We start from the raw sequence: 121,251 nt of genomic DNA on the forward strand, positions 1-121,251 counted from the left end.
TTTCACATGATCGCCTTTATTGAGGGGTCAAGTGTGGAATTTTCCAAATACACTCCAGTATGGTATATAACAAGTTCCAGGAGGCCTGTGACAGTCTGCAAACACTCATGGTTAGCTAAATTGGAAGTTAAACACCAATCCTAAAATCAGTGCTAATGCTAGTGCGAGTGCCCATTGTACTTTAGCTTGCAATATTGTGGCAATGGTGTCACTGAGCAAAGTAAAAATAATTTGGCAAGACCAAAACAAGTCAGGCTGAATTTTGCTAAAGCATATGGTTTTAAGGATAAAGTTTTGATGTGATAAGACTAAAATCAACCTTCTCTAAAGTAATGGGAAAATAAATGTCAGAAACAGGATGGGCACCCAGTGCTCTAACTGTGGTATGTAATACAAAATCCTTGAAAGGTCTATTTTAGTATGGGTTTGTTCTTCCATTGGCTAAAATGACTGAAAGGTCCCTGAGATAATTCTGGTAAGCCTTGCCCTCTTCCCTCAGCTGGCACTGCAAACATGTTGTGGGCTCCGGGGTGGCATGGAAGAACAAGATTATTTTTACCTTCCATTTGTTTGTATACACATTTCAATAGACACAGAGCTTGTTATAAAAAAGTAAATGTTTTTATTCGTTTGAAAATGATACATCTATTTCTTCCATTAACAGCTGTCGTTAGAGGGGAAGCTGTAATTTAATCAAGATTTATCTACAAGGGGAGACCACAATGATAGCTTACTATGCATGTCACGTTGCTTCTTCTGTGTGTGTAGTTTTCACTAAATTATGGACTGTAGTTTAATGTACTGCCATCATTAAAACATGACCCTCCTTAGTGTTTTACAACATGCTCGAGCTACAGGTTTGATTTTCATAATCTTTGCGAAAACTGGTCATTTTTTACAAAGTTTTCAATTTGAATGTTGCGTAAACCCAGATTTTCTATTGTTGGATGAAATCCTAATAAAATGTTTCTTTGCTCCTACTTAGAAATTAGTATAAGCTGTTACACTTGTCGGCTCAAGATCTCACCTCCTTCTATATTCTCTTGAGACAGCCAAAGAGGGTACACAGCATTATTTTTGCAAATTGGTACTACAAATAACAGAGGGCTCTGTAGAAAAGAAAAAAAAAATCTGCAGTTATTGGACACTCGAAGAATGAACACAGATCCATAAATATATAAACAAATGTACTTTATCTTTATTTTGGAACCAGTACCTCATTTCAAGATCTACAAGAGTCTATCCTTGTGCAAAAGGGACCAGATGGTGTCTGTCTTAAATGTTTTTCAATTTCTAAAAATAAGAATGTTCATAAACTTCTATGTTGGATAAAATGTTTTTTTTAAAAAGTCAGTTTTGTCAGCAAAAGGGAATCTGAATCTGGTAGCTTTCCCAGGTAAATTGCCTACATAAGCATTACACTTCATGGTGTTATATGCAATTCAATTGGCCCCTGCTGTATGTACTCCATGTGAAATGTTATAGATACAAGCATCATTTTATATACCCAACTAGCCAGTTCAATTACATAATTTCTAACTTAACTAATGTAATAAAGAGGAGTGCTGAATCTGTGTTATCCAGTTTCTCATTGAAAATAATGGATTATTTTGTTTATCCCTTAATTAACTCAGCCTCTTTGTAGGCATCAGTTACATGGCTGGTCACTTTATACTAATGTGGCTGTTTATAAACTAGTGACTTTAGACAAAACTCTAAAGAGTAGATAAAACCGTCACACACACAAATATATTTATTTATTTATTTCTGTGACAAAATGGTAATCACTAAGTGGTAAAAGCATTGTTTTGTGCATATAACCACAAATAATCAAATCTTTACCTGTCTGATTTCACACACATCAAATGCTTTGCTCAAACATGAAGATATCAGTTCTATCACTTCCTTGTTGACTTTGAGGGAGCTAAGCATTAGCATTTGCTATGGGTTGAATAGTACATAAGCACGATCAACTTTTTTTTTTTCTGTATTGAAACCAGATTGGATTTATATCCTTGGTGGGGGTTATGTATGTTACTTACAGCATATACCTTGTTTAAATTGCCTTTGGGCCAATAAATCTGCTACTATTATACTACAAAATGTTCTCCATAGGCATCTTTGGTTGTAAGAGGATATGTACATTGTCTTCAAACACTAGATTTATTATAATAAACACTACACATGGGGTTCTATGATTATATTCCAATCCAATGTGGGTTTTTTTGGGTGAAGGCCTTAGAGAATGTCCAACATTTATTGCAAACTGCTAGTACTGTATCTGAATTTGATGTGTGATAACAGACATTGGAATTTCAAATGCCAAATGTGATTTTATGATCTACCACATGTAGAAAATCTGGCTTGCGTAATGAGTCAGAGGACCTCTAGAGGTCCATAGGATGCCATGTTGCCAGACTTTGAAAGTAGACACTTGCTATGAAGAGGTTTTTCAGAATTGCAGAGCCGAGCACACCTCATTGTTTTTTCCCCTTATAACTTCACAAAGCTGATATCGGCATACAGTTACAGTTACCCCAGTGCAAGCTGATGGAACGGTGTTCATCCAATACGCCATTATGTTTCCCTTTCTTTAGGATGTCTGCTAATTTTAAGAGTACCATGAAAAAAGCAGGAAATTTAGTTAAAAGCTGTCATCACAATCTTTGTTTCTAGTTTATTCTGATGTATTGCTAATTCATAGTCCAAAAGTCTGCCATTTAAATCAAAACGTGTATAAAATTAGGGCTATACTAATACTTACCTTGAAGGCATTTTCAGTAAGGTATTAATTAAATTGAATACAATTACTGAACAGTTTTTCAAGTTCTAAACTAAACACAAAATATATTATTTTATGTATATGTATAGCTGTATTTGCAGGTAAAAAAAAGTAAAATGTTTCCTTATAAGAACGTTTTGAGTGGAACTTGGAAATTCATTGGACACAAGCTTTGAATTTGAGTCACTAAAATGGCAATTATTGGACACTCCTCAAAAGATTGTAAGTTTGTAGACATACGCATAAATAAAATTGAAAAAATAGAAGTGTAGACAATCTGTAACTTTTAAAAGTTCCTATAAAGTTACCCGACACTGATGAGCTCAGCAGTTACTTATCTGAAATACACAGTAGTACTCAAAAAGCAGTTACAATTCAAATTCAACACAATTCCAAAACCAGAGATATACAGATATATCACCTGCAGTTTGACATTTACACATGCACGTTTTGTTTAGTAGAATGTGACTTTGAGTATAAAAATAAGCAATACAGAATTTAAAAAGTGTGTAAGTGTGTGTGTGTGTATATATATATATACACACACACACACACACACACACACACACACATATTCCATTTTTTTGATCATTAATGAACATTTCTGTATTGTGGGTGTTGTAGAGTGACTGAAAACGAGACATTTTGTGTTTCGGTTGAAAGTGGTGGTCTCAAGGAGTCGATGGGTCAAAGTTCAAGTATATTTTCCTCTAGAGGAATTATCACTTTTTGACATCACTACTGTATTATGTCTTTTTTTTCCCCAAATGGCTCAGGTTGCAAATATAGCCTTCATCCATGTATTATTTATTTTTGAAGAATGTTTATTTAGCTTTATGGCTCCAATTATTTGGAACTCTTTCCCAGCTTTAGTGCGTGATGTTCCCACCAACGCTCGCTTTAAATCAACTCTGAAGACCCACCTGTTCTCTCTTACTTTCCAGCCTGATATCTGCTATTAGCTGTTGTGTTGCTGCTACTAATTCATGTATTATGTTACTATCATGCATTATGCACTTTCCACTGTATTTAATGTTTTTTTTTTTTTTTTTTTACTGTATATCATGTATTATGCATTTCTCTATTTATGATATATTTCTGTATTTAAAGTATGACAGATTTTCTTGCTACTGCATCTTGTAAAGTGCTTTGTGATGGTGGTCCACTATGAAAAGCACTATATGAAATAATGATTGAATGATTGATTGATAGAGATATATAATTTGAAACTCCACAGCGGATTATGATAAAAGTTCTGAAAGACAGTTTCTTTCACCGATTCCAAGATACTGCTTAAAAGTCAGCAACATCATATCGGAAGAGAAACATGATGGAGTTTTGTATTTATTAACACCGTTTGATCAGCTAGCACTGGGGTAATTAACACGTCTCCCAATGTGGCAAAGTTACCTGAAAAAACACAGAGGTGCGATCAGCTCCACTATTTTAAAATATTATATTCACAGGAAGTGGCCACTCCGAGTCCAGCAACATAGCTTTCCAAGAACCTTTAGAGGCCCCCTAACACATCACACATGGAGAATGATTCTACGTGGGATGGGTCACACAAACCCAGATTTTGGCCCCTTTTACCATTTGGCACTTGGACTATATAATTACAGATGCACAACAGCAGAAGGAATATCTCCCATTTACTCAGACCCTTTGGTAGTCTTAATAGTAACATGAGGGGTTCCACTTTACTTAATATATTTTGTATTTCTAAAGGCATTACAAGGATATATAAAAACACATAAAAGAATGAATGGCAAAGGAGGAAGAAAACTTTTGGTTTTGGTTTATTGCTTCCAGGCCAATAAATGTTTACAGTTCTTCAACTAGAGCTGTATTACTGGTATGTTGAAAAAAAAACAAAAGCAGACTGTTGCACTTAAATACAAATGAATCAGTAGAAACTCCAATAAGAGATTTTAACTTTCAGTACAGCTTTTCTCATACAAGGAAGGTTTACATAAAGCAAAACTAAGTATTACAAAACAATGGTTTCCTGAATAGGACAACAGAGTATACAGCACTAGGATATGCATTTCTAGCATTACACAATTTAGTTTGACAGCCTCAGAATTATTGCCACCTGCTGTTTAAAAACAGAACTGTTGCATTGATTTAATCATGCAGCATATCAAACAGTAGTTTAGTTGCAAGTTGCTTGTTAAATGTAATTTCTAATTTTAAGGCTAATGTAAATCAAAAAATGTGTTTTGATAAAAAAAAAAATAATAATAACAATAAATTGTAGACTTAACAGAATAAACTATTTAAAATGCTGCTGACAAATTCTTACTACTGAAGTTGTATGGTTCTCCAGAGATGTAGCTTTGAGGTCACCATGAACAGAATACATTTTTCTATTTAAAAAAAGGAACTTATTTGTACATTTAGCACAATGTTAAATATTATGCAACTAGGTCAGATATCAAAATTATTTAATTTATTAATAGCAGGAATATACTAGTTAACCCAATGTGAAACAAGTAAAACAGGCAGTTCTAAACAAGGACTCATTTTACAGAATTTAAGTCAAAGGAGAATTAGGAACAGTTTTAAATTAACTGAACACTGCAGAACATATCAGATAGCCAGACAAAATCCTGTAGTCTCATTGCTGACAACAGACACAAGTACAGTTAAGTACAGTGGCTGTGCACCACAGTCAAATCAATCTATTGGAGAAGAAAAACAATAACACTAGAAGAACATTTTAAGAGTTTTAAATGCCATATCAGATATTACTTGAATAGACAATGGCACAGTGTGAGTTTATCTGAACCTCCAAACCCTCCCAGGAAGGTTTTCCTCATCCTCTGGCTCTCCTCAGAACACCCTAAAACAAAAACAGAGGCGTTTGGGTTAAATATAGTACAGATGCACTCTATCCTACAGTATCACTCTATTGAAATAACTGCATGTCACACATGGTTTTCTGGTGATGTCAGATCAGGAAGAGATGGACAACGACACTGTGAGGTATGAAGCGCTGGTGTGCGTGTATTAAACAAAATAAAATATATAAACAAAACAGAAACACTTAACACAAAAACAGCATAGTGGCCAAAACAGAAACTGAACCAACAAGTATCGTGCTGGTTTAAAGCCAGCACGAGTAGCAATTTTTTTACTTTCTCGCTCTCTCATTCCACCTCTGAATACCCAACCCAGACAGAGGTTTTTGCTGCTTTTATGCAGCTGAGCATGGACTCGACTGCTTGATAAATAAATCATTCAAAAATCGGGACTAGGCACATGAAGTACTTTGGCAGGGAAGACAATGAATCCTTCCCTGCCAACCTAAAACACCCATACACACCAAATATTAATTTTAAATAACACCACCACACCACAAAATAAACCCAACCCCCCCCCCCCCCCCCCCCCCCCCCCCCCCCCCCCAAGATTAACAGACGCAATAGCCAAGTGGTCTGTATATAATAATAATATTGGTCCAAGACTGAAGGCTTGCTATCATGGAAAGAAAAAAATAAAAATAAAACTCAAGACCTGCATAACTACACCATGTTGTAATCGTTGACCAACACACACATCCCAAATAAGGCCTCACACAATAAGCATGAACATTCACTTCAATAACTGTATAAAAACCACAGGCAGAAAATCTGGGAAATGTCTGTGATATAACCTATGTGGTATGGAAAGGCTGAAGATGTAAAAAGATATATCATGACTAATCAGAATTGTATAGCTCGTACTGTGTACTGCCTTTGATGCCATTAATTAAAAATTGATAATTTTTCCACTGACTAATGAGCATCAAGTAAAGGTTATCATTCATCTATTCAGCGTTGCTTTATTGTGCTATGCTAATAGCAACAATAATAGGTACCAATAACTATTTGTGAATCCCACATCAAAATTACCTTGGATGCTAGAGTCAAGTGTCTAGTTTTCTTTTTGTTTGCATCACTCATCACATGTCAACCTATTTCTCAAATACAATGATAGAATTACATATATATATATATATATATATATATATATATATATATATATATATATATATATACACACATACACCACACACACACACACACACACACACACACATTTTATATATATATATACACACACATACATTTATATACACAGTAACCTTCAAAAGAACATCAGAAATTGTTTTTGTAATTATTATATTCTATGAGGTATTCTGTTGTGAAAAAAATGTTGATATTATTCTGAACGATTTCCAAAGACAGTACACAACCTCCACAAAAGGATTTACAAATACAGTTGGAAAAAAGTTACCTTTGCTACTTTCAACACGTGATCTGGTTTAATGGTCGAGCTCCTGCTTTCAAAAGCTTTCGCTCTGGATTCTTCTGCCAATCGATGCAGGAACAGCAAGAGGCTTAAGTGCACCTTAAAAAAAAAAAAAGAAGACAAGAAGAGAGAATAAAATATGCTGTACATTGGCCCTGTACTGTGGCAAGCGCTGCATATCAGTCTCTAATCTGAATCAGCTGATAGCGCTCTCAGTCAGAGCAGAGGAGGACAAACAGCACAAGAATGCCAAGAAAGCTCTTTGATTTCTGTATCACCATGTCACTTGTGGCCACTACTCGTCAGAGAGGCCCAATTATGTTAAATTGTTTCCTATATAAAAAGGAACTGGTGGCTAAGGGAAATGGGTCACCACCGGATTAGTAGGCAATGTAGTTGTGGAGTCGTCGTGAGATTTTGTGTGCTTTACTACAAAAATAAAACTAAAGTGTTCATTTGCTCAGTAGAAGCTCAGCAGCTTTTGAATCCTAATATCCTAATAATTTAAAAATAGATTATTGCTGCTAAAAGTGCCTCAGCTAGCTATTAATTACAAATTTCTTGTCAGGGTATGAATACTTTTGAATCAGCATTTTTGGAGTTTTGCTAAACAAAAATTGCTGAAATATATAATTGTAGACATTTATTTCTTGTAACCACAAAAGCAAAAGAGATTTCCTAGAATTATTTGTTTGAGAAATTTCTAGCTCTCAATACTCTTCAATGGATTGGTTGCCCCTGATACACAGCTCTGTAACAACTAACACCACTGCAGATCTTTATTATTAGAACTACTTTCCCTCTAAGACTTTCATTTAGTTAGCCACTGTGGCTAAAGTAACTTAATATTTTTTAGCCACACTGGAAAAACTATAGCCACTTAACAACACTATAAACATACTGTTTCAGTAAGGCAAAGAGACGTGCATTTTATTTGAAAACACATAGATATTTGCCATATTCCAGACCCTACCATTAACAATACACATATTTTATTTAATTTGCACTAACTCTGATTCCCATTTAATAAATGCCAAACAGTCCCAGACACAGGGCGCAAGGTAGGACTACACCCTGGATGGGACGCCAGTCCATCGCAGGGCACATGGGCGCACACGCACACGGCAATTTAGAGTGACCAATCAACCTGAACAAAATTATTGGCAACCTTGATAAAGATGAGCAAAAAAGGCTGTATAAAATAAACACAGGTAATGAGCTATATTGTAATTTTACAACATGTGGAATATATTGTACTTTATTAATGATTCAAGGGAATCAACCAAAATAACACATTTCCAAGAGAAATTAAAGTGTCACAATTATTGGCACCCTTGTTTTCAGTACTTTGTGCACCCTCCCCTTGCAAGGATAACGGTACTGAGAACACTTTGGAAGGGATCTTAGACCATTCCTCCCTACAGAATCTTTCTAGATCTTTAATATCCTTTGGTCTGCGCTTATAGACTGCCCTCTTCAATTCAAACCACAAGTTTTCAGTGGGATTCAAGTCCGGAGACTGAGATGGCCATTGTAAAATGTTGATTTTGTGGTCAATTAACCATTTCTTTGTGGATTTTGATGTGTGTTTGGGGTCATTGTCTTGCTAGAAGATCCACTTGCGGCCAAGTTTCAGCCTCCTGGCAGAGAAAATCAGGTTTTTGGCTAAGATGGCCTGGTACTTGGTAGAGTTCATGATGCCATTGACCTTAACAAGGGCCCCAGGACCAGTGGAAGAAAAACAGCCCTGTAACATCAAAGATCCACCACCATATTTTACAGTAGGTATGAGGTTCTTTTCTGCATACGCATCCTTCTTTCGAATCCAAACCCACCGCTGATGTGCGTGGCCAAGGATCTCTATTGTCATCTCATCTGACCATAGCAACTGGTTCCAATCCAAGTGCCAATGCCGTTTAGCAAACTCCAGGCACTTACATTCGTTGGTTGCTCTCAATAAAGGCTTTTTTCTGGCAACCCTTCCAAATAGGCTATTGGCATGGAGGTGGCGTCCAACTGTAGACTTGGTGATCCCAAGATGCAACCAAGTTCTGTAATTCTCCAACTGTGGCCCTTGGATTCTTCTTTGCCTTCCTCACTGTGCGTGGGGCAAGATGCACTTGCGTCCTCTACCAGGCAGATTTACCACTGTTCCACTGGTTTTGAACTTCTTAATTATTGACCTAATAGTGACAAATGGTATATTTAGGGTTTCAGCTATTTTTTTGTACCCATTGTCCGATTTATGAAGGTCTACAACCACTTGTTTCTTTCATTTGTGAGTTCTTTGCCTTTCCCCATGGTGATGGATGACAAATGGATTTTACATGCATGTTACCTCATTTTTATACCCCAGTGAAACAGGAAGCCATGGAAGGCCACAATACCATTCCTTAAGACTGAGATGTACTTAAAGTAGAATGTTAATGCAGATTTGATTTTATTTCTAAGAATCTTTAGGGGTGCAAATCATTTTGAGACCTATCTTTTTGAGAAAAAAAATACTTGTTAAATAAACTTTCTTTGAGCAATTGTATTAGTATAAAAATAGTTTTCCCATATGTTTGAGTGTAAAATATATCTCATTACCTGTATTGTTTATTTTATACAGCCTTTTTTGCTCATCTTTATCAAAGGTGCCAATAATTCTGGAGGTGATTGTGTGTGTGATATATAATATATATATATATATATTATATATATATATATATATATATATATATATATATATATATATATATATATATATATATATATATATATATAAAAAAAAACATTGAACAAAAAAAGTCCTACAACCTGCTTAGGCGAGTACTTAATGGGAGAGAAAAAGATACTTACAATCATATTGAGTAACTGGTAACATCATAGCTCTTGCCCACTTCTGTAAGACAATCATTGCCTACAACAATGTACAGTATTGTTATTCTGACCTGCCATAAATCCAATAACCACTGATGTTTTCTGATTACAGGGTACCATGTGCTCTACATGAATACAGCTCTTGATATCTAGCCAAAACAAGCAACTTTTTAAGACTGTACTTAAATAGTGCCCAACATCCCCTTGTTAAAATACTTGGCTTGGAATAAAACAAACTTTGTCTGGGGGAATCAGAAAGTATGACTTGATAACTTAATTATTTTACCAAGCATCAAAGACGAATAATCAATGTGTTGAGCTGCTATAGAGTGACATTGTGGCACCGGCCAAACAATTCAGGGAAAGTAAGCACCCCTCTTCACACAAAAGCACATTATTCTGTCTTAACAAATGCAATTATTAATTCAGATTGTTGTACATTTCCACTCAACACCCTACAGGGTGTTTTTCTTTCCCTTTGTCTGAATGTAAGGACATTGGTGCTTACCCCTTTAAAAATCCTAGTGGCTAAATTCAGAAGTGCATAAGCAGTTTGTTTCTCAGGAAGAAGCGGGAGGAAAGAGGAAGTTCCTGCCACATGGGAGAGTGGCAACTTCAAACACAACCTCCACGTGTAGATGTAGAATCCAACTTAAAAAAAAAGAATATTTAAGCGAAAGTGGTACACTAAGCCAGTGACAGCTCATCATGCGCTTTTCTGCATGTACATATTAACATCCTTTAAAATACATTAAAATTAATTATCATAAAATCAAAAGTTATGACAAAACTTGGCACAACTGCAGCTTCATACTTTATCGGTGTTCAGATGCTAGGGCCGTTTTCTTTTTCGGTTTTCAAACCGTTTTTTTGATAAAATGTGTTGGTGCTAGTACTACAGTAACAGGCATACACAAACACACAGCCTGCATGCCCTAACAAAACACATGCTGTTGGTTATTACTCGTGTTTCATGTATTGCTCCAGCAAATGTTAGTGCAGTACCATGTATTGTGGGACATTTAGTGAAAATCCAGTGGTGTTTTTTATATCTATGTAAAACAAACCTCACTGTACTTCAATTTACGCCACATGTGGAAATGAAGTATACAATACAGTACGTGACAACCCTTTACCCTTCAACCCCCCCAGTACAGTACAGATCTCAACTGGAATCTCTTGTATGACACTTTGGTTATTGTTGCACCGTGCAACAGCATGAACCAAATATAATATCCGGAACAGTTTGTAATGAGTCTATTTGTGAAGAACACAGATAAACCAGACTACAGTAGTCTGGTTTGGTTGTCTCTATTACTCAGCAGGCTTCAACACATTAACATTTTTAAAGAGATGTGTACACGCAAGTTTACAGAAACTCAATAGATCCACCTTCACGCAGGTTTTGGAGAATGAAGCTCATTTAATGGGGTGTCATTAAAAGAGGGCACAGTTTGTTCATACATAACCACAGTTTCAATAATACACTGGCCCCAAGTTGGTAGGCCTATAACTACATTTCCTACAAAATTACAATTCACAAATGTTCATAGGAACAGAGCTTGCATATTGCTTTAAAAACCTGCCATTTAAAAACGCAGTCTGTACTGATACAGCAACAATATTTTCATCTTTTTCACACACTATTGTTCATACAAAGTTCACATGCCGTGCCCTGAAGCAACCATAACACAAGGCATTTGCAGATGGCTGAGGTTTGGTCCGCCCTGTGTAGACACACGCAAGGCCCACAATACAAATCGTATTGGACAGTGCACTTCTGTCACAAATCACAACGTGGATACAATTTCAAGGAATTAAGTTTGTTTTACAGACAAATATTAATTTAACAACTGGATTTTAAGTTTATTTAGTGTCTATAAAATGCTAGGAGACTGTCAGCTCCAGTTTTGCTATAATCTTAACACAGTTTTCAACCACACTAAAAAATAAACACATAGCAGGTATATATATAATCACTACTTTATCGAATACAAAAAAATAGGCAAAAACAGGTGCAAACAGCTATAACACTACCGTGATCCAAGTAACGGCTTCCTTGTTTTATAGACGAAATACAATCTTGAGGTGGATTAATTTATCTATGTTCTATTCTTTTTATAATAGATTATCACTACCTCATGTACTTCTCCTGTACCTAACCTGGTTAACCGTACCGATGGCACATCAAATGCTTAGATGACAATTATGGTTGCATTCTTGAAGGATAAAATAAAATACATTGAATATATGGTTGAATAAACCATTACTGAATAAGACCATTTTGCTACCTACTTTCCAGGCAGGTAGAAAAGTCTCACTACTGTCTTAAAGTTAACTTCTAGCCCTGCATAATACTTCTCATGCATCTGCAAATATACTGTAAAGCACTAAACAGAATACAAATATGACTGTAAGAAACTATTCTAATCAAAATCAGAGCCTCCACACAGCAGTACGGTATCTTTCTAAACAATTTAAAAATACTTTAAATTTTAATTTGTCACTGGCATACAGTGACAAAATATCCTAACCTATCAGTTTCAAAGACTTATAGTAGTATCAAACCACAGTAAGACAAGCACACTTTAGTGGACAACATTATAGTGCCAGAAGCACGTACTGTAGCTGCCTCAGTTTAGAAACATACACACACACACACACACACACACACACACACACACACACACACAGAAATGGTTTTAAACAGAGTCACCTGTCAAGAGAAGGAACAAAAGTGGGTTGGCTTCTCAATACTCAACTGCTAAGTTACTGTGTGGTGAATTGCTGAAGCCAGTCATTACCATTAATGCTGTTTATTTTTCTTAAAAATGACACCATGACCTCTTTCAGTCTAAATACAGGCCAGATAATTAAACAATTGTTGTCTGCTAGTGATTATGTAATTAAGAATGATAAACAACTTCAAAACTAAATATATCTCAAATCAAGTGGTTGTAGTCTTTTTTTGTTTTAAGGCACAAATGAGCTTGTCTGGAAATGTAATTGATTTCAGTGCAAAATATATCCTTGATGATCTCCATGTTTAGCACTGCAATATATTGTTCGTTCCTAGAAAAGGATATTCAATGCAAGAAATACTACTAGTGCCTCTCAAAAGGATGCAAACCGATTATTTACGTACTCAATCAACCATCACACGCTGATTGAGCACAGCCACTCACAATTCATTTAGGAACAAAGCAACCTCTTCACCCAATGCTTCCTTCTTTGTCTTTTTTTTAACATTGTAAACACTTGGAAATGTGAAATCACATCTGCAGACTTGTAAGGTCTATAAAATGTGGGGTCTGCTTTTGAGCTTGAATTTCTAACACACTGTAGTCTGTTTACAACAGCCCCCAGGCACAAAATCTACTGTAGTTGACCTCAGACAAATATGTTTTAAAGTGAACTCCGAAGTCTGCACTCCAATCCAAGCAAGCATACTTTGATTAAGGTTTGTGTTTCTAACTTTAGTACAAAAGTTAAGAAAGTCTAATAATAAAATAAAGATTCTCAAACAAATGCTCTCTGTAATGCAGACTAAATACAGACTATTGTACCACAAAGAATGGTCTTCCTTTTATGCCCATCTCCAGCTGAAGCAGCACTAAAGAACTTGCTCTGTCTTATTGGTTTAATTAGAGTTATTTTAGACAAAAAAAAAAAAGCTGTATGAATTTGTCTTAACATTTTTTTCTTTTTTTTATTTATCATCATTGCTCCAAGTGGGAAAACTGTAAATATAACTGCAACATACTGTTGACAATTGTTAATGGAAATGAAATATACTGTAAGCCTACTTTAATGAGTAACATTTTCAAGTAGACTGCTAAAAGTAACATTGTAAGGATTTTATGTTTGAACTCCCTGAAATTTACAGATTATTAAAACCAAAAAACTTAAGTTTTTAAAAAAAACGTTTTAAGTGACAGTAAGAGCTGATAAAGCCAAAAAAGATGGGAAATTGTCAGGCAAGAACACCACTGCGCTCTTACTTCAGCCAGGCTTTCCAGCACACACTGCTTAACTTGTACAGTAGGTGGGTTCACTGCAGACAACACAGGTAGTCACCACCGCTGGGCAGGTCAGTAGGTTGCTGAGGATTCAAAAGTTCTCTTAAACAGCCTAATAATGCCTTAGATCAGTGGTTCTCAATCCTGGTCCTGGAGAGCCCCCTGTGTCTACTGTTACTTTTTCTCCTACTCAATTTCTTTAAGTTAAACCAATTAAACTAATTGGCCTAATCAAAGCTGTTGAATGATAGAGATGGAGATTTCAAGTTATGTATGAAATAGAACTTGAAATCTCCAACTTTTTATAAGCTGAAGAATGATTAAAAATGTGATTAACCAGATTTGTAGTTCAACTGAGTCTTTATTTAAGTAGCTGAAAGCTCAGTTGGAACAAAAACCAGCACACACAAGGGGTCCCCATGACCAGGGTTGTAAATCACTGCTTTAAAAGTTAAGAAAGATCACTGTTCTTTGTGACAAACTATTGACATGTGAAAGATAATCAAAACAATTAGAATGTGAAGACATCTCAAGTGGGAAAGTATTTCTTCTGTACTTCTTTTTTCAACTATGCAAACATTTCTAACAGTAACTTTTGTTTTCAGCCCTTTCAGCTATTTTTATTTATTTTGTTGACAAAAGCCATACTTGTGTTAAATATGCTAGAAAATAAATATGATGTATGTGCAGCATAGTAAAGAGATCATTGAAAGGACAATACAATAGTGTCAATCATTGGGTCTGTTTTCTTGATTTCTAACTGGAGATTAATGTTTACAGTATTTTTTTTTTTTTTTTGGTTAAGCAGAAATGGACACATAATGGTCATCTTTGTATTGGAAATTACACATAGTTGTGTAATGTTGTTAACAGTACACAATTTCACTGGAATACTTACAAAAAGTAAAAGATTACACAAACGTCAGAGTCAACAGTGTTACTACAGTTTTGGTTTTAATCAAAAAGGACAGTGACTCTTCAAAACTTTGAAACGATATCTACTTTATTGGGCTGTTTCAGAGAACTTTTGAATCCTCAGCAACCCACTGACCTGCCCAGTGGTGGTGACTACCTATGTTGTCTGAAGTGAACCCCCCTACTGTACCAGTTAAGCAGTGTGCTGGAAAGCCTTGTCAGAACACCGGTGAAGTAAGAACGCAGTGGCGGTCTTACATGAAATTTCCCGTCTTTTTCGGCTTTGTCAGCTCTTACTGTCAATGAACAGTACTGAACAGGCTTTTTCTTTTTTGCATACTACTGTATAATTGAAATAAGTTGCGTTCCCATTTGCCTCTGTGCTGTCAATTTAAGTTTCAACAGTTGTACTACTATGTGGCACTATATTTGCATCGCTAGCATTTGACTACCTAATGTTTGATTAAACTTATTTTTTTATTATTATTTGCTAATGATCGCTGTTGAACTGTACGGGACATCGAGTTTTCTTAAACAAAATTGGGTAGCTGGTGACAAAAAAAGGGGTCGCTTGTCTTTTACACAGACACACACACACACACACATATATATATATATATATATATATATAGACACACACACACCTACTGTGTCTATTATTACCTCATTCCCGATAGCAAGCAACAGGAAGCAAAATGCTACAGTATAGGGACGAGGCCCTTATCCCACATCGCATATTGTGTGTGCATGGTGTTTTAACGCCCGTCCCTGCTGTCAGTATTCCATCTTCAAAATGTTGTTTTTTAATTAGAATGATGTGTATAATTTTGGAAATCCACACACAGGCAGAGGGCGGGTGTGAAACCGGGACCTCTCGCACTAAACCATAGTGCTGATACCGCTGTACAAGAGTCGGCCTTTGCAAGGAGCGTATATTGGGCTTATGTCTTCATGTGATTTCGTCACCTACCAGCCCTGCTGCTGCCTACCCCCGTGCACGCTACAATATGCTTACCTCAGTATTGCAATTTGTGTTTTGAACTATGAAAACTGCCACTGAAATTGCTGGATTTCAAATAATACAAGCTGTTGTTGAATGAGGTTCTGAAATGAGTGGACTTGCAACACAACACTGGATTTTTAATTTGATGTACAACCAACGGCTAGTCTGAGATCTTATGTAAATATATATACATAGCTTGTGTAAGCGTGGGTATTTACTAAGGACTGCGACACATCATTAATCAATAAAATAGAATTTATTTTGGGTTAAATAAAACCTACCGTTCTATGCAACAACAGTTGCCATCTTGTGTGTCTGTCTCCAGTCTAGACCACAATCAATAAAGCAGGAAGTAACGTCCTGTCAAATAATGCAGTTAGGAAACAACTTTACTTTTTAGACTAAATCCCACAAGCAAAAGCAACAAGGCTTATGCAGTATTACAAAAACAAGTTACAGATTCTTGCCCTTGCTTTGTAAAAGAGAGGTACTGCGTAGCTGGTCTCTGTCCAGCAGTTATACACTCTGGATCAGCGACGGAACATTCTAAGATTTGACCAAAGTGTGCAGGGGCACTTTCATAGATCTGAAAAAACTAGCCATGCATACGCAAAGAAAAGCTCAAATATCTCGCTAATTACTTGATCGATTTTGTTGGTTCCTCAAAAAGGCATTCCTCGTTAACGAGTTCTACTAACCTACCAAAGGAGGTATTAATCTAGTCTCGCTGCTTAGTTAACCTAAATAGTTAGAGAGAAACGATGGCTTAATTGTGATTATAACACAACCAACACTCTGTGAATCTTTGGTGGCCATTCAAACAGCAACTCTCACGGTTCTAAATGATCTCCACGAGCTACAGTACAGCATGTAACTATTTATGCCCAATATCTATTGGGCAAAAGGTTTGTCAAAAGGTTTAGTCACCCAGCAACTAAACTGTGAATTTTCCCACATCCTGGTAAGCAAACAGAAAAAAGAAATTAGCTGGCTAGTTTATTCCTTTGATGATACTCGCTGTATTAACAGCAACCACAAAAGTCTGGAAATAAAATTCTAGTCAGCCTCAAAATTCTAGTGAAAATATGTAGTCAATGAAAAAGTTTAAAGCTTAACTTAGATGTGCAGTCACTACAGTATATATACCAAGGTAAAAATCAATGATAGTTCTATAGGAGATGTATTAATTACACTGCACTCCCCTTTAATTTATTTGCTGCCCTCTACTTGCATGTAAACATTCTGATGTGGTTAGTTTGTGCGGGAAGGGGACTATTCAAAAGGTTTAATTACTGGACATTCTAAAAAACCTGACAATTCTTTTAGGAGGAACAGACAGAACTTAGGGGCTTGACATAGTAAAAAGGCTGACACCTCTACCTGTACTGCAGGTGATTATGTTAGAACAGCATTCAAATACGAAGGTACCTCATATGGCACCAGTAGACATGTTTATTTTTTATTTTTCCTTAGCAACCACATGTAATAGTTTATCATTGGGTCTGGGCTACTCACATGGCCCACCCACACTCATCTACAGGACAGGTTATTTACTGGAACAAAAAAACAATTGAAGCACAAGCAGAGAGGGGCTTGATGATTTAGCATCAGCAGGCTCTGGTGCTAGACTTTAAAATACAGTTTTGCACCACTGTTGATCACACCACACCACCTTAGCATGGAATGGCTCTTTTTTAAATTATCTGACAAAAACATGTATACCTAAATGTGGCAGTTTATGGAACTATATTGTTAAACGTGAGCATTAAAAAAGGGGGTCAACCCTACGAAACGATACTTAGCTTTTAGCACATGTAAATTGTTTTGGTCAAATACTGTACGAGTCACGCACACAATTAAAACGCGCGCCAGTTCCTGAAGTGGACTCTCCTTCAGGAGTACCTATGCTGCACAAATTAAAATCTTCCTTTGTGTAGTAATAGTTTTGTTTCTTTCTTTACTTCGTTGCAAAATGGAAGCTAATTCCTATGATAACTATTATGATTATTAGACCTATTGTTATTATTTTTGTTCCCATCATTAATATTAGTACGGTCATAATCAACCGAACTGCATATGCAACTTAAGTAACCCCATGAAGAGAACGAAGTAATAAATATCAAATGCACACAGGTGCGAGTGGCAAAGAAATAAACACACACAAATCAATCGACGTGAAGGTACCACTATCACTCCTGTAAGAAAAAAAAAAAAAAAATCGGGTAAGGGAAGTTTAATTACTTGGTTAATATCAACCTTGAGTACAATAAACCACTTTTTTTTTTTTTTTTTTTTTTTTTGCTTGCTTGGTTCGATCTCTCTGGCTAATGCAGGCTGTAACTTTTACATATCGCACTAAATGTACAGCGATGAATGTACTACAGTTAATAGCATAATGAAAGACACACTCACCAATACATCGGTGTTTGTGGCGAGCCGCAGATGGGGTTTCTTTTTCTTCAGTATCGATTTCAAGTTACCTCTAGGCACCTTATTGTTCATCTTTTATAAAGTATTAAGATTTCCGTCACAGAGAGAAAAATGTGATTCGCCAATAATACAAAACTCTCTGTCTAAACTGTGTATCTCTCCCTTTCCACGCCTAAACTACAAGTAAACACAATTCAAACTGCCGCCTTCCTGCCGGCGCTTGCCATTACGTCAGCATCTGTGGGCACACAAATATGTCGTTTTTTAAATAAATATGCGGGAAACAATTCTGTAGTTCTGGCAGCTGTAGAATGAGGTGACCAGGGAATATTCCGACTGTCCACTTTTTCAGGCTTCTTTTTTTGTCCCAGTCAGAAACAGTAACATTGTTAAGTCTTCCGCGTTTTGCTATTTTCTATTCAGTATTCACACAAAACTACTATGCTTAGTAAGCTGACAGCACAGGTATGGGTTATTTGTTTAATAATTCTGATTATGTATTTTAAAAATAATATTTTGTTTAACTTCCTGGACCATGGCTATTGCTTTATTATTATTTCTAATCTAGGAAGTTCTACCAGCCAAGTTACATTTTAAGTTATGCCCTTTTGTGTTTTGAGTATCGTACTTATTTTAACTGCTATAGAGTTGCTACAGCTTAAGTGAATTGAAGAAAAAACAGTGATTCGGTTTCTCACTGGAAATCTGGCAAACCCTACTCATGACTAATTATTGGCGAGTATTTAATGGATATTAATAGATTAAGTCAGCGTTATTGTTTATTCCGGTTATGTGCTAGATGAAATCTCAACCGTTTCATCATTTATTTATTTTTTTTTTTTTCATAAAAGAATGTTATGCGTTCTTGGTGTATGCCAGCACGTATTATTATTATTATTATTATTATTATTATTATTATTATTATTATTATTATTATTATTATTATTATTTTCCTTAAGTAAAGCAGTAACGTGCACCGGTGGTCAATTCACTGATTTATTTATGTATTCAGTTAGGATAGTTTAATCTTTTTTTGGACAGTACAGCCTTTTCATCCATTATAGTAACATTGCAACAACAAATATGTAATAAAACAATACAGACTTTAAATAAAATGCTAATTTAACTTTCAAAATTTACAAATGCCAACCTGTAATTATATTATCACATGAGCTTATTTTGCAGCTTGCATAAAAAACTGAAACAGTGCTAGAAAAGAAAGTTACAGCAGTTAGGTGTTTTGATTGATAGTGATTCAATGAAGTTGATTTGTTTTTTGTCGTCTTAGAAGGGTAACATACTTCACTAAGACACACATGGCATGGATACACATATGCTAAACATATAGTTCTACTGTGTGTCTGTTCTATAGAGGAAATATTTGAGGTGCCAGTTCCACTGCCAAAATGGAAACAATTAAATTTAGTTTGATGTTGGATCCAGCTCAATCATATCACATTATTTGAAGTCGAAATACTATACAGCCTTTAAAACTTAAAATTAAAAAAGCAATTCACAAACTGGACAGACATTTGCACTTTGAGTAATTTATTTTATTTTTTTCCCACATTTCAGCTTGGAAAACACGAGATTTCTAAGTATGGGTGTCTCCCTGTGCTTTTATCAACTTAATTGGATAAGAAATTCTAAAACCTGATGACAGCTCATGATATAAAACTGTGGAGGTCAACGATGGTCTGATGATGTACTGTGTAGATAAGAAACTCTTGTGAAATCTGTAAACTGTACTCCCCTGATGAGACTTGGAGTACAAAAACAGTATCTCGCAGTATTTTGCACTCTTAATTTATTAAATAAAAGAAAAAAACAGGGTGTCACATTGTAGGAACAATTACCTTGAATTAATAACTATTTTTTATAAAGGTATAACTGGACTCATCTGTGTATCAGTGGTTGAGCAACCAGCTCACAAAGGAGAGTTCTGATACTTTATTGTTAGTTTATTTAGCAGACATCTTTATCCAAGGTGACTTACTGAGACTAGGGTGTGAACTGTGCATCAGCTGCATAGTCACTTACACCACTGGCCCTTAACTCAGCAATGCCCCTCGTCTGATCCGCACTCCTCGCTCTCTTTCTACCCTTTGAGGGGGGTCTAGAAAGGTTGCGGGACGAATGGGCTGGAGCCTGTGCACAAGGTATACTGTGGTCTGGGCTCGAGGGCTGGCGGAGAGGGGAGGCCTGAGATCCCGTGGCCGAAGTTGGCTCTCCCATGTAAAGCCTGGCTACCCAACGGGACCCGACTATATGTGTCGAGTTCGGGTCAGGTTTGGTGTATATTCTGTGTCAAGCACTCTGGCTTGGGTCGGGCCGGGTCGGCTCAGTGTTTTATAAATAAATGCATTATTACATTTTAGCGAGTGTTTTTTTTCCTCTTGCAAATGCTAATGCCTCCTAAAATTACTTCCGACTTATCATGGATCACACGTGAGCAAAGCGTTCTCGTGTTTGTGTTAAGTGATTCTACATTATTAAGTATGGTGTGTGTTGATATAAAAAGAAAGCGGTCTACTGGAGAATGTTCAGCAGTGGAAAGTTCTGTCACTGGAAAAGGTAAATATTCTGTTTGGAAACATTTCAACGTTGTTGTTTTCTGCAATAGTAAAAGTTCAAGTGGATTTGTACAGTGCAGATCTTGCAAACTTTCACTTAAATAAGACAGCAAAAATTCATCTTTGCAGCGGCACACTGAAAAAGGACATACTCGCCATGCAGCAGGGCAAAGTCAGTTGTACATGGTAATTCAGTGGTTTGAGAAATTTAAATGACATTGTTTTCACCAATTTTTGCTTCCTCCAGTGGAAATGTTGTTGTTGTTAAAACTCTGGCATTGAGTTTAAAGTCTGGTGTGATATAATGACAAGACATCGACATATAATTTGTCATGATGCTATATGTCTGTATCTGAGACTACCAAGTAAAATGTTCATGTAACTGGACTATTTTGTTTTCTTTTTAATTTGCGTTTTGACTCGAAATATTCTTTCTGTATTTCAATAGCATGTTTGATATTATTTATGATGATATTGGGGTCGGGTATGAAAAAAATGAAAAGGTTTTGGGCTCGGGTCGGGTTTTTGTTTTATACCCGAGCTGACCTTTACTCCCAGGCTAGCCACAAGGATCTCGCCTGTGAATTGTACAGATTCCACCTGCAGGACGTGCACCAAGGCTATGGAAGCACTGGAACACCGAGGCACAGAGGCGTCAAGGCTTTAGTGCACCAAGGGCGCTGAAGCACCAAGACACTGAGGACTGTGTTGAGGCCTAGATACTGGGCACCGAAGCACCGAGCACCAAGTACCAAGTGCAAAGCACCAATGTACTGGGCTGTGTGTCTGTGTCTTGGCTGCTTACAGTCACACAACCAGGAACAGCGTGTAGCTTGCAACAGTGTGGAGCGTACCCTACAGACAGTTGCCATGCAGTCACACAACCAGTGCAGCACGAAGCTTGCAGTGGAGTTGAGCACTTAAGATGACCGCTGGATTGCGTCCAGCACACAGCAGGTGTAGTCAGTACCTACATACCTGGAGAAAAAGAGAGATGGAAGAAAAAAACACATTTCAGGCATAATGGAGAGAGTACGAGGTTGTTATTATTTTTTTTAAACCGCAAGGCAGTAGAACACACAGTGTGAGGATTTTTTAATTTTTTTTTTTTTCTGTAAGCAGTAACCAAAAAACAATAGTAAAGAACAACCTGTAGGGACACTAGGCCACCTACAGCGAGTGGGCATGCCTAAGTCACCCAAAGCCCTTGAGTCAATAGTGGCGCAGAGCGGGGCTGGACTAGCTGGAGGGTCGTGTTCTCCCTTCTCTCCTTTTTTTTTTTTTTTTTTTTTTTTTACATTTTTTTTTACATAGAAACAAACACAGCAAGCTGCAGAGTTAGAAAAGCAGACTATGATCGCCATGCGATGTAGACTGTTAAAGAGATATATATACACACACACACACACACACACACACACACAGCACTCGCATCACAGAATCATTTTCCACCTGTACTGCATGTGCGATTTTGATTACATGGATTTCCACTCTGATATATAGGTGAAGTAGATGCCTGGCACTTGTGCCTGGAGAGCGCTCTGTGCTGCTCATGATCTTTGTTGTTTTCAACTTGTATCGATGAAGTGCAGTGTTTCCTCATTTTTTAGAAGTATAAATGCTCCGGTAAATATAGATAGTCATCACAATAGTCATATTTGACGGGTTATGTTTATTACCGCAGCTGCATTTTATTAACAGCAATAGCAGCTGGTTGAGTATGTTTTCGGTGTTTGATACATTTCTTACATGCAAAAGAAAAAAGAAGGAAAACACAAGTCAGAAAATGCAAAGTGACAAAGTTATATGGTCCCTTTGGATCATTTTAAGCTGTCTTTAATAAAAAAAAAAAAGTGTATTTTTAATTAATTTTTATCTTAGTTTTTGATACTGTGAAAAAATTTAAGCAGCACACAATTATACTGAGGTGGGAAGTAAACAGTAATGTGATAAGCATTTACAGTGCAGACTATTTTGTATTATTTATGATAACTTTGTCTAATAGAAAGCGAATGCGAGTGTTTCCAAAGATTCCTAAATACTGTCTTTTAATTCATTGCATCCAAAAACATGTAATTAAGTTTTAAGAATGAAGCCTTGTGACAAAATTACAATGAACCTTGGTTGTAAATTTCCCTCCCGACCTGTGAGGGTACTAAGCGAGGACAGAGGTTTTTTGGACAGGCTGGATGGGCTGGCTTGACAGTTCTTAACCCCGGGTCAGGAAGTCGGTCAGTCTTGAAAAAGGCGAGCCTCTGTTGTAAGAACGTATTGAACTGGAAGGGAAACAATGTAGCAGCTGCAGATTGTACTGTTGCTTTTGTCTAGACATAAGTGCTGTCATTTTCTCAGATGCATTATCTGTCTTCATTTAACCTTAAGTCTGGGCATTATTAGTTCTTCACCACTTGCTGAAAGATGCCTTTAACAGAGATAGAGTGAGGAAGCCAAGCCACAGAAAGAAATCATAGGGTTACAGAAATCCAGAGGTTGTTCATCTCCAGCAGTGGTACACTTTACAAGTGGTTACTGCACCCCTTACCTTATTTTTCTTTAAATCTTCAGAATACCACAGCACTCAAATATTGTATTGCATTATAAAAGGAACCTTTAATAATGTTGCTAATGTTAATAAGGTAACAAATGTGGTTTTTAAAGCCTTGCTTATCAAACATCCAGTTGTAAAATTTGACTCAAACTAAATAAAATATTTTAAATGTTTTCATTAGACTGCATAGATCTCTCACAAAAAAGCAAAGGAAACATTTCACAAGCAACTTTCATTTATTTTTCAGTCACTTCTTTGAGATGTGTCATGTCGTGGCTGCTCCCTTTAATTGTGCTTGTTAGGTAGTCATTAATAATTACAGTTTTCTGGACTAGAGATGTCTGGGTTAGCAGGTTACTCAACTACCATCTGCAAATTAAAAACAGTTTAGGAGGCAGCTTATGATTGCAGATGTTTTCAGCATATTTCTCTCAGATTTTGCACCTGCAAATAAACGGAACCAGCTTTTCTTTTGAAAACTGACTGCTCATTTCTGAAAATGTTAAATTATAGGTAACCCTGTTTCATAGGCTCCTGAACATTACGTTATGTTAGACATCTGCAAAGCATTTGCAGTATCAAAAAGAAATTATTAAATAACATAGAAACTGAAACGGAGCCCAAAATAATTGGAGCTAATTTTAATGGCACATGTTTTATGACTTTTATTAATTCTTTTAGACTACGGCATTTGGCAAAACCTGAACGAAAATAACAGCCTCAGGTATATTTATCACATCTACCAATACAAATATCAGTTTGACATAGTTTTAAATATTTTTACCTTGATTATATGCCAAGATGGAAAAGTGTTGCATGTCAGATAAAATTTCAGGTTTTCTTTAGTGGGAAAAGAAAACTGAAAAAAAAAGAATATTCAATTGTAGTATACATGCAATTAAAACACCTTGTTATGTTTAATCAGTTCCAGCTGACCATGGTTAGGTTCTATAACCTATTGACAGTGTTATGGTAGGTGCTTGTCTATAGTTTTGTCTAAATCACAGGACTGACTCCAGGTTAAATATAAATAAAGCCTGACATTCCAAATATAGATAGACAATGTGCCAATCTGGGCATGCATACAAACATACAAATATTCAGGTGTGCATCCTGAGAAAGAAATTACTGACATGTCTGGGAAAGGTCTGTGACTGAGAAATTACAATTAAAACCTTTCTTTTTGCTTTCTTTCTGTTTTTGATTTTGGTAGACTTTTTATGGGCTATCAGAAAGGAGGAAACCTGCTTTTTAATGAAGGCAATTTAAGCGCAGCACATGGCATCGCATATTTCTACTGCAAGGTTATGGAAATATTTGAAAAAGCAAGCTTTTATTTGGTTTAAAAAGAAGCAGATTTTAAGAATGTAGCAACCAACCAATCAACACGCATACTCTATTATTGGGGCTGACTACCCATTTGGAGGGCATGTGAAATATTACTATAAGCGAAATGAGTAAGCCCTTTGAGGTACAGGAAACCATGATTAAACACTAAACATGTATGCACCAGAGCTGATCATTGTGAAATTGTATTTGTACATTCACCTAACCAATGGGAGCTACATATAGCTATTATTATTATTATTATTATTATTATTATTATTATTATTATTATTATTATTATTTATTGTAATTCGGACAAAACTATTAGTGTAGGATAGCTTTTTATAACACAAGTTGGGAGCCTGTAACAGGAATTGCTTTGTGGGGACATCAGACCAGGAAATGCAGGACACAGTACTGTGAGTAAACACGCTGGCAGCACAGATTTATTGCAAACAAAACGTTTAAACACAAAACAAAACACTGAGGCAAAAGAAAACAGCACATTGGCCAAAATAAACAGACAAACAAAACACTAACACCAAACTCCAAAACAAGTATCATGCTGGTCCTGCTAGCAAGAGTAGCAATTGTTTTATTTTATTTTACCTCTCCTCTCTCCCACGTACCTCCTCACTGTACACGCAGCCCAGAGTGCAAAATCTGTGACTCTTTAAATGCAGCTGTGTCATGACTCAATAGCTAATCATTCAGTGTGCACATTAAATAATTGTGACTTCCCCGTGACCACTTACAGACATACAACTTACATCACCTGTGCTACATAACCCAAACTATACAAAAATAAACCAATTACACCCGGAGGGGGGGACCCCGTCACACATCACCCCTCTTGTGCACAGCACACATGACCTCAAAGGCCACCCCCCCCCCCTTAAAATCCCAAAAGTCTCACCTATAGTCCTAGGCTGCTGCTAGACACAACAAAGCCCCAGGTGGTGACGAGCAAGCATCCCCAGGTGGTGACATATATGCATCCCCAGCCGATGGCGAACTGGCCTCCCCAGGCGATGTGGGACAAACCACCCCAGGCATTGCAGGCTTGGCTTTCCCAAGTGTTGCAGGCTCAGCAGCCCTAGGCAGTGCAGGCTCAGCAGCCCTAGCCATTGCAGGCTCGGCAACCCTAGGCTTTGCAGGCTCGGAAGGACAGGGTTGGAGTTGACCCTTGGGAGGCGATGGCAGAAGCTGACCCTTGGGAGATTGCTTCAGCTCCTCTGGTGGTGGGAGCAACAAGTTGACTCCCCTTGGTGGCGAAGGCTGGAGCAGCGGGTAGTCTCCCCCTGGTGTCAAAGGTGGGAGCAGCAGAGAGATTCTCCTTAGCGGTGGAGGGGGGAGCAGTAGGTAGTCTCCCTTTATCACTGGGGACTGGTTCTGCTCTCCTTCGGTCACTGGGGATTGGTGCGGCTCTCCTCTGGGCCCTGGCGTGGACATGCCTACTGTCTGTGGAGGTGGGGTAGGCGTGGCTCCTTCCGATGGGAATGGAGATGGTGGGGCACCTGCCATTTCTGCAGCCAGGTAGTTGAGTACCATGGCTGCAGTGTCTGGGTGGGACGCTGAGTGATGTTGCTGTTCCCAGGCTTCCCATTGCTTACCATCTCAGGCCCACAGCAGGTCCGTCTCCCTCAAGAAGTCCCTCCTCATGCCCCCTCAGGGTCCACTTGCTCAGGGTCCACTTGCTGATCCCATCCCTCCCTTGAAGATATTAAAAATGGTGGCACTGGAGCTAGCAGGGCTTCTCCCTGTGGTGCTGGAGGGTCGGGCTTCCCATTCTTGGGCACTGGACCGGGGTCTTCCCCTTCTTCCTGGGATGGCCGCACCTCCCCTTCTTCCTCTGCCTACTGAATAAGCCTGATGCCTCACTTAGCCCTGCTTGGGCAACCACTTCCATCCCTTGGTGTGAGGGGTGGTAGTAGGGTGCTACATGTCTGACCTCTTAGATGGTACAGCACCACTCCTCTCCTTCCAGGCAGGTGAGGCACATGTCCATTCCCTGGTCCATATTATCTAAAAAAAAAAATATATATATATATATATATATATATATATATATATATATATATATATATATATATATATATATAAAATAAAAACTGTGTACCCGCAGTACTTCTCCTGGCCTGAGTGATGGTGGCGCTATTATCTCGGTTTTGACACCATATGTAACAGGAATTGCTTTGTGGTGACGTCAGACCAGGTGACGTCAGACTGAGTAAACGCACTGGCAGCACAGATTTATTGCAAACAAAACGTTTAAACACAAAACAAAACACAGACAAAAGAAAACACCATGTTAGCCAAAATAAACAGACAAACAAAACACTAACACCAAACGTCAAAACAAGTATCGTGCTGGTTCTGCTAGCAAGAGTAGCAATTGTTTTCCCACGTACCTCCTGACTGTAAACACAACCCCAACTGCAAGATCTGTGACTCTTTAAATACAGCTGTGCCGGGACTAGCTAATCATTCAATCTGGCCTCGGCACAGTCTTCACGTGAAATAATTGTCACTTCCTCATGCCCACATACAAACATACATTTTACATCACCTGTGCTACATAACCCAAACTATGTAAAAATAAACCAAATACACCCTGGGCGGTGGGGGGGGGGGGGGGCGGGGGGGGGGCGGGGGGGGGGGGGGGGGGGGGGGGGGTACCCTGTCCCTGTCACAGAGCCGTGGGGAGTACCCTGTCACAGAGCCGTGCTGTACTTAACCGTCCATGGTATTTGTGCTACTCCTTGTAACAAGAGTGCAAATGGTAGTGGAATGTGAGCTCTGACCAGGTATAATGTCAGAAAGGGCCTTCTTGCATCAAGGAAGCAATTTATTTTGTTCCAGTCATGGACCTGTCTGTAAATAGCTTTTAGCTCTGTGAGAAGGCAGTCATATGATATAGTATTGGTGTGGTGGGGTAACAGATCCTGCTTGGATACTGAGGATTTGTGAAGGGTCTAACACAAAAAATAATCAATGAGTGACAAAAGCCATACTGGGGTGGATGTGGACTGTAAACACTCAACAGGAGGGCTGATTTCCAGGTAATATGTCCAATGAAATACAGTATAACAGTATTTTATTTGTATGGTTCACTTTGAGGGCAGAAAAAGAGGATTGTGGTTTCTTTTGGGGTAAAAGAAAAAAGACATTTTCTTTTTTTTTTTTTTCCTAAAAATCCTGTACAGTGATTGAATTTCCTGAAGCCTGCTTGTTTAACAGTAAAAACAGGTTGTGATGTTTCACTTCCATCTAACTGAACTTAATCAAAGAAGCTTTAGAAAGCAAATCTGCTGAGGGAATAAGATAGAGAAAGAACAAAAAAACATAGCTATGGCTTCACTTAGTCGAATACAATATATAGAAATCACACAGAATATTCACAAACAGCCACAGAAGCTTTTTTGTCTACTTTTCTCCAAAGAAATGTAGCCAATGGATTTATAACCATATTGTGGAAACCAGAAGAATTTTAATACATTATTGAAAAGACAGATGGCTCCATGGAAAGAATACTGCATTGTACATTTTATTCTCTTAACAATCCTTCATGAACAGTGTCCAGAAAAGAGTTGTATTGATTATTAAGAAAAATAGAAAATCCTGTAAACAATAAACCAGCATAATGGTATACAGCATAATATAATATATCCAATATATTTGTTACTGTAGCTACCCTGAGTTTTCTCTATAGAATTGTTTTTATTTGAAATTATTATGCAACCCAGTGATATTCTGACAAGCTGTAATACATTTACGGAATCTGTGATGGCTTTTTTCCTTATTTCAAAAATGATATTTTCGCTGAAACATATTAAAATAGTGGGCCCCAGGCTACTGTCATTCAGAAAGCTGTCAACAGTGCAGGCTTTTAATGGATATGACAGATGAGTTGGGTGGTTTGGATTATAAATGCATTTTGCTGTGGAATAACAAGAAAATAAATTGACAGTTCCGTTGATACTATAATGATCAGTGGTCCTTCAGTTTATTGACCATGGGCATGTTTGTATTTGTCAGAAGGTCGAGGACCACTGCTGTAGATATATAGCTGGCTGTTTTCATCGCCAGACTTTGCCATAGATATACTGTACCACTGCTGTAGATAAACAGTCCAGTCTTGCTTTTTCGGCATTAGAGACACTGTCAAAACAAAACAAAATAGAAATGATAATGTTTCCTGGTACCTAATCACTTCCTGTGCTATAAGCGTGTCACAGTCAATGTTTTGCTTTCCTGTGATAGTGTCAGGATTGGGTGTGTGTGACAGGGATGGCTGAGAGGTGACATCAGACCAGGGAAATGAAGTCACAAACAGGCAGGTACTCCGGTGAAAGCACGGTGGTGCTGTTGTTTATTAAACAAAAATAAATAAAATATTTTAACAAAGACACAGAGCGAAAATATAAAGGCAAACAAATACAAATCATGAACAATAAACAATATAGGTCAGGCTAGGCAATCGCATTCACTGTGCCTATATTTAGTTTACTTTAAGATTTCTCTACTCGCTCTTTCTTTCTACAAAACACTCCACCTGGAACAGGACAGCTGTAGGCTTTTATACTATGGCCGAGGGGTTAACTAGCTATTAATTATCCTATTACCCCTCGGCCACAACCTGCACGGGTTTACTAATTGCGCATGAGTGCCGGTGTTCTGACAATCTGAACTACCTCCCAGGATGAGCTACCTACACAAAATTTGATTTTTTTTTTTTTTTTTTTTTTTTTTTTTTTTACTTTACCTTGAATAAAACAAAACAAAACAAAAAAAACAACAACTTTTCTCATTTACATCTGGGGCTAAAAACATGATTTACAAAAGAGATGTACATTTAAATATCCACATGATCCTCATACCTTATTTTGAGAAGAACTCATACTATAGAAACAGTGACATAGTGAAATAGTTACAGGACATAGGCTCTTGAGTGTTATTTTACAGCCCTGGTCTGCTCACTTCTACTTGTGCCAATATTTTCACAGACGCTCTTCGTGATAGAAACCTATAATGTGGAGCAGCTTTTGCATCTCTGATGTAGCATACGTATGCTGTAAACTGCCAGTACCAGTAAATTAACAGTAAACACGCTGTCTGCAAGTTGTTCCTATTGTTCACAGATGTTGTTTATGGTAACTTCTGTGAGCTGGCAGCATCAAAAAGCTGTTTTTATTTTGAGTCCAAATGTGACAGTCTCAGGTTATAGTGGGAATACAGCTACATGAAGTCATCCAGTCTGTTCCAGAGTGTAATTTAAACTGACTTCCAAGATATCGAGGTAAATGTGAAACAGTCACGCTACGGTGGGTGGTAAGAATCCCAAATCACCTATATATTTTTTATTGCGTTTGAACCAAACATATGATACACTTGGTTGATTCAGAAAAGGAGAATCCACACATTTGCTAATTATCGTTGAGTGTACATATGGAGGTGAATATGTCAATACACATATATAGGCAACTCTCCCCTGAATTAATGACTTAACATATTCAGCGGTGTCCGACCCAGCACAAAATTGAAAAATACAACAGCTGTGTTATTTTCCTGTTCTATGGCAGGATTCAATCATTTTTTTAGAGGTGCGTGTTTTAAATCATGGTTGTATAAACTTTCAATACAAGTTTATGACTCTCTTCATAATGCAGTGGTTTGTTTGGGTCAACTCCTCTTATGACTTGAAGTTTAATTGTGCAATAAAACAGAATTAACTCGTTAATCGGTTCAGTAGTTTTTAATTGAGTGAACTCTTTACACAAGTATCCAATGCTCTCAAATACAGTATACCAATACCCCACCCAGAAACAGCACTCTACTCATTGTCCACGCTTGCAATCAAAAGCACCATTCCTGACTTAATTTGAATACATACCAATAATAGTTTTTAAATATGTTATCATGATAGTCTATGTTGCAATTTTTGGAAGATTTAATTAAACAGAAGGATGAAGGCTTTTTAGGTTTCAGTATGTCAGTTGCATAGCTTTTGAGAAGCAAATCAAAGTCACTACTTGGTTATACAAAAAAAAAAAAAGTTAAAAAAATCATTCTGAAAATCCTTTCAAAATGCTTTCCGCCACAGCTACATTGTTTACCAGACTGAACTTTCTGGGCCTTTTGAAGCTTAATTGCATTACATCTATTAGCACAGGGTCTTTTAAAAAATGCCGCAGCTTTTAACCAGCAAGATTGTTGATAGAGGCAGCAGTTTAGCTTAATGAAACCTCAGTTAATGTTTTGTTACTGTAAGGACATGTACATTCTAAAGAGTGAGGTTACTTTGAAGCAGCAGGTCTGTGTTACAGAGGTAAGGAAGAGACACCATACGTGTATATGCATCCTGCATATGCCATTAACATAGGGCTGTGTAGTGAACATAAGATATGTACTCTACAGTACATCTTATTAAAAAAAGAAATATGCTTTTGAAAGAAAAACCATATGCAAGAGGTGAAGGCCTGACATGAAAAAGCCATGCATCCCTCAGCTCACCATACAATTCCATTGCAGTCCGGCACTAATGAGGATCAGATCCCACTCCAATTCTATTGTAATGTCATACGGAGGCTTGGTGGTCCAGTGATTAACGAAAGGAACTTGTTACCAGGAGGTTACAGGTTTAATCCCAGCCACTAACTCACTGTGTGTGACCCTGAGCAAGGCACTTAACCTCCTTGTGCTCCATCCTTCAGATGAGATTGGAGTAAGTGATTCTGCAGTAGCAGTTGTGATGCATAGTTCACGCCCTATTCTCTGTAATTCACTTTAGATAAGTGTCTGATAAAGGACTAAATAATAATAATAATAATACAGGGAAGCTTTATGTGTCTTTCTTGTTTTCTTTAGAAAGCACTCTAATATTGATTTAGTGGACACAGAAACCCAGATTCCTTTTCTGCCACTGCCTATATCATGGGAGTATTGCTTAAAACATCGGGAGGACATTAACTTGTCATCAACCATGATCTATTGCTCATCTTCACTGTAAGCCTGCAGCTTAGTCAGCTGACAAGCAGGAAAGGTAAAAGACACATAATACCTTCTTTATGTAGTGAGTGCTGATTGTTTGAATCACCTTGAGTACTTCCATTTTGATAATCGACTGTGATGAATTTCCCTGTTTCCTTATTATACAGTAAGTCTTTGTTATTTAACTCTTCAGTACAGTGTGTATTAGTATCAATGGGGCAACTACTACAGTAGATGACTGTGATTGTAAAACGAACCAATTTTGCTTTTTGAAGTATTATTAATGAAAAACACCTTGTGGTGAAAGCCGTTATAAACCCTCTTGCTTGTGTAAGTGGACGGAGGTTATGAACTAGCCGGTGACTGTGCACACCACAAGGGAATCTTAACCACCGTGCAAAAGATGATATCAGTGTAATAAATGCTGAGAGACAACATCTGAAGTGTTGTCCCCAACACAATATATATTATATAAGTTCAGTTGGAGTGTTGCCAGTCCAGATCTCCTTGATCAGAATGGTCACAGGCATTTAAGCTGTTCTTTTCTGCCCCCGCTAGTGTACTTTGACAGCCTTCCGGTGTCCCAGTTTTGCTTACTTTCGGATATCTAACGTTATCAGAATCCTGGAAGAATACCCTCTAAATGTATGAAGTTCATAGAAGCTAGGTCACTCACAGATTGCAGAGCTAATGGACACAGTGGATACAATTCTACAAAGCAAACTCCCATACTCTGTGGAATCCATTAGTAACTGTTCTGCAATAACCAAAAAAACGATGGAACCATTGAAAGAACAACATAAAGAACTTAATTCTACTAAGACTGTGATTACATTTTTAAATTGTTATATTACTATGCACTGTAAATTCACAGGCCTAAGGTTTCACAGACCCTGATTAGCACCAATCTTCGACCACCTAATGCTACCTTAAGTAACTGTATGTTTCATATCAGGTATCCCCCCCTTCATGAAAGTCTGGATCCACCCGTTATAGAGACGGAGTGTGCTGTATTTCATAATGTAGTGCTATTTAAAGTTGATGAGTATTTTTTGTTGTCTTTTTCACAATAATACAAATAGGTTGTGTTGTGCTGACAGTGAATAGGTAGTGGCTTTGTTCAACTGAGAATGCCAGCAGAACAATAAATTGAAGATGGATTGTCGCCTAGCATATGTTCTTCACTGCACATATTCTAAAGCATTAGTATGTTTTGTTTTCTTCCTCTTTTAGGCTAGGTTAGGTTATAAAAATCGGACTTCTTGCGCCATTAATCTCTTTCATTATGTTAGTGTAACCCCTACTTACAGGCCCTCTAACCAATTCCCATTAACATGGGACTAAATCAGTAACAAGGGATAACTTCAATACTTAAACCTTAATTGTGGTCGACCACATAGCTGGCTGAGTTATATAGTAACCTACGGGCTAGACAAGTTGGGCAGGATTTTCAAAAGGTCGTAAATGATAACTCCACTGTTAATCAAGAAATCGGTATGTAAGATTGATTTGACATTTTCAAGCTGTTGTTATGCCTATTTCGTTATTAAATAATTGTCCAAATGTGATTTCCGAAATTATGGCGATTTACGAAATAATGCTAATATCTTAACGACCAGTGCTTCTTGCGACTATTTATTTTGTTTGCGTGGGAATATAAAAGCAAATCCATGTTAATTGTCATAATTTATCAGTAGTTAATTTACACTGGAAAAGGAAGGTTTTAATTAACAAAACAGTATATAACTCGCCACGAAATAGAAATTTAACAGACAACGTCTGATGATACAGAAAGAGACAGAGTGTACAGGACCAGAGTTAACTTATTACAGACAACCTAAAATGATATATTTGTAGTTATGAAGATATTGTTAGCATACGATCTCGGTTCCCACAGGGGAGGGTTTCTCACAGGGGAGGGTGGGCGTGAACCCGGGAAACTCTCGTACTAAAGCATAGCGCCAATACCGCTGTAAGAAAGAGCTGGCTCCTGTGCAGGAGTTGGTATCAGGCTTATGTGTTCATATTTGATTGCCTGACCCTGACCCCTACCCCCGTGCACGCTACAATATTTTAAACTTTTTTATACTTGTGGTTATGAAGGAGATTTATTCACTTGTTTACTTCATGGAACGTTTGTTGTATTGGTAAAATGATATAACGTTATTTGCAGACCGCTACTGTAGATTTTATTTGAATTATAAAACTGAAATCTTGGTATAGAAAACGGTATAATAAATATTACAGTAAAGTTTCCTCAGGAAATTGCTGATTTGCAATGCGTCCTTGGCTTTTAACACCTGTGTCTTATCCACACAAGCACTAAGAACAAGGACACACAGATCCACTAGGAGTGTGATTGAAATGATTGACATGGAATTTGCCTAAACGTTTTTATTGTTGTCAGACTCCCCTGCAAATAAAACCCATCAGAAGGGATGTTTTACAGAGGGGGTTGGTCTTGGAGGGCCGGTGTCCCTCCTGGTTTTTGTTCCAACTGTAACCTTAATTAATTGGACCAGTTAAGCTTCTAATAAGCACTTAATTGGTCCAATTAATTTAGGGTACAGTTGAAACAAAAACTAGGAGGGACACTGGCCCTACAGGACCAACACCCTCCAACTAGCTATGGGGTGGTAATGAAAACCAAAACTGAAATTTAGAACAATAGGCTGGTAACTATTAATACAGCATTACAACCACACTATCTACAACTGATGGCCCATATTGGTTCCCTATAGATTAGTATTCAGATATTTAACTTAAAATACCCTTGTTACACCATTGTAAAATGAATGACTCATCCCCAATATACCCCCCCCCCCCCCCCCCCCCCCCCCAAGCGATAAAAAGGTTATCACAGTTATAATCATAAAATTTGGTGAAGAGTAATTTTCCAATGGCAGAAGTTATGCTATTTAGTGGGGCTAAATAGCCACTATCTAGATGTTAATGGTGAAAAGGAAATTTAATCCAGATCTAATCCTGCTGAAAAACTCACCAGGTTAAAGTCTCAGGCCCCTGATTTATGAACTGATGACAGGCACTGTACACGGCCTTAATGTAACAGAACTCGACGCTAATATAAAAGGGCTGCTCAGTCCTCTTATATACCATAAATAAAACAAAGAAAAGATGTATCACAGCAGGTTTAAACAGTGTAAACACAACCAGCCTTCATTGATTCCAGAGGAGTCAGTCATGTTTGCATGACATCCATTAAGAGATATGACAAATTACATTTTCTTTGCCTAGTCGTGATTTGGTAACTGTTTGTTAAAGGTCTGGTCTGGTGTTTTACTCTTCGTCACATTGTGCTTGAACTACAGAAAATAAACCAGGTATTGTATAACAAAAATAAACAGTAAAACCTGCTGTGAAAGGGGTTGGGTATCCTCAAGAAAGAAGAGAGAGACACAGAAGGTTTATGCTGAAAGTTATTTACAATAATTTATACGATTGCAGTGTAGCATGGTTGCCACTAGGGTACCAGCAATGAGAGTCTGCATGCAGGGTTAAATAAACACAAAACAAATGCCAAAATAAAACACTTTTAAAACAAAACTTAGAAAATAAGGGTTGCCCAAAACAGTGGCTGAGCGCTACTCCACTAGAAGGAAGTCCCGCCTCCTGGAACAGTCTCGCTGACACTTCCTCTCTCGCCTGTTTCCTCAACACTAATACTAAGTAGTAAGCATCTTGGTGTACATGCAGTGATCCTCAATGGTTGGTGTTGTTGCTTTCACACAACCTGGTGTACAACTGGCCAAAAGTTAGAACCACCTAGAATTTTAGGATTGAAAGAAAACAAAAACAAAAAACTATATGAACATAATTTAGATCTTTTATTCAACATCATGTAATCAAAGGAACTGTAAAATAGTATTGCAAAAGTCTACCGGAAGCAATAATAATAGTACAATATTTCATGTTAGATTTGTCACATTTTTCAATTAGTGTCAGTTTTTCGTTAAGTATATGGAAAACTGTAGAACAAAGTATTGTAGAACAAAGAAACTGGCTTTCCATATCCCTTTGTATAGCATATGGCCAAGTCTAATTGGTAATCAGTGAACCAATTTGTACCTGGCAAAATTCCTCACATGCTTTAACAGGGAGGGGATTCTCACCCCAGCCCCGCCATGTCTAACAGCTTCTTTTTTTTCTCAGACAATAAACAGAAAAGAAACAAATAAAATGCAAAACACACTTTTTCCATATGCATGGCATCAGCCCTGCCAGACATGCCAATTCATTTAACATTAGACTGTAACTATTAAAATGTATATTACAAAAATGTGAAAGAATAAAACTAACACGGGTAACACTGTCTGAAAAATTAAGTTTAATGTTTATGTTTTTCTACTTTGACAAAAATGTTCCATGTATACACCAATCTTTAACTAATGAATCTGAGTAATTGAAAAAAAAAAAAGTTAATATCTGTAAAACTGTTCCAGGCTGCTGCTGTTAAGACTCTAGGGAGGTTTTATGAAAGCTGTAGAGAGTCTCTCTTTCTCTTTTAACTTTTTACCATTTGTTTTTGGTGTGTATGTAATGCAAGAAGACTAGCAGCTCTAATGTATTAGTGATGAGCAAAAGCTTGTAAATGCCAAGTTACATCAAAGAATGTCCTTGATATACCTCAGTTGCAGACATGCAAAAGCACGTCCCCAGTTTGCATACCATTGTAATACCGGTGTATTACCTTGACACTAGCAGAACAACGTCAGCAATAACAGCAATGGCAACATGCAGAATTCTGAGCACGTTTCATTGTGGTTCACAGGCACTGACATTGTACTACAGTGCTGCATGAATTCCCAGTGTGTATTACTCCTTAATACAGTGGTACCAGTGGTATTTCAAGATATTAAAATGCCATCACTGTGGTACAGTATCATTGTACCACTGGCTCAAACCATGACCATATGCCACCGTTGCCACATAGAACAGTACATTTCCACTGAAAAGTACAACTGCATTACTTGTTGGAGGAAATTTTATAAGCAACGGACATACTTTGTAGTCATTAGGGAAATTCCAGGGGGCCTGGCATTTGTTCATAATAACAGAAAAATTCAGACCCCAAAGTGGCTCATCCGGTAAAGGCAGTGCCGCGTGGCGTGCAGGTGGAGTTGGGATCAAAGGAGGCCTGTGGACCTTCAGGTCTCCTGAGCTGTGGGGACTTGCTGTGGTGAGGGAACATAATAGCATATTCTAAATTAGGGAGAAAAAAAGGGGAGGGGAGGGGAGAATGGGCACACTATAGAAAATGACTTTTATTATTTGTGTAGCCCTTGTACTTTAAGTATGTCAAAATAGGATAAATCACCACAGATGTATTAGTGAAATGGCCTCTAAAGCCAATACTATAGCTGTTGTGGGATTAGAACTGGAAATAAACTAATTTAATGGTTATTTAAAAAAAAAAAAAAAAAAAAAACATGTTAAGGAATGTGAGAAACTATAATACTTCACAGTTTGCTAAATACAAAAAAAAAAAAAAAAAAACATTTTATAGAAATTACAACAAGCCACCTGGACATATAAATAAAAACAAAAAACAAAAACTTTCCAAACACGAAACCTTGCTAAGCAATGATGGCCTAAATGCTGAAGTTATATGCATCCCTTTTACATTCCTCTGAACATTTCTGTTTTCCCCAGTGATGCACTGATTGGTACCGTAACATCAATTTTGAGTGGTCTTATATTTCTAGCAGTAAATGCTGCCAATCATATCATAAAAATGCCTCCAGTATTTACAAATCAAAAACTCATTTGGTTTTAAATCATTTCCTGTCCAGTTCCAATCTGTGCCTTAGGGGAATGCTGTTTTGCTGGGATGAAAGCTTAAGCACGCTCACTGATATGGATAGCATTGTAGTTTTGTAACTACATTTTGCTGCAGGAAGCTTCTCTGCCTGAGAGTAAGGACTAAAGGTGTGCTGGTCTCTGTAGTAAGAACACTGGTTACATGGTATCTATAGATTAATAAGAGAATGTGTAATATTATACAAATTTTCAATAGAATATAGTGTGTACCCCTTTAGAATGCTATAGTCGGGAGACATAGTTACAAATTTATCTTCCGCCTTAAAGTGAGAGTGAAAGTGAGGGTGGCACAGCAAATGGAAACCTACAAACAATTTGTAATTGGGGTATCAAATGACCTTATAAAGAGGGGTATTTTAACAGCATACAAGTTAAATATTCTCATAAGCAACTGAGATTTTGAAAAAAAAAAAAAAAAAAAGTTAAGTAATTATAGACTAGAAGAGTTTTATGTCTGGTAGCAAAGCCCCCGCATGGGTTTAATTATCTTTGTCTTACATTATTTCTTATCAGACACAAATTTAACAGCATAGCTGGGAAGGTTACACAACATTTTAGAACTCACTCCTGCAAAACATTTCAATTTGTTCTTAGTTTGATTTAAAGGGGTAACATCTCATTTTATTTTGGTAGATTTAATTTTTCATTTTCTTTTCTTAGAATTGGCAGAAGACCATTTGTCTTGACATAACACTGTATATTCACTCTTTGTGTAGCAGAAGCAGCAACAATAGTGTGACTTTCCAATGTGCAGTTTCTCTAACCCAGTATTAAATCTCAAGTGTCACCAAAATTAGGGTGCTGCAAAATGGGAAGGGGGGGGGTATATTTAACTTTTTAGGAGCACACGGAAGTTACAGCTTCCAATTATCAGACATACTTATATTGAAATAAAAGCAGGTCCCAGGACCACACTGACATCAGCGTTAAGAGCATGGCAAAGGAATAATCAAAGTGGAACAAATTGTGTATTTTTCTGACTATTTTAAACTTATGAGGTGCATAATGATAAGAACATAATTTATGAGCAGCAAAATACAAGTGAAGATCTTTACAATCAATGCAGTTACCAAAAAGATCTGAGCAAAACGAAGCAACACAATTAGTTTTAACAGTTAAGAAAAAAACTAACCTTTTTTAAAATGCAAACTTGCCCAACGACTACCAAAAAAGGAAAGTACATGTGCTGTAAAACACAGGGCTCACAAAACAAAAATTATAATAGTTACCCTCCCAGTGAGATGGGAAACACCCCACCCCATCATAGGTGATTCTTCATTTTTATAAGATGTTACAAATGTATTGCCACAAATGCAGTCTTCCCTTTTAAGGTTTGACTGATTTTTAATTCTGTTTTCCGTCAGACGTTTTTAGCCTCACAGAAAGCAAACTTTACTTGGCAATTCTCCTTTAATATAATATTCCACTAAGTCATAGCGCTCAGCCGATTCCTTAATCTGATATGTACTCATTTATCATTATATGATGACTTTTAAATGCTCTTCATCTTGTTGATAGAATTTATATTTTGAAGTTCCAAGGTGCCATAAAGGAGGTCACAATGAATATTGTTTTAATTAAACCAGGCAGGAACATTTCTCTTATCGGTACATCTAGTCCACCAAGGTTCAGTAATAAACCTTGCAAATAAACAAGGAATTTAACCTGAGTTACTGCCAAAAGAAAGTCTGTCAGCTGGTGCTACAGTAACACAGGTGCAGCACAGTGCTAATCTGATAATGCAGCACATCTCATCCCATGTGGCTGGCTGCATCCACATGCATGTCTTTTTTTTCTGAATAAGAAGAATAATGTACAATAATAGGATTATGAATAATTATTAATTACAGGGTGATTTAAAAAAAAAAAAGAAAGAAAAAACACATTCCCAAAGAAAAATATAGAAGTACTAAATGATGGCCAACAATATTGCAGCTGCATGTTTTTGTGTGGCCACAGCCAGAGAATAACTGCAGCACTAGGTGTGCTTTTAATGATGATGTGGTAGACATTACATCTCCAGTTGTGACTAATGATTATTCATGGTTAAAGTGAGTAATGTTAATTGGAGAATATAGATGCAGGCAGTGGGCAGAGTATATAAAACAATTTTCTTTACAAATCTTGCTAAAGCATCAGTGATCAGGAATGAAATTGGACTGAATTTGAGGTTGTGGTAAGGACCTATTTAATGAACACTCAAAACATCTTTTGATTTGCAATGTGATTTATTAAATAAGCATCGGGCCCATTTAATAAACAATAATGCAAGCCTCCTCCTGATCTTTCTGCATTTAGTGCAGCACAATTTCCACATCAGGGTTAGGTTTGTACAACTGGAATCTCCTTTTTCTTTTGCAGCATGAGATCATGTATTAAACCAAGTAGCTAACTGGGGTCCCTACACTCTGGGATATTTGGATTTTTCATACAGACAAAGTAACTTTTCCCCTTACCCTGAGCATGTTGTAGCCTCTCAGTGACTGCACTGACCAAAGTGTCAATCAAGACAGACTCCTGGCTGTTCCTGGAATGAGAACATTTGCCTGGTCTTAGGCAGGTCATGACTGATTAAGCTTGAAAAATGTCCACCCCATTTTCAGTTAAGAGAACTATTAGTAAACATGCTGCGATGTAGAATATTAAATGATGTAGAGTACATTTCAAACATTAACTCTCTCTCTCAGAAAAATGTATTTGTACTTTAACTTTTAAAATGTTGTACAATAGGTTTGGTCCAGTGTTCAGAGGGTATAACTATCCTACACAGTTACACAGAAAAAAACAAAAACAAACAAACAAACAAAAAAAAAAAAACAGAAGCTAGAGACAGGAGTTTGTTTGTTGGTCATAAAGTTTTAAGAGAAGAAAATGGGTACTGCGTGCTAAGGTTTTCTACACTAAGCATGGTAAAGCTGCTGAACCAGAAGCACTTGTATTAACAAAATAGCAATATCTGTTTGTTTTTGCTGCTAGCGAGCATATTTACTGTATATACTGTGTCAGACAAACAGAAGAAAAGATCCGTCACTTTTAAGCAGTACCGTAGACACCCAGGATTTGAGGGGTGGGGGTATGAGGGGGGCCTTAGGTTATTTAAATCATTAAATCCATCCAGTAGGGCCAGCTGATAACAATAAGGCCACACAATTCCCTTTTGTCAAAAACCCCATGGAGTTATTCATGGTTGCCTCCAATTAACTGTTCAGTGTGGGGGAGAGATCTGCTGGCTTGACTTTACAACCTGTGAAGGAGTTTCTGCATGGACAGGCAACACATCGAGATATAAACATTGGCTAATGTTTCCCACATGCACACCTGAAGAGTATCACAACTGACAGCTGTTTACATTTGCAGAGGAATTAATGATGCTTTAAGAGGCAGGCTTATCTAAGTTTGGCTAGGCCTGAGAATTGTGGACAACCACTGAGGGGGCAAACTGTTTATAACTTTTGTTAAGTGCTTCGACATACAGGTTCACCACGGATGCTTTATTAGCACAGTATCTTTTCCTTGTTGTTAATGTTGGCTCTAAGCTGCTCGTCTTTGTCAGGCCTACTGAAGATATTAAACCTGTGGGCCCTGATAGTTAATGCTTATCTCCAGGCCACGGTCAGTTTAAAAATGCTTACTGTTGTGGTGTATCCAGCAGAAGAACATATATATCTTAGAGATAAATTGGATTGTGTGCCTCAAAAACAAAAAAAACCCTCACTCCTCAATATCAGTTTCTATGACTTACATCGTCAAAATGACAGGAAACTTAATTCCACATACATGGGCGGTTAGGAAACGACTGCCAAGTTATGTTGAAGCCCAGATTTTTTCCTTTTCTCATTTTTATTAATTTTGAATATGATAAGAGAGATTCCTGCCTTATCATGGAATCAGTTCTTTCTGGTATTGAAATTCATAATAGTAATTAATTTTGTTAAGGATTCAGGAATGATTTAAAGTATAATTGGAAACTTCACTTTCCTAATAGGAATAAAATTTCCAAGCCTTTGACAGCCTGATAAGAAATACCTCCAAGTAACTTCTCATTCTGCTTCTAGATGCCCTAACCCTAACCGTAACCCTAACCCTAACTTTTATTCAACCCTCCTCCTCAGTACATTTTTATGAGGAGTATACATGCAAGACCAATATTACCTTTTGTATGAAAAATCTTGCATCTCACTCATCTGGGCAAATAATTTGCAACTACACTATACCTATTTACTTCTAATATGGATTGTGGCTCTTTGAAATTGTTATAGCTCAAATAAAATGTAAAGGGGTAATGTATAACAATACCATATTGAAAAAAAAATCCTGACACTCATCAGTGATTTGATTTGTCCTGCCCCCCAATCCCATATTACAATTATCAGAATACTGGTGCTGTATGATTAAAGCCCTGAATAGCTGGTAAACGTGTGGTACAGAATAGATCACACACAACAAGTCATTACCATATTATAACATGGTCAAAGTGCAGCAAAGTCTTCCAAAGCATAGTGAAGACATTGTTAATCACAGAGAAGTATTGTAACGCACAGTAAATGAATAAGAAAGCATGGTGAACTGCAACATAAGAACATAATAACGAGAACAGACCATTCAGCCCAAGCTTGTTCAGTTCCTAATAGCCGTCTCATCTCAGAAATGTTGGCAAGTTGGGTCTTAAAGGTTCCAAGTGTTTGTGCCTCAGTAACAAGGCTATATAGCCCACCCCATGCCCTCACCAATCTCTGTTTGAAGAAGTGTCTACTTCTGCCCGTCCTAAGTCTATCTCCATTCAGTTTCCAACTGTATCCTCTAGTTCCGGTTTCTCTACTGCACCCAAAGTAATGCCTTTCATTATAACAGGTGTCCCATGAGCATCCCATTAAACAAGAAATACCTGAGTCTCTGTTACGGTCCGTAAAACAAATGGCTCAAACCACATTGCCAATTTTGTACTCCCTGCAAAACACAGCGTTTTCTGTTAATTAATGTTTCATGCATACAAGTCCTGATGCAATTCCCAAGCAATTTGTTTCCAATTACAGACTTGTATTAGCAATCACCCGTGACAGGCTTTGTTTGCACTGCAGTATATTTTACTGTGTGTTGCTTTCAGGTTCATTGAATTTTAAAACTGTACATGTGATTTTTTTTTTTAGGGTATTACTCTAGATATAGAACCTTAACAATTAACCTCCAAATGTTGTTTTATTTTAACTGCAATATATTATTACAATAAAATACATTTTTTAATATGCTTTTTGCAATATTTATTTATTTTTGGTTAAAAAGAAAAATAATACTGTAAACCATCTATGTATAGTAGTTGGAATTTATTGATTACATCTACTTGTGTGTGCATTTTAGTATGTATGGTTGTGAAGTTGTAGGATATTGATATATATATATATATATATATATATATATATTATATATATATATATATATATATATATATATATATATATAAATTTACGTGGAAGTGACATTTGTACTTGTAGTTGTTAGTTGTTATATGTATACCATGTATGTAACACTTCATTATATATTTATTAAGCTTTTAAAATCACGATAGAACTCCCTAACCCAATTTGTTTATAATTCATTGTTCAGTGAATTCCTCTTCATGCATTTTCTCTGGTACTCTTTACTCGCCTCCTTGATAAATAAACTCAACATGATTAGAAGTAGCCACTGATCACTTACAGTATTATAAAAACATTTTATATGCATACAAATGAGTGAAGGTGAAAGTGAATAAATCTAATTCATAACTACAAGTATAGAAAAGTCAAAAATGTTTTCTTAAGTACAAATATTGAAAATAACCCTGGTCCTGTACACTCTCTGTATTATCGGCGTCACATATGTGGTCTGTTGAATGTTTGTTTCAAGGGGAGTTGTATACTCTTTCATTAATTAAAACCCTCTTTTTCCAAGTGCAAATTAACTCCTGATAAATGATGACAATTAACACGGACATGCTTTTAAATTTCCACGCAAAGAAAAGAAATAGTCGCAAGAATCACTGCACGTTAAGATATTAACATTATTTGAGTAAATCAATATAATTTTGGAAAACATTACTTATTAATGTATAACAGTGGAGTTATCATTTATGACCTTTTGAAAATCCTGCCCAATGTGTTTTATTTTAAATAAAGAAGCATTAAATAAGTCCCCTTGTAACTAATTCCCAAACTGCTGATGAATCAAATCCTGTATTGTCTGCTGCACTCACAGCAAGGACATCTGAGCTGCACAATACCACTGGGATTGTGTGAAAGAGCTGGGTAGCATGGAAGAATCCAGCCATTGTATCCCTGGGATTAGGATCAGGTGTATCTTTGGAGAAACTCTGCAAGACTTATCTTCTTTTGCTTTGAAATCTGTGCGCAGAGGAAAGGGATTAGGTCTTTCTTCCTTCATGTCTCATAGATGGGCAATGGGAAAGTAACAGAAAACTCTTGTGGAGCTCTGCGGATGATAGCGACCGCTGTCTCCCCAGTATGTCAAGCAGTTTCTTTGTCTATGCTAGGTTAAAGAAGGATTACAAGGTGATACAAGTTGCTTGGCGCTCACCGACAGAACATTGGCTGTAAATGGCAGAAGGGCAGTGGATATGCACTTAAAGGTTAAGAGCAGAATGTAAAATATGCTTAAAATGTTCCCACTAGGTCCATCTTTCTTTACTTACTTGTTGCCTTTTTCCCTCCTTCCTCTCTCAAGATTAAGTTGACTGATAAAGAAGCTTTCTTTCTCATCTGATGAGAAAAGGGGGGTTCTTTCTTGTCATGAGAGGATCTTTTGTTCGGGGCTGAGAGGACGCTACCAGTCCTTGTAGCTTGCAACCTTGAGGAAACCAAAAGTCTTGAGTGTTTCTGTCATGGGTCACAGGGTGTGTGGTGAGGGGAGTAAACAAGAGCGAGTGTGTTGAGATCCAGGCAGCGCTTCTCCGGTTTAAGCTATCCTGTCAGTGACAGACCAGGCCTGAACGACTGCCAGCGTTGTATGTTTTACAGGGGTGAGTGAAAGTGAAATATGGAAGCTACTGTAGCACAATGAAGGAGCCCTTGATAACTGCTAATTATTAATATCTGAAGGTAATACTGTGTATTTCTCCAATTAAATTAATGAGAACTTTGGCAAGGCATCTGACTGCAGCCACCCAAATGTGTTATTCATAAAAATCATCTAAATCATCTGATACAGTTGTGTTACTATAACCTGAAATAAAACATTTAATGGTAGACAAGTATTAATATTGCTTAATGGAAGAATAATGTATTACTTATATATCTATATATATATATATATATAAATGTATTTATTTTTTCCAAAACAAGTGACAGGTTAACTCAGTTTCCCTGACTTGTCTAAGACCTAAATGGTGTCATCTATATAATGCCAAAATATTAGGTATCAGCAATAGATAAAACTACAAAAGTCCTAATACTTATTCATGATTCTACTGTTAATCTCTGTTGTATCGTTCATCATGCAGCCTCCCTGGGCCACCCCACTACCTTGGGTGAAGGGATGACTGATTCCAGTACTAGATTGATTATACTCTTTAGGCTAGTTGGGAGATCTACTGTCTGGAACAGTGAGGCAGCAACATTGACTGAGGTCTTAATGGTGCTGCCCCCAGTAGGATGGGGCTGCTCCCAGTAGGTGGTGGTTCAATTGGCCACTTTTGGTCCACAGGGGGCTTTCCTGGGGCTAGGTTAGGTTAAGCATGGTGAAAAAATAAGATTCCTAAAAGCTGAATTTCTTAAGTAAGAAATTACAAGGTTACAAATTACAAGCGTTGAGTTCCTTCTCTGCTAAGCAGAAACAACAAATAGAGAATTATAGAAATCACACATACTTTAGATGATATAAATCTCTTTTATCAAGGTTGAACCATTTAGGGGAGACATCTTGTTTGTGCTGGGATACACTGCATCTGTAAAATGTGTAGACAGATAGATGGAGAGTCCACCTGAAATTGAGTCTGGATTAATATTTAGTGTTACAGAATCCATTGCAGGTGCTGAGACTATTTAATTCCATGCTCATCACACTGACTGACATCCAACCTGAGTCAAGAACGTATTCTGTCAACACTTTGTCTGGATGACAATGGGCTGCTTTTGGTTGGTTGCACAGAGAATGGTCTGTGAGAGGGAGCTGGACTCATGAAGTGTCATCTATCTTCTCCATGGTGTGGCCTTGTCTTGACCTCTACACTTTGTTAACAAGTATGCTGTTAATATTTTGACCACAAGGAGAACTGAGGTACATAGAGTCAAGTGTGTTCCTAATTCAGAATATCATGGGGAAGTATCCTTTAAAATAATTATACTGTATAATAAAGTAAGTAATTATACAATTACAAACAGTCTGAAATAAAAAAAAGGATAATGCGTCTGACCGTGCGGTAATAATTGCCTTACCACACGACTATGACATCATAGACCAACTTACTTACCTGATCTATTAATATTACTACGCCTTAATAGTAACAATTATCTAAACAGTGTTTCTGTAGGTAAAAATGTCAACATACAACTGAAACAGCATTTAAATCACTCCACAATCTGTTTTTGTTTCATCTCTGATACTGTGGTATTTATTTAGTCAGAGAACAGAACAAAGAAAACTCAGAGGCAAGCTGTAACAGTAAAGTTATTCAAAAACCATCTGAGAAATCACCAGGCAAGTCTCACTCAACATGTAATATACTGTATATGCAGCAGCTACATCTACTTATTTAATTAAATAGCATCTTATAAAACCGACTAGTGTTATGCAATATTTAAACTCAACACAACAGATACATCTCACCACTACCCTCTGATTTCAGAAACATATTTAAAACAAAATTAAAATCTCTGCTGACACAACCATTGGGCTTTTAAACAAGGTCGGGTTCGGAATAGAATTCTATTGTGCTCGCCGCGGACAGGAAGGACTGAGTAAACTGACACGGAAGTGGTTTAGTCCACATATCATCTAATGCTGGTTTACAATCTAAGGAAATTATGCCGGTTACCGGCATCAGTGTGAAAACAGCCTCATATATTATTAGTCAGCTTCTCTTGAAGACTGCAAAGCCTGAATCTGATAATTTCTTACAAAAAATAAAAATAAAAAAAACACTCAGAAGCCCCTCCCTCGAGTGCCAGTGCAGTGCAGTGTTTGGCTGTTCCATGAAATCTCCCTCAGATGTGGGAAATCAATCTGCTTTCAATTCACAAATGACATTTCATCTCGAAAAATGTTACTATAAATGGCAGTGTTCAATGTAATGTTTATGGCAAATAAAAAAAAGTACAAAATATATGTTACAATCAATCAGTCTTCAGGGACTGTTTTTTCTCAGTGGAAGGATACATAATATATTTCTTATTTTTTTCCTTCAAGCCAGTTTTTTTTTTTTTTTGCCATGTTATAAGCGAAATACCCACTCCAGGGTATACGGCAAAACAGTTCTTACCGCACTTCCTGGGCACTCGGCCTGCGGCGTCGTACCTCACAACACACCCAGGGCATGCGGTAAGAATTGTCTTACCGCACACCCTGTCGTGGGTTATTTCTTATTTAAACTACAACATTCACAATAATATAATGTGCTTGAGGCAGAATTAATCAAATGAAAAGAGGACCCCACAGCCTCTAATCTCTGTTATTTATATACACCCTTTGTACACTTCTAATGAAATAACAAATGGATAAATAACTTTATAATCAAATCTAATCTACCAGTAATTTCCTTGTGTGTATATAATTTACTCCTGGCAGGCAGCAGCAAAGAATGCTTTTCTGGTAAACAGACAAGTACAACTTCCCTTTCTTTCCCAATTTCTTGGCTTCTTTTCTTGCATACCAAAGAAAAGAGAATTTTAAATTATTATAGTTCATTCTGCAAAATGTTAACACATAAACCTACCAGTAAAGAATGGCTCTTTTAGCACATCAGTCATAGCACTGATTTCAGAATCAGGAGACCAGAGGCCTGTTTCATAAAACGTGTAGAAGCCCTTCTGTCCGCTTTCACAAAGGCTGTGCTACTGTCCTGCTAGCTAGTATGGTTCTAGAGCCCCTCTCACACTGGCACAGATACCCGGGTCTGGACCCAGGTTCTGGCATGCTTTTACCCGGGTTGAGCGAGACAAAATGCATGATGGCTGTTTGTAATCTGAGGAAATAACAAACAGCCACGCTGCGTGAAGGTTTCACTTCCGTAAGGAACGTTTTTGTTTATTCTGTTTAGCCATATTTTTTTGTTGCTTGAGACACAGCATGAGCCAGATTGCAGACGGGATGAAGAAACATTTGCTCAAACCGACATCATCGGTTCAATCCAGAGAAGCTTGGATGGAAGCGTCCGTAACAAACTGCTTCATGGGGCATTGATACACACATTGTGTAATTGCGCTTGTCACCCAAGTCAACCCTGCTTTATCAGTGTGAAAATTTCATAGCCGACCCACATGAAACCAGGTCCTGACCCGGGTAGAGCAAGCCAGTGTGAAAGGGGCTTTAGAGAGAGCTGACATACTCATTTTGCATTCATATATATTTCTCTTTGAAACAGCCTTTGAATTCATTCCCGTCTTGTTTACTCCATGTTCCTGTTCTCCAGCAAAACAACAATTGTCTTTGTTTTCTGTGTAAGACCTAATAACATCTTCATCAAAAGGCAAGTCAAAACAAATATTCTGCAGTACAGCTACAACAACAACCAGCTCACATACAAGAGGGCTCCTCCAAGCTTACAGCACTGAAATCTGGACTTAGTTATCCAGAAGGTCTTTTAATTGTGCATCGTGCCTTCTTGTGCTTTCTGTTATAATTTCTGTCTGCTGGTGTTGCAGGACAATGCACTAAACAGCAACTCTACAGACACTTGTATTTCGGTTGGTACAGTATAGCTTTGTTTTATATTCAAGATCTGGTATCAAAATCTCACATTCTAGTATTACTTTTCTGTAACGTTGCTTGAATATGTCATCATTATATTTATGTAGCAGATTGGTTCTGTAGCAAAATATTCTGTTTATTTTTTACAAAATTCCTGTCAGCTAAAAATATTAGTAAGGCATGGATTAAAGGTTTGCTGTCTCTCAGTGCAATATGTGATTTATTCAGATTTGTCGACTCTCTCATTTGAGATAAGGGTAGTCAATACAAGACCTCCATTTGATATTTATTAGCAGCATTCAAAATACTTAGCTGGTCCTTTAATGTTACTAATACCTAGAATGTTGTGAAAAGAATAGAAGGATGCTAACTAATGCTTTGTGAAACAGACCCCAGGCTTTTATCTTCAGTCATTGCCTCCAATATTGTAATAATAATATAATAATAATAATAATAATAATAATAATAATAATAATAATAATATCTTTATTTTTATATAGTGCCTTTGATAGTGGACCACCATCACATAGCGCTTTACAGAGGTAGGCTGTGAACTGTGCATTATATGCAGAGTCACTTACGGACATTGTACCTTCAAGCACTGCAGTTGCTTACTGTAAATATATTAGAACAACATTTATTTGAACCTGTTTTAACTTATATTACACAACCACTATGTCACTTCAATTATGTATCTGGCTGAACATTTCTCATTAACTTTAATATTTGAGCATTTTATGATAGCTGTCTCTGTCTCTCAATAGCTACATTAATTCAGATGTGCACTGGAGCAGAGATCAATCCACTGCAAATGAAAGTTACATTCAGTGTAGTCTTTGCTTGGCTCTCAGCGCAAGTCAATGAGTCTGCTCCCAGAACCATATTACACACCACCACCCTCATGTGGTCAGGAGTTTTCTTAAAATATTTCTTTCTGCAAAAGATAATAGGTAAAATCAACAAAATAATCCAGTTTTAAGAATAGTGTGCATTACCTTTGTATTGACAGACTTTCAGTCAATTAGGTGCACAACAAATTGCAGTCATGAAATGGTTTTAAGTATACAAAACAATATAAATCCCTTCTTCAAAAACACTTAAACTCCCACACATGCCCACGGTGTACTTTACAATAGCCTCATGGTATTCATGATTTTTTGCTCTTGTGATATTGTTTGCCATGGAAGGTGCTACATCAGTGTAATCTTGTTGTTCTTGTTTTTAATTGAGAGTCTTCCTTTCCAACTACTTATGGTATACAAAATAAAAAGACTGCTGTAGGCGTCCTTTTAAGTTTACAGCCACTGGCCAGTAATGTGATACAAACACACCCTGCCATTGCATTACCTGCAATGCGTTCTTTCTTAAATATCAAGTCATACAATATTGCCATTATTGCCAGCTAATATAAACTACCTGTCGTAGAATGGGTGAGGAGGTCAAGCAGGCAATCTTCTAACAAGGAGATACAGTCCATGCGCTTTTGAAATGTTTTTAACACTGGATAAATAGTTGAGTTTTTTATATTTTTTTGTAAAGCACACTGGGATTTGTATACAGTACATGAATAAAGCTATATACGTGATACAGGTATGGTGTGGTACACTAACACGTAACATACTGCCCGAACGATACATTGGTCAAGCCTCCTGTATTCCAGTTACAAATTCCAGTACTATATTTTGTACTACAGTAATTGTGTAATTCCAGACTGCTTGATCAATGCTACTCTCTTACACAGCCACTATGGTGCACCAACATATGTACAGCTGCAGTTAACTCTGAGACCTAAAATATTGAGTATTACAGATGAATAATATATGCTTGTATCTGTCAGGATGTGAGTGGTGCGGATGAAGATACAATGTCCACAACGAGGATGTATGTTACAATGATGGTCCCGTTTTACCCTCTACCAGCAGTGATATCAGGGATTAAAGAGTTCTTGCAGTCCCAAACAAAAAGGGTCCCAAAATAATAAAACAGCAATGACAGTCCAAGGAGCACACACGGAGTGAGGGAGTGCGCAAGTACAGGTGCTCAGCGTGCTGTGGCAGTGTAGATGCTGAGAGTGCTGGAACTGGTTGAGGTGGTGTGGCAGTGTAGATGCTCAGAGTGCTGGAACAGGTTGAGGTGGTGTGGCAGTGTAGATGATCAGAGTGCTGGACCAGGTTGAGGGGGTGTGGCAGTGTAGATGATCAGAGTGCTGGACCAGGTTGAGGGGGTGTGGCAGTGTAGATGAGTCTTGGAACAAGTTGAGGTGCTGTGGCAGTGTAGATGAGTCTTGGAACAGGTTGAGGTGGTGTGGCAGTGTAGATGATCAGAGTGCTGGAACAGGTTGAGATGCTGTGGCAGTGTAGATGAGTTTTGGAACAGGTTGAGGTGCTGTGGCAGTGTAGATGATCAGAGTGCTGGAACAGGTTGAGGTGGTGTGGCAGTGTAGATGCTCAGATGTGTCAAACTTGGAGATCGCATTCACCTTATGAAAATCCACACAGAAATGAGTGGTGCCGTCCTTCTTTGGAATCATCACTATAGGACTGCACCACTCGCTTTAGGAAGGTCAAATGACTCCCAGATGGAACATTGCCCCAACCTTGCAGACTGCATCCCGGCAGCTTTCTGACCTCTTCAAAAGGCCTTTGCCGAGTACCATTTTAGAGTGGAAGGGTTTTGTGTAATAGTTCTCTCTATGGAGTGGATGCTGTCCTCCTCGATGTCAACATAGCAAGCTCTGCGCCCACTTGTATGGCTATTGCTGCGCAGTAACCTCAAGCTGTGGCGCGACACTTTTTGAGCTGTGCGCAAGCTCCCTGGGCACACCCCCCAGCCAATCAGGACCTCCCAATCAACTCAGCACCAGATGAGACTACATGCTCAATTAGTTGCTTAGCAACACATCTCCAGTTGTGCGTCCCAGCTGCTTCCACAAAGTCACAGTATCACAAACTAATTTTTTGAAAAATGCATTCTTCTTAGAGGCTATATTTAGTAAGTATAAAACAGAGTCCAACCAAACAAGTCACGGCTGGTTCATTCAGATGTTCCAATGTGACTTAAAGAAAGCCATGACCAGAATATCTGGTCTGCATTTCATACTTTATGGGCTTCATCCAAGCATGAAGTAAATACAGTACATGCCATACTGAGGCCCCCTTAGGGAGACATAAACTGGCAAATCTAATGGCAAAATGTGTTTTTAGGTGGAATCAAGATGGTTTGGCCAGTGACTCCTGTGTCAGTAGCAGCTGTGACGTTTTTTAAACGCAACTATGAAGTATAATGGTTTGAGTATTGCAAATCTCTTAATCTCTTAATCTCCAGGTATTACATAAATAATCCCTTCATGCACTGCTGTGTAAGGTTAATTTTATAGTCTTTTTTTTTGTTTGTTTGTATCCTTACTTGCTTGTCTTTAAACAAAAATGTGAGGGATGGTAACATTATGCTCTTCCATTCTCATGTTTCAATTACCAGGTAACTTCAAAGGGGATGTTTTAAAGCCCGGACATAACCTCATTCCTTAACAGGTTACCTCTGCATACCTCTAAGCAGATCACAAAGTTAAATGCAGCCTGTCTCAAACAAATATTACCCCCTTTGCACATTTATTACAAAACAAGTAAATCTCCTAAAATTAGAATAAGCACTAAATATCAGACCTTTAATATGTTGTTTTTAAACTGATTGTAACAGCAGCTTTCTGAAGTGTTGTGCTCAAAATTATTACAATGGTTTAGGACAACTTTTTCAGACGCTTAGGGGTTTAGGAGATTTTGGGCTCTATTCTTAAAAGTACTTGCTGACTGCAGTAATAAAACAAATTTAGTTTAAAACTAACGCAAGTCGTCCATATTGGTTTTTGTAAAATTATCTGAGTAAACAGGCGACTGTCGCAAAGCACTTTATGAATGTTTATCAGTGAAAGTTTCATGCCGTATTTACACAAAATGGATCGTTTTGTGGTGCGCGAAAAAAAAAAAAACTCCCTTTCGAACACTGATCAAGCCTCACAGGTAAAAAAATAGTAAAGCTACAGAGGCTGTCATTAGTTTAGACTGTGTAGAGCGTTCAGTAACTCCTAGTTAGCCCTTTTCTCAATTCATTACCAACATGCCTTCATAGATGAAAATCGTTTAGGCTTAACGACGCATCTGAATTATCTCTTATGAATAGCAACTGCTGTTAAATAAGTGGCTCTGGGTGGCATCCGATCCTGTACTACTGTTTTCTCATTTCGAAAGGCGTTAACCCTTTGTAAATAGAGCCCTTTGTGTTGTTTCATTTTGTGCTTATACAGTCTTTTCAAATAGTTCCTTTGTGCTGTACATAATGCATCCTGTTAATTTGTGTGACATTTAGACGTTTCCTAGGGAGTGGTAGACTAGCTGTTGTGCCTGTTTATGATGGTTATATATCTGTACAATTTCATAACCATAAATCATACAATCTGTTTCCAAATGATGATTAAAATGTAATTATTTGAAGTCTAGTTTCCCTTTCCCTGAACCCTAACCAGTTTACACACAAACACATTGAAACAAACAATGATTGTGGAAAACCATTATTTGTTAGATGTTGTGTGTAAAAAATAAATAAATAAATAAATAAATAAGATTAACCCAAGATATTGGTCCTAAATGTTTTTTTTAAGTAAAGGAGTTGAAGTAAAATCAGCCATGTATACCCCTTTCAAGCTCTGAAGTATCTCTGAAGAAACCCTCTAGCCGGCAGAACTTCTCAGTACAGCCCAGACAGTCCACACCTTCACCTCACTTATACCATTTTTTTGCATATTGATCTGTTGTAATTTATTTGCACTTTGTTACATTTAAGATGCATTTGCCCTTTTATTGTCATGCACATGTGTTAAATGTAAAAGTTTGTACATTAGCTGAGAGTAGAATGTGCCCCTGTTGAATGGTGTGTATAGACAGCAGAGGACCTGCTGCTTCATTGCAATCAGATGAGCCTCTGGATGACTCCTGAGTGGGCTGGGTAGCTGTCTTGCTTGTATGGTGATGCTGCCCCCCGATGGGTTTTTGCGGTACTGCAGTACAACACTAGAGAAGGTGAAGGACAATCAGAAAAAAAACAAAAAACATCCATGATAATCTGTGACATCATATCCAAAGTCATCATTTCAGACTGTACATAGTGGAGGTTTGCAATAGGGAGAGACCGCCATTGCGTCACTTTTTATTTTCCACTGGGTGACTGTGACTTCTATATGGAATTTGCTATTACTGCTGTTGCTAAGGATGCTATTTTTAGGCACTGCCTTGACGTTATCTTCACCTTCCTCTAAACAGTTGAACTGCTTTGGTACTGTTAGAAAATCAATTATTATTATCTTCCACTGACAGACATTAGATGCAATAGTGCACATTTAGGATAATTAGTTACGTTATATTACAATGTAAAAGTTTAATTCTGCTTCTCGTGAGAAACACGTGTCATTTTATTTTCAGGGCAGCCAGTTAGCTTACAAGCAATTAGAGTAACTGTGCATGTATAGGGTTGTAATGAGATTGCTGAAAATAAACTGTAAACTCAAAACACAAAACAAAGACACATGGGCTATAATTTGCAAACACATGGGAAAAGTCTTTATGAACACACTTCCATTTTCACTGGAAAATTAGTAAAACAAATAATTAGCTTAGTGCTTGGATCTGCAAAAGATACAGTACTGTATAGCACACTTTGTTCCACTAAAGATGTTGCTAAAACATCTCCGCAGTCATACGTTATAAATTCAGTTTAAGAGATTGCATTTGTCATGTCATTATGTTTAAGATTTGTCTGCTCTTGTCAGCTGTTAGATTCTCTTGAGTTGAACATTAGCTGAGAGGTCAATGTCATTTCCCTTCCCCTGCTTTTTGAAAGGTCGGTATTGGTGTTAGAGGACACATTCAAGTAGCATTCAAGTCACAGCAGTGGCTTCCCCGTGCACACTTGGTGATTCTATTGAGTTATGTATCCCACAGATCCATGTCAGTCTTCCTCTTCTTAGGCTGCAGACTTGTCTCCTACAACATTGCTTTCCAAAGGACACTTCAAAACTTCTGATGTTTCCTCTTGACAAATGACAACTGTGCCAAGATTCATTGTTTTTTTCAATCCATCTAGTTTAAAGAGCCCTCAAATCAATATAAAGAGTGCATCAGTTAGCCATTGCAGCCTTATGTCATTAGAAAGCATAAAACATGACTTCTGACACACAAAATAATCAGTATAAGTCTTCCATATGCATAGCTCTTGGTAGGTAAACATTTCTTGGATCAACAAGAACAGACTTTAAGTTTTTGAGCCCAAAAGTAATTTCTTACAGCATTTCAGTGAGACAGAGGACCTTTTTTTTGTTTTGTTTTGTTATAAAACGCTCTCTGTTGCTTTGAGGGAGGCTCACCTTTTGAAATCCATATAATTCTCTTTTGTTTTGTTAAGAAACCTATGCGTAAAAAATAAGTAGTGCAATATGCTCTCAACTGCTCACAACAGAAACGAGACCCTTCCAGCTGTACCATAAAGAGGTAGCATAAATGAGTGAGCTGCAAGTAGACTTCGACCACCATTTGCTTCTTCTAGTGAATGTGGTTTTCCTATACAGAGCTCTGGTTTTCTTCTATAGCACAGCTCCCATTAACTGTTGTGTTAAAGTGATGCAGATCACAATGAAAGGAAGTATGTTTTAGCTCTGGTGTGCTCTTTTATGTGCAACAGCTAAGCCGGAGCTAATGTACTGGTGACAGGAAACAGCCTATCCCGTCACCCACCTTATCCCAGCTGTTTTCATATTCTTACTCACACATCCTGAGTGATAAATCAGTTGCCGAATAAAACTGAACATGTGACAAGTGATTCAAGTCACTGCTCCTGTGTGTGTGTCTGTGTGTATTAAATTGAAAACTCATCCCTACACATTGCCATTCAAACAGAACATCTGCACATCAATATATATAACACAAGATGCGGCAATGGAAAAGTGATGCATTTATTAGAAATTCTAATTCTTTTACCTCCTCTCCACACCCATTCTCCACTAACCGAACACACAACCCCGAGTGAATGTGTCGTGCCTCTATATATAAAGCTGTGCCGAGATTCAATTACTAATTAATCATTCACTTGAATCTCAGCATGTGAACTAATTTGATCAATCCCATGCTCACATAATGTTACAAATTTTATCTGCAAGTGAAGTGATTGTGCAATCCCTACGCCTAAATACAACTGTATATTTTAAATTGTGTTACACAGACCCATTTACATCCCGTGCACCAACGTCTATACACCAACATTAACACACCACACGCAACACAACACATAACACACACATGGGTGGGGCACACTGCCACACTGAGGTAGGAAATTTACTTTTTAATTACATTTTAATATTGCCATTACATTTTTGTTGTGTTTCCAGTTCTATGTGGTTTCTGGTATGTTTCCCATTATAGGGCACACTGCCTAATGCTAAAAGAGTTAATGTAGATAGACCAAAAGTAAAAGAATCAAATGTTTTTCTCATGGGCCATTTTCTGATTTACTGTACAATTCCATTTAAATCCATTATAAGCAAGGTTGTTAAAGTAACTTGTTAAGTAATCAGATTATTTTAGTAATTTGGTAATTATATTAACAAGTAATCAGATTACTTTTCAGTGTCAAAAGTAATAAAGATTACTTACGTTACTTCAGTTGGAAATCTTGCAGTCTGCAGTTAGGAGAAGCACCTGAGGACAAATAACTTTTCCTTAAGTATCAGATTTTTTTTTTTTTACCGGTTCTGCACGTACTGTATTAAAACAGTTGGCCTGTAAAATGCATAAAATGCAGTTTCATTCTGTTCATATTATTATGTGTGTTTTATTGTTATGAGTTTTATTATTATTATTATTATTATTATTATTATTATTATTATTATTGGCGAAACATAATATAAAAGTAATAAGTAAATAAGTAAACTGTATTTGTAAAAGTAATCAGTAATATGTAACAGATTACTTATTATAGGCAGTAATCAGTACTGTATGACTTTTGGGGAGCAATATTAACATTCTCAATTTTAATAGAGCGCAGCTGCAACAAACAATAATAAAAGGGAAAGAAACAGAGTTCCCAGAAACACATATTAACAAAAAAAAAGTCATGAAAACCCAGATCCAAAGATTCAATTTATTAAATCTGATATCTTAAAGTTTTCAACACATAGGACACCTCTAGTTAAAAATCATATATCTATCAGCCTAAAGACTATAATTCAAGTCACACTAAGAAATTCACTATCGAACCTGGAATCATATGAAGCACAGCAGTCAAGGTCTTTAAGAAAAGGACATTTATTACAGGAGTTTTCCCCTGTTAAAAGGTATCTTAAGACAACTGTAATCTTGGAGTCTACAGTAGCATAAAATATAAAGCATGTGTGTAAGTTAATAAAAAGATTCACAAATTGTAAAGTACAAAAAATTGTGACAACTTGATTGGTTTCAGATTTGTTTCAAAATGTGAATAAAGAAAACACACATATAAAGAAGAAAAGTATATTGACCATTCCAAGGATCATACCTGATTATTATTATTATTATAATAATAAAATATTATACATAATATTATTATTATTACTAATATTATCGTATATTATAATTATTTATTACCACTAATATTTTTAGAGATAAAAGAACCCACAAGGATGTAAAGTTTTTATAGTTGTCTGAAAATGAGACCCTTTAAAGTGATTTTCTTATGACGGAATGCATATGTCATCATTTATCACATATGTACTGTTTTTAAAACAGGTATGGGATGGTTATTTGGCCTTGTTTAATTCCTATAGAAAACTAAAATCCCAGCATTGTTATACTCTCCTTATCCTTGTGAATGTGCATTACTGTGTGTCCACTCACCCCCCAGATTCATGAAGCCTCTTCCCATCCCCACAAGCGCCTTGCAGAAAGAACAATACTATAGAAAGATGAATATACACAGAAATGAAATGGCCTATTTAAAGTATTGGGGAAAGGGGGTCTTCTTAACCATTGTGTACCACAGTAAGGAAGTTCTGGGAATATAGTCGGTTGTTTCAAAAACAGCGACTGAGAATTGCAACCTGGTCTTCATGCAGGAAACCCACTACTCAGCCTTACTGTATCTTTTAACTACAGAGCTAGCTCCACAGGTAAGCAGTCACCTATGTACCAATGTCACATGTTAGAGAGCCCATTACAACACTGTATGCTGTGCTAACACAACCAATGTTCATCAGCTTACAAAATAAATGGGTTTTGAGGATGGTAACTGTACTGTGGGTTTAATTACTCAATCCAGCAAAACAGACTGCTATTGCTGCCTTTATGTATATACTGGAATGTTAGTCTTTACGGATATGGCCCTAAAGCACTGTAGCATGCATATAAACTGTTGATGGTTACAATTGTGGTTTGGTCAAGACAAGACTGCTCACAAAACTACAGCCAAATAGCTATTGAGCTGCAAACCAACATCCTCCCGGTAAAAAAAAGCTAGCAGTTGGCTTATGAATACTTATTTTTTTCTTGTATGGTTCTAGTAAATGCTAACCTTTAAGAAAACAAATGTATCCACTAATCATTCAACCACCAATTACTTCTGGATCCAGCTGAAAGACATGCCCTTGAAAATGTTAAAATGGGAGCTAAACGATACAATTTTTTAAATATATAAACCACAATGCAGAAGTAGAAAGATGATCTTGGATGACAAATTGTTTTGAATACTTCATGTCGACTTCAGTTGCTATTGAGCTGTTCCAGTGTTGACTTTTGCCAACCAAGGAGATGTTCACCGTATGAATATGAAACTGAAAAATTGGGAACGCCTAAATCACAAAATATTACAGAATAGAATTAATTTGAACAAATGTATTGCCACCCAAAATGAACATGACAACAGGATGTGATAATGATATGGGACACAAAACAGTTTCAAATTTATCAGTTGTTTTTATTAAATAACCCCCTTTGTTCTGTATTAGTTTCATTTAAGGTGGGAAATGTGCTGCTGTGAATTTAATCTTTAAACAGAGAAAAGATTTTGTGGGTTGTATGCATATTTTTGTATTTTTAATATTACACACGTTTGTCAATCGATTTGAAATAGAAGACACAAAACTGGGATCAACAACAGACTTGGTTTATTTGCAGTGCAAAAAACCACTCCTGTTCTTCATATGAGTCAAATAAACAAAATATAAAAATAGCATAAGTAACAGCTAACCTTAAAAGGCTGGTGCAGTGCTTTAGAATTGTCAGTAGTTGCTGATTCCATTGCTCAATTCCATTTTTTTTTTTTTTTATCTCAAATATACTGCAAATGTACAGTAGTAAAAAGGTATATATTTAAGCTGAAATGGCTTACTAAGGCGAGACCCTCTGACTCCTTCCACTGGTTTGATGTGAACAGGAACAGCTTTTTCGCTCTGCTAATTGAGTAGACCAGACTGATTGGCTAAACAAATGAAGCATGTCCCAAATCAGACTGTTCACTTCTGTCCAGTTTGTTCAGTCACACGAAATGACACCTTTTATTTGCTAATAACTTTTAAACCAAAACAAAAAAAGTAAACCTTTTATTTAAATTGCTTTTTTTTTGTTTTAAATGCTCCTTATTACAGCAAAACAGAGATAGTGAAAATGTTTGTATTTCTTTAAGTTTCCAAGAATGAAAAACAAAAGGTCATTCGGGGAAAAAGGGACAAAACATAAAGCAATGAAGTAATGTTGTATTAGAGATACTGTATGTTCTTATTATGAATTCTGACTGTTTGTCTCCTACAGCACTACACTTTAAAAACAAATGATCGCTTAGAGAGATGAATCACCTTTGACTAAACGTTTCAACTTTTTATAAAAGCATACAATAACGTGACACAAAATAAGAGATATTAGTGGGGCAAAGAGAAGAATTAAGAATTAATGACAATAAATGAAAAGAGCTAACGTACTGTGTGTGATTCATCAGTTAAGCTTTATTAATACAACAAATACAAAATGAACTATAAACTGAGCTATAAACAAAATAATATAATTTCCTATAAAGCCTTACACCACTTAACACGTTACCAGTCTTACTTATTTTTCATGTCAAAATAATATCATGTTAAAAGTTATGAACCTGTCATAAGCAAACTAAAAAGAAACAATTCATAATAAACCATTTAACGTTTTTTTTTTCTTTGTGAGAAACAAGGTTGTGTTGTTTAAAACTGGACTGAGATGGCATTGAGGTATTCTGTGATTACAAATAAATGATACAGGCTTGTCAGCTGCCCTGTTAAGGTAAGCAGTGAATGAGTAGCTTGTAGGGTATAGCCCAAGTGTGACCTGGGTCAAGTCAATTGACCTACGTGTTCCTCAGCCCCATCCAATTAAACCAAATTGCACTGGAAATAAAATAGCTGACATAGCACAAATTCTTTTTTTTATTTTTTTTAATAGTTCAATTGGTTAAAGATGCTTTATTTTCAAAAATATTTATTTTTTTCTTTACCTCTTTTGACCTTCCAACTTGAAATATACTGATGTTAAACAGCCTTGTGCCTCATTTAAACCTTCGTGCTTAATCCTCTGCCAGTTGCAAAGCCAGTTTTCTTGAAAAAGAATGTCATTTTGTTACTTGCCAGTCACATTGCAAAGGCAAGGGATTAAAACGTAACAAGCCTTGAGTTATCAGTTCCTGACTTCCGATACTTCCTATTGATAAGTTTTATCAACAAGGACTTAAAAGGGGTTTGCTATTCAGCACTGTGGGTAAACCAGCCCTTTGAAACAGAGCTGTTCCTGTGTTGACTTTTGCCAAACAAGGAGATGTTCACTCTATGAATATGAAACTGAAAAAATGGGAACGCCTAAATCACAAAATATTACGGAATAGAATTAATTTGAACAAATGTATTAAAAGGGGTTTGCTATTCAGCACTGTGGGTAAACCAGCAGTCGTGTGTGATGATGACAAGGATTGTAAAGGACAGTAGCAGTACTTCATTAGATGAATACAGAAAATATAGGAAACAATATTTCAATGCAAATTGTGAATATTGCTGATCTGCCATTATACCCACGCTTCCTAACTTTAAATCACATTTTTTACCTCAAAACTTTAACTTAATCCTAACCTTTAAATCACTATCAGATTGCAAAATTGCCATTAAATCCCCAGCAAGATTAAAGTAATAGTCGTCTGTATAAAAACATGTATTGAAAGTGTGGATTTAGTACCTGATGAATCTACAACCTGCACAAATTAACCTTAAAAAAAATACTAGGAAACAAAAAGATTAACAGAAACAGAATGCCGGATGTATGAGAATGCTACCAGTCGTCCTAACAATAGGTAAGAATTTGTTAAAGCCTTGGTTATTGATCCATTTAACACTGCCAGTGTCAAGATAGTACAGATCTGAACAAAATTCCTAAAGTAACTTTCAGTCCTTTCTTGGCTTGCTTAGATATATAATACACCTGTAAAGAGTTGAACGGCTGTTTAGAGAATTTTAATTTGCATGAACGCACAGTTCTTTAGCCACGTCACTTCTGCTCTTCTATCCATCAGAGCCTCTGCTAGCAAGTAAGAATTTGACTCCATTATTTACAGACAACATCTGCTGAATCTCCAGAAACATAGGAAATATATCCTGTAGTTAAAAAGCTAATCAACACCCCCATCAATATTTACGTACACATTATTTGAAGTGAACACAAGATCTCCATGGCTGTTTAGCACCCCTCATTCCTGTAATAGTTTACCTTCCATGCTGAGGGCATGTAATCACTTACATCATAATAAAAAGAATATTTGCATGTGCACCTGCTCTGTGTTTATGAGGGTACTGTATATTATACATTAATCTTGTTCAATTGTAAGGTGAATCCTGTACTTTTACTCTGGCTATGTTGCTCTTTACCACACACACATACACTTAAGACCCTCTCAAGCTCAATCTGCAACTCAATAATACATTTAAGAAAGAATATGAAAACCTAGTTAAGGCTCATGCTATCAGATTTATCAAGCACTTTGAACCAAAATGCAATTTGCGCTATTGAAGGAAAAGCAGAATAACAACAAATCTTTGAGTCCTGCAATGGACTTCCTTATTTGTTTATTACTAGTTGTGAAACATGTTTATATTTATACAGAGAAGTGGTGACTTTGCACAGACATGATTATATCTGTTTGCAGGAACATCAAGTATCACCTTTCAGGAGATGCTTCCATATGAATCTCAGTCACATCACTGTGCACACAGATATGAATGTTGTAGAGACTGTATGTAAGTCAGAATGTAAATTGTTATTTTGGAAGTAAAGTTAATGAACTGAGAAAAAACAAGAAAAACTGAAACTGAGATTTGTCGTGCAATATTACAATAAGCTGACATGTGCAGTCAGGGATCCAGTAATGACGATAATGATGTGTAAAATGATATACTGAATAAAAGTCACATCTGGCATGAGTTATCCATATTTTACTATGCTTTACCCTAGTATTCAAACAGGTTTAGCCGGTTGTACAGTATTACAATTCACAGTAATTTATAAGCATGTATAACTGAACATTTTCCTTGACCCTGTCCGGTAGAGATACTGTATACTGTACAGCCGAAATATATTACCTTCTGGGGGCTGGTTCAAAATAAGCCATATTGCAAGACTATAAAACCGTCTTTGTGATCATTACTGTAGCTTTGAGTTGGCTGTTAGTTTGGTATGTACTGTACACAGAGGATCTCAATGATCTATATTAACTGCAGTTTTTTAAAATACACATTAGGCAGTGACTCGAGTTTTACAATGTTGCACAATGTTTTTTATCCAGCAGTAACGTTATGCTTGACAAGGATGTGAAGTTTACTGGGAGCAATTTAACTAGGTCAACTGAGTTCATCTCTCTTTTATCTGTATCCTTTAATGTCCTTAAAAGCATGCAGGCTCATTGGTTTACTGTTTCATCTACAGAGCAGCGCCTCTCATCATACATCATCATCCACTGCACGCCATACTGGGAGCTTAGCAGATGGAAGAGGCCCAATTTACCTCCAGCAGGGTTCAAAACCATGACCCTCTGGTTTAAAGGCAACTGTCTTATCTGTATATGCCAGGAACACCCCTAACTGGAGTGTGCCAGGAAAGCTATAAAAGGATGCATAATGCTTACCAGGCACTCTTTAGAGTCTAAGGGACGGAGGGTATTTTAAAGATCAAAAAGACTAAAAGTAAAAGCCAAATAAAATCGTGCGTACATTCTATTCAACGTTACATAATATCTGATTTGGTTTTCAAAGCCCTGGGAGGTGTTGCCAAACCGGAGAGCCAGAATGCATTCTGTTAACTGCTTAATGATCTTTGGCTTAACTATGTTTAGAGGCAAATACATTACAGATATTTAGAGGGCTGGTGTTGTTCTGAAATAACCTTTTTTTTTTTTTGGACATTTAAGATATATTTCTTTTTCTAACAGTATATTGTTTTTATTTTGCAATTCAAAATTACAAAATGTCAGGACTTTGGACACTGTAACAAGCGTTAAAGGGTTTGCAAAAAGGAATGTGACATTCGTGTTATGAGTACACGTGTGAGCAAAACTGTACTTTAACATTGAGCGTAGTGGTACCATAAACTTGACTGTTTATATGTAAATGAAAAGCAAAATGAATAGGCCTACCAGGGAAAGTGCTTGACTTGTTATCTACAGGTGAGAGGCAGATGCTCCACTTGTAAGTCGCTACCAGCTGAGGTTTGTTTACAAGGCTGTGTGTCAGCGGGAGCTCTCATAATAGTGAGGTCAGTTCAGTAACCAAGTAATGGTCATGTAATAACCAAGTAAAAGTTGTGTAATAACCATGTAACGTTGTGTAATAACCAAGTAATGGTTGCTCTGACCTTTAACAGGGTGAAAATAATCAAACAGCATCCTATTCTAATAATAAATAATACATATATTTGAATATCATAGAGTTAAATCTTATAGTGATGTAATTTCCTTACTGATATGTGAAACTCCCAATACATATCTGAACTAGCACTCTGAAGAAAAAGCTAGTCATTTGTATCTTGTTCAGAGGTCTATAGAGCATGTAGCAAACACAGTCCACAGATTGAATGGCAATTTGATCTCGTTTTATTTAATTGGTATTCAGGAAAAGAAGCTGGCTGAGTTGGTAATAGTCATGGTCTACAAATCATGCTTAAACAGAACTCCGTTCCATTGCAGAGCAATTACAGTACATAATCATATGAAAGAGAATCGCTGATTGGAGGTCGCCATTTCCGAGAAACAAATCAAATACAAACCATTCTCAAGGGTATGAATTTAAAATCACAGTGAAACATTCAGCGGTGTCGTCATACAATGAACTGATCATGTAACCCTAAAAGCAGTTTAACATAAATAAACCAAAACACTAAAAACAGATTTTTAATAACAAAACAGCATGCAGGCTGCCGTCCAGGTTTCTCCTCGCAAACACTGCCCTTCCTTATACATCATCTAAGGGAAATACCACCTTTCAGGAAAAAGAGGGTTTGGTCCAAATCGCCCTCTGTTAATAATAAAAGACATTTCACAAAACTACAAAAAGAAATTTCAAATGGTTGTATCACATTAATATCAGGGTCAACTACACAATTTAAAACATTACCATAACTCATAAAAGCCCTTCTCAACACAGGAATATTGCATGGTAATTTTTAGGCTTTTACCACACTTCCCAAAAGTTAGCAATGTTTTTCACAATGCTTTACGAAACCTAATTATTCACCGTGCTTTTGCTGTGCTAGTTTTACTATGCTTTTACATTTACAAGGGGTCCCTATGCTGTGAAAGGTAGGCATTACACAAATTACTTTAGCAAATAGAAAAACAGGTATTTTCCTCATGTAGTGTGCTATGTGTCTTGCAGAAGAAAAAGTCAGCACAAGAGTGATCTGTCACTGGTTAAAGTTCCCATCACTTGTGCTGGCAATACACTGCTGTGCACCAGATAATATAAAAACAGTTTAGCTAATATAGCCTTTGCTACATATATCTATGGCAGGCAATCAGAACTGAAGAGCATATCCTGAACTCCTAATGAATGCATCTTAACACAGAGAATTACAAAAAAATGAGTAAATGCAACAAGAACCAAATGAAAGGAGAAAGTTAAAAAAAAGAAAAAGAAAATCTCATTTGAAGCTACTTATTCTTTAAATAATGACTCATATTAAAGTCCTTACTGCTTATTGGGCATATATGGGTAAAAGCTACATAATTCATGTTCAAGGAGCTGCAACTTCATACATTCACCCACCCACAATTGAAAACATTAACTTTTAATATAGGAGCCCATTAAAAAAAAAAAAAAAAAAAACATCTTTCATGTGGGCAAACATGGTTAGTGGGTTTAGAATCCCTTCAATGTCATGCTGTTCTTTTTCATTCTTTCTTTTTTCTTTTTGTATGTTAGGCTACGTAGCTCTGCGCTTCTTTTTTCTTTAAATTGTCTGATGGCTTTGCTTGTCCTGATTAAGGCTCAGTCCATTGTTTCAGGCTCTTGAAAAAGAGTTTGAGATGTGTGCTCTGGAAAAGAGACCGACTTGAAAGATTATGCCATCTGAATGATGCATGAGGTGAGAACAGTCTGCTAATAATCAGAGGCTAAAAAGTAGTTGAACACAATCAATCTGACTGTGGAAAAGAATCAATTCATTGTAGGTAAGGAGGAAGGGGGAGGCACCTCGGTGAGAGCTGGTATTTTTGTCTCCTCAGGTTCATATTGTCTTTCTGCTTCAAGCCGACTGGCCTTGACTGGGTTTGATGATCAAGGAGAACGCCAAGGTTCAGGGATCAGTTCAGAGACTTCACTGCTGAAGCATTTTTATTTGTTTCGAATGTTGCAGCCTGACAGAGCATTCCGTTTATTGTAGATCTACAAATAAATCAGAGATCGGTTTTACTGTCTGCACCCATGCTTTAATCCAATCCTTATAATACAAAGTGCCCCTTCCCTCAAAAAATGTTGGCAGCAAATAAAAAGCAATTTTTAGCACTTTGTGGTTTTGGACTGTCTGCTTTTTATTACAGGTTTTTTTGTTGTTGTTTTTTTTCTGTTATATTTCAAAATGAATGACAGCCAAATTGATATAGGACTATCTGTATTGGAGAAAATAAATAACGGAATGAGTTAATGATTGGATTAAAGCTGTCTAAATCAGTTTCAGGTTGTATGGAACTGCATGGAAGGTACATTAGTATCTTTAACATAGTAGAGGAGAATGGATTTTAAAACCAACCTGACATACTTGTAATGTGTGCTTTATTTAGTGGTCAGGTGTCTTCAATATTTCCTAGACGAGATATTAAATTGCAAGCATCAGCTCGGACACATCAAACTCACTGTCCAATGCTTAACACCCTTTAAGCATGACCCCAGTGGGTCCCATGGCTCCTTCCAGGAAAGGGATTCTTTGGTTTTATTGATAGCATTCCCAGTATTCAAGTTGTGAAACAGAAATCTGTATCTAATTCTGAGATGGGGTGCATTTGCCTGTGAGAACAGATTGGAAGAGATTGTTTGAAGTGCAATGGGCTTGTTGACCAGCCCTCATAAACAATACATCAAACGTACGCCTGCTTTGTCTTCCCATGACATTCTTAATCCAAACCAGTAGTTTATGTATTTATCACTGTGCCTGAGAGGGGATTATTTATTCCTCTGTGCTTGCGGTGCAATGACTCCTCTTTGACACTTGTGTGAGAAAAATACAATAAAACAAAAATGATAAATAATACCAAACAAGTAATGTGTACAGTTATGTTTTTTGTACTGTTGAGAAGCAGGGTTTACCTAAAATATTATAGTAAGGCTTATGTTTTAGGTGCAGTTTTATCCTATACAGAGTTATAGGATCCTATTTTTCAAATGCCAAATGCAAAGCAGGATTGTCAATAAGTCAATAATGCCCACTCTGTGAGGCTGATGTAAGGATAGGCACAGTGCAAACAATTGCAACTGCAGAATCCAAATTGCCCAGTCTATTATTTTGCATTGCAGTCCAATGTAGCATAAGAGCAATGCCAATTACTCAACATGTTATTGATTGTATCAGGCAGTGTGTTCAGTGAGGGGAGTTAGGCGTTGCACCCCCTTTTGCCCTCAGAACAGCCTCAATTCGTCGAGGCATGGACTCTATAAGGTTTCAAAAGCGTTCCATAGGGATGCTGGTCCATGTTGACTCCAATGCTTCCCACAGTTGTGTCAAGTTGGCTGGTAGTGGATCTCTACTCTGAATAGCCCGTTCCATCTCATCCCACAGATGCTCAATTGAATTGAGATCTGGTGGCTGGGCAGGCCACTGCAATAAGCTGAATTCACTGTCATGTTTGTGGAACCATTCCTGGACAATCCTAGACTTGTGGCATGGGGCATTATCCTGCTGAAAAAATCCATTAGCAGATGGATACAATGATTCCATGAAGGGATGCACCTGATTGGCAATGATGTTCAGATATTCTGTGGCATTCAAACGTTGCTCCACTTTTATCAAAGGGCCCAATGTGTGCCATGAAAACACACCCCACACCATCACACTATCACCACCAGCCTGCAATGTTGACACGCGGCATGATGGATGCATGTATTCATGTGGTTTTCTCCATACCCTAGTCCTCCCATCAGCATGAAACAGCAGGAACCGGGATTCATCAGACCAGGCAATGTTTTTCCAATCCTCCAGTGTCCAGTGTTTTCGTTCCTTAGCCCACTGCAACTGCAGTTTCTTGTGTTTTGCTGAAAGAAGTGGAACTCTGTTAGGTCGTCGGCTGCCATACCCCATTTGTGTCAAGGTACGACGAGTTGTGCATTCTTTTATGGGTCTTTCGGCACCAATGTTGTACTGGACTGTCAGTTGACTAACTGTAGCCCATCTGTTGCTCTGCACAATTCGTGTCAGCCTCCTTTGGCCTCTTTCATCAATGAGCCGTTTTCGACCACTGGCCTGCCATTGGCTGGATGTCCTTTGGGTGGTGGACCATCCTTGATACACACGGGAAACTGTTGAGCGTGAAAAACCCAGCAGTGTTGCAGTTCTTGACACACTCAAACCGGCACGCCTGGCACCTACTACCATACACCGTTCAAAGGCACTTAAATCTTTTGTCTTGCCCATTTACCATCTGAATGGCACACATACACAATCCATGTCTCAATTGTGTCAAGGCTTAAAAATCCTTCTTTAACCTGTCTCCCCTTCATTACACTGATTGAAGTGGATTTAACAGGTTACATCAATAAGGGATCATAGCTTTCACCTGGATTCACCTTGTCAGTCTATTTCATGGAAAGAGCAGGTGTTCCTAATGTTTTGTACACTCAGTGTGTGTGTGTGTGTGTGTGTGTGTATGTATATATAAAACAAAAAAAAATCTTGTGCAATTGGCATTTAAACCTTGGCCATGAGCACACACTTTCTCACTTACACTGTGCACACTCCACAAAAAGATTAGGCACCCAACTGCCTAATCTTTAGAGGCAACAAGCATCTGGCCAGCGCCTTCCATGAGTAATGAAAACATAGTGTAGATTCCAAGCTGTAAGAATCATTTTCATTAGGAGTACCTTGTTGTTCCACTAAAACTCAGTTCATAAAGTGTATTTTGAGAAGTTAGTTATGTTTTGTTTCCATATGTCTGCCCAAAAAACATTCAGGTTTCAAAATAACTGGTTCCAAATCGTAAAAGATAACAATCTGGATCAAAAATGTATTTCAAAAAATTGTACAGGTTTGGAAAATCAAAAACTCAAATTGTAAGATTCAACCTCCTTGCATCCTATGCCAAAAACATCTAAGTGTGTGCCTTTGAAATTCGCTTAAGGGTTTGATGCTGAATTTATATATTCCTAAGGCCCAGGTGAGACCAAATGATGGTTAAAAAGTTACAGAATTCTCAATGTTACCGATATAGGTTTGTAACAGGGCGAGCAGCCCTGTACATTTAGTTGTTTGTTTTTAGAACAGAATTTTCCCCTCCATCCATGTTATTTTGTATGTGCTTATTTATTTATTGTATGTTTATTTATATGTGACGGCGAAGTGCAGTGTGTTTTGTTTATTGTTTTGCAGCGTGGATAGGAAGCCCCATCCATGTTGATTTAAACCTTGTGTTAATGTACGGCTGTCGGCTAGTGCGTTGGTAAACTAGCTGTCAGTCACACATATCATAGACTCGTGCAGATTGTGGCCGAGGGGGTAATAGAATAATTACGAACTAGTTCAACCCCTCGGCCACTCTCCCAGCTCTAGGTGGCTGTACAGAAGAGCGGGAGCGGATCATTTAAAACGAAACCAAAAACGTATAGGATCAGTGAAGGCGATTGCCCAGCCTGACCTGTAGCGTAGTTCTAATATTTTGTGGCAGAACCTCATTAAAATTGTGTTGTGTGTTTTTTTTTTTTTTTTTTTTTTTTTTAACGAATAAAAGCAAATTTCACATTTTATATTTCATTATTGAAAGTTATAATAAAAAGTACATTATACTGTCAAAAAAGAGATATGATCTCTGTTTCATTTTTATGGGAAGTCTACAGCACAGTTGTCCAGCAGCAGCTGTTTAATGAAAGAAACTCTCTTTTGAAAGGATGTGTCTTACTTAATGTGACAAGCAGCTCAGCCTACCCCTTGTGAGTAGTCTCTTTTTCTTATGGTGCTTGCCTGCTCGAGTGCTGTATATTAGCAGAACTGCACGCTGTGCATTAATGCCCAGCAGAGCAAATCTCCTTTCCAGCTATAGAGCGACACACACTTTGATTGGGTCAGGCGAACGTTTTTACTTAATAGCATCATGAGATCTGGCAGGTCCAGATAATTATAACAGGGCTCTAGCAATCCATGTGAATGTCATTTGTGTATTTCTGTCTGTAAAAATATATAATTAGGGGTCCTATTTTATTTGGTGGCATTTAGACCACCACAAATTAAAAACATTCAAATCAGAATTCTGAGATAACGCTGCTGGAATATGAATACAATGTTTTGACTAGTCCCTTCTTCAAAGTACCCTGAATTCATGTTTTTCCTTGGTGTGTGTGTGTGTGTGTGTGATATATATATATATAATATATATATATATATATATATATATATATATATCGATATATATATATATATCAGGTTAGTCCAATCCTCAATTGAATAGATTCTGGGATTTACTTCTTGTCTGTTCATAAAAATAATCCACCTTCTTTCTTATGCCTGCTTAATGGTCTACGTTAAGTTTTTTTTTTTTTAGGTTATTGGTCCAGTTTAAAACGTTGTTTAACAAAAATACCAAGACATGACACATTATTATTACACCAAATTCATATTTATTTTATTAGTTCAAACTAATTTGATGAACCAAATTTGAATCCTGGGGAGAACACAAAACAATCGTATACTTACATCCAACAAAATACCATAATAGCATATCTAGTATCCAGATTACAACTCATTATAGCAGAAACGTATATTTCGGTGGCATTTTATATCTATCAGTACAAAATATAAGATATGAATCTGTTAGTATGTTTTGTTTAGGTTCCACATTAAAAAACCCTTGTAGTCGGATCTTGTCTGTCCGCCTGTCTGGAACACGATTACTGCTTTGATTTTGTACCAATCATCACCAAATGTTTATCACACACTTCTAGCCTGTAGACATTTCAGATTGCATTTGGCTATACAATAAACATGATATGAATATTTCAAACCTGTACATGAGATTCTGATTAGCATACAGTATAATGATTATGATTGGACAAAGGACAAAAGAAATAGAGAAACTTACACTTTGTGTGGTAAATAATCTGACTGTGATGGAAGGAGTGCCTGAGTCCTTCTCCCTCGCCTGTTCCGAGCAGAGGGGTCTGTGTGGTGGTATGACAGCTGTACAGTATTGCCATCTTGTGGCTGTAGTAATACACAGTGTAACTGCAGTTTAACTTTATTAATATATATATTTTAACTACACAGAAATAATATGTATGTGCATATAATGTAAAATAGCCACTGTGTGGAGTTGCAAAGGGCTAGGAAGCCTATCACCTCCACCAGTTCAATATGCGGCAAGTGAAATGAGTTCTATTGGCTAAAAGCCAAGTGCTCCACATTATAGAAATCACCATCATGTCTGACACTTTAACAAAGGCATAGAATCTGAACTACCCTCTCACCCCCAGAGATGGTTCCACATACTCCCCCACCCAGTCATTTTTTGATTACTAATGAAATTGCTAAAACTTAAAATCAGTGCCACGCCCTGCTCGCTGCAGCTGACTGATTCAATTTCAGCTTAGAAATGCCAGGATCTCTTTTTCCTCATTTTAATGTACACAGTGATGAGCCAGTTGGCTAATTTTCAATGCTGCTATGGTAGGTGGATGCACCAAATAATGGGCAACATGTTTCTAGGACTACTCGAGCTGATACGGTACTGCTAATTATGGGCATAATTTCCACCAAGAAAGAAGTGTTGCTGAGATTTAAAACAACACAATGCTGAAGGTGGAGCAGGCTTCTTTCATCGACATGTCGCTCTCACCTTGAAAGACCCCCTTCAGGACTGAATGGCAGGAGGTTTCAGGTTAGGGATTGAGGTGCGGGTGCAGAGCTGTGAGGGGAAAACCCTCATGGTGTCTACCGGCAATCTGCCAGACTGGGAGAGTGTAATGGATGCTGCAGCACACACACACACACACACACACACACACACACACACACATATATATATAACTAAATAATAATCAAGATTGGTGCTTTTCCCCTCATAATAACTACTGATTCTCAAGTTGATCATATCAGTAAAAATTAGCTAACTCTATAAGAGAGACTGAGTATTATCAAGGCACTTAACTCAAACCTCAGACTAGCCAATGCCATTTTCCCTCACCTTTTACAAGCACTTAAGTCACCAACATTACGAAGTGGCCCAGTCACCCTGGAACTTAATGACTGGCTTCCACTTACTGATCAAGGGTTTTAGTAGGCTTACAGTCTTTAAGTATTATTAACTCCAGAAAACTCCCACTGTGCCATCTGGGACGTGAACAGAAAAACTCAAACACCTTTACCGCCTCCCCACCCGATCAGAAAGATGGATGTTGGCCTTTAAAAGAGGAATTCAAGGATCTAAGGTTTCATTTTATTGAAGTGATTGATTTCAAGGGATTTCACAGTGATTTATATGGTGAAACTCATATTTATACAGCACTCCTGCAGCTCCCTGAAACAAACAGTTTCACCTTACCATCGGCTGCTGATTTATCACATATACAGGCCTGTGGTTATTTATTACTACTGTTAGCCAGTGGATGAACCAAAGCAGGTGTGGATTCCTTTGTCCAAGCAGATGTACTCCACCTGCAGTGCTGAAGGGATCACGCCACTAAACACTTGCTCAGATAGAGCTCACTGTTAAAACACACTCAGTATGGGACTGGAGGTGACATCTGCTAAAGAATGATTTTAATCAGCCCCATTGTTCTACAGAGACACCTAATCTTAATGCTGAAGTGTTCCACAATAATGTTCAGTTTAATAGTAAAATATGACATTCTTCCCTAGTTTAACTTTACGTGGACTCTTGTTAATCTGAAACCTAATCTTCAGATATGTTCTCAAGGTCTTTCCCATTCGAGCACTCAGTCACTGTGGAACATGCTCCTGCACTTAAAGTCAACTATGAGTGCCACTCGGGGGAAGCAAAATATGTAAACAAATGTAAATAAAATGGGATCTTCTTTTTTTCCTAAATTGCCGTACAGGAAACATCAACAGAGTATCTTCAACATGGACTCATGAGGTAACAACAGTTTTAAATGTGCCCTGCTGTTAAAATCCATTTGGGGTACGATGAGGGGGTGGGGGTGGTCTGGAATCTCATATTACGTTAATACAGGCCAGCAGTGGGGGGAAAGCTGTGTCGAGCCTCCAGATCTAGAATTTCGAAGGTGAATTGTGAATTGTTTGAATAGTGAGTTAAATGTATGTGTGTATTAAAGAACCCATTCTTGTTATTATGTTACAGCCCTTGTGCTTACATTGGGAGTTATTCTAAGTGGCCTATTTAACGTCTACATTTTAAAATAATGAATCCCTGTTATTCCTATGGTGTTTCACTTGGATTTTTTTATGAATCTGTGGCCATAACTAGACAATTCCTTACAAAAAACTACAAAGCATAACATATTTCTATGTTACTCCTATGAAATCCTATAAAATTCTATTGAAATATAAATATACCATTATTTTTTAAAACATATTGCCGATTTGTATAAAGCTACACAAAATCCTGAAATAAAGTCTAACATAAGAGTGTTATAAATGTTTAGAAAGTGGGTACCAATTTGCCTTACCAGCAGGTCTGTATCCCAAACCAAAAATGGTTGTGGCCTATGAGTTATTAAAGGCTACCAGGTTGAGTAGAACATACTTCCTCTATAGACACATTCTGGGAGGAGGCGTTATTTGCTGTTATCCAACGTGCTGCTGCACTGCAAAACAAACAGTTGTGCTTTTCCTTCTCCTTGTGATTTACAACAGGTCATTTAATGGCAGGTCTGTATTATTACTGAAAACAACCCAGAAATGAATCACTCTTTCATGGAGCGCACTCCGCACCACTACCCCCTCAGCCACAATAAGATGTTATTACAGTCCTCTTGAACACTAGCAGGCTTGCATTAAACACAGAGGTCAGGCTGCCAGTGACAGTGGTTTATACATGGGGTTTAGCTTTTTTTTTTTTATTTACACGTCTGCTTTGTTTCCAGTCAGGAGTCTCTTAGTTATGCTGCTTTCCTTTTCTAGTCCATCAGCACCCAAACAGCAGTCAGAATGGAGAATGTACCGTGCAAAAGAGAAGACTTAGCAAATGGTACGGTACCCCATAACATCGTCATCTAGAATAATATCAGATATATATATATATATATATATATATATATATATATATATATATATATATATATATATATATATATATATATATATATATACGTATATATATATATATATATATATATATATGTGTGTGTATAATATATATGTGTGTATGTGTGTATATAGATATATAGATATATATATAGATATAGATAATATATATATATATAATATATATATAGATATATATATATATATTGCAACGTACACATGTATATTAACTGGTCAACATGGAGACAAGCATCTATTACTCAGGCCTAACCTAATAAAAGAAGAGTCTGCCTTGTGAGTCCTGAAAAATGTATTTTAAAAAAAAGCTTCAAAAGTTAACTGATGTGCTGTATGACCTACACCTCACTTCCAAAACTCAGGCCACTTATTAAAAGGCATTTATCGATACTCTGAGTTATATCTAGCCCATTTCAATGCCCAAATAGAAGGTTTTTAAGAGGGGCGTTGGTGTCTTAAGACAGGTTTGCGAATGAGATCAGGTTTTATACACTTCAACTTTTTTTTTTTTATTAGTTTATAAACATTTTTAACTAAATAGTAATCCAATAAGCAGACAGAGATTCTCTCCACCGGACACTTCCATTGGCTGCAGAATCACACTGTAGGTGGAATGGCTTCCTTGTCTGCATTTCATTTCTTTCCAGGGGTATTCCCACCTTCCTCTTTGGATGTGGTTACACTTGGTGTACAAAATCACTAACTTCAGTTCACTCTGTAACTGGAGAGGCGATTTTCCATAGTTACTACGTGTTTTTTTTTATTTTTTTTTATATCCACCACAGCAATAGTGTTCGGGTCTCAGCCTCCAACAAGACCTGTAATTTAACTTTGGGTCTGTGGTTTCTCAACTCTTATATTTCCTTGTGAAGGCCCTGTCAAGCCACCAGCAACGAAAAGTCTGTATTTTGAATCATGATTCAGCTGGATGCTTGACTTTTCAGCTTTCAGATTTAAAATCAATCTCAAATTACTGTTTGGGATAAGATTTTAATAATGACCTCACTGTTTTCATACAGACTTTAAAGAAGAATAGTTGACAAAGTTTCTGTTAAAAAAAACAGACTCTTAATGCATTTAAAAGTTCATGCCAGTCAGCACCTCAAGTGGCGAAACCACCTTCCTCTAAATGAGGAACTGATCTGAAGAGGGAGGAAGGATCGATAGGCCTCCTATCGATCCTCCTTGATCCCTCCCCAGAGCCAGTGTAATCTAGAAGGGGATGATTGCTGTATGTACCTGATCCTTGTGACAGGGCAGAGGCCCTACCTGTGAGTTGTTTTGAGTTGGCAAGGATCAGTTAATCTTGCCATGCCAACTCCACATGTGAATGTGGCTGGATTGAATCATTGAATAATTGATTCATTAGGCTCCAGCCACAGGTCTATAAAAAGACAGTTAGGATCCTTTGTGAGAAGGAGGAGTTTGGGTGAGTGGTTGTTCCTGTGTTATGTACTAGTTGAAACCTGTTGTAGCGAAGGCACATGCCCAGCCTACCAGAACATTGTTTTATGTAAACCTTTTGTTTGGCCATCGTGCCATATTTGCTTTGTGTTATTTCTGTTTATGTGTTTAATAAGCATGCACATGCGTGCTTCACCACAGCTCTCTGTCTCTGAGTCTGCCAGCGAGCAGCTTGGGCCACGATGCCCACCTGCTACAACCCTATCAACCACTTCTGTTTTTAGAGCAGTATGAAGGCAGTCTTGCGCATACAGTCTTGCAACAGTTGAAACATCAGTTAGATTTACAGTATACATTTAATAAGAACTGTACGTATCAAAAAGAGCTGTCAATTATAAATAGTGAGAATGTTTAAAGGACGCTGACAAAGTTAACAATAACCGATACTTTAAGATCAGCACAGAAACCAGGAATATGAGGTACACTAGATGGGCTGAATGGCCTCCTCTCATTTGGAATTCTTTGAATGTTCTGTAAAACATTGCTAATTTACCTTTGTGTCATTTCAGAATATTCAGCCTGGGTCCACTTTAGACTATTAAACTGTATATCTAAAAGTTCTTGCACCCTAGAGGAAAAAATGACTTGATATATAGCATTATTTGGCTGGGAACTTTGAGACCTCTTCAAGTATATCAACAATGGAAAAGGGTCAGTGAAATGTGTAAATGTTGACTCATATTTAAAATGATAATGGGTTTTATGGGGTCAGACACTTCCCTGTTATTTGTTGATCTTTAGCAAGAGAGTACAAATGTCATCTGAGGTCAAGTGTGGAAGAAAAAAGGCAAGACATAGGTAGGGTCAAGATCTTCAGCACAATGCACATTTAAAATCTCCAGACCTACTGTGTTAAAGTTATGTTTTTAAAGAAAGGACTTGCATAATATTACAATACCTGATAGACTACATGTGATCTCTGAAGGGTGTTTACAACAGAAATATCCTAAATAAGTATGGAAACTTAGACCATATAATCACCACTCAGTTGTTTACATATTGTAATTTGTAATAGCGTAGAACATGTTTTATACACTGTTAGAAGATACATTTGTGGATTAGGATTATCATTCTGGTTTTATAATCATTTCATGAAATCAGCATTGTGGAAAGCATTACGATACTTCCAGTATCATTAAATGATAATTTTGAATAATCATATTATTATATCAACCGGAATGAATAATATATCTATAAAAAATAGTTTGTAAAGAGTATTGGGCTACTATCTTCTACACTGGCTCCTGACAGGTTTGACTATAATGAATATAGTGTCCAGTTTCATAGATTACTGTTTACTAATCATTTAGTCTAGACAGATCAAACTGATTTAAAAGTTGGATATCATGTGAACTCATAACACAAGTTATCTTTGGAGTATCGCTGCTCTGACTGCTCAAATAGTTAAAAGACCTCTAATCTCTAGATTATTGGCTATTACACTGATAGTATGGTGTGAAGGAACCTTGCATCACTTGGAATGTTCTAATAGACCTACAGCTACAGCTGTGTGGACCAGGGGTTAAAGAAAAAGGCTTGTATCTTGTAAAGTGCTTTGTGATGGTGATCCACTATGAAAGGTGCTGTATAAAAATAAAGATTATTATTATAGCTAAACATTTTGCATCGCCTAGAATTTTAGGACTGAGACATAATAAAAAAATTAAAAATAAACAATGAACATAATTTAGATCAAAGAAACTACTAAATGATATTGCAAAAGTACCAGAAGCCATGTTAGATTTCGAAATGTCACATTTTTCCAGTTTTGTCAGTTTTTCATTCAAGTCTATGGAAAACTGAAAAGCGGTATGTAATTCAATCTGCTAACTTAATGTTATTTTGCAGGTTTCACTTGGCTTAATGAAACAAAATGTGTTAATTCTATGAAGTGATGCTAAACATTTGGCCATAGCTGTAGGTGTTGGGAATTTAGCTCAGTTTCTCATTTGCAATGATATTTTTCCTACCGACTATTGTAGGAATGTACTGACCCAATGACAGGCAGACAGCCTACTCCCTAGTAATCATTAAAGACTTATTTCTAGGCTGAGACCATATATTTCTTGGATAGAACCCCTTGACCTTCCAACCCCAAAGACTGCCATAACCGATGCACCATCTGGCTACTTCAAATTAACTAGCAATAGAACTCCAGCTGACAGAAGGAAAACAGCATTTAAATCACCAGCACAGACGAGGATTGTTCTTCGCGACCTGTACCCTAAAACGAGGTTGCTGCACAAGAGCCCATTTTATCTTTCGAAGTTCGCGTTACTAATTTGACATAACATCCTCCTCCCAGTATCAGGTTTCTTAGAGTATCAATGGTAACAGTGTTTACATCAGTAATTACAGGAAGTCAAGGTGCGTGCTGGGAAATATTTGCACAAAATCGGACAGACAGCCGTTTTCAACACCTTTCTTTTTGTGCAGCTGGAGCTTCAGTATCTGTCACCAGCACTAACCACAGAGATATACAACATCGTTTTTTGTAATACAAGATGTTTATGCAACTCAAATGAGCTGATTTGAAACATGAGTTGGTCCAATATAGCTGACATACAAAAAAGGCTTTTTAACAAGCTAAAGGAGTAAAGTGTAAAATAATAAAGCCTTTGCTATTAAATATTGCCTACAGCTATGGCCAAAATTTTTTGCTACATATAGAATTTTAGGGTTCAGACATAATTAAAAGTATTTGAAAATAATTAAAATATTTTATTTGACATCATGTCATCAAATAAACTACAAAATTATATTGCAAAAGCCATAATAGTAGTAAAGTATTTATGTAGATTTTGAAATGTCACATTTCTCAACTTTTTTCTGTTGCAGGTTTCATTCGATTTTATAAAGCAAAATGTATTAATTCAATAGGATGATGCAAAACTGCTGGCCATAGCTGCAGTCTTGTACTTTATAGACCCCAAAGATCTGGAGGAAGCAACATAAAGTATTTAATTTGTACTGAATATTTTAACCCTTCCAGTACTGATTCCTATTCCCAGATGTGTGTCTGATTAGTATATTTTAGTAAAGCTTCTATCAAACTAAGACAGACAAAGTGAGCTTACCTAATATGATTAAAAGGCCTGCATTTGTTTTTTTGTTTTTTTTTTTCACAATGAGGTTTATAGTTTAATGTAGATTATGATATATACACATGGAAGCTGTCTAGTGAAAAGCGCACTGCAGCGCCAATTATATTAAACACAAAAACAAACAAAAAGGTTGTATAAAAAAGGAAATAAATATTTAAACAAAAACAGGTCGCGAACACAAAAACTGACACCAATTAAACAAGTACGGTGCTGGTGCTTCCAGCATGCTCAGCAATTGTTTTCTTTCTTTACTTCAGTCTTGTTTTTTTCTGGCTTTATCTCACACAAACTTTCCTGCTCTCGAACACCCACCTTGAGTACAGAAGCTGCAGGGTTTTTGTACATGTTACCATTACCTCACAATAATTACAAACACTCAAACAATAATTCAATAAACAGCACCAGCCACATTCTCTCGAGTTGTCTGGCAGAGACCAGCTACTAACACCACCTCTGCCAGACCACATTTAAACCAAACAAACAAGACACTTTTTTTTTATTATTATTTTTTAACACAAAACCATACATTTTTTAATCCTACCTATACAATAAACTGATACTTTTAAATCATAATATATTGTATTTTTAAATAAACACAAAATACAAACACCCATTCAAAATAAACAGATTTTATCAGCAGGGCTTTGCCCTGCTCCGTTTAATAATGTGCAGGGCCCTCTTCTGCCTTGCCACATACCCCCCCCCCATCCCCCACTCCCTTGTTGGCATGGGAAGAGGATCTTCCATCTACCAATTGCTGCCCCTGTTCTTTGGCAGGGACTATAACCAGGACGTTTGGGACTTTATGGGAGGAGGTGGCCGTTGAGGCCAGGTGTTCTGTGCACAAAGGGGGGGGGGGGGGGTAGGTGGCAGGGCAGAAGAGAGCCCTGCACATTATTAAAGGGGCCAGGGCAAAGCGCTGCTGATCAAATGTATTTGAGCTTTTAACATGTTACAATGATCTATTCCAACCTCAAACATAATAATAGAAAAGGGTCAATATATTTTTAAGCATACTATTACAAAAATAAACTATTACTTTTAAATTATAATACATCATGTTTTTAAACAAATACAAACTTCTGTTCAAAATAAACATACATTTTATCAGCAGGGCCCTGCCACACCGACATAAAACTGACATCAGTCCATAATTCAACAGGATTGATTATATTTTAAATTCATGGTACAGACAAAGAAACAGGAGGTTTATTATGCTTTTGTTTTTTTCATTTTTGTTTATTTGCACTAGTCTATGCACACACACACACAAACAGGCACATTATGACACATTAAGGTCTCCTTTGACCTGAGAGTTCAGTCAATTCATTCCCAGAGGCTTCAATATGATTGAGTTCTGGTGCAGCCAAGGGAGGTATAAGTGTGACCCCCCCCCCCCCACTGTGCTCTTCAAACAAGGCCCCTCAGGACAACATCGGTAATACCCAATACCCATCCCCTTCATGAATGAAATGGCCAGTTGCATCCAGAACTGCATATTACAGTATGGTTCGTGTATGAATTTTAGGTACAATTATCATCCACATTATCATTCACATTAAGTCTTATTCTAGGTCCTTGAAAAGAATGCAGCACAGTGCCCTACCTATACACATCATGGAAGCCTTATTACAAAGTGAAGGCAAAATTAGTTTGTATCATTCATCAAATGCATAGCAGAGTTACTCAGTTTAAAATGCATCAGTTATAATTAGCATAGTTTAAATAGTAACTGTCAATGGGGCAGTTAAATTGAACGGTCACAAGTTCCTAAATATACTGTAAATACAAATGCGCTACAAATGAAAAAAAAAACATAATTTCAAAACGAAAAAAAATCATATTTATCATTCTGAAAGACTTATGTTGTAATAAAACTAATACTGAAACAGCAATTAGCAACCTGTAGAAGCATGCACCACATAGCTGGACTTGGTAAATGGCTGTATCCTAGGAAAAGTGTTGACAGCCCAGCTTGTCAGCATGTAAGGTGAGAAGGAGGAGGGGAAGGTTAAGTAGACGTCTATCACAGTGGCAGCATTTCATCAGTCAGCGTAAAGAAAAATCCGAATGCTGAAAGATAAGGCACATTTCCCACCTTTGCTTGTCATCATCTTTCCTTATCAAGAACCTTTCTCTCAGGTCACTGATTGTGAGTTCCAGTAATGGTTCTCCAATTTTTCTGTGCCTCTTTTCTGAGGGATTTTGTTTTAACCCACAGCAAACAAGGAGGAATTATTGGTTCGCAATAGTCTACAGTAATTAGCAACTTCTAAACACTTTTTGTATATGTTTAGTGTAGTGGTGTATACTGCTCCCCTCTGCCCAGCAGCCATAGGGAATTCATGTTGTCTCCTGGATATTTGTTGTCTGATCAAATATAATATTTCAGCTTTTGATCAACAGCTTTGAGCAGGTACTCATGCAGGTTCTTTTGTCTCAATAGAATGTCATTCCCAAGCAGTGCTGAAATGACAGAACCATGTGTGGGTTTATGACAAACCCATTTTCCCATGTACTCTTACTGTTCCATAGAACGAATTAAATCAACTTATTTGAGTTGAAATACAGTATAAAATAGTCAGATAGGTTGACCAGTGGCCACTTAAAAAAATAATTCAATAAACCGGGTCTATGACAATTTATCACCAACAATTCAACAAGAACAATTCATCAACAACAATTCATCACCAGCGACAATTCATCACGGAGGGTACACTATCATATCCCAGCTGTTTATAACGCTACAGGTGAAAATGACCAGTGCGGTGCTTGTAACCCTAACCCTAACCCTAACCGATGAGTTATTGTCTGTGATGAATTGTTGCTGGTGATGAATTGTTGGTGATGAAAAGTGTGTGACAAATTGACGGGATACCGAATAAACCATGTATCTGATAATATCTGGTGCTCTATTTGTGAACTACCCCATTTTCCATACTGGGTAACAGGGTTAATCTTAAACTTAGCTTCCACATCCAAACAGCACAATCCTCCAATCTCTTTTACTTATAAGATCTAACAATCTAAAGGACCTCAAATCAGATGTCTACCAGAATAAAGCTGAGCCAGGCTAGGGATTTGAATATCCTGACAAAACAACACCCAACAATACAAAACATTAATCCAGATGTGCTTTTATGACTAGACAGTAGATCACTTAGCATGTATTTTTTTTAAAATTAAAATCTATTGAACTTGTTCTTGTTTTTTACTGTTCCAATTGTTTAGCTAAACCTCAAGTATGTTCTCTGGTGACGTTAGAATGTTGGTCTACACCATTTGCTGTCAATGATGGATTTGCAACCCATTCCAGATTCACCCGCTGCTTTTCCCTGAAGTGTATATTGCTTTCTGTTGTATGTTTAAATAACCACATTAGTCCCCTAGATCATACCACAGCACCCGATTTCAGTAGTAGGCCATCTGATCTGTTGACTTACCCTGGACTGCTAAGATGGCAGAAAGGTTCAATCATCCCAATGTAAGGAGTCATTCTCATTACAGCAATGTGCAGCACATGTGTGGAAGGGCCCAGTACCATGTATTCCTCTATGACTTACTGGATCCTGTGAGTACGCTTGTGCCAGACCATCTGATATGTTGTGACTTTTTTTTTACCCTCACCCTGCCACCCTGATGAATGATGTGAATGGTCTGGTCTGTACAGAGAAACATCCAACTCAACACAGTTTTTTTTTGTTGTTGTGGGATAGATACCAGCAGTTCTTTGCTAACGTCTAATGCAGTCCTGCTGGGCTGTCTTCATTGCAAGCCACTGATATCATCATTAAGGATTGTGGCAGCCTGAAGTCTTGATAGAGTTTGGGAACATAACAACATTGTAAACAGACTGTGTGCAGTGCCCAATACAAAATCCAATTTTTATTTTAGCAGCTAAATGAAATTGGGAAATATGCGTGACCTAGTGCACACAATCAGACTGCAACATTTTTAGAACATAAGAACATAAGAAAGTTTACAAACGAGAGGAGGCCATTCGGCCCATCTTGCTCGTTTGGTTGTTAGTAGCTTATTGATCCCAAAATCTCATCAAGCAGCTTCTTGAAGGATCCCAGGGTGTCAGCTTCAACAACATTACTGGGGAGTTGATTCCAGACCCTCACAATTCTCTGTGTAAAAAAGTGTCTCCTATTTTCTGTTCTGAACGCCCCTTTTTCTAAACTCCATTTGTGACCCCTGGTCCTTGTTTCTTTTTTCAGGCTGAAAAAGTCCCTTGGGTCGACACTGTCAATACCTTTTAGAATTTTGAATGCTTGAATTAGGTCGCCACGTAGTCTTCTTTGTTCAAGACTGAACAGATTCAATTCTTTTAGCCTGTTTGCATATGACATGCCTTTTAAGCCCGGAATAATTCTGGTCGCTCTTCTTTGCACTCTTTCTAGAGCAGCAATATCTTTTTTATAGCGAGGTGACCAGAACTGAACACAATATTCAAGATGAGGTCTTACTAGTGCATTGTACAGTTTTAACATTACTTCCCTTGATTTAAATTCAACACTTTTCACAATGTATCCGAGCATCTTGTTAGCCTTTTTTATAGCTTCCCCACATTGTCTAGATGAAGACATTTCTGAGTCAACAAAAACTCCTAGGTCTTTTTCATAGATTCCTTCTCCAATTTCAATATCTCCCATATGATATTTATAATGTACATTTTTATTTCCTGCGTGCAGTACCTTACACTTTTCTCTATTAAATGTCATTTGCCATGTGTCTGCCCAGTTCTGAATCTTGTCTAGATCATTTTGAATGACCTTTGCTGCTGCAACAGTGTTTGCCACTCCTCCTACTTGTCGTCTGCAAATTTAACAAGTTTGCTTACTATACCAGAATCTAAATCATTAATGTAGATTAGGAATAGCAGAGGACCTAATACTGATCCCTGTGGTACACCGCTGGTTACCACACTCCATTCTGAGGTTTTTCCTCTAATCAGTACTTTCTGTTTTCTACATGTTAACCACTCCCTAATCCATGTACATGTGTTTCCTTGAATCCCAACTGCGTTCAGTTTGAGAATTAATCTTTTGTGCGGGACTTTGTCAAAAGCTTTCTGGAAATCTAAATAAACCATGTCATATGCTTTGCAATTATCCATTATCGATGTTGCATCCTCAAAAAAATCAAGCAAGTTAGTTAGGCACGATCTCCCTTTCCTAAAACCATGTTGACTGTCTCCCAGTACCCTGTTACCATATAGGTAATTTTCCATTTTGGATCTTATTATAGTTTCCATAAGTTTGCATTCCATCAATTAACTCTACCATTGTCACACAGTTGATAGCTGTTGTATAGAAATGTGTCATACAGTAGTTACTTTACCTAGAAGGCAGCAGCCCCAAATATCATGGCTTCTACTACTAGACATGGTGAGCTTCTGAGGTCTGGTCTTAGGTCTGGTTTCTGAGGTCTGACAAATAAGTACCTGTTGTAACCTGAATCTTTAATAAAGCAGAGACTGTTCTCAATAAATAAGCAAAAATACTTACTATCTATACTATCTATCTATCTATCTATCTATCTATCTATCTATATATATATATATATATATATATATATATATATATATATATATATATATATATATATATATATCTATATATATATATATAGCCTTTAGTTGCAGTGTTGCAGCACAAAAAAGTAAGTGGTCAGCTCCTGGTATATATATTGTGAGGCAGCTCACAGTGGGATGGACAGAGGGGCGCTTGTGGCAGGCTGGGTCCCGGCCTGCAGTGACCCCGAAAGGTCATTGGAAAGATCCCTGGTGGGTGTGGAACAGCCTGCCATGACCTAATGGAGTTGGGGGTGGAAGGTCAATGGGGCGGAGAGGAAAGGATTTAGCTTGAGATCAATTAGACCAGTTAGCGCCTATTTAGGCCCGCACCTGTAGATTCCCCCCACAGCCGTTCTATATAAGAGCAGCAGTTGTTTGTTTCCAGGACTTTTTTTTAAATCCTGAAGAGCCCTTTGGAACCGTCTTGACCTTTGCTGCCTTAATCGCTGACCAGGGCTATGGTATATCGTCTTTCCCACTTGACCACTGATTTGGATATGGCAGTTGGACTCTGGCCTTTGGCTAAACAACTTGAAACCTGAATGACAATGAGCTTGGCTGCCCCTGTTTGAACTGTCTGTACAGAGCCTTGTTTATTCCTTATCAATGTTGGGCTATTGTTTTCGTCTGGAACTGGTCTGAACCAGTGTTGTACCATTTTTGTTCTGAACTAATACTACTACCCATGCAGTTTTGTGTTGCCTGTTTTCCCTTGTGTTCTGGACTTTTTCATCTAATACCACCGTCTTCTGACAGATTTTTTCCTGCCTTACGTGGTTTAAGGTCCGAACCCTTGCACTGTGAACTAAAAGTGCACCCTGTATAAATGAACAAAGAGAGAAATTTAAATGAAAAGTAAGTCAGAAGCCAAAAGTAAGATACTTTTTTTTTTCTTTTATACAAATGGATTCAGTCCAAGTAAAAAGCAAAAGTAGTAAAGTGCCTCAGTAACTTTATCATCATGCTGGTCAGCTTGTTTCTTGTACAGATTATACCAGCCTGCATGGATCTCCAGGTGCACTTCTCATATGATATCATGGAAAGAACAACAGACATGCTTACAAACCACAGGCCCTGCATATAGAGTTACAGTGCCAGCAGGCCTCCCTGCACTTCCGGATGTAAATAAATGAGGGTCCAATAACTGGAAAAGACAAATGAGCTAATATCTTAGAACAGCTTTTCATAACCTATTTCATAAATTTCAATAAAAACAAAAACATATATATATATATATATATATATATATATATTTTATTTTAAAAAAAAAAACAAAAAAAAAAAACAGGATGCTGGTGTCAGAAGAGACACCAGCCCAGTATGAACTAGCGGTATGATTTTCTTTGAAGTTTAATCTGACCAGTGTCAAATAAATTAGGATGTTCTGATCACAGCTACACCACTGTGTGAAAGGTATCCTTCACAGATCTTCACAATTGTATTTAAAAATCAAGATGCATAGCTGAAACAGCTGTGCTAAACAATATCTGAGCTCCCAACACGCACTAATACGGCCAATGTTTGAAAGTGCTGGAATCTCAAGGATTTCAGTGCTGAGAAATCAAATGACCATTCGCTACCAAAAGCTGTGAGGAACTGTGAATCTCCCTGAATCTAGCCCCAGAACAAGTAAACCACATCTTGGCAAAAGAATACAAAGTGAGAAGCTGAGCAATATATCAAGCCATAAGGGTTTGTCAGGATCAGTCTCTTGGAATGAAATACTGCAGGACATCTGGAGAACTATGAACAGTTTGTTTTGTGTGTGTGGAAGCGACCAGATGATTTTGAGCAGGCAAACATTCCCTATTACAATCCAGCACTGGAGAACGTAGGTAATCATTTTTGTAATTAAACTTGAGCAAATAAAGGGAGATTTGCACTGATAGTCAAAATGTATAACATTAGTTTGCCTGTGCTTATTCCTGCTTTTTTAGGGCCCATTTGTTATTTGGCCTTCACTGTCAAGAAGCATTATACTTCATAACTCTACCCCCACTTGAACACCAGTCTCAAAAAATACACTGACAACATTGAAATCAAAGGTATGACAAATCAGCATAGCCTATGCCCAGATTCCTCCACATATATTCAGAGTATCTCATTTAATGTGGAACTGTACCAGTCTCAGCTATTACCAGTGCAAACATAAATAAATGCCAGAAGGAAAACATCTTTGAGATACTGTATTTTAAAAGTATTGTGGTTAATTGTCTTTCACACAGCTTTCATGATTAAAAAAAAATATATATAATAAATGATATAAAAAATACATTAAAAATCAGGAACATGAGAGATGTTCAAATCCAGTAGAATGCACAATGTAGATAATCTCTCGTGCTGATCAGAGTAAACTTAAATCCAAGATTCAGTCTTTATTTTTTGGTTTTATTTGCCTCTTTAGTAATCTTCTTTGTGATGCTACTGAAGTACTACTCCTGGAAGGAATTGTGACCTTGGTACAGACTTAATTTAGAATTCATATGGTCTGCCAGCTTACCTTTCTTCTGTAGAAGAAACAATTAGACAATGGTTTAGCTCAGAACTGATAGAAATCTATAATGGAATCTACACTGAGTGTTCAAAACATTAGGAACACCTGCTCTTTCCATGAAATAGACTGACAAGGTGAATCCAGGTGAAAGCTATGATCCCTTATTGATGTAACCTGTTAAATCCACTTCAATCAGTGTAGATGAAGGGGAGACAGGTTAAAGAAGGATTTTTAAGCCTTGACACAATTGAGACATGGACTGTGTATGTGTGCCATTCAGATGGTAAATGGGCAAGACAAAAGATTTAAGTGCCTTTGAACGGTGTATGGTAGTAGGTGCCAGGCGTGCCGGTTTGAGTGTGTCAAGAAATGCAACACTGCTGGGTTTTTCATGCTCATCAGTTTCCCGTGTGTATCAAGGATGGTCCACTACCCAAAGGACATCCAGCCAATGGCAAGTCAGTGGTCGAAAACGGCTCATTGATGAAAGAGGCCAAAGGAGGCTGACACGAATTGTGCAGAGCAACAGATGGGCTACAGTTAGTCAACTGACAGTCCAGTACCACATTGGTGCCGAAAGACCCATAAAAGAATGCACAACTTGTCGTACTTGACACAAATGGGTTATGGCAGCCGACGACTTAACAGAGTTCCACTTCTTTCAGCAAAACACAAGAAACTGCAGTTGCAGTGGGCTAAGGAACTAAACCACTGGACACTGGAGGATTGGAAAAACATTGCCTGGTCTGATGAATCCCGGTTCCTGCTGTTTCATGCTGATGGAAGGACTAGGGTATGGAGAAAACCACATGAATACATGCATCCATCATGCCGCGTGTCAACATTGCAGGCTGGTGGTGATAGTGTGATGGTGTGGGGTGTGTTTTCATGGCACACATTGGGCCCTTTGATAAAAGTGGAGCAATGTTTGAATGCCACAGAATATCTGAACATCACTGCTAATCAGGTGCATCCCTTCATGGAATCATTGTATCCATCTGCTAATGGATTTTTTCAGCAGGATAATGCCCCATGCCACAAGGCTAGGATTGTCCAGGAATGGTTCCACAAACATGACAGTGAATTCAGCTTACTGCAGTGGCCTGCCCAGTCACCAGATCTCAATCCAATTGAGCATCTGTGGGATGAGATGGAACAAGCTATTCGGAGTAGAGATCCACTACCAGCCAACTTGACACAACTGTGGGAAGCAATGGAGTCAACATGGGCCAGCATCCCTGTGGAACGCTTTTGACAGCTTATAGAGTCCATGCCCCGACGAATTGAGGCTGTTCTGAGGGCAAAAGGGGGTGCAACTCAATATTAGGAAGGTGTTCCTAATGTTTTTTACACTCAGTGTATAAATATCATGCGTTAGTGGAGGCCATACTATGAACTGTATCCAAATATCATGCGTTAGTGGAGGCCATACTATGAACTGTATCCAAAGGATTAAAAATCAAAGTGGTCGGTGCCTTTTTAAAAAAAAATAAAATAAAAAAATGTTTAAAAAGTGTTATCCATTGTTATAAATGTAGAAAATTAACATAGCTGACTATTTCGGTCTCGAGTAAAAGCAAATACAAATTTCACACCAGGGAATGCCATAACAGTTTTAGCTGACACCACAGTATGCACTGTGAAACTGGATTTGTTTTTATGAGGGATTTTACTGGCTTTCCAGGCATTATCATTTGCCAACATCCAGAAAATTAAATAAAAACTACCAGGCAAACCGGAAAGTTGTTAAAAAGGTAATTCATCTTGGAAAAGTACCATACACAGTTATGCAGTTACAGTGCATTGTGGCAGCAAATACTTATTGTCACTTTCCACTTGTTACATGTCTCTAGCCACGGAAATCATCTAAAATTCAGAATACATATTTTGTATAAAAGGAAATGGTATTGTGCCCTGTAGCAGGGGGAGGTCTGTGTTGACTCTGCTGGCGTGTTCACAGTACTGCAGGAAGAGGGCGGCAGTCGTCCAACAACCGCCTGTGAGTCATGGCAGTGACACAGGGAGGTGGGAAAGTGGGTGTGTGGACTTTCCCCCTCTCTGAATGGCTGAGAGGCGAGTCTTGGGAGATTGCTAGCCCTATAAAAAATGCTCTGCTGTTTCCTCGGGTCTGCCCTTTTAAACGTGCCGAGAGTGCGGAAGCGCTGGTCCACGACCGAGAACCAGTCGGAGAGAACGGAACGGAGGTTCAGAGCGAGACAGTGAGGGCGGGGAACCCTTGGGCAGACCCCTTAAAAGTATAGCTGAGCAGGCTAGTTAGCCGGCAGCGTAGGACGGTGATCCGGGTCGCACGGGCAGCGGCGACCGGGATATTGTTGCAGAGTGCAGCACCTTTTCTTTATAGTTTTGTTACTGTTTTATTTTCCCTGTTTCTTTGTGCCTTCTGTTTTGAATTATTGTTTCGAAGCACCTGCAAGGGAGCTGGTATTGTGTATCCTCGCTTGGTATGCCCGTGGTTCTGTTTACCATCGTTGGTATATCAGTCCACGGACCCACAGCGCCACCTGTGGGCTAAAAAGAAATAAGGCACCCTTAAAAATAAAACTGGGCACCTGTGTGGTGTTTTCAAGTACACCTGTCTGTCTCCTGGTCAGTGAATTAACCACAACCCTTCCACATGCCCAAACTTAAAAACCAAGTGGATGTAAATATAAGAAATGAATAAGCTTTTCACCTTTATATTTAATTTAAGTTCTATACAAAGGGTTTTTTTTTTTTTTTTTTTGGTGTTACTGATAACATTTTAATGCCTGTAAACTGTAAAATGGTAAAGTCAAGGGATGTTGCATTCTTCAATGTATTGACACTAATTGCCGTAAACAGTTTTTTTTTTAATTAATTTTTTTATGATATACAATAAGAAACTATAAATGTTTTTTCCAATTGCAAATACTTTCTAGTCACCAGTCTTTGCTAGAATTTCTAGAAGGGCCAACTAACACTCGTACAACATGTACATGAAAACAGAAATCGCCTTGAAAGTGGAATGTCAAGGCTATGAAACACTAACCTGACGAGACATGATGATTTCATGTAACCCACTGGTATTAACCTCAAACCATTTACATCCTTTTAGGCCACAGCCGTTTGCAAACTAAACAATATATGAAACCTAAAATGATAAGTATAAGCTGCAAGAGCCAGATCAAAGCTTTATATCAATGCATCATGGCAAATGCCATACATTTAACCTTATACCAGACAAATTGCAAACAGGAAAGAAATCTTCAGGTAAAATGTTCCTTTTTTTATACACTAAATGTTATCCTGTGCTGATACTCTTGGCTTCAGTTCAGCTCAAGGGCAATTCCCAGCGTTGCTACTTCACTGTGTCACATGTCATTAAAGAACGGTAAATAACCATAGAAGACAACAACTGATCTGTATTTGTATGCCTGCACAAATTCATAACTGATATGGGAAGACAACAGCTGCATCAGCCTGTCAGATTATGTTGTGGGTTTTCTTGATGTATGGGTCTGGCTGCATTAATACTGTAGGTACAATATATGTATTATATTAGTGCATAGGAGTTGTGAAAGGATGAGTTTAGATTAAAAGTATACATGTGTAGCTGTGGTTCAATGTTTAGCACACAGCATTGTAAGACTAGTGCTGTATAGAATGCAATTTGTACCACCCAAATTGGATCCAAAGTCTCAGTGGTTTTAGATACACTGGAGTTTTGGATTCAATATTATATAGGAATGTTGCTCATATAAAACATACTAGAAAAAGCACTCCGACATGATCGAAGCATTTTAGGAATATTAGTGAAAAGACAATGTGACATTAAGAGCTGCAAATGCATAGGGTTCAAACATATACAAATCTGCATAAATGCACATGCAAACAAATTCCATTGTGTGCGTGCAAATACAAAGTATATTCTATATGCTTTTGAAGACATAAAAGAGTTTGAGCACAAAAACATTACAAATAAACCACAGCTGTACTATATATCAGATTAGGAGGTCATATCCCTTCCTGAGAGACTGGCTGTCAAGTAAACAACGTGCTGGAAAACGGGATAAATTTAAAGGGTTCCTAACAAATAATAGTTGCTTCAATAATAGGACTCAGGTCTGTTTAGTCTGTCATTCATAATGTGGATGTAAAGGAAGCAATCTTGTCTGTTGTAAAGAGCTAACAGAGTTAGGAAGGGCCGGTTGTGAATCAAAAAACAAATGGCAAATGCACGGAGGCATTATACTGTGATTGTGAGACGTCACAAACACAGCTACTCAATTAGTTTTCTCATATAAGCAATACAGAATGGTACACTTTTCATAAATAAACAAATTACTTCATGCTTTCTTGTGTGGTTCATGTTGTCATTACATCTGTCTGAAATGCTTGCATGACATGCGAGAAGTAGATAGAATGTAATGGTCTAAACAACAAGATGTCCAAGTTAAGCAACTATCTTAGCTAAGGAAAAAAGTCATGGCTAGGTCATACTTCAAATCTTGTGTTAACAGGGAGCCAGTAAAGTGAGGCAAAAAGCAATGGCTGAGAAAAGTTCAACTCTGGCAACCAATCTCCCTCGGAAATTGTCCTAAGGGCTGGTCGCACGAATTATGAGTCAGTCTTTACAGTAAGTATGGGGTTTACATAAGAAATGCACAGAACATGTTATATTTATCCATGTGCAGTAGAATCAGATTGTTCCTTTTGTTTGGCAGATCAAGCAAGGGAATGGTTTACAATATTTGTAATACATTTATCTATCAAGTACTGAACTTTTTAATCAAATTAAAATAGTTCCCCTTTTCTGTTTTGACCTAAATGGGCCTTAAACAGCAACCAATTCCTAGGCAGTAAATTGCTTTTCTATGAGTACTAAGGCTTTTTTTAATTGAAAGCAATGTAGAGCAAGAGCTTTTAAAGTAAGCCGTGGGTTGCAAATGATGCTGCCAAAATAAACACTGACAGTTCTGAACAGTAAGTGTTGCATGACAATATTGTGTCATCACTTGATCTGCAGTCAAGGCTGGAATCCTGCTGACTTGAGACGAGCACAGCTGATGAATTCTCATTTTCTTTCACACCAGTCACACTAACACCTCAGTTACTTTTTCTGTCCTCTCAAACAGTGCATCAAATAGTGACTCACAATAACATATCTCTTCACAGGTTCTGTGGTAACTCACTTGCCTGTCAAGCATCGGGATATGTACATGCAACATGTTTACAAATTACATCGCTCAATAGGCTCCACCTTTGCTTTTGTTATATTTTCTGAGGATGGTTTAATGCAATTATTTATTAAATGTTTCCTTGAAGATTTGTTAATGTGCTGTGCTAATGTTATGCCACTACCAGCACTATAAAGTACTACTAATACACAAAAAGTTTTTAAACTAGACACTACCAATATTTATGTTAAAACTTAATGTGGGAGTCCCGAGTGGCTCATCCAATTAAAGCACTGCCGCTGGGAGCACATGATCAGTCACACAGCTTGAACGGCGCCGGTTCATGTCCAGGCTGTGCAAAGAAGCCGAACTTTGCTGGGGACCCAGAAGGGGGCGTCACATTGGCTCTGACACTCCCGGGGTGGGGGATGGGAAACCGGCAGGGACTCTTCCTCCTCATTGCGCAACAGCGAACCCTACTGGCCAGACATCGATAACATTCAGAGTGGATAAAAGCATGTCTGATCTCTGTTCTCCAGGATCAATAGCCCGCCGCCATCTGCGCTGGATTGCTTGGTGTAAAAGCAATTGTGGCTTTAAGCTTGTGAGATCGGAAGATGCTCAGAACATCTGTGCTGTGTGGGGACTCACTGCAGTGAGGAGAAAAAACATACTTGGACATTCCATATTTAGGTGAAAATAAAAAAAATGGTCACTCCAAATTTCAAAGACAGGCTGCAACCCCAAGCTGAGGGTGCACAAGAACCAGCAGGAAAGTTAGACAACAGATAATTCGAGCCAGGATAGCTCCGCTGCCAAGTGTTGAGTTACTGCCAACATAACACTCTACTCTGAAAGGTAAAGCTCAGGTAGTGCATAGATGCAAGAACCTGGGACAAATCCATCGCCGATACAGAAGGCTTCTTCTCAACATACCTGCTTTTATCTTATAATCTGCTCCTAAAACCACCACCCCCGCTCCCATTCTGTTGCTCACTTGTCAGGAGTCAGACAACAAATTAGAAATAACATCTATTAGCACATACTTCTGTGTAAATGGGCTGTCTACCCTACGCATAACCAGTTAATTTGTCATATAACATGCACTACATTTTATAATATAATAAAGCTGCATCTCTTTGATAGACAGTGTTAGACAGATGAGCAAGACAGCACCATCTGACAACCCTCAACTTACAGCTATGGCAACGCAAACCATAGTGGATTCAAAATCCCAACTCTGTTGAGACAATTTATATATATATATATATATATATATATATATATATATATATATATATATATATATATATATAATATATATATATATATATATATATATAAACATCATTTAGATATTTTAGTTAACATGTGATCAAAGAAACTACAAAATGATATCACAAAAAGTCTACTGGAAGCCATAATAGCAGTACAGTATTTCGTGTTTGATTTCGAAATGTCTAATTTTTCAATTTGTCAGTTTTTCATCAAGTATATAAAACTACAAAGTGCTGTGTAATTCAATATGTTAACATATTATTAAGCAGGTTTAATTTGACTTTATGAAGCAAAATTAGATCACTCTACGAGGTGATACAAAACTTTTGGCCATAGCTGTAGAGACAGAAATCACTGAAGAACAGTGTCTTCCAGAATAATTTAACACCTTACAAACTAGTCCAATGAGTGCTGTCTGTCTGCACATAGAAGATCCACAACCTATTGCCAGTGGCTCATTTGTATGTGTCTGTACTACATACAGCATACATATACAACATATGCACGTTCACACCTATTAAAGCAGTTAAGATTGTATATGCATTTGCATAAACACTTACCTCAAAACACCTTCAGTTTTTCCATTGCTATCAAGCGCCTGGCTGTATGACTGGAGAGTTGCTAATATGTTTCAAGCATGGGTACTTGGGTAAGATTTTCCACTGTATCTGTAAGGCAAAAAGAATTACGCACACTGTGTTTAAGAACATATGCTTGATTTTTTAAATTTTTTTGAGGATCATTCAAAGTGGCCTTACGCTGCACAAGCCAACACGTTTTACTGCCTTGTAAAATATTTCTGATAGAAAGCGAGCATGTCCTTTTAAAACATTACTGTTAGGGCTGCAAAAGTGACTGCTGTTAAAACACAGCATGGTTTATAATAGTGTTGGAGGAAACGGCTCTCTGAACTGTGAACCCAGCAGGTAAAAGGGGGAGAGTTTTTAACGAGGTGATTTACAACTTTAACAAACCGTCACAGCGAAGAGGAAAACCAGTAGGCTGTTTGTTACGAAATAAAAAGAAAACTGCTTGACCTCTCCACGGGATGCAGGACAACCACTGTTTAAACAGCTTGGTTGGATTCAGGAACCAGATGCCTTGAAACAGACTGTTTTATTTTCACCAGCAAACTCAACAACACAGTAAAAAAATAGAATTTGTCTTTATTTGTAGGTAGGGAGTGCAGGGATTTAGTTAACTAGCCTGGGATAAGATCCCTCTTAAGTCACAAGTAAATTGAGTCGGGTGGTCTCGCCATACCCCCTCAGTAGACACATCATTAAACCACTGCGCAATTCGGCACAATTTTGAACAACTGGCAGTGTTTGCTTGGATAAGGCCCATTATGGAACAGCAGGTCCCTGAGCTCAGGGTAGACGTGCAGTGGTAGGGAGTTTTAGAGGAAAAGGCCATACTCATATTGCCTGAAGGTTAGAAAAGTGCATTACAAATACCTCTGGTTCCAACTGATGTGCTTGAGAAATGGACTGACAGAAAAGGAAACAGAAGCAGCTCCGTTTTTTATTTTTTTTTTTGGGGGGGGGGGGGGGGAAGGTGCAGGGGGTACATTCAAATTGCCCCTAATAGTTTTCAAGATAAGAGTCCATTTTATTCAGAACATCCCAACTCATTTTACATAGGCCTGCAGTAGCCACAAGACTTAAATGATGGTTACACATATACAACCATTAATGAGAATAGAAAAAGTTCAAATGTACATTGAAATTACTTATTCATTAACGGCTGATGCAGCTCCTGCAGATAATTCAGAAAAGCTCATTAGATACAGTAGTTAGAATTCATTCAGAGAATGTCCATAACAGTTTATGTGCAAATATAATTTTAGCAGACGACGGCAAGAATACCACTCACCCAGAACTGCTAAGTGCTTTTCTGCACTTATTTACAAACACTTTTAAACAAAACACAGAAACACACCAAATAAAGCTAGAGTTATACTACATGCACCACCAAAGAATTGTCTTTTGTTTCAAGCAACAAGAGCTTGTTTTCGATTGGACAACACTTTTATATTTCTAGCATGAATATGTTTTATGGTTGACTGCACGTGTGGTTGATATGAAAAATAAATATTTATCCACTTAACAGAGAAAATAAAAAACACAACTGCTTGATGTTGTATGTCAAAAGTGTATGAAATATCACTATATAACACATTGCCTTCTCTGAGCATTAGTGCAATTGTCCACTTTAGTAAATGTCTTCTCACTGGAGAGAGGAGGCTGTCTTTACTCTCAATGTATGGAGTTGTGCATGTCTACCAAGAGATGGAACTAAAGAGCATGAAGTGCTTCATGTGCTTTGGCTCAGTGAATCTTTTTGTGAACCAAATGATTCATAGTGTTAAGTGGTTCAGGAAGCTTCACTTTTCCCATCACTAAGAAAAATAAGTTGCACATGTACACAATATTCACAGTACCTTTCTATTCTGTTTGACCACACAGGTCTCTTCACACACTACACACTTTCCACAAACAAACATTTCAGACCTGGTTTTATACACCTTTATATTGGGACCAGGTATGCCTCATTATTGGATCAATAGCCACTTAGCTCTCAAGGTATTCTGGGGGATGTAGTCATATTTCAAACCCCTGGACTGCATGTTCCTCTTTCCTCTCCTTACTCTGCCACTATATATATATATATATATGTGTGTGTGTGTGTGTGTGTGTGTATATATGTAATTATATCATGTTTGATATACAGCTAATGAATAATGCAGCAGAAACAGCCTGCTGTATATTTGCAAAGTACAAACCCTGTATTGAGTTTAGTCCCGCAGAAATGTGAACCCTTATCTGGAATTTGGAATTCATTTACATGAATTGTAGCTTCCTAACAACTTTGACAGGAAAACTGTCTCCTTCCAATGTTAGAGAAGTACAGTAGGCACATGCATGTAAACAAAAGCTCAGTCGCCAGATAGCTCAGATAGCTTTCAATAGCTCTCCAAATATGATCAGAAATGCATGTTTGCACTCATCTGCATTGACCCAAGGTTGGCATGCAGGGACTATTATAATAAGAGGAACATATCAGTAACAGGCTGTCCATAGCTAAACATTTAAATATGTTATTATAAAAAACATGAATATGAAACCGGTAAAGCTTTCTTACATTATGGGGGTTGTTCATCCCATCTTGCTAAGTTGACCTCTGGACTACCCCAGGGATCTATCTTGGGCTCTATTCTTTTTCTGATCTATATGTTACCATCAGGGGAATTGATGCAGAATAGGGGTATTGGTTTTCATATGTATGCTGACGATATCCAATCTCTGATAAATCTCAATTATCTGGAGCTGTCTCAGTGTCTTCAGAGTGTCTGTCTCATATCCAAAACTGGATGAGTCATAACTTTTTACAATTAAGTGTTAATAAAATGGAGGCTATGTGTGTCGGATGTAAAAAAAAAAAAATTAAAATCCTGCTGTCACAATATTGCGACGTCGGGCTGTCTCGATTTAAGTCACTCGATGAGGAATATGGGTGTTACATTTGATCCAGAATTGCGCTTTGATGTGCGTATTAAATCCGTCTGCAAAAATTAATTCTTTCACCTTAGTAATATTGCTTGTGTTTGTCCATACTTGGACACAGCTCCAGCAGAATCCTTATACCATGCTTTTATTACCTCGAGGTTGGATTACTGCAATGCTCTTTTTGCCAGGCTTCCAAAAACTGTCAAGCTTCTGATTCAGAACTCTGCGGCTAGAATCTTCACATGTACTAGGATGTGACATCACATAACCCCTGTTCTGTTAGGCCTCCATTGGCTCCCTGTAACTCAAAGAATTGAGTAAAAAAAGAATAAAGGTAATTCTGCTTACTTATAAGGCTGCATGGCTTGACACCTTCCTATTTGTCTGAACTTATACAGTGTTATGTCCCAAATCGAGCACACCACTCTGTTGATGCCTAACTTTGTGTACCTTCTTTCTGGACAGTTACTTTTGGTGCCGCTCCTTTCGATGTCTCGCTCCTGAACTTTGGAACTCTCTTCCCAGAGACACCAGGAGTGTTCTCACAATCACTTTATTTAAAATTAGACTGAAGACTTTTTTATTCGACCAGGCTTAAAATGAGATATTTTCTTGTTTTTAAGTAGATTTTGTGAAAAGCCTTGATACATTTTATTATGTATATGGGCACTATAGAAAAAAGATCTGATTGACATATGATTGATGATTATACCTTTCAAGACCTCAAATGACTTAGCATTAAATCTTTGTGAATAAGGTCCTATAAATCCATACCAAATAAAATAAAGTTAACCCTATAAGCAGACAAATGTTTCACCTAGTGCCTTCTTCCCGTTACGGAGATGGCCGATGTTAAGGTTGTGTATATTTACCTATGCTGTAATGGCATTTTTATGTACAAGTTGTAGTGAAAACACACTGCTGAACCTCTCCATTATTTAAATTTCCTTGAAACCTTGAAACAAACGCAGGGCATAGTCCACTTGCTTTGACCCCATAGAATCTATCTGAAGGAGGGCTCATTCACTACTGCTAGTTTCATTAGCTATACTCTGGTTTATGTGGTACAATCCATGATCAGAAAGCTGAAAGGGTGCTGACATTTGTGGCAACTGGTTTCTTACAGGATACCAAGTTACTATGTAGCAGAAAACCCCAACACACTTTACAGCCATCAGATTCACTTAAGAGTGCTGACAACAATCAACTGACTTTAGAATATTACAATGGCCAACCTAAACCCCAACCTTCCAACCAGCATTACAGTCATGTAAAGTAGTATTTCTGTTGAAAACCAGCAATGCCATCTCTGAACAGTGCTGGTGATAGCTGGAATTAGTTTTTATAACGTATATCCTAGAATTAATTAGCTAATCTGCACTTTTTTATATCCATTTAATAACCTGCAGCCCTAAACTGTCTAAAATGCATTAGTCAATTTGCTGAGTTGTGCCACCACAGGGCTACAATCAGATACTAATATAAATTAAAAATTAGGTTTAAGTATGAGGTGTAGCAGACAAGGTCAGTTTATTAGATCATTCATCCATCTTTTATATGACCTTGAAATGTTGAAAAGTTTTGAAACAACCATGCACAGATTTTACTTGTACAAATAACATTGGTGTATTTTAGTAAATTCAACGGAAATTAAATATCAGTGGTTGGAAATAATAAATGGTGTCAAGCACTTCAAGATCAAAAGTCTCTATAAATAATAATCTTTATAAAACACCTTTCATAATGGACCGGAAAGATACAACACTAGGGTGTGTTAACTATGCAACAATGACTCACGCCAAAGACGGAGCACAAGGGTCACACAACGAGTCAGTGGCTAGGATTTGAACAGGGGACCTCCTAGTGATAAGCCTGTTTCTTTAACCACTGGACCACACAGTCTAACTCTAACATTTTAGAGACCTAAAAAGCCACATATGAATTTAGACTAAAATCTGGTAAGCAGCAGGAAACCAAACATTATCAAAACTATTTTAATACGATAATCAAATTGTCTTACATCATCTTTGGTTAGGCTGGTTAAAGCTGCATGTGTCCAATATAACTCCTACCTATTGAGACAACTAAGCCAAATGGCTTGAAATGGTTTTACAGCACATAATAAAAATCATAAAGCTCTGTAGAGCTTAATTAAAAAGTGCCGCACCATCATGCAAAATGCTTTAGTAAAAGCCACTGTTTACAAACAAATTGTTGCTATGCAGTAATCCAGATAGATATATACCACCTATCAAGCAAAAATAAATGAAGTTTGCTGAATTGTTTGTTTTCATGGAGAAAGACTCCCTCTAGCGGAGTTAAAAAGAAACACCAGACTGTTCTGTGTTCATGAAAGATTAATGGACATCAATGTGCAACACCTGCATTACAGTGCCAGTACTCCAACATCATAAAGCATTGAACTTTCTGAACTTTTTAATTTTTGAACTGCTCATCAGTTTCGACAGCACGGGAGGCAAACACAAGGTCTTTCTCCATGAAAACACGAGTTACCTGTATATGCACGTGTGTGTGTGTGTGTGTGGCTTTCCAGTTTAAATTATTTTTTTATTAAAAGTTTTCAAAAATATAATTTATGATCGATTACAAAAAGCACATAATAATAACAAAACAATCACTGAATTCATATATTTGAAATCATTTGACATATGATTTAAATAAGTGACACAGAATAAGAAAGTTTAAAAACAGAATATAAAACACAACATTTTTTTACTTTGTTTTCTAGCAGTGGAGCCCATATTTTTAAAAAGCAATTCAGTCTACCAGCGTTACTCTGCAACAACCTTTTCAAGTGTCAAATGTGAAACATACAATGTTAGAATACAATACAAGATCACCAATAGAGTATATTTCACAAGATCTAAGCTCTGTAAATGTGTTCCTGGACAGGGCCCAAAATGTCAGAAATACAAGATTCAGAATTAGACTCTTTTAAAGGCTTGTAGATAAATTAACCGTATTTGGCATCACATTCAGGATTTTATTCCCAAACAGACACAGTAATTCCTGTTTGCTGCCTTTTGGGAATAACTTTTCAAGATAATAATCAATAATACAAAAGCAAATAGTTAGTTTAAATATTGGAAAGGGGAAAAGGGACCACGTTTTTCACAGCGGAAACATCTTAATGCTTCACATTTTACATGTGTGTGGGTTGCCTAAAGCAACTTTTTACGAGTCTGATATATCACATTTAAAAGGTATTCTTGTTGTTTAGAATCACTTTGTATATTGTTTTCTGTTATTCTCATCATGTCCTGGGGACTTTTTTTAAAACCCAGAAGTTTAAACCAGAAGTAGAAGTAAAAATATTACCATTGTAGCAGAGGAACAGGTAAATGCTTACAGTCAGGGTAATGCATACACAAATAGTTGCGTTTAAAAGGCTAACTAAAGCATAGTAATTGCCAGGGATAACATTTCCTAAACATCAGTATGAAATAAGTTATCTTGCATCTCTAAATCATTTCTCAAGAAAGCAGTAATCAGTATAGAGACTAAATTAGCCCCTGCTGTACAACAAACAGATGTGGCTATCAGCATACTGTAACCCACAGATTCTTACCACACATACTTCCTAACTAACCTCCAGGACTGTACAGGAATAGCTTAAAGAACCATAGCTATAAAAAGTTAATAACTGATCCTATTGCGGTAGCTTTCATAACAATGACTCATTTTAGACATAGGCAGGGTCCATGTTTTGCTCTATTTCAGGCACCCCACACAGCTATAGGGTGACATAAAGAATTAAAGGAATTTGGACCCACCGGGACTTCTCTGGTCAGATTTCAAGCAAACTGCATCAGTTCTTGACGTTGTCTTTCAGTGCGAGATGTTATCTTCTTTGCACAAGACACATCTCCTGTATTTCACCATTAAAGCACACACAGCTTTGTTGAAAATGAAGAAAACATCACCGCTGTAGCAGGGGAACAGGTAAATGCTATCTTGGCGAAACCTACATTTCTGTCAGTGAAAAAAATAATGAAATTGTAAACTGGCCTTGTGAAAACAACCTCTTTTCCCAGCTCCATGTCTTGTTTTCTGATTTGTCAAGGTGTTTCCGCATGATAGAGACAGCAGCTAGGAGTGGGAGACCCAGAAGAAACTGAGCAGCCAACATTTCTAATTCTGGACCCCAAATGATGAACATAAGAATCATTCATTAGCCTCTCACAGCTTTCTGCTCAGGTCACACAGTGAAATGCCAGTCCCAATGTGACAGAACGCCTTGCAGAGCTGTGATGGGAAGCTCAACAGGAGTTTCTTCTCTCAGCATCCTTGTAACAAGACGTGACTTAACGCAGGACTGTATGGTAACAATGTCTTTTCAGAAGCACACAGTTCTGCAATGCTGACAGATTCAGAATGAAGAAAAATCTAACTGCTCCAGGTCTTTGCTTCAGCCATGTTCTCCATCCAAGCCCTAAAGTATTTAAGTATTAAACCTTGGATGAAATGCTCCTCCAGGATCAGAACTGGACACCCTTGGTGAATATACTGTATATACATATTGACAGAGCTCTCTCACTATAACACAGGTCTCGGGACACACATAATATGAGTGTTATAACCGAAGAGCGTTATAAACGGGGGAGAGGGTGGGGGCGCCGTGGGACACACAACACACATCTGACTAAAATACAAAATAAAACAACTCCCTCTCTATAATGCACATATAGTGAAGCATAAATGTAACTTTCCGTGAATTAACCATGAATAAAGCACCATGTAATCAACATTATATTTTTTATCAATAAAAAAAAAAAAAAAAGTTTTTAAACTATAAATAGCCTGGCTAAACAGTGGTCAGGAGTTCAGTTCAAAAAAATCTCAAAAGTAGTAAGAAGCCTGATGACTTGTTCTGTGCTGTCACTTTGCAGAATGAAGTCATACTGATATAATACAATACAAACTAGTGGAACACACGCATTAGCAGCACTGTGCATACTGTTTGCTCGGCACAATTCATTTTTCTACTCAGTAGTTGTATGTCCTCTAGTGGTTAAATCCGGAATTACAATACTATATAGCGAGAGAGCTTTAGCTGTCCATGTTATCCTTTTTTAAATTTTTATCTCATCCCCAATTTCTCAACCAAGAGTTAACATGTTTAATGCTCTCCAATAATGTTAATAATAACAACTGCCAACAGACCAATCTGCTCCCCATGACAAGATGCTTAGCGCTGTGAAGATATCTCTGAGGTAATAGGCCATGGACACAGGAATGTGACTTTCTCCACTGTTGCAAAACAAAGCAGGTGGATAACTGTTAAATATATTAGCAAAAAAACTAAACAAATACTGGTGAGATATATATATATATATATATATATATATATATATATATATATATATATATATATATATATATATATATATATATATATTTACTGTATATACTGCAAAGTAGTTGTATGCTGAAACATATATATATATTATATATATATATATTATATATATATATATATATATATATATATATATATATATATATATATATATATATATATATATATATATAATATCTGTAATATGTTTCAGCATACAACTACTTTGCAGTATATAGAACATATGTCCTACTGACTGACCTCATTAACAGATTAGGAGCTCTAATCTAAATCCAGTAAAACACTAATTTGCCCATTACGTGCTATGAACATGTGCTTCCATTATCAGCACTAACCCTCAACTGCAGTGGTCAGGTCACAAAAACACCCATGCAAGAATGTAAAAACCCATTTGCTTTCTTAAGATCTACAGAATTGTCAAAATACTCTGAATGAAATACAAATTTAATAATAACACAAACATTCTTACCTTTCTTTTTGCAAGTAACTTATCATCCTTTTGCAGATCATTTAAACGTGCAATATTGAGAAGTAAGAAAATGTTGCTCGTCACTGACGTTGCTTCACACCAGTAAAGGGTCCAGAATCTCCTTTATGATAACAATATGTTTCTGTAAGACTTTCTACGCCAGGTCAGTGTTAAGTTTTGTTTTATACTACATTGCTTTATTCCTCTGATAAAATGTATCTTTGTACTAGCTTTAAAATGGGGTCCTCCATGTTTGCAGTGAAGTGAACCTGGGCTTTTAATTGGGTATTGCGGCTGTGTGATATCTGATGTCTCATGTTAGAAAACAAATCTTGTGAACTTGTTAATTTCCGCCACCCATTTTTTTTTTTTGCAGTTTACGGAACATTATCCAGAAACTTTCAGCAGGAAAGCAAGTGTTTAACACGCCATTTCTCAGCTGGGTAATGATTTATTTCTGGGACCCTGTCTTTCTTGTGGATTCCTCTATACCATAAGGAGCTGAATGGAATAAAAACAAATTATGTTTCTAAATATCAGTATTTCTGATTTATGGATGTGATTTGAATGAATAAATATAGCTTACGGTCTGTGATGATTGCATCAAACAGCTCCTTGGGTCTTTGAAGCATCAGACATCAGCACATCGATGTAGGATTTCTCTGCGCTATACTTACTGTCAGAGGTTGGCATGAATATGTTCACCAGCCCCCTCTGCCACATCTGGTTTTTCCTGCTTGTCTTTCCTGTAAAACAGATCAGGTGTTGAAAATAGATATATTACTGTAAAAGTAAAAAAAAAAATACTAAAGTTAAATAATTTCAATACTTATTATTTGATCATAGCCCATGAATAATCAGTTGGTCAACTTGTATTCATGCATTTCTTTAAATCATTCCTAGTCCATGAATTGTATTGTAACCAATGTCTGTACCGCATACATAGGAGCCAAATTGTGAACAAGCAACAAGGGGAGACAAAAACAGTAAACCATACAACGTGCAAACAACTTTATGACACAACTAATTGTCATTAGAGAAATGAACCTTGATGTGTGGGTAACGCTGAATTCAAGTGTTTACCTACAGTTTGTTAAACATTGGATTTATCCATGAATCCCAAAACATGCGTCTGTCTCACCACCAGCTTGCTGGGTCTTGGCCCACTTACCATAAATGACTTACAGTATACTTAAAGACACCAAACAAAGACATACAGTACACACGCAACCTGGTTTTTCAAAAGGATTTTTCGGCACTGATTCAGTCTCTAAACAAGTACATCTGGAAAGCACATTCTAAACAGTGAACAACAGCATCTTCAAACTCTGGATTTTGTGACACTAGGCCTCAGTGGCTCACACAACAAAACAACTGACAATAGCAACTAGCCCTCTAGTGTAGCAAGTTTATGAAAACGAAACAAGCACGCAAGCTTTAATGATCTTTACAGTGCTTTTTTTTTTAGATCTGCCACCATTTTCGTGAGCTGAATATCCCCCAGTAAGCTTGACTTTTGTTCTGTTTGCACTAGTGCAGTTTGCTTCCATTTTTGGGGAATTGGAGAAGGATTATCTGACTGTTGTAACAGCAAGAAACAACTGGTTTTAGGAACAAGATTCTTCTCGATATGTACAGAACAGATACTAATATTATTTGTTTAAATTCTGTACGTTTTTAGAATCTTTCATTTCTCACCAGCATAACATAATTTGCTGTATTTTTTTATGTTTACCAACTGTTAAGGCAATAATAGCAATCTGAGTTATACTGCTGCTAACCCTGGTAAATGACGTAACCATTATAATTCAATTTTTCAGTTTATTCCTATTATTTTTTTGTCAACATGTCTTTAAGATAATTTGAATTTGTTGTACCAACCTCTGGTGTTATTGTTTGTTGTTCATGTTTTATGTGAAATATTATTTTCATTATATAATGAAAAAAATCAATACAAATAAATAAATAAATAAATAAATAAATAATAAAATTGCGTAAACCAGGCAGGAAGGTCTCACATTTAAACCCATCCTACCTGGAAACAACACGCTAGACTTAAGTAGTTCCTTTTTTAATGTTTTACAGTTGGCATTTATATTTCTACCACATACTCAAACATGAACTAAAAATGAATGCAGTGTCTAAATCTCACACAAAATAATGATTGTACTACAAACTGCAATAGAAATGTAAAAGATGACTGGGACCAGCAATACACAATACTGCAATTAGTTTAGAAAGAGACGAGTGGTTTTTAGCATTCAGTACTATCATTGCATTATTCATTAAAACGGAACTTGTTTCCAGTGGGGAAATTTAAAATTGCACACCCCTGCAAATTCACCTGAGAAAATATATCTGAGATGTCTGGGATTTATCAAAAAAGTATAGCAGGGGAACCTTAACCTACAGTAAACACAGCATACATTACCAAACCATGTTTTCATGCATATGAAGAATATATGCATTGAGTAATTACCTGTTCCTACAAAAGGATCAAATATCAAGTCGTTTGCTTTTCCTATGCCTTGGTTTGCCATTATAAAGGACAGGCCAGTGTCCATGCTAGTGTTTCCAATGAAGTGTCTCTTCTTCACGCTGTAGGACCTTTTTTGATTTCATCTGACCATCTGTGATCTAAATAAAACAGACATACCAAAGTTATATGTTTGTAATGTGCTGGGATTCAATATAGTGTAAATGACTCAATGATAATATTTTAAGTATTATCAGAAACACATTTAATAAAATGTGGGCATGCTGTATACTGTATTGTACTTGTAGTGAATGTATCTTCGCTGTTTGTATTGCAAAGATCTAATACTGTTCAAAATACTGAATGAAGGTACAACATCCATTACAGCACCTACCCATCTCCCGAAGTAAATGTGAGCCAGTTCTTCGGGAATGTGATTGGGATCAGAGCTATAGTCTTCTAGCAGACAGAAAACATTCTCTGGGCTCTTTAGGATTACTTTCAAGAATCAAAACAAGATACTTGTTATCTATAAAAGGAAAAGTCTGTCTGATATACAGGCAAGGTTCTCATTAGCTGTCAGCATATTAATGAAGAGTATTAATAACAGGCTTGAAAGGGACATACAATAAGAAATAAATGTCTTAAAAAAACAAAACTAAGTCAATTAGACAAACATTGATAGGGAGAAGCCAATTATAAATGAACAGGTTTATTTTAGTAACTAAAAATAACAACAAACAGTACATCTGATTTTCATGAGTCTGACTGACAGTCAGCTAACAAAAAGTTAATATGCTCAAAGCCTACAGCAATAAAAAAAGACATAATAAATAAAACTTAGTCTTTTAAAAAAAAGATGTTAATAATAAGTGAAGATATGCAATTAAACTATAATGGAATAAAGTCACTTCAATCCTGTACATCTCAATAGAAACGCTTGGAGTCATTACTGTGTGTTCTAACTCATCCCTCAGAAAAACTTACTTCTGTTCTCTTTATTCTGTCTGGATGAGGAACTCTTTTGTTGAAGGTGTAAACATCTATCTTACATGGCGAGTCTGGTTTAACATAAAGAACCTAAAGGGAAATATGATTAACATCATTGGTCACTTTAAAAAATGGTACATTTTTTAAAAATGTCTTCATTTTGTTTCACACACCATATTTTTTATTGGGTAGCTGTTAAAGGATGCTTGCAAATCCTCTGCCATTCTTCCCTGACGCCATAATTTAAATACTGACCTGCATTGTGAAGTGATTGGATTTTTTTAGACTATCAGCTGTAAATGTACTGTATGATGATATGTTCTATCATACTTTAAAACATGGTATTTTACATACAGGGAATGGCTACCTACTTTGCACACAGTGTTTGTTTCATTATTGTGCTATTTCTTCGGAAGGAATATGTAGGACCCAGAATCGAGACTAAAAATAAATTCAACAAAAATAAATAAATATATGATTGGTTAACAAACTGCCATAGTACCCGGCCCACAAACGTCTCACCAGACATGGAATGTATTATTGTTGAAATTCATGTGGCTACATTTTAAGCGTTGGCAATTATTATAATTTTTATTTTTTTTGGCATAAAATAATAAATGAAATAATCACCCTGTTATATAAATAACTTAGGGTACCTTTTCATTAAAATTCTCCCCAGGTGTGAAATGTCCCCCATCGAGAACAAGTAATGATTTGATTTACTGCAATTTAAAAAAAAAAGTCAAACACAGTTCATGTTTCAAGAATGATTTAAAGAAATACATCTGTTTTGTATTGTGTGTATAATAACACAGACCAGAATGCCTTAAACTAAAGCCTTGCAGGGTTTGTACAGGTACATTACAGATGTACTGTATGTAAATAGTAACATTTGGGGTTTAGAAGAAGGTAAGAATTATGTTTTGTGTTGGGACAAAAAAGTGTACTTTAACAAGTGAGTTTTGTTCAAGCAAATATGTGTATATGAAATTCTGATGAAATGTTAGCACTGCCTTGTCCACACCAAAATGTGACAGGATGTTCTAAAATAAATGGTTATGGTTTTGGTTCTGAAATATAATATACATTGTGTGTTCGTTCTGTTGCCATTGGTGGAAGTTAAAGTCCAGAATTATGTTTTTTTTTTTTTTTTTTTTTTTTTTTTTTAAATAAACCAAAATATTGTAGCAAAAATATTTCTCTGTGAGAAAAACTCCAATCCAGTTGGCAATATTCAAGATATTAGAATTGTCATTTCCGTGTAGCCTACTTAAGAAAACGTGATTCAGGAATAAATTGTTCGCAACCCTCATTACTGAGAAACACTGTACGACAGAAAATTTAAAAATGAAACAAACACCACATGACTGCTGACATCTGAGGAAGAGTACCGGTGTCATGTCAGTGTATGCTACCTTTCAAATGTTCTTACTACATGCCCAGGCTATTTACAACTTGCAATGCAAATGTCCAGATTTTTTTTCCTTCCAGACTGAGGACATCAATTAAAAAAAAAAAAAAAAAACTACTATCCAAGTCTGGATAATAAATACATGTTTTGTAAATTTACATTTTATTCCACACATAACTAATTTGTTTTATATTGAATTCAGACAGCTGCTGTTCATGAACGTTAAAGTGTACTACAGAGGGAGTTACATTCTTTTAATAATAAAGAAAAAGGAAAAATGCACCTATACATTAGCTGCAAATGTTTTACATTGAAGCGTAACGTTTTCTCGAACGATATAAGTAGCACCAGGTACACATTTGTAAAATTGTTTTGCAAAGGTAGCAGCATTATTATTATTATTATTATTATTATTATTATTATTATTATTATTATTGGTAGCTTAGTCTCTAAGTCGCTTTGGATAACTAACTAATAAAAAATAAATAATAATGGACCGATAAATCGTATATATCTATCTATCTATCTATCTATATATATCTATATAAAGTCTTCATTCGATAAGTATTCACCCCCTTTGCTGTGACACTCCTAAATAAGCTCAGTTGCAACCAATTGCCTTCAGAATTCACACAATAAGTTAAATGGAGTCCATCTGTGTGCAATAAAAGTGGTTCCCATGATTTCAAATTAAATACACCTGTCTCTGTAAGGTCCCACAGTTGGGTAGTGCATTCAAAGCAAATATAAAGTTGTGGAAAGCCACGGATCAGGGGAGGTGTATAAAAAGATTTCAAAGGCACTGAATATCCCTTGGAGCACAGTCAAGTCGATCATTATGAAGTGAAAGGTATATGGCCCCAGCCAGAATCTGCTTAGATCAGGCCTTCCTCCCAAACTGACCAGTTGAGTAAGAAGGGCATTGGTCAACGAAGCCACCAAGAGGCCAATGACAACTCTGAAAGACCTAAAGCATTCCACGGCTGAGATGGGAGAAACTGTCCATGTGTCAACAATAGCTGAGGTACTCCACAAATGGCCTGTATGGAAGAGTGGCAAAAAGGAAGCCATTTCTGAAAAAAGCCCATGTAAAATCCCGCTTAGAATTTCCAAAAAGGCATGAGGGAGATTCTCAAAAGATGTGGCAAAAGATTCTGTGGTCTGATGAAACAAAAATTGAACTATCTGGCCTAAATGCAAAGAGTTATACCTGGCACAAACCCAACACAGCATATCACCCAGGTAACATCATCCCTACTGTGAAGCATGGTGGTGGGAACTATATTGATTATTATTATTATTATTTTACTAATACAGCTATTAGGCTGGTGTGAGCTCAGATACTATTTGTCATGTTGTTGATATTAGTTTCAAAATAAGTAATGTTAATTATAATACATTATTTTAGTTATGTTATAATATTTAGATTACACTATGTAACACAATTTTTGTTCCTGGGTAGTAAGTGTTATTTCCTAATTGCTTATGCCTCAAAAGTATAGAAAATGGCTATTATTCCCCACAAACTTTGCTTTTGTGACCAGGACAGTGATATTTCAAAATATCACTACTACCAATGGGAAAACGGGCGAATTTGTGTCTTTTCGTTCACATAAAGTCAGAAAAAAACAACATATGAATCCAAATTAACATGTATTTATACTAAAGTAATACAAAAATGACTACAAAAGATTTAGAAGTGAGTAGTTTTTCGAGATTTACAATTATACTGTAAATCACTTTCACGAATCAGCCCTCAAATATAGTCTCCCATCATGTTCTCGTTATACTGTCCTTGATAGCAGCGTTCAAAGTCCAGTATATCCTATTGGAAGCGCTCGCCTTGCTCCTCCGAGTACACTCCCATGTTCTCCTTGAATTTATCAAGATGAGCATCAAGGATATGGACTTTGAGGGACATCCTACAGCCCACTGTGCCGTAGTTCTTCACCAGAGTCTCAACCAGCTCCACATAGTTTTTGGCCTTGTGATTGCCCAGGAAGCCCCGAACCACTGCAACAAAGCTGTTCCAAGCCGCTTTCTCCTTACTAGTGAGCTTCTTGGGGAATTCATTGCACTCCACGATCTTCTTTATCTGTGGTCCGACAAAGACACCGACTTTGACCTTTGCCTCAGACAGCTTAGGGAAGAAGTCTTGAAGGTACCTGAAGGCTGCCGACTCCTTATCTAGAGCTCTGACAAATTGTAAATAGGTAAAATAGGTGCATTTCAAAATATCACTGTCCTGGTCACAAAAGCAAAGTTTGTGGGGAATAATAGCCATTTTCTATACTTTTGAGGCATAAGCAATTAGGAAATAACACTTACTACCCAGGAACCAAAATAAATAAATAAATAATTGTTACACGGTGTTATTTTTAAAATACTCTCTATATAACCACCAAGATAGAATGTTTTAACTTCACCTAAAAAATAACATTTATAACTAGAAATAAAATTTTGGTACAGGCATTAGATTTTGATGAGGTAGGAGATTTTAAGAAGGTAGCAAAATTTGACCCTTGTCATATTTTGCTACCGGTGTAGTGTTATTATCAGGTATGCTATAAAAAGCGGTACGCAGCGCACAGCGCTTGCTCGCACGTGCCTAAACAACTTCCACTAAGAAAGAAGCCCATTCAAATCGGAGACGTTATGCTGTTTTCGGTCTTTTACATATTTTTTTTAATTTAATTTATTATATTCTTCCACCATTAAAAAACAGTATGTGCATATTTATCATATGCAGTACATTGGGTTTTGTACATTTTTTTTTTACTTCTGCATCTTTGCAGTGGACTTCTCATTTTGTCTTTTTAGTGGTGAATTGTTTTTTTTTTTTTTTTTCCTTTATAGAGAAATTTATTGTATGTTTCCAGTTTAAATTAAAAAAAAAAAGTATAATTAATGATTTGAAAAAAAAAAAAAAAAAAAAAGTATAATGGTAAATGTACCTTTGTTTGACAATAGGAAAACACCCATCTAATTGACCTGCAACAAAAAGTAACAGCATACCACTTTCTAACATTACATGGTGACGATATACCACTTCCTAAAACTATACCGGTAACAGATTTTGATGAAGTAGCAAAAATTGCAGTGTTTTGCCTATTACAATTAATAAAACTACTTCAAAACAATAACAATAACAACAAGTTTTTCCTGAACTTTAGAACATTACGAAATAGTCTGAGGAAATGTTTATTAACAGAAAAGGAGTAGTACAGCACACAGTAGTACGGAGCTGCTTCTTTAAAATCACTTTTTTTTTTGTACGTGGATATCTTGCCGTCCTCAAGTAAATCACCACAAGAACAACTTTAATAAAATTAGTTATTACTCCGTTACATACCAGCAACCTGAATTCAGTGTTTTTTTCAGCTAAATACAATAAATATTTCCTATACACTCGGATACTAGGGCAGCACCAGCTTTACTTCTCACACCAGAAAATAAACCCGAACCGCGGTGTAGATATTGTAAGTATCTACAGCAAAACTCTCAGAGCTAGGTAGTTAACACAACAATTAGGTGGAGTAAATCTTACACATGGACAAAAAGTTTCGTTTTTTTATAACTAAACATCATAATAAAACTACCCTCCGAATGGTTCACCACTGTTTATGCCCATTCACCGCTGTTTATATATATATATATATATATATATATATATATATATATATATATATATATATATAATTGAAGAGAAATACCCGCGCGTTGTTAGCATATTGTAAGCCTTCTTATAAAGCTTCCGCGTGCATATGTACGTTGGATAGACTAAGCATTCAAGTTTGTCCGTCCACATCTTAAGCATGGACAACCGGTTAGGCGTTTTTTTAAATAGCACTACTCAACACAGTCACAAGCACTGACGGAAAGCGAGGTGTACACTCCACAGTGCGTTTCGATGCAGACTAGTACAAAGCGTTTATTGGCTCATATCATATATTGTCGGCGTGTTCAATAGTAGATTGAGGCGTTTTTTTCCTAAGCTTCTTATTTTAAGGAGCTCTGTGTGCATATGACTGATTGGCTCGCGTTCAAGTATTTGTCTGTCACAGCTAGAGATGTGACTGGTTGCTTTTTATGTCAGTCCTGCTGAGCACACTCACAGCAGTTCAGAAAGCACTGTCTGTCCAGTGTACAGTACAAGTGCTACAGCAGTGCAGTATCCAGTTATGCATATATTGTACCAAGCAGAAACTCTGGATGTGTCAAGGTAAGTACAAGACAAATGCAATGAAAATATTCGAAATATAGAATTTGACATAGTGGCGTTTATTTATTACAGTAAATGCATTTTAAGAGGTTTAAAGCAATTCAAATGATACTGCTTGCACAGCAAATCTCCAAGGATGCAGTAATCCATAGATTTAACATAATGAGATAACATTCTGAGCAACAGAAAACAGAATTAAGTGAAATTAATGACTGTCCATTTTAAACATATTTTTGTCTGACGTTGGTTTATGATGTCAAAGAATATATGACTGTTGTACTCATATATTTTAACTACCAGGTAAAATAATGTGCACATAAACTGAAATTAGGATATTCACTGCATTAATTGGTTATTTCTACAAGGTAGAAATGAACTGTGATTTTTATATTGAGTGTTTATTAGACCCCAAGTTAGACCTGTCAGATTTACAAAGACAAAACATGAAAGATTTTAGGTCTAAAAATCGTTTTATTTATAACAGTGGTATTTAACCTGAGTTAAACAGAACTACAAACAATCTAAAGTGTGAGTAGTGTCTTTTTTATTTGCAGTGGAAAGAAATTAGGATTTAAAAATTACATTTAACTGATAAAAAGAAAAACCTCGACTGTTTTACCACTGGATACAACTTAGAAAACTGCATATTAGATGTAAAGAACAGCAATTTGTAACCCCTAATTGTCAGACAGGGAAACTATTTGAAAATGTATTTTTAAAATCTGTTTTTTTTTTTTTTTTTACAGAATAACAGCCATGCCGTTGTTGCATCACTGAGTGAACATTGTTTATTGTAATGAAATACACCATCAAGAATGAAATGGAGAAGAAGGAGGCAAGTGACGAAGGAAACGTTACAAAGATGGCTCAGTGCAACACTGTGGAAGGGTTAAAAGAAAGCTGGCAGAAATGGGCTAACGATCACTGTGAGTATCAGAAACACAATCCCTTCAGCAGCAATAGGACAATAACTGTGCAATTCCAGAAAGGAGAGGAAGGCTACGGGACACCCAAAGAGGGGTCAAGAACACAGCAAAGGGGGCAGAGAGCGCACGCTCACATTGAGAAGGAGGTGGACGAACTCTGTATGATCATTAAAAGCATTGGAGAAACAGGAGGGGATGGGAAACCCAGGGTGGCATTTGGGCCTTTGTTTGAGAGATACGTGACCATTTCTAATAAACTTGTAGGGGTCCTGCTGACGGCCAGAAAGCATGGGAGGATTTCCTTTGAGGGGGAGATGCTCTGGCAGAGAAGAGATGATGACGTGATTATTACAGTGCTGGAATGAAAGAATTCTTGAGCTGAAACCTTCAATAGCAGTGTAGGTGGTAATCAGATTAAAGTCATTTTAATTAACTCTAATTCAAACGGGCTGGACACAAAACAGAAACAACTACAATAACACTGTCAATATGATTTAAGGGAAGTGTGGGCAACCCTGTTCTTAGTTGTTTCACTGAATCAATTCAATATCCACCCAGGTCTGAAAGCTGTTCATTATTCCATTCTACCTGCCTGGAGGACAATAACCCTCCAGGACTGGAGTTGCCCCCCTCTGGTTTAGCATCACTGTGGTCAGTCAGGGCAACATTAGTCTGCAGTGTTTATGTTCAGAGGGGTTTAGTGATCATTACTCTGTACAGTCATCATGGAACATGTGCGGCTTGCCAACAGAGCTCTTTCAGCCCCCTGTCAGCTCTTTGGAGCAGCAAAGATCCAAAGATTGAGCCAAAAAAGATTTTTCCATGGGGCAAAATATTTTGCAAACTAGTTTTACTCCTTTTTATCACTCACAGGTCCTAGCCAATGAGAATGTTTTGGGAAAAAACTAAAACATTGAGTTATTTTCTGGTTATGCGTATTTAAAAAGATTTTATAGAAAATCAGTGGGGGAAAAAATCAGAAGAAAACATTGTCCTCAGCAATGTTGCAGTATTTTATGTAACATTTGTAGTTTGTATTTTTACTCTGTATTCAACAACTTGCCATAGTTTTTTTTTTTTTTTTTTTTTTTTTACTAATCATTAGTTTGCATTTAAATGTAATATTAAATTATGTGCTACAGTGTTATCCTCACCATTAAAACATATGTGAAGCTATTTGATCTGACTGGATTTTGTGTTTTTCTTCCATTCATACTTGTAAAATGTTATTCAGGGGGAAATAATGATACAATTTAAATCAACAAAACAGACCCGATCACATGGATTCTAACCTGCCTGCACAAGTGAGAAATAGACCAATACATGACTTGAACTCTCAACATTCAATATTAAAGCCAATTATTTTGCTGCATAGGATAAAGGGCCAGAATTCCAGGATTAGCCCTACTGTTCTTCCACTAGAGCTCAAGGTCCTTCAGCCGGTGCACTGAAGATTTAATTCCCTGGTCCAGGTAACATATTAACCCCAGTTACATTTTTTTAAAGTGGTCACAGACCTTATGCTCCCATGCTAGGACACTAATGGAAGTTTTGCACACATTTTAAAGTTGAGCTGTTTATAGATATTGGACTTACTGTAATAAACCAATAGGTTTGACCTGGTAAAACAGTCTGGAGAAAAATCCCATTTGACTGGCTGTGGCCAGCACGTGGAGGTGCAGGTGAGCTATGGAACAGAACGGGGGCCAGTGGAAACCCAACCTGGGAATAAACAGACAGCAGGAAGAATATAGTATCTGTTTGAATTAACAGTGAAATTATTAGATCATAAAAGCTTTGATGACTATTGGTTGCTTTAAAAAAAAAGTAATGTCATATTTTGTAGTTATTCTATCTATATGTTATTACAGGACAACTATTATTATTATTATTATTATTATTATTATTATTATTATTAATAATAATAATAATAATAATAATAATAATAATAATAATAATAATAATAATAATAATAAGCAACTACTAGTACTGGCATTTTCTAGCAGTGGTAGGTCTGTTGCGGTTTTGTTGTACACACAATGTCTGTCAGTGCCCACATACAGTACTGTTATATATTAGCAGCAGTATATGCACTTACTAACCTTACAATCATTGAGTGCATTTTAATTTATATAACCACTACCTTCAGACAAAGATCTTATTGATTGGAACGAACCTCATCGCAGCATGAAACATCTAAAACAAGACTGCTGGACCTACTACATATTGACAGCCTACACTTTACCACACAGACTTCCCATTACTGGAAATTGCAAGCTACAGTAAGTGCATTACCTAATGTCATTAAGATCAGTAATGTTGTTCTGCTGTAGCAGTTTTTTTCCCTAACCTCTACCATCTTCTCCACTGTGCGGAAACATCAAAATCAAAATAAAAAAAGCATGTTGCCCAAATATTAGAAAATACTTTCTGTCCCTTGTACAGTAAGCTTGACATATACATATGACAAAGAAAAGGTGCCCCTGGGTCACTAGAGCAATGAGGCAAACTAGCCAAAATGAGTTCTCCCTGTCAGTCCCCAGCCAAGACTGTCAACATGATCACATGACTCACACGTTTACTGGCTGAGTCACTAGGGATCCCCTAAATGCTGGTATTTTAAGTGCGTTCTTACCAAGTGGGATATGCTCCTTTTTCAAGCTTTTGCAGTTTCCCACATGGCTATTGGGGATCACAAGATAATGCTGTGTCGCGCCTGGTTTAATATCTTGAAAACATGCCCTTTCTTTGTCCTACAGATGAATATGCAGATCTTTAAACGTTTTTGTTAAACCTGGATTTACAGATCCTGAAAATGTACTGTAACACTCATCAAGTTAGAAAATGATGCATGCATGATATATAATGTACGCTCAATCTTGTCTTAAAAATAAAATATGAGTACATAGCTGTGTAATGTAACGTGATGATATTACTTGTATTACATTTGTTTCATTGATTTGACACACACACTGGGAGGACATTTTTATATTCGTTATTACTTACACAATATGTGAGTTCAGTGTCGATCTCTTTATGGACAATTTTACAGAAGACCCATTTTCCCTTGTACCCATCTTGATGATTTGTGATCTGGGCTGATCCATTGCACGACGCTGTCCTGTTCCTTCAGTAGCAGCCACCTCTCCTGCACGAACAGAGGAACAGTAAACAAAGAAGATAACGGAGAGAATCGATTTACAGAGCTAAAAGACTATTCCAGACAAAATGATAACGCGAGGAGTTAAGTATTGAATCTTCAATGAGACAGACTTGTGCTGGAGACACTATTTGCCAGGGAGACCGTATTTGGCACTAGTGGTGACATTATTTGGTAACACTTTTTTGCAGCGACACTTTGACATAACACCGGCAAATAAGGGAGAGTTGGCACGTCTGCATTTAATTTTAAATGAGATTTGTTTTCACAATAGGCAAACTATGCATGATTTAGGTTGCAAAACTTGGTACTATAAATCACTAAATCATTTTGTGTGTAATTTACAGTCGCAGACAAAAGTATTGGTACAACTACGCTTATTATACCAGAAATCAAGGTAACAAAGTATGGATAAGCATTTAGTAAACTTTAACCACTTTTTAATAAAACATAAAGCAAAATGCCAATTTCTACTAATTCAACAATAAATCTTTATCGAAAAACTTATTTCACTTAAAGTATTTGTTTTTGACAAACGTATTGGCACCCCTGCTTTAATATTTCATGTCCTCCTTTAATTACAGCTTTCAGATGTTTATAACTCTTAACCAGTACGTTAATCTTGCTGGTGAAATCTGGGCCCATTCTCCATACTTCCTTCAGCTCAGACTGATTGGATACACAATGCTTGGCTACAGCTTTTTTTTCAGATCAATCCAAAGCATTGCTATTGGATGGAGATCTGGTGATATAATAGCCATTCCAGACCTTTTATCTTAATTATCTTCAAGAATTCCAGAGGTGATTTAGCCGTATGCTTTGTTATCGTGCTGGAAGAAAAACTGTCTGCCAATCAGCCTACCAGCAGATGGTGTCATTGTACTTGGTAGATTGTTCTGATACATGGCTGCATGCATTCGATCTTCGAGATGTCTCCAGTCCCCGAATGGCTAAAACACTCTCATCGCGGTTGAACCACCTCAGTGTTTAACTGTAAGTACAATGTTTTCTTCATTGAAGGCCTTCCCCTTTTTCTACAAACATACTGTGATCCATTTTGGGGGGGAAAGTTCTATTTAGCCTCATTGGACTAGAGAATTGTGTTGAAGAATATTTCTGTGCTGTTGTTCTGTAACCATTCCTTTTGATATTTGCTTTTCTCAAAACATGAATCCAACTCCTTTGTCTTAGCCATTGACTACTGTGTTTATTGCCCCTTTTTTCTGGCTATTGACTTTATATCGCAGCTTGATTACTGTGTAATGGTTTTCAATCAATACAAGTATTTTTAAATTAGTTCAATTACATTTGACAGACTTAATGTAAAGGTGCCAATACTTTTGTCATGAACATGTGCTTTTGTTTTTAGTTTTAAACTACCAGAAATTGTGTATTTTGATGAATTAGTGGCTAATGTTCACTGAATGCTTGTATATAACATTCTTGAATTGTCGGCAACTATAAGAGTGGTAACAGCAAGCAAGTGGTAATAATTCTACTTTTTTAAAGCACTGCCTGCAGTGAATGTAGGTCAGTGTGGTACTTCATGTAGTATTTATATCCTTGGCAGGTATGTTACTAAAACCCCTCAAATAACAAAACACAACAGCTGATGTTATTTGGTGAGATAAATTTTTCTTTTGAAAAGGGAACTTTCTTATTAGAGTCAGAAGTTGTAGTTTGATTTATATTTAAAAATGTTATTGCCTTTGGCTGCTGACAGCTGGCAATTCTATTCAAGATAATTCCCACACATTGAACAGGCTGTTCAGCTGTAGAATTCAAAACATGATGCATTCCCAAGTGTTCTCACATTTGTGTGGTAAGGATATTGTGTTCCCTACAAATAAATATTTGCTGCAAACATGCATGTGCAAACGTTATCTTCCAATTACAAAACATTGTTTTGAGTAACGCCACATTTTTAAACGTTATGTTTGTGGGAAAATGAGTTTGCCATGATGATTTTGTCGCTGAACCTGTTTCAGTTCTTCTCAACAATCTTGTAGCCATTCCTATTCACAAACATGTCTGTTCCCTTTCTCAAGTGTTAAATGTTGTCATTACCTAAAGACCCCGAAACCTGAATATTATATACTAAAACTTCTTGGCCGAGCTGGGACGTAGTCAATCCTGCCCGAGAGTATAAAGGACTGCACACTGTACTGAGTTACGTGCTTTAGTTGAAATTGCTTGCAGTCTAATTCCACAGTATCTTGCTGCCATTTTGGTGACTGCTTTTGCTTCACCATTACGATGACTGTTAGTACCTCTCGCAAGCAGGAGCCACCTGGAGTACTTGTGTCAGTGCACCTCGGACATCTGGGTGCTTACTAATGTTCAGCCAGGCTACTGCCCCCCCCCCGCCCGCCCTTTTTGGGGCGTGACTAACATCAATCATGGACCCACAGAACGATGCGGTTCTACTCAAGGGGATGGCGGCTTCAATCGGATCCTCAACCTCATATAGGTCAACCTGTATCTGAATTGAAGGAGGTTCAAAGTGTTGACGATGCAACGGCTGTTGCAGTCAATTAGGCCAGACGACTGGTTCACCACTGTGGACCTCAAAGACACCTATTTCCACATCCCCATAAAACCAGTGCACAGGAAGTACCTGCAATTCGCTTTTCAAGAAACAACATACAAGTTTCGTGTTTTGCCATTTGACCTCTCTCTAGCTCCCTGTGCCTTCTCGAAGGGCATGGAAGCTATCCTGGCCCTATTGAGACTCAGAGGTAATCAGAGTGCTCAATTATCTGGATAATGGGCTCCAGCACAGGTAAAGGCCCACATGGAACTGGTCACTGGTCACCTTCAACGGTTGGTCCTTGCAGTGAATCATGCAAAGAGCCAGCTCACGCCTTCTCAGCCTCCTATCTAGCAGTGTGCTTGGATTCCATGCTGTCCACTCTGTCGGATGGTGTAGAGAACAGCTGTGCTCGCTATAGTGACACTCCAGAGACTTCGGTGCTTGATGTTGACAGGGTCTTATCCCTGAATAAAGGCACTGTCTTGTTGGAAATAGCCAGACCATCTACGCCTCGGTGTAGTGCTGGGAGGTCACCACAAGGGAGGTTGTCATCATGGACGCGGCCAGCCTTGGCTGGGGCGCTGTGTGGAATAGCAGGGGTCTCCACATGAATGTTTGAGCTGCAGGCAGTTTACCTAGCCTTACAGTATTTTTTGGAGAAGGTTTGAGGGAGACATGTGCTTGTCCATACAGACAACACAACAGTGGTGGCTTACATCAACCACCAGGACAGCCACAGGTCAAAAGTGTCCATTGCGTGGCCCGTAAGCTTTTGCTCTGGGAATATGAGAACCTCCTTTCACTGCAGGCGGTACACCTGCCCAGGGTGACACACTGACATTTTTTATATCACCAAGCAAACATGATAAAAGTAACTTGTGACGTATCAAACAAGCTGCAAAACAAACCGAGAACACTAGTCGGCCGACTCCTACCTAATGGCCTCCTGTTTTAGTGTAGGAAATAAATGTACCTTCTAATATGTTATTTGGGAAAGGTTTACAGATGAGTACACTGAAAGGACAGAAAACATTTTTGGTGATTCAAATTCAGACCCGAGCCTGACCTGCAGGACTCTGTTCTAGGGTGCATCTGTCAAGGACATTTTCAATGCAGCGGTGTGGGCTACTCCCTATACCTTTACTAGGTTCTAGAGACTTAATGTCGTGGATCCTCAAAACCCTGCTTTTGGAACAAGAGTGCTAAGGACAGCTTCCCAGTTAACCCTTACAACACAGGCGTAGAGGTGAGTTTCTCTTGGTTTAATCTTGCAGCATTCCGGTCATTCGGCAATCTTGTCCTTGCGACGGTGTGGGTATACTGACCCATTCGGTAATGGTTACATTTCGTACTTGAACGGGAGTTAGTTTTAAATAGAGTTTTTAGTTCTTTTTTTATGTTTCATGACAAAGAGCAGATATGCATTGTTTTATTTTGAAATGGTTTTGGTAGGTTACAATCTGCCCGTAAATATTTGTGAATGTAATTATAAAAACCATTGAGGAGCTGGTATGCATATTTTCTTTCTTTCTTAAGCTAAAACAAATAAGGAAGACCTGTGCCAAGTATTTTGTTCCGTCATTTTTCAGAAAACAAACAGGTTAGTTTAATGACTTTTCAATAAAGCCAATAAAATGTGAAATAATGTAAAACTGGCATCGAATGTTTGAATCCACTACTCACATTTATCAGGAAACAATACACCTGCTGCAACAGCTGTAAATACAACATTTGAGAAATCAATATCATGAATTTTTGTACCCCTTCTGTCTAGGTTTCAGCTCAAGTACCCCTTTAATTTTGCACTGTACTGAATGGTACCACAGTTGCAATAAAAGGCAGAATAATCTGATGATATTTAATATATATAATTTATGTCACAACAGTTTGGGTACAGAATACCAAACAGTCATTCTTAAAACTTGTAATTACAAGTATTTGGATGCACAGAATCAAAAGACAGTATTTGGGATTCTGTTCAGAAACACATGTATTGGCTCTCTATTCTAGTAGTCATAGTAGTAGTTTTAACCAAATGTTTTATTGTTATATTATATTATTTAATACAACTGTTGTATTGTTTAAAGTTTAAAATCTCAAGTTGGTGAGGAGGGATTAAGGAGAGGGGGAGTGTTTGCCAGCTATGTACCTGCTGCTTTTGAAGTAGCATTGTGTGTTCTGTAAGCAAATAAGACGTTAATTTTCAATAATATATATTCCAATGACGATTGTGTTGGCAAGATGTATTTAAAAAAAACAAAAAAAAGAAGAAAAAGCTTCTTCTCCTACACCAGAATACTTTCCTGCTGTAGGTTAAATGCTGCAGTTTATTTTGTACACTTTTTTTTTTTTTTTTTTTTTTTACTGTCAATGTGATTGTAACATTAAAATAAATAAATAAATAAATAGATACTACTACTACTACTACTACTACTACTACTACTAATAATAATAATAATAATGTCTGAATAATGTGGTTGGCTATGCTTGTAATTACGCTGCACAGCTGTAAAATGACCAGCCCCTACATAGTAAATGGGAGATTCATTTAAATTTATTAGAACATGTAGTTTTTTATGGAGTCTAATTGGTCCAATGCGTACTACATATTTGAAATACGTACTAAATAATGCAGCTTTGACCCAGGTTACCTTCTACAAAAAATAACTGACAGATATACTCTACATAATGTGTAAAAACTTTTGTACAGCAAAAATGAATTCAGTTTATACTCCTCAGAAGTATAACAAACAATACATAGTCTAGATAATAACACACAATTATTTATTGAAAACATCACAACAGCCTTACAATAAATACATTCTTGATAAGACCACATAATATATTTTTAGTTTCTCAAAGAACATAGTGAGGAATACTGTACTCAGTGTATTTTGTGTATATTGTGATTGTAATGCAACAATATGTATATATTTTAAATATGTCAGCAAAGCTTAGATCGATTTCTTTAACAGCAAGCTTTTAAATAGACATTAGCTATTTTAAGACTGAGGACTAAAATAGTTGCTCCCACAAATGTGACGTGAAGTGTGCCAGTAATCAGAAAACTGAAAACCACAAGTTAGTAACACTCTATACAAGACAAAAGCAGAGGTTGTCCTTTGGTGACAGGACTATGTTCCTCTAGAATAAGATGTACTTAATGGTGAACTAACAGCTGTTTACAAATGCACATTTTGCTGGAATTGTTTCCAACTATTAACCAAACACAAGGCTGTCTATGTTACAAATCTAAAAGAGCTGAACTCTCACAGATAGGTGTGATTTATTCACCCTCTTTTTTAACATGACACAAAATACACATGCAGTGCAGATATATGTGTGGTTGATGTATAAAGGAGCATTAAGATCTGCCTCAGATCATGAAGATAAATCTAAAGACCAAGACTGGCCTGCCTGTCCATGGACAGCATTACTGCAAAGACAGTCAGAGGACTGCAAGATGAAACATGTAAACAGATCACACATATTGTAATAAAAGCATGATTTTAAAGTCTAAAGCTAACCAGCTTTCAGAGTTTTGGACAACCATCTATGTTTCTGGTTTAATCCTCAGACTGAACTTAAAATGTTTACATCAATTAGTTTCAAA

General features: G+C 37.2%; 2 protein-coding genes and 2 pseudogenes across 2 annotated transcripts; 1 reads left to right on the plus strand and 3 right to left on the minus strand.

The window, feature by feature from the left end:
* Window positions 1–4,568: 4,568 nt before the first annotated feature.
* On the minus strand, window positions 4,569–18,516 carry cenpw (centromere protein W). Its single transcript, XM_041249371.1, has 3 exons — window positions 18,290–18,516; window positions 7,064–7,177; window positions 4,569–5,627 (listed from the first exon to the last, which is right to left on the minus strand). The coding sequence occupies exons 1-3, from the start codon at window positions 18,377–18,379 to the stop codon at window positions 5,601–5,603; spliced, it is 231 nt and encodes a 76-aa protein (XP_041105305.1). The 5' UTR covers window positions 18,380–18,516; the 3' UTR covers window positions 4,569–5,600.
* Window positions 18,517–26,412: 7,896 nt separating this feature from the next.
* Window positions 26,413–105,647, minus strand: LOC121316447 (annotated as a pseudogene).
* Window positions 105,648–111,776: 6,129 nt separating this feature from the next.
* On the plus strand, window positions 111,777–113,247 carry si:dkey-29b11.3 (actin-binding Rho-activating protein-like). Its single transcript, XM_041251239.1, has one exon. It carries the CDS (start codon window positions 111,816–111,818, stop codon window positions 112,308–112,310), a length of 495 nt encoding a protein of 164 aa, XP_041107173.1. The 5' UTR covers window positions 111,777–111,815; the 3' UTR covers window positions 112,311–113,247.
* On the minus strand, window positions 112,489–118,392 carry LOC121316448 (annotated as a pseudogene).
* Window positions 118,393–121,251: the final 2,859 nt, after the last annotated feature.

The sequence above is a fragment of the Polyodon spathula genome, chromosome 5, assembly GCF_017654505.1.
Source record: "Polyodon spathula isolate WHYD16114869_AA chromosome 5, ASM1765450v1, whole genome shotgun sequence".
In the NCBI taxonomy this organism is placed as follows: Eukaryota; Metazoa; Chordata; class Actinopteri; order Acipenseriformes; family Polyodontidae; genus Polyodon; species Polyodon spathula.

Excerpts from the sequence above, each read along its gene's own strand:
- cenpw (XM_041249371.1), bottom strand. The coding sequence starts at position 18,379 with ATGAACAATAAGGTGCCTAGAGGTAACTTGAAATCGATACTGAAGAAA. Across the intron at positions 7,178-18,289 it reads CCACAAACACCGATGTATTG|GTGCACTTAAGCCTCTTGCT; the intron begins GTGAGTGTGTCT and ends TTTTTTTTTAAG. Across the intron at positions 5,628-7,063 it reads ACGTGTTGAAAGTAGCAAAG|GGTGTTCTGAGGAGAGCCAG; the intron begins GTAACTTTTTTC and ends TTTTTGTTTTAG.
- si:dkey-29b11.3 (XM_041251239.1), top strand. The coding sequence starts at position 111,816 with ATGAAATACACCATCAAGAATGAAATGGAGAAGAAGGAGGCAAGTGAC.